Consider the following 115506-nt stretch of genomic DNA (forward strand, 5'->3'; position numbering starts at 1 on the left):
CCTAACCGAACCGAGTGGGTGGTGAGGGAGAAGAGCCAAGAGCGGCGTCCAAGGCTTCGGGCCCGAGAAGGTGGGATACGGGTGTTTCCCTCTGCCAGGCTGGGGAAGCCTACTACGGGAGGAGAGGGTTTGGTGAGGAAAAAGCGATCGGGAACATGTCGCCTTTAGGTATTTGACACCCACGTGGAAACATGGAGCGAGCAGTGGAGTCTGGAAGTGGAGAACAGTGGGGAGTCGGCAGCGTGGCAGGAAGGAAAAGCCATGCACGAGGGGGCTCGCTCTCCACACCCCCCCCCGGGGTGTGAGGGTAGATGCGCAAAAGGCGTAAGGGCTGAGCCCTGGTTGGGGGGGTGGGCACCACCAGTTACTAGTTGGGAAAGAAAGAGACAAGAATGAAGTGCAGGGAGTAGGAAGAGAGGGTGAGCGGTATCCCAGAGGCAGAGTGAGGAAGGCATTTCAAGATGGAGGGAGGGTCATCTGTGTGGTAGGCTGCTGACTGGTCAAGTCAGATGAGAAATCAAAATGCACTGCGTTTTAGGCCCTGGAGGTGTCACTGGTTACCTATTGCAGGGAGAGGTGGGCCCGAGTGCCTGAACAGAGAGGTTCAAAGAGAATAGGTTGTAGTAAGAGGCCAGCCAACCGCTAAGGTGACAGCATCCAGGATGAGGAGCAGGGGCTGACAATCTGGGCAGGGTGTCTAGACCACAGCCACATGGTCTGGGGAGCAGGGCAGAGCTTTGGACCCCAGCAGGAGAAACTGAAGTGCAAAGAATATAAATTGGGAGGAAAGGAAAAGTCCAGAACATGAACCTGGAGAGCTGGGTGGCGAGGAAGGCTCCAGCTTGAGGGCACTCTGGTGCCAGGCTCAGGGTTGTGAGACCCATTCCAGATGCTTCCATTGCTGGAGAGAAGACTGCCAGGTGATTATAATGTGCCACCATCTTCAGTTTATTCCTGAGCGTGGGACTGAGCCAGCTTGGGAGGCGCTTTGAGACCAAGAGGGCTGTGGGGTTATTCAGCCCTGGCATGGAGAGGGCAATAATTGCTGGGATCTCTGAAGGAATTTGTTGGCTTTCCTCAGAAGAATGATTCTCATAACATTTACCAAAATGAAAATCCTGATTAATTCTGCAGGTTTATAGCTCCCCAGAGGCTGGAAAAAAACATCATTTGGCACAAGAAACAAACTTTATTCTGGCTGCATAGATAATTTTGCAAACACTAGATACTGCATTGCACACATTATCCTGGAATTCCGATTTACTACATCCATAGAAGGCAAAGAAAACGGTCATGGCCAATTTCTCACACTGACATCTGGACCCTGTGCTTCCAGGGACGCCTTTTGTTCTGGATTTCCATGATGCCCTGGGCAGATGTGGTTTTGGTCAGCCCAGCAGTTCTTTCTTTGGGAAACTGCTTCTATCTCATGATGTGCAGTTTGGATGAGCTGTCACTGATAATAGTCAACCTGACCTCTTCCTGTAGGGACGTGCTCCGGGATTACACAGTTGTAGTAGCTCAAGCCCCGGAAATAGTGATTGGCTCAAGAGGAAGGCATGGAATTAAGAAACGGCCAATTAGGATTATTTTCAGGGTTAATATATAGATAATGGTGAAGTTCTGTCTTGAAGATGCAACTTCAGAAAACGTTGAGTCTGAGTTTATCAGTTGCCGTTGTCTTCATACTTTGTGGATAAAGAAGCTTGTTTGTAGCATGAAGTCTAACAGAGATGAGGTAGAGAAGGAGGGTAAGTGGGGGGAGGAGGGGAGAGACAGAGGGAGACAGGGTGGAAGTGTGGAGAGCCAGAGAGATACGGGGCGCTCTGTCAACAATATGCCTGGTTCCAGGCCTCCAGGCTCTGGAACTTTTGGTCCTGTGGGCACTCCCTGCATCCTTTTGGGGTTACACTCCTTTGAGTTGGGTTTCTATCTCTTACAACAGAAAGCGTCTTGACTAAGACCCATGGTTTCTCGACAACTTCATGGGAAGGTGGGGGTGTGGGGTATGCACTGGAGAGTGAGAAAGGCGTGGTCAAAGAGTTTGTGAGGCAGCTGTCCCTGGGATGTCCAGGTGTCTGTCTCGGGGTCGTAGCAGTCAAAGGAGGCCAAGTCCTCGATGCTGCAGTCCGTGGTCAGCCGCCGCCCGCCCGTCACATAGAGCTTGTTCCCCATCACCGTGGCCCCGTGGTGCATCCTCCGGTCTTTCATGTCCGCACACTTGACAAATTTGTTGGACTGAGGGTCATAAGCAAGAATCCTCCTTGTGTAACCTGAAAACCAATGGCATACCAGCAAGCTCAGCATTGCTCATTTGGGACTGGAAGTCTGCAGTCTGGAAACATGTCTGATTTTTGCCATTACCCAGTACAAAGGCTGGACTCTGAACTAAGGTGTAGAATGTTTTGGTAACCTGCCCAAGGTCCAGTGTGTGGCAGAGCTGGGGTTTAGACTCAGATCTGTCTGATTCTGGCCCCTGAATCCTTAACCTCAAGTTAAGGCAGCATTAGATTGGGAGCAGCCTCTGGATTCTAGCAGCTTTCTCTGTCTCATTGGCTTTTTCATCTCTCTCACATGCCCCTCTCCCCCCAAGAGCCTTAACAGTCCAGCAAAGGAGCCTTGGAAATTCAGGAACCGTTCCCACAACAGCCCTATCTGGTCCCCACCACTTCCCACTTTCAGGATCCCCGTTTTACAGATGTGCAAACAGAGGCACAGAAAAAGATTCATAACTCGCCAAAGAGTATACAGCCAGTGACAGAGTCAGGATTTGAACCCAGGTTTGACCCTAAAATCAGTCCTCTTAACCAAGACACTATACTGCAATCGGAAAGAAATGATCCATTAGTGGCTAATATTATTAACAGTAGCAAACATTTTTTGAGTCTTTGCCAGGTATCTGGGATAGTGCTAAGTGCTTTAGATAGGCGAGCACATTTTATTATCACAACAATTCCGTGAAATAGGTATTATTTCATTCCTTGTTTACAGATGAAGACAGGGAGAAACTTCTGGATGAGAAAAGAACTTTGTCAAGTCATCCACACTCCCCTAGTTGGATGGATGTGCTCTTAAAAACACTGTTTTGTAGAACAACATCTGTCTATTAGTGACCCTTTTTCCATGGGAGATGCCAAGTTTGTGTCCAGCCTAGCGATCCTCTGTTCAAACTCACCTCCTACGATAACAATCCGCTCCCCAAGCACCACTGCAGGGGCGCACACATTCTTGATCATTCTCGTCTCCATTTTGAACCATGTGTTTCTGGAAATGTGATAAACCTGAGGGAGAAATACGATCATGGTGCTGCATTTTAAAGTGATAAATAATTTTTAAAAGATAGAAGTAGTATTTAAGAGATTGAAATAGGATTCTTTTTCTTTTCACTTTTTATAATGTAGGCAGGTGTATTATTATCAATAAAATGTAATTAAATAACAGAAAGTATATATTACTAGAAATTGGTCTTTATGTGACCCCCATGAGATCCTTGGCTCTGTCTCTATAGAATGGACCAAGAGTTACGCATTGAGGTATGTGTTTGCTTACCTTGCTCGGAACATTTTTTTCTTTTAATGGGAAATGGAGCAACTTGGGTATTCATAAAACCAATGATTTTTCAATCATTTCTATTTCCGGCTCATGTTTAAATTTCTAAATGTTCCAGTGTATCAGAGAGGGCTTTAGAGCCAAGAATACATTTGGGGTTAAATGAGGAAGGCTTTTGAACAGTTCATGCCTGAAAATCATTAGAATCATAGAGGAAGTATGAGAAAAGAGAACGAGCAAAGAGTTGGGGCAGGGCTCCTTGGCCATGGTCTGAAATAGAGTCACAAAGCATGATTCCCAGAACATGTCCCCTTCAGTTTAAATAAAGTTCAAATATCAAATATAAATTAGTTCATTACTAGCAAAATTTAGCATGAGAGATTTAGGATGGACTTCATATAAGAAAAGAAGGGGCAAAACATTTATTTACCAAAGAAAATGGCAATTCTTTTTATATAAAATTTAATTGCTACTATATGAAAGACTCTATTTTTTATAATTTTACCAAATTTGATCTTCACAACCATCCTATGAAGTAGGTACCATTACTTGCCCCCATCTTTCACATTAGATCATTGAGGCTCAGAGAGGTTAAGTGACATGCCCAAAGTCACACAGCTAGATGGAATGGAAGAGCTGGTCTGGTTGAGCCCAGAGTCCAAGTTCTTAACCACTGCACTCATGACTCTGCCTGGGGCCGTATAGGGGTGGCCTTTTTTGATGGAGCGGTTTGAGACTAGAGACCTCTTGAGGTCTCTCCATTCTTGAAGTTGGTGAAGCCTAGACGAGGCCATGTGCTAGAGATGGGGGCAGCCTCACTGTTTCATCTGAAAATACGTAGATGACACTAGAAAGTGGGATCCTTGGAGTAAAAGTAAACACTGAGTGAGTAATTGCCTCCTGGCTTTCTGTTCTTTGTCAGCAAGCTTGGAGTATGGTTTTAAAGATAGATTAAACATCTGCACACAATCCTCATAATACCTCCAGAGAGGTTGGGGCAAGGATAACAAAGATGGTGCTTGACCAGTGGAGGAAGTGATGCTTTGTTATGGTGAAGGATTTGCTCAATGCCATCCAGAAACAGAGGGAGAAAAAAGGCCAGGGAGAAAGGTACACATACACACATAAATTGCACAGTGACACCACTGTTCAATAGTTCCTAAAAGAATGCATGCGTGCAGAAGAACCATCCTGTAAAGAAAACTGAATCTGTGCCAGAAAATCCAACCTACTCCATCAAGCAACCCCCAAGCTTTGATCTCATGCTATAGTTGAATGAGTAAAATTACTGTTTCAAAGCTAAGGCTAAGTAGACAAGAAAAGCTAAGGCTAAGTAGACAAGAAAAGCTTACATGAATGCTTTTCCCCTTTTCCCCTCACATGTTAGTGGGTTTTTTTCTGCCTTTGCAAGCATCTTGTTTGATGGTACTATGCATTTCTTGATATGCCAGCTTAAAAGCTTTTCTGAGCTTTGTATTTATTCTTAGGAAATCAATAACAATTTTGCAATGTGAAGTCGTTAGCATATTTGTTGACTTCATTTTGAAAAGTATTTTTTTTTTAAGAGGGAGGGGTTCTAGCTTTACATAGGAGCCCTTTGTTACAACTGCATTGTGTGGTTAGAGCTTGGTGGGGAGCAGAACACGTCTCTTTTGGCTCAAATAAATGAGCGGGATTTGGAATAGAATCCAAATCTGCCTAGATGGTCAGAGAGGAGCTGAAAATATGGGCTGGGGAAGTGAAGGCAAGAACAAACAAGGATTAAACTGAAGCTTGTTACTTTTCTCCATCTCCACTGGCACCAACTTAGCCCAAGCCACCTGGCTGGACCTCTAGAACAGTCCCCCAACTCTCCTCCCTTTGTTCACTTAGGCCCCACCAATCCCTTCTCCATAAGGCATCCAGAGGAACTCCTAAAAATGCAAATTTGATGACATCAGCTACCCTGTTACTCTCAGGCTATAACCCCAATTCCTTGACAAGGTCTAGAAAGCCTGCCAGGTCAGCCTCATCTCCACAAACACCCACCCCCTGAGAATGTTCCAGAATTTCTGTAGTAGGGGCTCAGGGGCAGCAGTCTGGGTGGAGGGGTCACTCAGGACAGCTTGAGAAGGGGGCTGATGGAGACCACGTGGAGACTAACCCCTCCCCCCAGCTCGGCTTAGGCATACCACCTTTATGCCTCCCCGCTTTGTGTCGCAGCTACATGGTCAGGCTGTCAGTCCCTCCAGGTGATGGGCTATGCCCCTGTCTGCTCCAGAGCCTTTGGTCCAGCTGTTCCCTTACCCAGGAACACCACCTCAACAGAGGACTCTGCCTCTGCTCAGAGAGGCTTCTTGCCCCTGTCTCCATCCAAGTCATGTCCTTCTATCTTCCCAGTGATGCTCCCTCTTCATTTACCCACCTTCTCTCTTCTCTTGCCTCCCTGTTCACGTCAGTGGAAACCAACCTCGAAAGTTCACACCATCCCTGATTCCCTCTAGACTGGTTTAGGGCACGCTCCGTGCTCTTAAAGCCCCCCTCCAGTCAGCACCTGAATTGCAATTGTCCTGAAGCTCCTGGAGGGTAAGTGCATGTTCCTGCTCATGCCTGTGTCCCCAGGGCTCTTATCGGGGCTGGGGCTCAAGATAGCTCTCATCAATGAACAAAGCAACTACCAGGGATCTCCTGCATCATCTTTAAAGACAGGCTCATTATTCAAGTTTTTCATATCATTATGTGAGCTGCAGAGATTGGAACTTGCATAAAATGCTTAATATTTTGAAATTTTGGTCTCTATTAATAACACTTCTCAGAGAGCTTGCTAGTGATATTAGCATCTACCTATCATTGAAGGTCAAGGTTCCCCAACCTGGCTACTCCGTAGAATCTCCTGGAGACGTCTGTAACAAATATATGTCAGGACCCCACACAAAGAGATTTTGATTCAGCTGATCTGAGGTTGGGTTCCCAGGAACTTGGTAACAGACTGTGGACCAAAGCTTGGGAATCTTCTTCTAAGGTCTTGCTGAATTGGGTTAGAGGCGTCTGCAGAATTCCTATAGAACTTCACTATCTGACATTCAATGTGTTCTAGCTTGAACTTTTATTTTTTATTTTTTTTGAAGTTTTAGACATACTAATTTTATTCCTCAAATAAAGATAAACTCTTTGTGGACAGGGGTTGTATCTGACATTCCTTTGTATGTGTTAATCTTACACAACAAAAATTCATAAATGGATAAAGTCTTGCTGAATTTAAACTTCCTTCTTTCCTTCCTCCCTTCCATCTTTCCTCCCTCCTTTATGTTTCCTCTGCAAATGATAATGTGTGTTATATGTATGTGTGCATGCACTCATGCATGCATGTATCCATGTATGTGCACACGCACGCATGTATATGTATGTATGTGTGTACACACATGTACGTGTATGTGTGTGCACGCATGCACATATGTGCATGCATGGGTGTACACTCATGCACTTCCATGATGGGAGGGACCAGCCATTTACCTGGATAAGGCGTACAGGATTCTGCATGATGTCCTCTCCCCCAAAGAGGTAGAGTCTTTGGTCTTTCACAGCAACCGCAGGGTGGAGAACCCCCACTGGCATGCTGGCCATACTCTCCCAGATGTTGAAGATGCTGTTGTATCTCTCCATGGAGCCCATGACCTCCTGCCCTTCTCCAATGCCCCCAATGGAGAAGATGAAGTTCTTATGGGCAGTGCTTCTGTGGGAGTAGCGGGCCACCAGCATGGGCTGCCCCAGTCTCCACTGGTTAAGCTTCAGGGAGTAGATGTAGACGTTGTGGCTGGGCACATTCTTCCCTGCCCCGACAGCCATGCCTCCCAGCACATAGATGCTACGGTGCAAGGTGATGGCTGAGGCCTTGTACAGCCGGGTCGGGAGTTTGGCAAGGTCCTGCCACTGGTTGGTCTGTCTGTTGTACAGCAGAACATCCCTGGTGGTCTGCTGGTTGTCCTTCCTCCCACCCAAGAGGATGAGGAAATCTTGGTAAGAGGTTCTTGGGGGGACGTGCCATGGAGGATGGAGGTCTGGGGCATTGGTGGTGCTGTACGTGGCAAACATCTGCCTCTTGGCCATCTCCAGGATGGTCTGGCACGAGGGTGAGGACTGCAGGAGGGCATCATTGGCGATGAAGTGGTGGAAGAAGGCCGGGTGGATGTACTGAAGCCTGACCTGCTTGAACAGCTCCTGCAAGTGTCGTTTCCGGGCCTGGAGGTCATGCTTGATCCAAACCATGAGGGCCTCGAACACCTTCTCCTCCTCCCCACAGAGCCCATCATCCCCCAGGTAGTCTCTCAATTCCAAGGCACAGAGCTCCTTCAGGTCGGCCGAGGCGGCCACCTCTGTGAAGCACGTCAGGGCCACCTCCCTGGCTTTCTTCTTGAGGGTCTCACAACTTAAGATTTCAGAGAGTCGCATCATGCCCAGGCAGTTGTTGGGGGTCAGCTGGCTCTGGAGGTAGGAGGAGCAGGCCTCCAGCAGCTTGGGGTACTGCAGCATGGAGGCTGCCTCCATCAAAGGCAGGGCATTCTCAGCCGTGATGTGCACCTCCCCAGTGTACACATATGAGATGATCGGCTCCAGAGTCGCAGAGTCGATGCCTTTCAGCTGGACTTTGGCCTCGCTTCTCTCCCGGAAGTTGCTGCAAAACATGGCCCGGAAGTAGGGGCTGCTGGAGGCCAGCACACTTCGGTGGCAGGGGACCTCGCAGGTCCCAGTACAAATGCTCACATCAGTCAGCATCCTGTTTTGCCTCAAGCCATCGAGCTGCCTCAATAAGTCAGAGGAGAAGTCGTGGTCTTTGAAGAGCAGCCCGTCTGGCAACTCCTTGTCCATCCTACAAGGAGGGGGAGAGGTCCCAAGGGGAAGCATGTGCTGAAGGGTTTAGCTGTCTTGTCTCCAAGACTCAGAGCACCTATGTCCATTCACTAAGATGCTTGTGGATATTGCCAAGAATGTTGCTTAGTGAAGATTGGAAAGAGAGGCCACCTATACCCCAGACCTCACAGCCAACACCTCTCTTTTTGGTTATGATTACTCCCAAAGGTAACAGGCAAAGAGCATCTTCAGATAATCTGAGAAGGAAAAAAAAAAAAAAGAACCACCAACATTGTTGGAAGTTACCTGATGGTCAGGGGCTGAAGCAAGGTGACAGTCCATGCATTTGACCAGCCCAAATCCGTGAGGCTTGCTCCAGCTTCTCAGCATATGTTATTTAGTAAGCTTGTGTAAGCATCTTTCTGGGTGTTAGTCATTCCCCCAGGATTCATTCTGGGGGCATGGCCCTCTGGTAACGAGACAGTACTGAAGGATGAAAATGGGCCTTTGCAATTTATTTTTTAAAACACGATTTTACAGAGTCTTTGGGGTTTTGTTTTGGAGATGTGACAAAGAGAAAGCAGAGACCAAACAATACTCTGGGCAGGGTTTCCTGGATGACACCTGGCAGTCTACCTGTAGAAGAATTAAGCATTAGAGATCTTTACCTTGGTTTGCTGCGGTGACATCCACCGATCCTGGTCCGGCTGGTTCCTCCGGAGAGCCTCCACCTCGGGCTCCAAGTAAAACAATAAACCTAGGCCTTTCCTTCAGTTGGCAAATGATTTGTCTTGGGAGAGTTCTGGATTTGTTTATGCGAACGGTGCTTTCGCAGTTTTCTAGAACTTCGGGAAAGAAGCACTGGGCAAGGAGACAGTGTATACATTCCAGGGCTAAGAATAGTTGCATATGTACTTTCCACTGTTATGACATGTGACTCTCCAGTTGCCTTTTGCAGCAACCCGAGGGCCTGCGGGGCCAGCGCATGCCCACATGCCTTGTTTCCTTGGCAAGTGTTTACATCGGCATAAATAGATCTGGAGGAACAGCTTCTCTTCGAGAAGACTTTGCTGCCCACTTGGACACATCTCAGGTCCCTTGTCCTAAAAGTGCCTGGGAATTCTAGATGTTTGTAAACAGGTTGCTGTGACCTGGGACAGTCACTGAAGACAGTTCTGGGCAAGTTGAAGGTGATGGATGGTCTTAGGGAGGCTGGGACATGGGCCCGAGGGTTCTGTTCGGTGGGTCTCTATTTCCCACTGTCTGGGGGCAGGATCGTTGGAGAGGGTTGTGATTTCTGCCGGCAGCCTCCGAGGGGATGAAGTCTATAACAAAAGTTGTTTTTAATATTTGTGGAGCACCCCAGAGTTTCCAGACGCAGGAAAGATCAAACCTTTGTTGGTCCCCCTGTTGCCAGCTTCTGTTGTAAAGTGGCAAGGGTCCTACTCTTCCAGGTCATCCCTGCCTCTCACAGACACATGCTGATTGCTCTTCAGTGTTTTTTTTTTTTTTTTTAAAGAATTCATTTATTTGAGAGAGAGAGAGAGAGAAAATGAGTGGGGCGGGGAGGGGCAGAGTGAGAGGGAGAAGCAGGCTCCCTACTGAGCAGGGGGCATGGGGCTCAATCCCAGGACCCTGGGATCATGACCTGAGCCAAAGGCAGCCACTTAGCAGACTGAGCCACCCAGGCGCCCCTCTTCAGTTGTTTTTTTATGGTTCAGGCTTGCTTTTCTCTTTTACTTCTCCATTTTCTCCCATTAGGGAGGCTTGAGCTAGAGGCAGGAGGCAGGGCATATCTCTCCAGGGTGTGTCAGAGAGAGGGAGAGGGGGAGGGGGAGGGAGGAAGAGGAAAGAGGCAGAGCAAGGGAGAGAGGGAGGGAGGGAGAAGAAGAAGGAAAGAGAGGAGGAGGCAGCCCCCCAATGTAAGAATCAGAGCCACGATGGACAGCTGTGGAACCACAAAGTTGATTAAAAGGGACCCCAGCTCTCTCCTGCCACTCCCCCCCTCCCCCCCCAGGAGATGCTGATTGAGTTACCCAGCAGTGAGTGTCAGGGAAGCCTGGTTTTCTCCCCTTCTCAAGTCTTGCTTGGACTATTGCAACAGCCTCCTGTGTCGATTTTTTCCCTTGCTCCTAGTCTCCCTCCGATACAACCGCCGTGAGTAACCAGCAGAGTAACCCCAGGGAAGGCAAAGCAGACTCTACCAGGCCCCTGCATCATGCCTTTGGTGGCTCCCCAAGTCTGCAGGATAAAGTCCAGACTTTAGCAGGAATCAGATTGGTCTGTTGCCCACCTTGAGGACTGGCTCCTGCCACGTCTCTCTCCCACTTTTATTTTTTATTCTAGCTCTAGTAGACGAGGTGCAGATCCCTGCATGTGTCTGGCCCCTGGCTGGGCTGGCCTGGCTTTTAGGGTACCACAGAGCATGGTGGAAGGATGAGTGTCTCTCCCTCATAGCTGCAGGTCACAGGGTGGCTCATGCCCCCAAGAGTCTAGAAGATCAAAGTCAGGCAGGTATCACCATAACATGTCATTGGGGCCAGGGACCCAGAGGCCAGGACTAGGAGCAGAAGACCTGAGGCAAGGGGGTCAGGGACCCATGGGGGTACAGGCAAGGAGCTGGAGAGAGGAACTGTTTAATAGCTGTCAGAGCTGGTGATTTCCCTGTGCTTCTGAGCCATGCTGCGGATATGACAGGTGAGGAGCCACATCACATAAAAGGCCCGAGGCCCCTCTGTTTCTTGCTTCTGTGCCTTTGCCCGCTCTTTCTTCCCTTTGCCATCTCTTCTACTTTCACCTCTGAACTCCTGCTCATCCTTTGAAACTTAATTTGTATATCAGCTTCTCTGAAAGTCTTCCTTGACCCTGTCAGATAATTAATTTCTCAGTTGTCTGTACTATTTCCATTCTTTCTTTTTTTTTTTTTTTTAAGATTTATTTACTTACTTTAGTGAGAGAGAAAGAGAGAGAGTGGGGGAGAGAGGCAGAGGGAGAGGAATAGAGAGAATCTCAAGCTGATTCCCCACTGAGCGTGGAGCCTGACACAGCTCGATCTCACAACTCTGAGATCATGACCTGAGCCGAAATCAAGAGTCGGACGCTTCACCGACGGAGCTACCCAGGCGCCCCCTTCTGCATACTTTTAATATTATATGCCTCATACCCTCTCCTCATTGCAATTATATTTACCTGTCTGTGTCCCTCTTATTAGAATGGGAGTGTCTGGACAGGAAGAACCTTGTCTCAGTTGTCTCTCTAGCCCTAGGGCCTGGCCCAGTGGCTGACACATGGTGGGTAAATGATGTATAGTTCTTTTTTTATTTTTATTATTTTTTAAAAGATTTTATTTATTTATTTGAGAGAGAGAATGAGAGAGAGTGAGCACATGAGAGGGGGGAGGGTCAGAGGGAGAAGCAGACTCCCTGCCGAGCAGGGAGCCCGATGCGGGACTCGATTCAGGGACTCCAGGATCATGACCTGAGCCGAAGGCAGTCGCTTAACCAACTGAGCCACCCAGGCGCCCAATGATGTATAGTTCTTGACCTGAGCATAACAGAACGGAGATTAGGAAAAGAGAGGGAGCACTGTTAGGTGGACTTCCTATCCCGCCCCCCTGGATAGGTTTAGCAGGGCAGTCATGTACCGCTTGGTACATGTCCATTAGACCACACTGTAAATGGTGCTCCGAAGTAGTCTGGAGGTCCCTCCTTTCAATCAAATCCAATAACATGATAAGAGAAAAGTAAAATAACTGCTTTACACCACAGAGCAAGAGTTATTGAGTTCAAGGTTGGGAACTGATCTGAAGTCTGCCCAGCCCCAATGCTAGTGGTTTAGTCCTTAGCCTCAGAGTCAACACAAGGGAAAAATAACTTCCGTATTGCTCAGAAATGCCTGTCTTATTTCTCCTCCAGCTAGTGGGCCAACCAAGGGTTTGTTGTGAGGACAATAGGTAGGGATTTCTGGGACTGAACTAACATGGCACTATCCACTGGCAGGCATCTTGGAGCTTCCCCTATGTTCTCTAACAAATTAGACCTTCTGAAATCCAGCCCTGTCAAGTATTCAGAGGAGCCCTGGTGCACAGTATCAATGTCTGACCAACTTTAATAAATCCTCTGGCTTCTAAGGTTTAGAAAAAACAGGCCCATTCCTTTGGCCTGGGCTGCTAGGAGAATTCTGGCTCTACATTAAATGTTAGGAAGAGACAGATCGAGTCTTGGTGTTTACCTCAAAGCAAACACACACAAATAACCCAAGCCCAATCCAAAAACCATTATCTACCACCCACATGTAACCCCAACCAACCTACTTTCAATTCATGAATCTATTTGTCTTTGAGAGTTCTATACTTTTTGTCTTAACATTGTGTCCTGACTTTCTCTGGGAGATGTCTTAGTTTAGGGTCTGAACATATGGGAACCCAAAATAAATGAGGACTTCAGCTCCTTGCCCCTCCTTTTGGTGAAAGTCAGTAGCATAACGAGTCAAGACTCAGGCTTTGATGGCAGAAAGACTCGGGAGAATCGACATTTCTTCCCGGCATCCAGGTGGTCTTGGGCAAGTAATTTATATTCTTCTAGCCTTACTTTGTCCATCTGTTAAATGGGGATAACCAACCTTGTCACAAAGAAATAATGTATGTGAAGCCTCCAGTAAAGTGGCCGGCACAGTGTAGGTTCACAGTAAATTGTGGTTAGTATTATACTGTGGTTTGTGTCCTGAGGTGGCCAGAGAAGGAACAGTTAGAGGCTGAGCCTCAGCAAAGGGACCTCCTCTGAGCTTCTATACGTCTCTGGCCTGAAGCCAGAAGCTCTGGCTTCAACGCCAGTCAAGCTGCCAATTCTTTATATTTTACTATTTCAAGTAAATTCATAAAGCCATAAGTTTCCTTGTAGAATTTTGCATTGACATTGCAGGCACTTAGTCTCAGGAGGCCTCTTTCCTGTCTGGGTGCCCTGGGCCTGGATACCCGAGGAAAGGCAGACTGGTTCGGGTCAGCAGCAGATCTGACAGCTACCGGCTAAGAAGCCACAAAATGTCCTCCATTATGCTGTGTCCTCCTAACACCCGTCGGGGGCAGGCCTTACTTTTAGCAGCAAACCAGGGCTGTGGTGGTGCCCAGGAGCTGGGTTTCAAGAATGCAGGAACGTGCAAGGCTTTGTGACAGCTTCTTGGTGACTGGTAGGCTGTCTCTGCTGGCATCAGAGTATTTCTTGTTCCCACAGGTGAAGAGAAAAATGAGGTTTCGGTGAACTGGATCATTAAAAGCTGTAGGAAGGAACTTGACTGCTGCTATATGATTAAAAACTTTTCTATGTATGTGAGTGCCAGTCTATCGGTGTCTGTATCTATTTGGCTGGATGTGTTTTTTTAAACCAGCTTGTCGAAAGCTGAACAGGGACTCTGTACTCCAGACAATGGCCTAAAGAGAGTCTGCTCCTTGATCCCAAGGTTGCCATGACGACTGTCCTCTGGGAGCTAAAAGTCTGGCGCTACTTTTACTAGGCCAGTAGCGCAAATGACTGCATCCCCAACGCTTCCTCCACCCTGCCTCCCCACCAGAAAATATCTTTTTTCCCCCTTGGGAGGGCAAGGGGGAAAAAAGGGCTGACAGAGACAAGGTTAGGACTGTTGGTGGATTATTGGTATATAATCCAGCTGTCTGCCCTGCCTTCTCCCCACAAGCTCAAGTCTGACCTCACACTTCATTTATGCCACAGATCAGCTTTCTGGGCTCTAAGTCAAATCGAGAAGAAAGAAATAATGTGATCAAGGATGCATTCTTACTCTCCCGTTTTAGCACTGTGAGTCACAAAGAATAATACACTGCCTTGGCCTCTCTGCTCCCCAGGGCAGGCACTCCCTGATGGTGAGACAGGCATTTAGGCAGGAACAACACTCCCTCCAGGCCCCCCAGCCATGGTTTCAATTTGCTGCTGTGGTATAGAAGGTGGATGACCTACAGAGAGAGGGTGAACTTTATTCCCTTAGAGGTAGGATTAATTAGGATCCCCAGGGGAAATGCAAATTGAGCAAGGTAAGGGTTTAATTAACCAAGGGTCCATTCATCTATCTGTTTGTCCATATATCCATCCATCCATCCATCCATCCATCCATCCATCCTTCCATCTATCCATCCTTCCATCCATCATCCATCCATCAATCCATCATCCACCTATCCATCCATCATCCACTCATCCATCATCCAGCCATCCATCCATCCATCCAACAGTCTATCCAGTAAGACACTAGGGAGACAGAAAAGGTCCCTGCCTTTGTGATGCTTAGAGTCTATAGGGAAGACAGACAAATAAATCATTTAAGTGTTCTAAGTGTTCTGACGGGAAGCCTTCCCCAACTTTCTTCCTTCCCACTTCACACCCCACCCACCACGAATCCCAGGACCCCATAAATGGAGAAATTAAACATACATATTTGAAAAGCTCTCACGTCAGACAGAATGTGTTTCCATCTCTTTCCTGTCCTATAGCTCCTTGGGGGCAGGGATAAGTCTTACTCCCCACCCACTTATTAGGAAAGGTAGAGAAGTAAAATGGAATTGGTTGACAGAGACTGACACTGGACTGTTTACTTTTGCCTTTTTCAGACTGTTTATATTTTTACTAGTGGCTTTCTTTTAAGTTTTTCCAAAAAAAATTTTTAAGCTATGTTTTTCTAATGATCATAAGTAAAAATAGAATAATACTTTTGGACTCCCTGCTAGGTAAGAAAAAGAATCTGAAACCTGTTTACTTATTTTTTCCTGGCTTTTGTAAAGATGACCTGGAATTTAAGGCCCTGATTATTATCATCAAATTATTTTTTATTCTATATCTTATCTTTTATGAATGGCTTTGTTATTTGCCTTTGAATCCTATTTATAGACTAAGGTCGGTGCTTGGCTGATTTACATTTTCACTGCTAGTTCTTTTATGCCATAGTTTCTTCATTTTTAAATACTTAATTCTGACTCATCTTTTGACCAACTGGATTTCATTGACTTGCAATATTTTTTAGGGACAATATGAGAGGGGTGTATTTTTCCAAATCCTTCCTAATCAAAGATTCTCTTTTTGTTTCCTATCATCCGCAAACAACAACTTGGCTAGGTATATCATAGTTTAGGATCCAACATTTTTTCTTCAAAATTTTCTGAAAACCACTCATTTTATTCTGGGAAGACTGTAGTGCTACAGAGAAGAAACTTCATAACTAACTAATTTATATCCTTTTTTATTTTTTAAACTTCTTTTTTCTTTATCCTTTTAATTAAAAAACTGCCATGATGTGTCCAGGGGTATGTTCTTTTTAAAACACATAAAACATAGGTGTTGACTTGCCTATGAAACACGGCCATTGGCTTGTATACTTTGGCCTTTATTCAGCACAGGAAAATTTTCTTCAATTATATCTTTGATTATCACTTCAGTTGCAATTTTGTTTCTTCATGTACAACACTTATATGTATATTTTTAACTTGGCATCCTCATCTAAATTTGTATCTCTTTTTAAATATTTACTTGCTTGTTCTTTTCCCCTACATTCTAGAATACCACTCCAAATTTACCCTTTGCACTATTGGCATACTTTTCATAGGGTTAGTTTTTCTCTTTATTCCTTCTAATGCAGAGTTGAAATATGCTATTGCGTTTTTATGGCTCTGAAATAATCCCATACCTCATCTAGTTTTCTATGAGGCTCAGTTTGATCTCTATGGATTTCTGTCTATTTTACAGACGGAATGTCATTTTTCTTTCTACTGATGCTGAAGTTTTTGAAATAATTTCTTCTGGACATACTCTTGAATCTTCAGAATGGTGTTTTTTCCTTGTTCTTCAACATTTTTGCATAGTTTGTCTCTTTTCTTTATTTATTCATCTTAGTTAAAAATACTTAATCCTTTTATTTTACATTGCAATAAAAGCCATACACAATAGCCAAAATATGAAAGAGCCAGATGTCCATTGACAGATGAATGGATAAAGAAGATGTGATATATATATTTATATACATAGTGAAATATTAACCATCAAAAAGAATGAAATCTTGCCATTTGCAACGCTGTGGATGGAACTAGAGGGTATTATGCTAAGTGAAATAAGTCAGAGAAAGACAAATACCACATGATTTCACTCATATGTGGCATTTAAGAAACAAAATAGATGAACATAAGGGAAGGGAAGGGAAAATAAAGTAAGATGAAAAAAGAGAGGGAAACAAGCCATAAGACACTCTTAAGTATAGGAAACAAAGTGAGGGTTGCTGGAGGGGAGGTGCATGGGAGGATGGGGTGACTGGGTGATGGGCATTAAGGAGGGCACTTGATGTAATGAGCACTGGGTGTTGTATGCAACTGATGAACCACTAAAATCCACCTCTGAAACTAATAATAATAATATAGTATATGTTAATTAAAAAAAAGAATAAGGATTCTGAGTAATAAAGATCAGGTCTTTTCTGCAATAAAATAAATTAACATCACAGACACAGAAGACTAGAAAGGGCAATTGAAGAATTCCCCTTGAAGAAAAATTGACAAAAATTCCCTGGGCTGAGAAAAGGCCAAAGTATACAAACCAATGGCTGTGTTTTGTAGGCAAATTAACATCTAATCAGCCATTTTATCAAGGCACATGATCAGTGTTGTAACATAATGGAAAGGATGGCTATTGTGCCTTGTTTTACTTAATCATACATGAAGCAGACCTGGAAATGAATGGAACTATTACTCTTAAGTCCTATTTACATTGTATATCCCCAAAGATTAAGTTTTACTTCAAAAAATAAGTGTTAAATATTACTTTCATGTACTACAGAAAAGTACAAATAGGTTGAAATTACTGGACGTTCAGAAGTAAGTAGTTTCACCTGCTTATTCATCTTTGAATGAGAAGATTTATCCAGATGCAGTGACGGCTAACCAACAGACTATGTAGCTTGCCCTGGGAACCACTATCCTTTTGGATGCTACTTGAATATCCTTCTTTTTTTTTTTTTTTTTTAAGATTTTATTTATTTATTTGAGAGAGAGAGAGCACAAAAGAGCACAAGCAGGGGGAGTGGCAGAGGGAGAGGGAGAGGCAGGTTCTCTGCTGAGCAGGGAGCCTGACATGGGGCTCTATCCCAGGGTCTTGGGATCATGACCTGAGCGGAAGGCAGACACTTAACCAACTGAGTCACCCAGGTGCCCCTCCTCCTCCTCCTCCTCCTCCTTTTTTTAAAGATCGATTTACTTATTTTGGAGAGAGAGAGAGAGTGCAGGGGGGAGGTGCAGAGGGAGAGAGAGAATCTTAAGCAGACTCCGCCACTGAGCACAGAGCCTGAGGTGGGGCTTGATCTCATGACCTGAGCTGAAATCAAGAGTCGGCCGATTGAGCCACCCAAACACCCCTTGAATATCCTTCTTATGCCAACAGTTGGGGGGACGGCTGATTGTTCTTCTCACTCCCTCTATTGGGTCTAGTGGCATCCATGTAGTTTGACATTGCTGGATTGATGTGTGATTTTCTATCTCTAATGCATGAGAAATTGTAACCCCTGACTGTCCAACAAATGTCTCCAGTAGGCTCTTCCTATTATCCCCATAGCTTTCAAAACTTTATTTATGCTGACTCCATTCCACCTTCAGGATCCACAGGGGCTCCTGGCAGGGACACTTCCCACCATTTTCCACCTCTTACCCTGTTGCTTGCTTGAGAGTTGCCATCTCTGTAAGGATATGGAAGGATTTTGTGGTGTGTGCGTGTGTGTGTGTGTGTACATGCACACACACATGTGTATAAAACTGTACTCTGGCTGCTGCAAAAAATTATCACCCAAACAGTAGAGTTTTTTTTTTTTAAAGATTTTATTTATTTATTTGACAGAGAGAGACACAGCGAGAGAGGGAACACAAGCAGGGGGAGTGGGAGAGGGAGAAGCAGGCCTCCTGCAGAGCAGGGAGCCTGATGTGGGGCTCGATCCCAGGACCCTGAGATCATGACCTGAGCTGAAGGCAGACGCTTAACCAACTGAGCCACCCAGGCGCCCCCAAACAGTAGAGTTTTAAGATTGATCCATTCTCTGTGTCTCTGAGTCAAGGAGCAAGTGTGTGGAAGAAATGAACTCTCTTCTCACTGACTTAGAATTGGATCTCTTGTCCACAAGGTAAAGCATGAATAGGTCAATCAGTATTTCTCTCAAGCCAACTGCATCTGCTTCTGATATCAGATTGATTCTGGTATTAGGTTGTAAGCAATCCTAGTTTTCTGAGATGTGGTAAATGTTCACCATTCCTTGTAAATAATTTTTGGTGAGGGAGAAAGGCTATAAGAGAGACACTGTTTTGTATTAGCTTCACACATTGTTCTTGAGGTTCAGTCCTCAGAACCTACCAGAGATTCAGGAACCCCTGAGATAGAGGCTTCCCTATCACCTCTTTACTTTCTTCTACACCTGAATAATCAAATTGTAGAAAAAAGAGTGGGCAAAGACGAACATGGTTGATTGGCAACCCCCATTCCCAGGAAAGCTTGCCTATGTCCCCAAGGCTTTGAGTAAGGAAGTAGAGAGTATCTTGTGTTTTCCATTCCAACGGGCAGGCCAGCACAGGCCATGGAGTCTCAGACATGAGTTGGAGGTTGGGAAGCCTGCTATTTAAACTCCTCATAACACCTAGTGCATTGTCAGTTGCCCAAAAGCATTGCACAATATTGGTAGTAATAATAACAATCAGAAACCTGCCATTCCACCTGGGAGATGTGCACATTATTCCTATTGTCATCTCCAGAATTCTCTTCCACACACGTGCCTGAAGGGGGACTTTCTCTCCTTGTGGCTCCCAGAGCAGATCGTTATACAATGGCCGTTGGGGTGGTAACCGATGACGGGACTGAGGCTCGCAATTGCTATGGATGTGCCCTCAGACATGCTTGCTAAGAAGAGTACTGAGGATGACCTTTTCTGAAATCAGGAGAGTCACCAGCGCATATTAATTGATTCTTTCATCCCAACACAAAATTATTGGACGCCTCCTACACACCTACTGTATTCCCTGCTCCTGGAATGCATTTGGAGAGATACCCAAAGATCTCATTTTTACCCTCTCTTCTACTTGAAAAGCACTCCCTCTCCCACTTAGAGCAGATAACTAATTAGACAACAATAAGAAGTAAAATGCAGGAGAGAAGGGTAAAAGGTCATTCCAGAAGGTGTTATCAAAATGTGTATTCTCCCTAGAGAGAATGTTCCAGTCCTGTGATTAGTTTGTCAGATAAGCAGGTTGGGGTCTGAGAGGGGGGCACCTTGGACAGGAAAACAGAGCTGTGCCGAACCTGGGATGGGGGTGGTGAATTATGGCGGTGCTTTTCTTGGGACAGTGCTTCTGAGAGGTTGGGGGTTTGCTTGACGGGGAGCTGGTCAGACTTGGTGTTAACCACTGAAATGGCAGAGGGAACTTGTTAGCTTCCCAGCTGTGCCTGAGGTTGTCCGAGAACCCTTGACGCAAGTTTCGCTCCTGTCGGTGCATCAGGCAAGGTGCTCAGATGTTCTCATTGAGGAGGAACAGACCTTTCTCACTTGACATGTTCCCGCAAGCTTTCTTTCTGTGGCCTCCCTAGGCTCTATCTCCCTTCCACTCCCCCCTCCTCCCCCACTACCTCCCCATCTCATGTTCCCCTCTTGCTCAGTGCAGTTAACTTTGTTTGCAAAACCACTATCCTGTTATTGCTTCTATTATCATGTCTCATGAGGAACTTTTCTGGACTTCACTGGTTTAGCCACCAGAGTCCAGCCTGTCCCCTTTCTTTCCTTGGGGCAAGGAGAGAGCAGAGAGCCTCACATGCTGAGAGTGGGGCATGGTTTCTCGAGGTAAGTTTTCTTAGGAAACTGTGAGTCAGTAATCCACAATGACCATTTTTCTAATATGTGTAAAGGTGCAGAGTTATTTATTCTCAACTGTAAGATAAAGGGAGAAAAGCAGTCTTTGATCAGACCTAGAGCTGCAACTTCAGCCAAGAGTTGCCAACTTGCTAGTTAGGTACCTATGAGCACTTTTCATTTGGTGTGTGGTTAATCCTCAGGATAGTCCTTTGAGGCAGGTTTCATTAAGCCAAGATTGTAGTGTAAGTATGTCCCAGATAGTCATAAGACATACTTATGCTAAAATATTTTCTTGTTATCTGAAATTCAAATTTAAGTATGTATCCTGTATTTTTTATTGCCTTTGTTTTTTTTTGGTTTTTAATGTATCCTGTATTTTTTATTTGTGAAAGCTGGCAACCCTCCATTATATACTACAGATAGGTTATGGGACTTGCTCAGGGTGCTTGATAAGTGTTAACTTCATTCTCCTATCCTTCCCCATCGCCACCATTTCAAGTAGTTGAAAGAGAGAGAGAGGAGGGAAGGAAGGAAGGAAGGAAGGAAGGAAGGAAGGAAGGAAGGAAGGAAGGAAGGAAGGAAGGAAGGAAGGAAGGAAGAAAGAAAGAAAGAAAAAGGAAGGAAAGAAAGAAAGAGAAAGAAAAAAAATATTTAAAGTGAATGAATATTCACTTTGATATTGAAATGAATATTCACTGACAAATGGCCTCCTGACCATTTGTCATTTCATTAGACATTTTCACCTATTGTCAGGAGCTCCCTGGCAGCACTAAATTCAGTAGAGGACACAGTGATGATCTGATACTTTGGCTGAATCCCGCCCAGAATTTTGACCTTTTTGAAAGGGACATAGCAAAGCAGAGAGCCCAGAGGCCTGGGCATCCAAGGCCGTGAATACCCACCCTGGCTCTGGCACCAACTCAGTCTCTGAACCAGGCCACCTCTGTTAATTCTTTTGTAAATTTTAGTTTCTCTATTGAAAAATTTGAGAATGGGACTACTGACCTTCACTCTTTGTGACACGTTATGCAGCGCATGGTACAGCACCGAATACCAGACGGCCTGGGTTCAAATCCCAGCTCTGTCACTTACCAGCTGTGTGACCTGGGACAAGCAGCCTGGTCTCACTGTGCCTCGGTTTCCTCATCTATAAATTGGAGATAATGCTAGTGCAAAATAGAGCGAAGGCTACATGGTTACTGATTAATTCTTCCATTCACACAAACTCTTAATTGACAACCTAGTCGGCTCCTCGTATAAACAGCTCTGATCAGGGGCTGTGAATGAATGCTTCTGTTCTAGAAGCAATTAGGGATAGTTGCCGAAAACCGGATCTATGCCCTGAAGAACCAGCGATCCCATAGGAGGAGACCAGATGTACCAGGTGAAACAACAAGACAATAAAACCCAGGGCGGGATGATTCAGTGCCGATTCAGGCCTGATGCTAAGGAGGTATGAGGAGCAACAATCATGTCTTGTGCTTTTCTACCCACTGCGGTTTACCAAGGGCATTCACAGGCATTTGAGGTGAGGGAAAGAGTGGCCAGATGCAGAGGGATGGGCGTGGGAACCTTCTTGGAGGAGGGGTTTCTTGAAGAAGCAATAGATTCACGTGGGAAGATGGCACCTCTGGTGCACAAATCCAAAGTGCAAAGGCAGGGGAGGTGGTGACACGCCGGAGGACAGCAGAGGAGCTGAGGTGGAGCCACCAGGAGACTGGTGCATCTCAAACTGGAGATAAAAGACATCCTTTGCACTTGCTATTCCCTCTGCTGGAATGCTTTTCTCTCAGGCACTCGTGAGCTGGCTCTGTGATGCTCAGGACTCGGCTCAGATATTATCTCATCAAGCATACCTTCTCTGACCATTGAAAGTAACTTTCACTTCCTTACCTGTCTCTCTAGGTCACATCACCTTGTTTTATTTATTTTATTGTACTTTTTGTTGTATCAAGTTACTCTATTTGTGATGTTTCATTATTTATTCTCTCCCTTAACAGAACAAAAGCCTCATGAGAACAAGAACCTTGGGCCCATAGCAGGTGCTCCATAAGGATTTGCTGGAGGACTATGTGAGCAGGTAGGTAGAGGCCCCAGAGTGCTAGCTAGCCTCAGGAATTAGGATTTTATAGAAAATGATGAGGTTCAATAAAACCTATAACAGTATTCTGTATGTCCCAGAAGGACCCTTTTGTGACAAGAGTGGTCCTTTTCTTTCCTCTTTGCTTAAAATGAGTCTAGGAGGTGATGGGAGTTTCCAGGAGTGTCCATGGGTTTCCGAGCTTCCTCATCCTGCGTTAAGCCGTGGGGCTCACCTGGCTTCACATTAAAGTCCCTGCCCAATTTCCAGGCTGCACCCTGGTCTAAGTCCAATAAAATCCAAATCTTCGGGAGTGGAGTCCAGGCATCGGTATTCTGTAAGCTTGCCAGACTCCACTGTGCCGCCAAGGGTGGGAACCACTGTGCTAGACGCTCTTCCTGTCTCCTCTGGACTTCAGACATGATTAACTGGCCTATCTGATTCCTAGGAAGAATAAAGTAGAAACCAGTGACTTTTCTCCCTCACAGACACCCTGGCCCAAGGTGGAGTGCATCTAGTTCTTGGGTGCATTTCTATATTTGATAACCTGTTTGGAATTAGCCAGACCTTTCCCTCCACTGAAGTGGACCTGTTCTGGCCAGGTCTCCATGCCATCATGACGAAACATTATTTTGGGGCTGGTTGCTGGCAGCCCTGAGCTGGCCTCTGTTCTGCTGGCTCAGGCCCAGCCTTCACTTTTGCTGCCCTTGTGGCTGTCACGTTGCCCATGTCCTCAGCCATCCTGTGGACCTACAGTGACTTAACGTGGTTGGTATTATTTACATGTCACACCGAAGATGCCAAGCTGACGTCACCAGCAAATCTTATGCTCCTGCTCCCCAGCTGGCCCAGGTCAGGGGCCTGTAGAAGGCAGATGACCTGAGGTCTTCTCCTTGGAAAGGGGCTGCTGAAACTCCTTTACTCTTGGAACTTGCATTTGCGACCTATTTTGCTGAGTGTCATCCCTTCCCCCCATCCTCTGTATGCCAATATCTATGATAATCTTCATGGGCTGCATATGCAATGCAACCTCTGATGAAATCAAACATCTGGGCAATTATCTCTGGACCGGTCTCTAATTGGACTAATTGGAAGAGAATTACTAGAGAGACTTGCTGCTCCCATCTGGGCTCTCAATGCCAAACAAAAGAAGCAACCAAGTAGTAATTCAGGCGGTGGATGCCCCGGGCAGTTCAAGACCCGTTTTGCTCATTAGCCAAATCTCTATTGCCCTCTTTCCCCTCTCCCCTTCAACATGTGCTTCCTAATGTGATTTAGTTTTCATGAATTACGTCCATGGGTCTTGTTTTGGAAACTATGAGTAACTGCTGTAAACACAGCATTGTATCTCCCTACCTTTGAGTACCCTGAGATTTATAGTGCTCGTGGTGGCTTACCAATTACCTAGGCCTTCATTTAACAAACATGTTGAATGAGTCCTTTGTAAACAAATCTTTAATCGAGCGCCTACAATGTGTCAACCATTGTTCTGGTCACTAGGGATATAGGTGGAAGACAGATAATAGATATGAAGAACAAATAAATCAGTAAGTAGAGATGAGATGATTTGAGATAATGATACGCGCTATAAAGGCGGCACCATGACTGAGAATGGGGTGGAGGGAAAGACTATTTCATATCTGGCCCTCAGGGCATGCAAAGTGGTTGGAGGTGTAGAGAATTGCTCTGTGTGTTGGGCTGGAGGATTGGGTAATATGTGGTCCCTGGTCTCAGAGCTCCTGGTCTAGTTGGGGATATGGTAAAGAGAATGAAGAAGAATAATGTAGTAAGTGCTCTGATGGAACTGTGTGAAAGGGAGAGCACAGAGAGAATGGCTAACTGCCCAGGGGAGGGGCAGGCAGGTCGAGGTGTGATGCCTGAGCTATAACTGAAAGAGAAAGTGGAAGTCAAGGCCTAAGGGTGGCTGGACGAGGGGAGGAAGGAAACTGTGTTGGGTGTTCATCTATTCAACCACTTTTACTGAGCATCTACTATGTCTCTAGGTGCTGGGGTTACATGGTGAGCAATAGAGAAACAGTCCCTGAACTCCTAGAATTTATCTTCTGATGGTGGAGGTGGTGGGGTAGACAATGAATAGATAAAGAAAGAAGATACTTTCAGATGGTGACAACTGCTATGCCAATGCTACAGGATAATGTTAAAGGGAGAGTTTGGGTGTGTTCTGAGGACCGTGTTGGGGATGGGGCTTGATAGGTTGGCCAGCATAAGCCTTTGGAGGGGGTGACATGTGTGATGACATTGGATCATGGGGCAGTCTGGAAGAAGGTTCTAGGCAGAGGGAACTACAGTGCAGAAGTCTTGAGGCTGGAATAAGCGTGACAAGTTTGAGGAACAGAAAAAAGCCCAGCATGGTCAGTGCCTGGTAAGTGTGTGCGAGAAGGACTCAGAGGTGAAGCAGCTGTGGAAGGAGGAACCCAGTTCTGAAGCTATATTGTAGGGGTCCAGGCCGGAGAGGATGGAGGTTTGACCTGGATCGACAGCTATGGAGGTGGTGAATCATGGAAAATCCAAGATGTTTGGAGGAAGAGAGCTAGCAGGACTTCTGATACATGGTCTTTGAGGATTGAGGGATAGAAGGAATCAAAGATGACTGTGGCCTGACCAGCTGTCTTACTGGGGGTGGTTACTGAGGGAAGACCAAGAAAGGAACTGGTTTTGTGTGGGAAATGAAGGTTTTTCTTTGGATGCATTTAATATGAGATGCTAATTGGATATCCCAGTGGAGGGGAAGCAGCCCTGATAAAGGCTTGCGGTCTAAGGGGAAAACCCTTCGCCTGGGGACCGTGTGGGAGAGAGCTGCAGTTAGGGAAGAGGTAGTGCTGGCTGTGGGGTGGGAAATAGTCTGGAGGAGGATGTGACCAGAGGTTGGGGGGGGGGGTCTGTCGTGTTAGTCCAGGTGGGAAGGTGTGGGAGGCATGAATCCATTTGGCATCCGCACCTTGGATTTGCCTCATCGTGCAAGAGACTGCTTCGTGATTCCATTTCAGGGTTGGCTACCCCAGCACAGATGGGGTGACTTGGTTAGACAACCAAACAGCCGGAGTGTAGGGAGCTCTTGGCATGGGTCCATCTTTGTGCTAAGTGCTTCTGATACTTTATTTCATTTAATCTGCACCAAGATCTTATGAGGTAGGCATGGCTCCTTCACCTATTTGTAAATATAGTTATTGTTTTTGTTGTTTTTGGTAAGCTCAAAATGACTGCGTAAGTGACCTCTAAAAACATCTCTTGTTAGCAGGCAGAGTTGCCCTGATTGTCTTGGAGATGGTGTTGTTCTCATGTATGAAGGCACTTTTGCTTTTGGTTCTTAAGTAGGGGAGCTTCTGAACTCTCACCACCCCCATTTTACAGGTGAAGAAGCTGGGTCTCAGGAGAGCAAAGCGGCTTCCCAAAGGGACACAGCCTATGAGTGGAGCTGCCTTAAGCCTCTCCCTGGTCTTTCCTTCTCCTATTAATTACTGTGCAGAGGGTTAGGAATTGGGATTTGTGGGAGGTGATGGCAGTGTCTTGGAGGTGTTTGACCAGGAAAAAAGCCTGTATGATCATCATAGACAAATCAGTGTTTCAGAAGGAAGAAAAGATGTGTATACAAGTGAAAACCCTCTCATTTGATACACTAGGGAAGGGCAATTGGTCATTTATGTTTAAGCTAAAAGCAGAGAATTGTTACAATAAAACATATCTAACTTAATTTTATTTTTCATATAAAGCATTCAAATGTACACTGATTTACTGAGAACTTTTCTTTGCAAATGAGCCACTCATTCTTTTCATTTTAAATGCCACACACCTTTATCTAGTCTTTCCAAAGCATTCCATTTAGTGTTTATAGAAACAAAAAGTCCTTCTTTTTGCAATTATAGTTTATCAGCTTCTTTACTGTCTAATTAAATTATGTAATTAGAATAGCAAGAGCAATAGATATAAACAGACTTGGGAACAAATACAAGGCACTCATGCAAAATGCATGATCCACCAGAAGACAGAGGACTTCCTACCTAGTCCCGCATGAGCCACCAGACTTCAGAGTCTCTAGGACATCCACCAATAGACTCCATAGAGAGCACAGGTCATGTTGGTTAATCTCACAAATGGGTTAAGTGAGATTCAGTTCAAAGAGCTGCTACTGAAAGAAATACATATACAGTGCATATCTGTGTGAATGAAATACTTTTATGGAAATTATTTTGCTTTTCGGATTCTTTTTTTCTTCTGGTTCAACCTATTCCAAAGACTGGTTCTAATTTGAACTGGTCCAGTAGGATTTTAAAAACAATAACTTTGCTTTTGTTTTCAGTGCAATAAAAAAAAAAATCAATATTTGGATTGAATTCAGAGTTCAGCCAATTAGTGTGTCCATTTTGGTTTCTGAGTCATATTATCCTGGCCCATATTACTCACAGTGAGGAATGATTCAAAACCAGTGCTTTTTGTCGTCTAGCTCAGAATCTAAAAATGCCTCAGGCCTCTTTTGCCCTAAGACACCCTTGTTCTAAGCAATCCTGAAGTGACACTTATTGGGGGCCCAAAATCATTTCCAGGAAGAGACTGGCATAAGAACCCACTGTCTCTTGATTCTGACACTGAAGACGGTCTTGCTTTCCCTTTCCCCTGTGTGGTATCAATATTGGTTGAACACCTTTTGAACTCATTGAAGGTTGGTTACCTTAGGAACAGAAGATGTCAGTGTTTCTGGCTTAGTCACAAAAGAGCCATGGAGCATCCTCTTCAAAACCTAAGGACAATTCCTTGGGTACCTGGTATTGGAGGAGGTCAGAGGACCACTCAGCCATGGCCTGTCCTTTCTCCCCAGACCTGGGCACAAACTTGGCCATTCAGAATGGAAATACAACCAGTAGAACATGCAGGGAACTGTGTGGTTTGCTTTGATTCTTCCCATGGATCCTTTCTCTAGGAGCTCCCCTCCCCCTATCTTGCCTCCTTATGCTGTTTTTAAGATGTCAAAATTCCCCTTCCAGCATGAACCACATGGTACTGGATGAAAGTTGACATAGTATGAACTCGTGTCTAACTTAATATAGATACAGATGGATCTATGTCTGTGTCTACATCTACACTGATGTCATCTATCTACATGTATGTATAAATATAGATATATGTGTATATACGGCTTAATATACACACATATATTTCCTAGCTCTGTCCACTGAGCGGGCCTAGAAGCAAAATGACACCCCAGTAGCAATGAACACACCTAGTACTCAGATCTTGGTTTCTAATACCATTCTCCCACAAAAGGAACCAGAGCTCCTTGGAGAAATGGCGGATTCTAGGGCTAGGGAAGGAACTATGCAAGATGAACCTGGAACATCTAGTAGTGACAGAAATTAAAGAAGTACTCAAAAAGCAAAGTGAGGGGGTCTGTCAATGGGACACAGGAACCAACTGAAAGAATTCCCCATAGAAAAAGCTGGAACAATTTGAGCAACAAAATAAATAATATAGTATTGGGTTTGTACCCAAAGTACAAAATAAATATTCCTAACTCTATACTGATATAAATAAATTATTAAATAAATAAATAGGGAGAACAGACAAACCTCCTGAACAGAAGGTCCCAAATAACTTATGTAGATACTCCCCTACTCAAGGAGATGGAGTGTAATTGCCTACCCATTAAGTGTGGGCCATGCACAGTGATTTTCTTTTAATAACCCCACTGAAGATACCTGGAAAACTACCCAAGCTAGATGGTCAGTGTCAACATCAACAGTGATAAGTCATGTTGATAGCACATACCTTTGATACGATGTGGTGGAAATGGCACTTTCCCTCTGTGATCTTCCTCCCCAAACTCCTAATCTAATCATGAGAAAAACATCAGACGAATCCAAACTGAGGGACAGTCTACCCACCTGGTACTCCTCAAAACTGTCAAGCTCAACAAAAACAAGGAAAGTCTGAGGAACTGTCACAGTCTAGAGGAGCCTAGAGAGACATGAAGGCTGAATGCAACGTGGTAGTCTCATGGGAACCCATAAATTGTTTGGGGTTCTTCTGTTCAGGAGGTTGTTCTCCCCATTTATTTATTTATTCAATAATTTATTATATCAGTATAGACTTAGGAATATTTATTTTGTACTTTGGATAACTGATACTATATATTAGGTAATAACTACAGAAATGTGAATAAAGTATGGGCTTTACTTAATCATAATGTATCAATGTCAGTTCATAAGTCATGACAAATCTTCCATATTAATGTTAGCAATGTGAGACACCAGGAGTGGGGTATATGGGAACTCTGTAATATAGTCACAACTTTTTCTGCAAGTCTAAAATTTACAGAACATAAAGTAAAATGAAATTGAAAGTTTATTTTGAAAAATAGTCACCCCCACCCCAACCCCCCGCCCCCGGCCACTTCTTTTCTATCTCCTGACCCAATGTCTCCCAACATACTGGTCTGCACCGCCCTGGTCGCGGGAGACATCGCGGTGGTACAAACAGGCAGCCTGGACAGCTCTCTCTGAATTCAGTGTGGTAGATCTTGCTTGTTGGCATGAAGAGTTGAATACCATTTCTGGTTTTCTGGCACCCTTATTTCTTGGCTTATCTAGTTTCTGGGGGCTTATCTAAGGCATTTTTATTGGCTGTAATGTGTCTGAGAAATAGTTCCTTTGCAGCCCGGAGGAGTCTTGTGCATTGGTGTCTTGCCGCTGGAGGAGTCAGACTCTGCACTGCTGGGGCAGGAACACATTGCCCTCTGCGTGAGGATGGCCGAGTCTTCCAGGGGCTGTCACATGCAATTCCGATGGGGCTTACGTCTTCCTGAAGGCATCCTGGGTAGCCCTCCTCTGCTTCCTTGTGCTTCTTCACCATTTATCTCCTTGAATGTGATAAAACCTCTGTCTCATCTTCTGGACCATGATTCCCATCTCCTTTTACTCTAATCTTTACTTTCAAATACTCTCCTAAGGATAGATTTGCAAGGATTGATTATATGGCTCTATGGGTGCCTAGAGAAGCAGCACTTAAAATGTTTAGAGTAAGAAGCTGGTAAAAAGGCGTTTTGTCCCAGGAAGAGTCTCTTGAATGGCCCTTCATAGGTAAAAGAGGTTACATAGAGTTCCAGGGTAAGGGTGGGGGTGGCTATTTTTCAAAATAAACTTTCAATTTCATTTTACTTTATGTTCTGTAAATTTTAGACTTGCAGAAAAAGTTGTGACTATATTACAGGGTTCCCATATACCCCACTCCCGGTGTCTCACATTGCTAACATTAATATGGAAGATTTGTCATGACTTATGAACTGATATTGATACATTATGATTAAGTAAAGCCCATACTTTATTCACATTTCTGTAGTTATTACCTAATGTATAGTATCAGATTAGTTATCCAAAGTACAAAATAAATATTCCTAAGTCTATACTATGGCTCTGTGCAGATTAGCAGAAAGCCCCCTTTCTAGGCAGCAGCTAGCGCCCTCTCTAGCTACAATCCTGCAGGCAAAATCTGATGGGGAAATTAGGGCTGGATTTGAGGTCCCAAACATACCTTCAGCCAGGGAGCCTTGTGCAGTAGACAATATACACAACTATTCATTGTGACCCTGAAACGTACTCTATATAGTAACCCATTGGGGCGAAGAGTGCTCAGGATAATCACTTCTTATGTGAGTACCTGGAGACAGGGTGCAAATTGTCCTGGGAGTCCTCTGGAAGAAATGAGTTAAGACCTGCCCCAAGTGGAGTGCTGGACTTGGATCCTATTGGTTCATGAGATTCAATTATTAATTTTTCAAGAATCTTATGAGTTTTATTAAACATAGTAGTTATTAAAAAAGTATACAAACTTACAATTAAATTATATTGGTACAAATGTAGTGAAAACTCCAAATTCATTACTTCCTAACTATTTGTTATGCTTTCCTATTGTCTATGCTCTTGAAATTATTTACATCCATTGTATCTGTATGGTGGAGATACCACATACTGGTGTACTACTGCTCACCTTTTCCCGACTCCGTGTTCAGTGACGTCATGTCAACAGCTTGAAATTAACCGTGGTGAGAGTATTTATACCATGGAAATCAGCAAATGCTACAGATCAGCTCCCACTCCCCCAGAAAAGGGAAAAGCAGGGGAGGTGGGCTGGGACCCATAAATGTTCGGGCTGAGCCTGCATGAAGAGAACCATCTGGGACTCCCAGAGCTCCTGAGAGGAACTAGGAGGAGGCTGGAGCTCCCAAGTTGGCCGGGTACTCCCTCTGCTCCTCAGGGGAACATCAGCTTCTGTCGTGGTTCACTTGGGCAAGCGCCCCAAGGTCTATGTTACCCACTTGTCCGGGTGACTCGGGCCGGGTGAGCAGTGTTATGGAACCCAATCAGGGACTGGCACTGAATTTCATGGGGGAACCACATGCACCCATGGGACCTGCTCCTTCTGACGCAGCCCTGCAGGTGGGGTTCAGACCCCTCCCCATCTATCCAAACATCTACGGAGGAGCTGTGGCTCAGGAGAAGGGGGAGGCGTGGGGGACAGGGCTGCTCAGTGGCAGGGTGACAAAGTAGTGTTGCTCTCCCCTCTCTCTTCCTTCTTTGTCTTCTCTTTCTCCCCTGGGCCCCCTCCACAGGCAGACCCTGCCCTCTGATGGCTTGGGGACCAGGGGGCTTGCGGAATGGTGAGGTGGGACCTGTGCAGGGCAGGGGTGTGTAGAGAGGAAAAGGAGGAAATTCCTTGCCTGCCATGGGGTGGAACACTCCTGGGACAGACCAGACTAGAGCTCTCCTGAGGCAGCCCTCACTCAAGCACACAAAAACAGGCCTCTGCTTCTGAGTGGTGAGAGAGAGGTACCTTTTGCCTTACTCAGTGAAGTTTTGGGGAAAACACTCATGGACCTGAGCTAGCGTGGCAAAGGGCTCAGGCATTAGAGTCAGAAGAACGTGGGTTTGAATTCCAGCATTTCCCGTGTGAGACCTTGACCAAATAAATGACTTGGCTTCTCGGTCTGGCTCAGCCTGTTTCCTAGCCTGTGGAATAACCTTTCTGCTCTTCTCTGTGTGAGGGATGGCCTTCAACAATCTCAAACAGTGGCTGTGTTAATAGATCTCCTTTCATTCTGTTGGTTTGTTTCTCTATGCTTACTGTGAGCTCAGATCCCAAGAACTGGTCGTCTTGTTTCTGTTGTTGAAAGCAAAGGCCAGCTTTGGCAGCACTTAAGTGAACGTGAGTATGATCTGTCACTGAACTTCGCTCTAGAAAACCTTTTTATGTGTTGAAGCTCATAATGACAACAATGACTGTTAGATAAACCTGTGTGGGGAGGACACAGATGTTAGCATCTCAATATGTCAGTCACCATTTTATAGCCCCTAGAAAGACACCCCATGACCTATGCCGTGATACTGCGAGTTTGGCCTATTTGCTGTATATCGATTACACCACCAAGTCAATTGCCAAGGCCCAAATCTGATCATGTTTCTCGCTCACTTAAACATCTCCAGTGACTCCCCCCCCACCACCCGCCATTGCCCAAAGGACTGAGCCCATGCTTAGCAGGCAAAAACCATTGCTAATGTGATCCAAACATACTTTTCAATGGCTTCGTGGCCTGCCTCCCTACCCTCTCCTTCCCTTCACTGCATCTATGCCCAGGAGAATGGATTTCACCACTTTCTGAGCATATCCTGCTCCCTCATGCTTCTGAGCCTCTGCTTTTGCCCTTCTTGCTTTGTTTCTCTGGAGAACTTTCATACATTCTTCAAAACCCGGCACACCGGCATCTCTGTGAAGCATTCCCCAATTCCTTCAGGCAGAGCTGTGTATTCCTTCTTTCTGCTCATGGGCAGAGAGCCGTGCCTATGTTAAAGTGCCTGTATTCATTTACTTACAGCGTTCTGTTGAATACGGACGCATGAGTCTACATGACTGGCCTGGGAATGAACTCTTTGGTTTCCTCAACTGATAAATGGAGTAATATTAACCTCATAGGGCTGTTGAGAGGATTAAACATGAAAGTGTGCAACTGAGCAGTGCCAGACACAAATAATCACCCAGTGAATGATAACTGGAATGATTGGATCAAATTGCCCATGTTCTCTTGACAGACCCCTCTATGTCTAGTAACACATGGCTAGGGGACAAACATTCTGAACAGAGATTCTATTGGTGTGGGACCAATCCATTTGAGAGTCAGCCCACTGACCTTGATCTTGTTGGCACTATGCCCAGCCTAATTGTATCTGAAGATCAGATGTAAGAATCAAGTGGGTTAAACGTGTAGGGCGGCAAGAAGAACCATTTATACCAGGTAGCAGGTTAGTGAGTTTTACCCCTAGTTGCATTTCACATGGGCACCTCAGTTGTTTCCTTGCTGCTATTCTTGATTGCTGTCTTTGGTGATTATTAATAAAGGTTATTATTTGCATTTCCCACATATGTTTGAATTTCACAAGTCTTATATTTCCAGGACAAGAGCCAAAACTAATCAACCCAGTCTTTGGAAAAGCAGCTGATGGGGGAATACCCCACTTTAATTACCACTGAGGATTTGAAATTGAACACACAGAAGGAAAAAAAAATTTTAAGATTTTATTTATTTATTTGAGAGAGAGAGACAGAGTGCGTGCGTGCGTGCACAAGCGGGGGGTGGGGAGGGGCAGAGGGAGAGGGAGAAACAGACTCCCCGCTGAGCAGGGAGCCCGATATGGGGTTCGATCCCAGGACCCCAAGATCATGACCTGAGCCCAAGACAGATGCTTCACTGACTGAGCCACCCAGGTGCCCCCACAGAAGGAAAATTGATCAACTGGTTAATTTTGTCTTCCCTGTACCTTAACCATTCAGTCTTTACCCACCTCTATGTGATACATATTCTTCTGAATGTTTTATTACAAGTGTAGTTTCTTTCATCAACGGCTAATTTCATTTGTGGTCAGAAAGCATTCAGTTCTCCACGCTAAAGGAAAGCCGAAAGGCAGCTCAGGTACGTGCTAAGCCAGCATTCAGGGCGACCCGCCCAAGTGCTTTGAGGCTGTTGCCCTTCACCTAAACAGCTTGGCCCAGCTACAGTATTCAAGCTGCCAAGAAAATAAGCCAGGACTCTTCAGTACTTTATGTGCTGGAGTCACATTTACAAATCTGGTTCGAAATGGGCTCTTGACAAAGGTAGCTCCTCCCTGGGCTCCCACTCTTCTGGCTCGGTTCAGTGCAAGAGGGCCACCAGCAGCTTCTGGAAGTCCCCAGAGGTGTCTGAGCGAATCATGTCAGACAGAGACTTCTGATACTTCTCTTGGAACTTTGCTTTTATCCCCTGAAGGTCCACCTGTAGGAGAAATGGCAACAGCAATGAGGACAAGAACATTTATAGCGTGTTCACTATGAATGCAGGCAGGTACTGTTCTGAATAAATTGTGCTCATTTGCTCACTTATGCCTCAAAACAACCCTTTGCAATAGGGGCTATTATTATTTTTATTTTATGAATGGGAAGTGGAGAGCAGAGTCCAGTCTGCTGGAATATATTCACCTCTGCAACCTTTAGGGATATATATACATATAATATATATATATATATATATATCCCAATACAAATTTATTTATGAATACCAAAACTTGAATTTCATTTGATTTTTATGTATTAGAAAATATTTTTCCTTTGAGTTTTTTACAGTCATTTAAAAACGAATCATTCTCAGGTAGCAAGCCCGTACAAAAACAGGTCGGTCTGCAGGCCACAATTTGCTGACCTGTGGTAAAGGGTTAAGAAAATTATCAACACAGAGATTTGAATTTGAAATGAAGCTTTTTTTTTCTCTTGTACCCTGATCAGCAAGGCTATTAGTGCCAATCAACAAAATTCAAATCAATATCAATTTGTAGGACTTATTTTGAATCTAATTCATTGATAGCTTGAAAAACCTGGGCGCTGGAGATGGGCAAGAGGACTCAGAAGAAAAACAAATAAAAAGATTGTTGTGCTCCAAACACTCTTAGAACCTAGTAAGGGAGACAATACTTGCACCAGAAAAGATGGAAGTACAGGGAGAACACAGTGTGTCTCATAAAAGCAGCACAGAGCTTTCTTTAACAGGGAGTTGTGTTCTTTTTTTAATTTTTAAAAATTTAGACTCTATCGTGCATTCTAGACAGATTCACAAACCATCACTTAGGTTTCTGGTTCTTTTTACTCCTGCCTCAATCGGAGGAATGAACTAAGAGAGAAAGAAGATGAGAGCAGAAGGCAGGAGAATGAGGGATTGTGTGAAGTGGATGCTGAGCAGGAGGGAGACTCCAGCATGATGCTGTGTGTCCCCTGCCCCCCACTCCGGCTCCTCTACTTGGCTGGGGGAGGGGCAGGATGGTGGGAGTCGGGGGGGGGGGAGTTGGGTGGGATGGGGGACACTGGGGCTCCATTCTAGTACCAAGCGGCTTTAGGGGATTAGGGGATCCAGCCAGTACGTCTCACTGGGCCTGAAGCATTCTGAAGGAATGATCCATATGTGGAAATGATCCAGGATATGTGGCCAATCCTAAGATGGGACAGAGCATCTTGGAATGATCATTCCATGGCTCACGTTGCAGTGAACGTGGAGCCCCCGTGAGCCCTCCAGAGTGATCCAGTCCCCTGGGGTCTTTCAGAATCCCCGCCCTGCTCCATTGCGCCTCTCCTTCTTTGAGCCTCAGGATCTCAGAGACTTTGTGGGGTGGGTTGGAGGGTGAGTTGCTTAGGGACACAGAGAGAGAGACCACGGAGATCTGGAGAGAGAGGGGAGGAGAAAGAGAGACTTAGGAGAGTGGCAGAGAGACTAGGGAAGGGAAGGAGGGGGGATCAAGACAAATGGACTGGAAGCTAGAAGAAAACTGAATAGTGGAGGAGGAGGAGAAATTCCAGGAATAGAAATAAAAACGAAAGAACGATCTTGTTGCTAAGTTATATTTTAAAACGGTGTCAGATGTTAAGTATTATTTGTCAAAAGCCATGGGCCAGGATTTGGGTTGGGATTTATCCCCCTTCAATTAACAATTTTTTGAGGGAAGATGTCTGTGGTTTTTCAAGGGCTCAGTTACACTTCATTCTGTTAAGGCTTCTCCTACTGCGGACGAAATGCCATGTCCCCTTCATTTTGTCCTGCCTTCACTCTGTGGCCCCTTGTTCCAAAGCCTCCACCGGGAATCCTGACAGTTGCTCTCCAGCTTTGGGCTACTCATCTCTCTTTCTTACACTCAGGCATTCTCAAGTTGGGATGATATCGCTCGCTACTCCCAACAGGGCAAAAGTGCGTTCTTAAGAGGGCGAAAAGAACCTTAATCCTTTTATGTAAAAGTACATATATACACGCACGCATACATAGAGAGAACATAACGGAATAAAGGAGGGCACGTGATGTAATGAGCACTGGGTGTTATATGCAACTGATGAATCACTAAGCTCTCCCTCTGAAACTAGTAATACACTCTATGTTAATTAATTGATTTTAAATTAAAAAAACATAACAGAATATACGTGTATTTACAGAACACAATATATACATACAGAACATTGCAGAATATGAAACAGATACACAGTCTATCTGTGGTGTTCATGTTTTGGGGGGGAGTGGTGATGAGGAAAAAACTGGGTCCCAAAGCCTTCTTAGTAGGATGAGTGATAATTATTATTATATTTTAAATTTTATTTTATTATGTTAGTCACCATACATCATTAGTTTTTGATGTAGTGATCCACGCTTCATTGTATCAAAAACTAGTGATGTATTGTATGAATGATAATTAAAAAAAAAAAAAGTTTGAGAAATACTGTCTTGTACTGATATAGCTCAGTGTGTCCTGAGCTGGTGTGATCAGTGACAGGCCCAGCTGGGGAGGTAGGCCGTCATTTGCTCATCGACTCCGCTGCTGGGTGACCTGGTTTTGTGTTCCTTAAAATGGAGCCAAGCCTGGCTGTGCCACCCAGAACGGCTCGGCCAGGTCCCCTCTGCACGGGCCACCAGCTCTCCGGAGCCACAGAGAGCAAAAATAGAAGCAACAATCGTTATTGTATTTTTATAAAAAGAAACAGATTGAAGCATGGCACAGTGTCTTCCACAAAGTCTGGGAAGGCAAGGGCTGTCTCTGTGTTACTTTTTCCATAAATAGACCCTGAAGAAAGACTATTTGTGGATGACATCAGCTGTGGCCAAAAGAGAAGTGGCCGCCCACGTGCTCAGAGTCGAGGGCGTCTTACCTCAGCCCTGGTCACGATGATGTGAATGAGTGTCTCCTCATCGGTTCCTGCACCCTTCATGGACTTGTATAGACGGTCAGCGAAATAGCTCTCCTGGTCCCGGGCGCACCTCACTGGCCAGGACAAGGGACAAGAGAAAGTGAGGCTTTTATATGTTGCATAACATGCAGACCCTCTGAAGGCACAGAGCTGGCCCAGAGTGTCACCTGGTTGCCCTTGGTGCTGACTCAATGGTGAGACACATGTTTGAAAGGGGCCGACCTCACACTCTAATGGGATCTGGAAGATTCCCCTGGTTCAGGGCATCTGGGCTCCTCAACCAAGAACTGAGTCAAAACCCCTTCAGCAGCCCCTCTGCTGGTCCCTGAAGACCCTTCAGAGGAGGAAGAAGGCTTTCCCTGCCGAGTTCATGATTCTTACCAGCAGAAGTAACTTTTCTTATCTAAATGAAATCTCTCATGCTGGCGCTGGGCTCAGAGGGGAAACACGGGTTGGCTGACGATGCTGCTATAATAAAACTTCCTAATCTTGAAGACTCACTCCCCTGGACCGTGGCCTACTTTCCTGTGCTAAACCACCTCCCCGTCCTTTGTTTTTCCTCGCTGGGTTTGCTTTGTGAGTCTCATCTCGGAATCTTTTCTAAGTGCCCCACATTCTTCTTGATTCTCCATCTGGGATGCGGCGGATGGAATGTTTAATGCTGTCTACGGACCACCTTCCTGTGTTCCTGCTCGTTGCTCTTTTCTGCCCCCCTCCGTGCCTGCCAGCTTTGATCTAATGCACAGATTCGTGAAGAATAGTTTTGATTCACCCATCAGGCTGGAGAGTGCCGGTCTACTCCTGGGGAGAAATCATTGCTCCTCTCCCCACTTCCCAGGTGGCCCATCGTGACAAACATTTTGGGGGAATGAACCAAATACTCTTTAGGCGTTGACATTTACCTAGAACACCTCACATTTTTGATGTTAGTGATTAATAACAAGTAATCCATTGAGCATAAGTGTGAAATGTGCGTCTTTAATATGTCCTGTAATGGGAACTCTTGTTGTCTAGGTAATTGCCTCTATAACTGATGCTTATGAGCACTGGAGAGGAACAGGGTTAGGGAAGCAGTGCCTAGGTTGGGGGAGGAGGGGGTCTGATTTCTTTCTTTTATAGGCCGTGTGGAATCCGCCAGAGTTTCAGTGGAAAAGAAAAGCCCAACTTCAGGTGTCTGACCTCCTCATCCTGGAAACAATCCAAAAGCTGTTGGATTGGGGGCAGTTGTGGGGAGAACCTGTCAATCTGGGGAGTAGCATACTTGAGCCTCACTTAAGACCTTCCCCGGTGCAGGACTCATTGATGCTCATCGATTGTCTGCCTAACGTCAGGGTGTTCCAACCCTTCATAGGTGTCTTCTACCCTGACATTTCTTCTTCCTGATGTTCTGGGAAGAGAATCCTCAACGTTTCTATTGTATACCGTGGACGCCTGGTGAACAACGTCTGTTGTTAGCAGCAGCAGGAATCGCTCAGGAGCGTGGATGGGGCTAGGCAGGGAGAACGTGGGGCTAGAGCCGTGCCATGTAGAAGGCAGGCTAGCCAGCCATTGCGAGGAGAAGACAGTCCCTTGGGGGAGCTTGTAGAAGTGTGGCTTCTGGGCCCCATTCTTGGAGATTCTAATAGGTAACCTGGAATGGGGCCCAGGAAACTGTATTTTCCCGCACCTCCCCATAGAAGATTCTGAAGCAGGTGGTCTGTGGGGCCCACTGGAGGAGTGTTGCCCCAGAGGCTGCAAGAGGTGGGAGTCATTGGGTCTCAAATTTAGCCATAAACTGGCATCTTTATGAGTCAGGTATGAAGAGGGTGGGGAGTGTCTAGAAAAGAGAACTGTGAAGTCATGTTCTACAATTTGTGTGCTTTATACTTGAGGTCGTCTTTAATCACTTCTAAGTTTTCTACCACTGGAGTGCACCGAAGTCCTGCATTTCATTGTCCCCATCTCCAGGGATGTGGCCTTTCCTTCCCCTGTGCCCTCTTCACACTGGTTGTTTTTGTTTTTATCATTACTGTAACCTAATCTGTTGGTTTGTGAGTATCCACCATGGACTTTAAGCTTCTTAAGAGCAGGAACTGGACCTATTTACCTCTGATCGCCACACATAACACGACCCCCAGCCTGGGTTAGGTGCTAACTAAATGTTAAAGAATGGAATGGCTTTATTATTATTAATAATTTTGATAGTGGTTTATTGCCATTAATAATTAATATTAATGAAGATTAATATAATCTTCTGACTGAACTCTGGTTCAAGCACAGAAAGGATTTGGAGCCTCTGAGTCAGGCCGTGAGTGGACCTCGCCATCCACTTAAGAGACTCATCTTTGAAGCCCTAAGGACAGTCATCCATGTGGGTCCAGTGTGGGTCAGAAGTGACACTAGGCATGTTTAGGCCTCTGTACATCAGAGGTCCTGCTAATTTGAATGCAAAATGAGGATGGATTAAAAAAAATCAATTGCTGACATTGTTCAAAAAAATTTTTTTAAAGCCCCACAAAAAAACAGAAGTTTGGCAGATAGAGTACATTTTTTAACTTCCAGGGCTGCTTTTTCAATTCTTCCTCTGCTGGGGATCTGTCTTTCCATTTCTTGTGCTATTTGGGACGGTGCCCTCGACTCCTCGCCATAGGAGCGTGGACAATGGACAATACCTTCATTCCAGGCCTTGCAGAAAGGAAAAAGGAGCCTGCCAGACACAGCGCCATGCCCATCTTTCTGCTATTTCCTGCCTATGGGCAACACCTGGAGAGAAGGTTGTGGTGTTTGCTTGGCACAGGAAAGATCTGATCTCCCTCTCCACTCTTGCTGAAGGGACCTCATTCATTCTAAATGTTGAAGGGAACCAAATGGAAAAGAACACCCTCGAGCCATCAGGCATGTGCAAAAACCTGTTCATGTATTGGAAACCTAGCTGAACCACATCGTGCTCCCTGAGACTAGACAATGGTCCCAGGCTATTGACAGATGCTCTTGTGGACCCACCTTAATGCAACTGTCATGGATGCCAAGGTGCATCCCCCAGATGCCCTCTTCAGGACCAAGGCACTCATTCCAACTGTCGCCTCCTGGCTGCTCACAGCTGAGTCCCTCCCCAGGAATGCCCCCCCCCCCAAGGAGCTGCCTTCCCCAGGGTTGCAAATACTCCCAGGGTACAGCCGGTGTCCACTTGTTGCTTGCTGTGGGGTGCAAAGACCTGGCCCCCTGGCCTCCCGGCTCCAGGGCTCCGTGGGGGACCAGCAAATCTCCCACTGCAGCTGCATCACGCTCACTCTCTCCCTTACCCAACGCTGCTTCGAGGTGTGGTTCCCAAATTACTCCCTAACATCTTCCCACACACCAACCTCTGACTCCAAGTGTGGTTGCAGGGAGCCCGACCTAAGGCAGGGACTCTCCGCGGTCTATTTTACCGAGAGTTAAGTAGGCCTTCTGCAGATCTCCTGACGTTTCTGCTTCAATGGCCTCTTCAATGTCTTTGTCGATGAGCTGGAGAGATAAACCGAAGGCCAGCCGTTATTCCAGGCTTTGTTTTGGCTTTGGTACTCTTGGGGTCATTTCTCTACAAAAAGCACGGAATTCTTCCAGATTTGGTCATGTGGCTTTAAGGAGCCTATCCTGCCCCATGCCTTACATGACTGGGGATGATGGCCCCCCTTTGAGTGGGGTCTCTCATGGCTGATGACTTTTGACCTCTAGGGGGTCAGATCTGACCCCAGTGAGGACCACTCCCTTGGCCTGGTATGCTCATCTGTAAAATTGGGAGTGGGAGAACAATGAATCTTTACTGTAACAATAATTCTTTACATCTATATAATAATTTAGTTTCCAAAGTATTCTTAAAATTCTTTTTGCTTCCAATTTTCTAGGAGGCTGTGGTGGTAATCATCTTACCCGTACAGTTCTCATCCCCCGTGTCCTGGGACTGGGGACTCAGCCACCCACAGTTTGGGTGAAATAAGAAGTAGAGGCTGTGAAGTTCATGCTAAGGATTTGGTCTAACGTTTCTGATAGAGTGGGGCTGCATGGGCTGGGAGCCAGGGGCTGACCACGTCAAAATGTCACTTTCCTTCACTCGAGGGTGATTCCAAATGATCCTATGTTCACCACCGGCTCACATATCACTCTGCACAGCATTCCACGTTAGGTTTCTTTCCAAATATTTGCAGAAGCTGAAGTTCAGAGTAGATGGTGACTATGTTTCATGCAAGGACCACCTGGGCCAAACTCAGGGCAGGCAAATAAAGAGCAAAGAGGGCTCTTTGTTGGGTTTGGGGAAATGCAGTTAAGCATTAAGAATACTGAAACTTCTTTCTTAGAAATTGTTTTTTGAGGGTATGACACAATTGTGGTTCCATAAATAATTGGGGCCTTTGGGGACACACCAGTGGAGTGCATGTAGTTTATTCCCGAAAACATAAGTGGACAAAATAGTCTTTGCAATGCAAGCACAATAGCGTGGGGGAGGGGAGGAGGGTTGAGATTTAATGAGGCCCTGGTGCTTGATCTCCTTGTCATGGTTTGACATCTAGAAGTCTGGTGTGGGTAATGGACCTAGACGATGGGAATTGGCTGGGGGGCTTTCAGTCCTGTCCCTTCCTTAGCTGTTCCCAGCCTCTCTTGGGTTTGCTGCGGGAGCTGGTATTTCGAAAGGGACTGGCCTCACTTTCCCACGAACGGGGTTCTTGTTCTGTAGACTGAGATTGCATTTCAAGAGGACATCTTGTTCACACAGGTCTGCGTTTACTAAAAAAATAATCCTCACGTTAAACTGCTTTCTGTTTCTATTGTTAATGCTGGGCCAGAATAGTGCATTAGATTTTCTGTTGAATCTCATTCGTACAACAGATCAAGGCAGGAAAACAGCTGTTCCGGGGAGGTGGGAGAGGGCTTCAGTACCCCAACCTTAGGCTGTATTGCCGGGTTTCTGCTTTCTCCCAGTCTTCTCGTCACACAACTCCAGGGGGCATTGTTCACATTGCCCCCTCTTCTCTACCTCTCTCCTGCCCACATCCCCCTCCTGGGAGCTACCAAGGCACCTTCAGGAACACAAACGGAAAACAATGGACTGGCCCAAGCTATTGTGAATCTCCTTTGCAAATGGTAGGCTTTTCACTGCAGTTACTGGAACACTTAATTCTTAGGGGGCTCTTTAGACAGATCAGGTTTTCTGATCTTAGTACAAAACCCATCGCCGGGGTGGATTCCAGCCTCTAGTTACCGGGTAGTGCTGCCTCTAGGGAGATTACTAGAAGAATAGGGGAGACATTTCTTTCTTTTAAAACCGATTCACCCAAAGAGACAGGATTCCCACAGCAGAACCCTGTGCCCTCTGGCTTTGGCCTCAGTGGTTACAGGGCTAAGGGCTCTGGAACAAGCTTAGGAAGACATAAAGGTAAGGGGACAGGTGTGGTGGGGACACAGTGTGCCTAGGCTTTAGGTATGTGTGCCTACAATTTGTATTGAGCCCTGTGTAGGGAACTCACTTCAGCTTTTTTTTTTTTTTTTAAGATTTTATTTATTTATTTGAGAGAGAGCATGAGAAAGAGAGAGAGCACAAGCAGCGGGGAGGAGCAGAGGGAGAGGGAGAAGCAGGCTCTCCGCTGAGCAGGGAGACCGATGATGTGGGATTTGATCCCAGGACCCCGTGATCATGACCTGGGCCAAAGGCAGATGCTCAATCGACTGAGCCACCCAGGTGCCCATTACTTCAGCTTTATAACTATACGAGCCTTTCATGTTTGGTCAACTTTGGGACTGTGATGTTCTTGTATGGTGTAGCAGAGAGGGGAAAGTTCTATTGCTTGGCAGGGATTTCTGAGAGCGTCAGTAGATAAGGCTCAGGCTTAGAGGGCAAATAAAGGGCAAAACCCTAAGTTTTCATGCCCAAATAAAAATTCAACTCTATGCCAGGACAACCTATGCCACATAATATACTCCTGTGATCTCATGCTAGCAGTTTATTGCTTTTAGCCAGAGACCCATGTGAAAACTTATGAACCAGGGTCTTAAGATCAGGGTAAACTCACAAAAATCAGTGATAAAGATCAAGACGAATGATGTTCGGGGAAAGCTTTTGGAATGATGAATAGGTAGTATTTTAGAGCTAGTTTCATGTAAAGAATCATTAAATCAATAAATTATCTTATTGTCCATTTGAGCTTTATTGGACACTGCTGGTTCACATAGGGAGACAACTGACAGTCGTTAGTGTTTACTGAGCACCTGCTGCATGCCAGGTACTAAGCCCTTTACTTCTATTAACTCATTAATTAATTACTAACCCTATGAAGCAGGTACCATTGTTATCCCTGTTTTACAGTTGGGGAAACTGAGGCGCAGAATCCTTAATAACTTGCCCAAGGTCATATGGCTAGTAGTCTAGTGCAGACCTTTTAAATTTTAACATGCACCAGAATCACCTGGAAGACTTGTTGAAACATACATTGTAGGACCCAAACTCCAGAGAATCTGATTCAGTAGGTCGAGGGTGGGGGCTGAGAATTCTCTCTCTCTCTCTCTCTTTAAATAAGAGAATTTTCATTTTTAACATGTTCTCAAGTGATACTGATGCTGCTGTTTGGGGATTAATTTTGGGGAACAATTGGCCTGGAGAGTATCCTTGCAGGTGGCCGGTACACACACACACACACACACACACACACACGCTCCCGTGTATGTGTGTTTCCATAGTGATCACCAACGGCAGCCATCCCCTGAAACTCCAGCCATGGCCCCAGCCATGTGGGAAGAGGGTGTAGGTCATGGAGCAGTCTTCCAGCTCAGAGTCTACACAGCTCTAGGAGCAGAGGCCAAGGGAGTGCAGGGTCCGCTGGCTTTGATCATGACTCTGGGCACGATTTGAAAGCAGAGGGCCCTCAAAGCTTATATACAGTAATGATAAAATTCCTAAGCTTTATTGTCTTTTCATCTGCCGGCAATACAGAGGAAACACTATTTCGAGCGAGGAGAGGCCAGCTCCAGCCGAGGGAGAGGCTCGGGCTGGGGAATCTTGCAGTTCTCATCCACTCTCCCTACCGGCTTGCTGTGTGGTCCTGATAAGTTACAGACGGCGTCTTACTCGGAGCAGACTGCCTTGTCCAGCAGTCCTAGGTAACAGCAGCTCCTCGGCCTACATTATCGTTACTGTAGTGTTGGGGCACTGAAATGAGATACAGGGCACAGACGTGCTTTGACTAGTTAAAAGCACTTTACAAATAAACAATGGGAGACAAAATATCGGATACTCTCCAAAAGGTTTCTTGCGATTAAAGACCGATTTTCAGGGCGGGGCTCACCACTAAATGCCTTGAAATAACGGCCTCATCTTCTTGGCTTAAAATTATCATTAGATAAAAAATAATTGTAGAAACGTAATTTATACGCGTCTTTGCAGGAGTCTATCTCTGAGGTAGATGACATCTGTTGTGGGAGTGGTAGGCACGTTGTTAGCCCAGCTGTAAATTGGAATAATAAAGAGAGAGAACCTTTGTGTGCTTACCACATGCCAGGTACTATTCCGAGCCTCGTACATGTATCTTATTTAACTCTTGAAAGAACCCTGGGAGGGTGTGATGATAAGGATTATGGTTCCTGTTTTACAAATGAGGACAGAGAGGTTGGGTCACCTGCCAGTGATAGGACCAGGATTTGAATGTGGACGCTGACTCTAGGGCTTTGCTCCTCAACTTGGCTCTCCTCTGCTTTCCTAGGCTCGGTTGGAAAGCAGGGTTTCCCAACCTTGGCACTGCATTTGGGGTTGGATAATTCTTTGTTGTGGTGCATTGTAGGATGTTTAGCATCATCCCTGGCCTCAATCTACTAGGTGCTATTAGCACGGCCTCCCCAACACCCAAGTGACAACCCCAAATGTTTCCAGACGTTATCGAACATCCCTTGAGGTGGGGGAGAAGCCAAGTCACTTCTGATTAAGCACAACTGTTGTCAAAGACCCCTGTAGTTCCTGATCCTGATCTTGACTACTTTTGGAAATACACAGTTTTAGCGTGAACTCTGTTACCCTAGTACTGATTTACTTACAATTTGGTAGGCTTCAAAGGTGGCACGTAATTGCTTGTGGCTTCTCTTGGCCAGGACTTCATTGAAGGCGAGCTCGTCCGTGCCCCAGCGGCCTTCCCCTGCCTTGCGGGCCAAATGCAAACATTTCAAAAAAAAAGCCTTTTGCAGAAAGACTGAATATTCTGTTCTGTGACCAGGCCTCACTGGCAGGAAATTATAAAATATGCACTGAATAGAAGTCAAATTGATCCACTGAGCACTTTAAGCTTCCACCCGCGAGTAAACTTCCCATATTTATTTGTATTATTTATGCCCTCCCTTGTTCCAAAATGGATCTGAAGTGGTCAACTCTAGAGTGTAACAGTAGGAACAATTCTCAGAGGTTCACGAGGACCACATATATGAAGAAATATTCTAAAGATCATACTTATTTCTCAAGTAACTCCCATTGTCATGAAATAAAGAAACGTTTGTTGGAAGTAACGCTAATAAATTTTTTTTTAAATTTTTTATTGTTATGTTAATCCCCATACATTACATCATTAGTTTTAGATATAGTGTTCCATGATTCATTGTTTGTGCATAACACCCAGTGCTCCATGCAGAACGTGCCCTCCTCAATACCCATCACCAGGCTAACCCATCCTCCCACCCCCCTCCCCTCTAGAACCCTCAGTTTGTTTTTCAGAGTCCATCGTCTCTCATGGTTCTTCTCCCCCTCCGATTTCCCCCCCTTCATTCTTCCCCAGTAACGCTAATAAATTTAAAGAGAGAAAAAGAATTTGCTGAGACTGGCACGTCCGCACACTTACATCATACAGATCTTTGGCATCCTGACCAGCTAGATCTTTGTCCACGTCCTCTCCTTCATCACGATTAGCCTTGAAAAATTGACACATTGTTATTAACTGGAGCTCCTGCTTGACCACAGAAAACAAAAAGAGAAAGTCCTGGAAAGCTGGGGCTGATCTCAGAGGGGCTGCTCTTTGCTGCCATCTTTAGGGCACAACTAAGAAACAGAGTAGCTTCTGAGACAGCACTTGGGCCTTCTTTCTTGTGCAAACCAGGGTCACTCACAAACCCCAGGGACCTCGAAGCAGGCTGAGAGCAACCCCGTGATGTCCCCTAGAGTGACTCCGTTGGAAAGCTAATAGTCTTCCTTTCAAAATACCACATTTCACCTCTCGGAGCTTCCCGGTATTGAAGAAGCCTGAGACTTGGTCCTGGAAGGTTCTGGAAGTCTAGCCTAAGCCCTTTGTGGCAGGCAGAGTTCTAGGATGACCCCGAGCAGCCCTAGCCCTTGTACGATCCCCTTCCCTTGAGTGGGGTTAAGACCTGTGAACATAAGCTGTCACTCCCATGACTGTGTTACGTTAAGATACAAAGGAGGTTTTACAGATGTAATTAAGGTCTATAATTAGTTGAGTTGATCAAAAGAGATGTTCCCCTTGGTGGGGCTGATCTTACCTGTAGCAGGGACACCAGGATTTTTTTTAGGTTTCCACTGGTATCAGCTTTGACATCTGATTCAAGGCTCCTGTCAAATACTTTTGAAGGAGAAAAAGGGGTGGGGGGAGAAAGCAGATGATTTCATCTCCCAGAGGTATTTTGAAAGGAACATTCTTTAAAATTTTTAATAAATTTTTTAGAGTATTTATTTATTATTTGAGAGAGAGAGAGAGAGAGAGAGAGAGGGAGGGACAGCGAGCACAAGCAGGGGGAGCAGCAGAGGGAGAGGGAGAAGCAGGCTCCCCACTGAGCAGGGAGCCTGATGTGGGGCTCGATCCCAGGACCCTGGCATCATGACCTGAGCTGAAGGCAGACGCCCAACGACTGAGCCACCCAGATGCCCTGAAAAGGAACATTCTTTACCCCAAGTCAGAACAAAAAGTCACTTACACCTTTGGTAGGCTTCCTTAATGGCAATGATCTCCTAGGAAGGGTGATAAAAAGAAAAACCATTATTCCCAGGTGGGGTTTATCAGTAGGAGCCACACAGAGGGAAGCGGCAGGAGCCTGTCTCTGGACACAGGATGGCTCCGTACCTTCCCCCAGACAGGGCCACCCTCAGGCTTGGGGCCTGGGCCTGGAGCAGGTCCCTGGAGGTGTGAGAAAGCCCCTCCGTGCAAATATTCCGAGCCACCCAAGTAACATGCGCAGACATTGTCCTTAGTTAAAAGCAAAACTACTAGTGCCAAGCTAACATCTGACTACCGCCTCACGCCACTCCACGTCCCCATCCCCACTCAGGTGGCCCGTGCCGCAAGTTCAGTAAGTATCTGCCCAAATATTCGTCTTCGCCTTTGTATACAAACAGACGTGCTACTGAAAATATATAGAATTGTTTCTTATGACAATTAGAAAACAACTGTTAGAAAAGTGGAATACTGTATACGTTGTTCTTTGACTTATTTTTTACTCACTAGGACACCTTGGAGATCCAGCTCTGTGTATACCTTGTCACTTAGTGTTTTTTAAGGGGATTCAAAATGTTCCATCCCACAGTAAGCCACCGTGTATTCAGCCAGCCTCCCGATGGATGGGCATTTAGGTTGTTCCCAATTTTTCTCTACTCGAAACAGGCTTCATTCAGTAAAGAGTATGCTGTGTGCAGGAGTGCGGGCTTCTCTCTAGGGTGTGTAGTGGGAAGAGGGGCTTTGTATTTCGATGACTCGCGCTGAGTGGCCCCCTCAGGACCTGCCTCAGTTTACATTTAAGCCAGCAGCGTCTGAGAGCAGGCGTTTCCCCAGAGCGTCAAGCTGTTTAAGAGAGTCAGTGGGCAGGGGCAGGAGAAGGTGAAGAGCCTGGGGGAGGGGTGTGGGGGGACGTGGGAGCGGTGGGGGCTGACCACGTGAGGCCATGCAGCTCCTTCCGCTCTCCTCCTTTCAGCCCACCGCCAGGATCTGCCTGAACCTGAGGGCTGCTCTCTTCCTAATTTTCTTCTCTCTACTGTCAGATCTACTTGATTGGGGGGAAAAAAAGAGCTTGTTTGTTGTCTGAGAGCAGGACTTGAAGGAAACTCGACTGAGGAGGAACCGTAAGAGAAAAATAATGACCAGAACCTTCTTGCCAAGGCTGGCCGCCGTCTGCCCCCATATCGGACGCCTCCTGGGTGGGACTGCCGTGTTTCTGGAAGGTGGGGGGTTGTGTCGGGAACGCTGTATCCCTGCTGGACCAAACTGATACCGACCTCCTTTGCTGACCCTTCCCTACGGCCCAGTCCTGAATGGAAACTCCTTGAAATGGAGGGTTTTTATTCTCTCGGGGAAAGCAGAGAAGCCCGGGGATGCTTAGGAAAGGGGCTGTGGGGTTTAGGCTTAGCCTGGAGCATGGCAGCACTTGGGGAAATACGCCGGATGGCACAGGCCGAGCAGGAACAGCCCAGGGTCGTCCGCACTCGAGGCTTTGAAAACAGCAGTTTGGCATCAGAGCCCTGTCGAGGTTTTCCTTGCTGTCTGCTCCAAACATTGCTTCTGTTTCCTACCTGGAGGCTTCAAGAATGTTGGGACTTTCTGGCACTTTCCTTGCTGGACTTGCCCATTCTACATGACGAGTGGTTGTGGGAGAGGGAAGGGGTCTCTGAATAATGCTTTGTGGACCCCCTCTACTCTTGATGAATTCCTTGGGCCTCGAGACTCTGGAACCAAAGACGAATGGGCTCCTACTAAAGTCTTAACAAAGGCTCTTTTCAGCTCCTGAAATCAGGCAGCGTGTGCCCAAGGGACAAGGGGAGAGGTCTGCTGAGAAGCAGAGGGGAACCTCCAGGAAGGCGCCAGCAGCCGGGAGGGGTGTCCTTGGGATCCCCATCTGCACCACCCGCCTTCATGCCTCTTTGCAGCCCTTCCTGTACTCTATGCCAGAGGACAGCCGCAGACCAGGCAGCTGCACAAACATGCGTAGACCACGCATTGCCTTATTCGTGCAGAAGACCTGCAAAGTCAGGCTGGGAAGAGGAAAGTAGAGTCTTGCCTCCTGCATATAAAAGTGTGCATTCCTTTTAGAAAAACAAAAGCTGCGTTGACACAGCTGTTCGGGAAGGATCTGTTCTGTCAAGCCAAGGGCAGCAACACCAGAATTGACAGCCAGAAGACTGGGAGAGGGATCTCTCCTGCACGGGGCAAGCAGACATGTTTCTCTCCAGACGCTTGCTCACCCCCCGAGTGGAATGTGGGGAACAGTTTTCCTTCTGGTTGCTGCAGCCGTCTCTGACGGGCATATGGATGGATGCTCCCTCAGGGGCTGGGGCGGGGGTTTGGCTGGAACTAACCTTATTGGTTCTTGTGCACAGGACCTGGATGAGCACGGCCTCATCTGTGCCCAGACCTTTCATGGCCTTCTGCAGCTGCCGGGCATCGTACTCGCTGGGGCGGTCCAGGAGGGCCAAGGCTGTCTTCTCAAAGTTCCCACTCAGTTCACTCTTGAACACCTCCTCCAGGTCCTGTAGGAAGATAGCGAGAGCCCTGACTCTTGCTTGGGGAATGGCCCAAAGCAGAGGGACAAGTGTTGCTCTCCCCACTGCATGGCCTTGCGGTCAACAGGAAAACTGCCATGGACAACTGGGGGCAGGGGTGAGGGGACAGAGCTCTACTGGCCTGAGTGACCTGCTCTGGAGGACACTGGTGGTAGTCACCTTCCTAGCCAGAGACTTCCTATCCATCTTCTCCCTAGACTGGCAGAGGGGCAGAGAAGATCCCTTGCTCACGGCTAAAGACCTCCAAAGATGAATTATAGTAGCAACCAGCATTTGCCGGACATTTTAGGGTTCAGAGAGCCTTCTCACTGATCTTCAGAACAGCTGTGGCAGGAGAAAGATTGGCATTATTCCCATTTACTGACCTCAGAAAAATGAAGGACTCACTCCCAAACACCTGCTTGACTAGAAAGGACTGAACTATAGGTTTGTTGTCTCTAGGGGGATCAGATCATTTGTCATCCAAATGCGAATGGGAATGGGTTTGAGAGTGAAAGGGGCAATAATAAAGTAGCAATCATTGCAGGGCAAAACAGGAATAAATGGGGACCATCCTGGGTACACCAGATGTGCAATCGCTTTGGTTAACTTGTTCAGTCTGGAAAGGGAGACACATGGGAAAGCACTCAGGTAGGGAGAAGAAATGAATATGGGAAATGCCCACTGGCACTTGTTTTTAGCAAGTGTCCATCATCATGGATGTTTTCTGGCAAGTGCCTCTTATTATAGGTAAACTGCGTGCTCCTACCTGTGTCTCTCTGACACGACGGGTTAATGATGAAAGGGACAAGAATTGGTGTTCAGTCTAACTAGAGTCGCCAATGTCCCCAACTTCAGTGAAGGACCTCCAAGCAGGGCCTTCATGTCCAGATGGCCCCCTGTGGGTCAGACTGGGCGGGGGGAGCCCTGCAGCAGCAAGCATCTTAGGAACCCAAATCACAGCACAGAGTGGCTCTGGCCCCTCGGCGACGTGGCAATAGGGCTAACCACACGGTCACAGCAGCTGTGTGACCTTGGAAATGTACTTTGACCAACTGTCAGTTCCCTGCTCTGAAAACTGGGGAGATAATAAGACTCCCCTCTTAGGGTTTTTGGGAGAAATAGCAGAGACAATCCGTGTAAAGCCCAAGCACAGTGCCTGGCACACTTTAAATGTTCATTAAGTGAGTATTATTATCATTCCATACTGAAAGGAACTTTTGAAGAATGGGCTAATCAACTCTTTCTCACATGAACCTCTGAGCTCTGAGCCTGGGAGAAAAACCTGGAAGATTTTGCCTTACGAGGGGGGATCTGCAGTCTCATGACGGGGCCGTGCTATTATTGCCTCCGTCTTAAGGTAGCTTCTCCATCGAATGCTGCATCCAGTGAAGGCAGGCCGGCGGTCAGTGCCCCACAGTGTGGATCCACCCAAAGATTGGACATGTCTTTTCAGGTCGGATGGGCACTGTATAGAACTGTAGGGAAGAGAACTCCCAGCTGCCTACTCTTCCAGGCCACAAGCAAGAAAACACATCCCTGTGTGCTTACATTCTGTTTGGACACAGAAGCCGGCTCAGGAGATCTCAGCTCTAATCCTGGTTTTCCTGCTCACTAGCTGTGTCACCTTGGGGTGCATGTTTTCTCTGGAGCTTGGTTGACATGGGGACCTAGATTTGTCCCTTGCCAAGGTCTCCTTGGCAGTCCTGGCTGTCTGAAACAGCTGTGAACTGGTGTGTAAGCAAAGGATGGGCACATGCTGGTGTTGCAAAGGTTGGTGCTAGAAATGCCCACTTGACCTTTAGCAGAGCCCCCAAGTCTCTTTACTCTGCTTTACCCTCAGGCTTAAGAAGCCTGATCTGACTTTCCACATGGGTAGGGTGGGGGCAGACGTAGCTCTTGAGGGGCTGCTACAGTTAGGCACACTGACAAGGATGAAAGGTCAATGTCATTCAACTCAGTTCCATGCAGGTGAACTGAAGACTCCACTTACTTTCATCAATGTCATCAAGGAATGACACTGACAAGCCTGACTGTGAGGAGAGATGCAGGGAAACTAAAAGCACAGCCATCTGGGCCTTGTAGTGTGAAAAGAAATAGCTCCTCTCATGGCAATGGGTTCTTCAGGAGTGGATGCTGGCCCTGGAGTCAAAAGATTGGGATTGGAGTGTCGGTTCTTTTTCTTACTAAGTGTGTGATTTTGCATGAGTCATGTACAGAGAGGAGCTCCAGGTTTCCTCTCTGTAAAATGGAAACTGTCAAACCTAGGATAGCTTCCCTTTACTGATAGGTGCTGTCATTAGCCTGCTTGATTCTCTCAGCAACCTGGGAAGGGAGGTAAATTACCATTTTCATTCTGTGTGTGAGGACACCAGGGCCTAAAGAGATTTTTGCCTGCCCAGTGTCAAATAAGTAAGATCTGCCCATCTCTATATCTATTTTTACATAGAGGGATTGAAACTGTAAAAGTTTTATAAATATGGATTCGAATACAGCATAACGATTAATATTCATTTTGCATGCTAATAATTCTCATGACATTAAGAAAAGGTTAAATTGTGTTCATCATATATTAATAAAGAAAATAGAAAGCCTAATGCATACTTAAAGATTTCTATACATAACACCATCAGCAACAACAAAAAGAAGGAAAGAAAAGACACATCTAAAGAAAGAAAACCAAGTGTTCATGCTTAATGAAATGGAGGTTTGTGTTTTGTTTGCTTGTTTTTGTTTTTGTAGTTTTCTATCACAATCACTTATGAAGAGTGTATCATTCTTGAGGGCCAGTGAATAGATGAAGAATTCTTGTATGAAGAAAGACCCACCTGTGAAAACTGGTTCTCAAGTCACTGGCCTATCTGTATGTTAATATGTAAACTTGGTCCAAATGAGTGGAAAAATGACAGAGGGATTAATAGAAAAAGGAAGTCAATTTTCAAAAGGAGTTAAGGAATATTGATTTTGTAGGCTATTGAGTTAACAAGGCAATTTCAGTTTCTCTGTAATCAATTAAAATTGTAAAGAGTAGTTTCATCTTGTTTTCTCTTGAGCTAACTCAGTAAAGCTTTAAAGATCTTCTCCGCTGCCTTGGGAGTATAGAGAAAGCAGAGAACGCCTAGGCCAAGGGCTGTATGCCTGCTTTGAGGACCCTTCGGATCACCTTGCCATACAATGCCTTGTACTTTTGCTTGATTTGTTGCCTCTCATCCGATGTCCTGCTTGATAACATCTCAATGATGGCTGCTTCATCAGTTCCTAAAGAGCAGGAGAAAGAAACGAGGCCAAGAGTGAACAAGAAAGAAGATGGAGGTTGATTTTAGTCAATTCTCAGGAAGCTAGGGCCATGGTCAGAGGTTTTGGTGGAACCTAGATGGACCCTTTCACTTTAAAGTCTTGTGGAGAATTGTGTTCTTCTCACTCACTTGACAAATATCCACGGAGGCCTCACATTGCATGAAGCATGGTGCTAGGCATTGTAGCAGAAAGAGGAACGAGTATGGCCTTAATTTCACTCCTAGGTATATATTCCAGAGAAATGAAAACAAATGTCCACACAAAACTTGCACACGAATGTTCATTGCCACATCATTCATAATGGCTAAAAGGTGGAAATTTCCTGAATGCCCATCAATGGACAAATGGATGAACAAATGTGGTATATCCATACAACAGAGTATTATTTGGCCAGAAAAGAATGAAGTACTGATACATGCCACAATTTGAATGAACCTTGAAGCATCATGCTAAGTGAAAGAAGCCAGTCACAGAAGACCACGTATTATGTTATTCCATTCCTATGAAAGTGCAGAATAGGGAAATCTATAGAGACAGAAAGTAGTGTGTGGGGATGCGGTGGGTAGGGGGGTAATAGCTAATAGAGTAGGAGGTTTCCTTTGGAGGTGATGAAAATGTTTGAAATTGACTGCGATGATGCTTTCACATACCTGTGAATATATTAAAAAACATTGAATTGTACACTTTAAATGGGTGAATTGTATGGTATGTGAATTTATACCTCAATAAAACTGAACAATCTCAAAAAAAACAAAGTATGGTCTGTTCCTTGGCCTCCAAGTACTTAAAACTGAGTGGGAGAGATTAAAATATAGGCCCAAATTGCTACAAAATCAAGCTCACCCATAACCTTGTCAATCTCAAGAAAAAAGTCCTAACGGGGACCATGATGGGTAGTTGCCTCTTTAAACTTCTGACTATTAACATCTTTAAATCACATTCTTTCTAAAAAGTTGTTTTCCCCTATGCTCAAAGTAATACATGCTCATTGTGGGATATTTAATCAGTACCAAAAACTATAATGAATAAGAAAGAAGAGGAGAATATCCTTTTTAGAATATCCTTTAGAATGTCCATGGAGACCGGATTGGAAAGATGATCCGGGTATTGAAGGTGTGGGAATGAGAAAGACTACTTAAACAGCAAACCCTGAATTAGATTCTTCAGCCTGGATTCAAATAATGCCTCTTCCTTTACTGACTGTATGATATATATATATTATATATATGCATACACACACACACACACACACACACACACACGCACACACACCATTGACCCTTGAATAGTACAGGGGTTAGGGGTACCAATTCCCCTTGCAGTAGAAAATTCATGTATAACTTGTGAGTCTCCAAAAACCTAAGGACTTAAGTAATAGTCTACTATTGACCAGAAGCCTTACTGATCACATAAACAGTCAATTAACACATTTTTGTATGTTTTGTGTATCATATATTGTAGTCTTACAATAAACTAGAGAAAAGTAAACATTACTGAGAAAATCATAAGGAAGAGAACATACATTTACAGTACTGTAAAAAGTCTACATATAAGTGGACCCATTCAGTTCCAACCTGTGTTGCTCAAGGGTCAACCATATATAAAATCTCACTAAGGTATTAAACGTGTGATTTTGCTGACATTTTGTAAAGGACAGGGGCCGAAGGAGTTGATTAAAAGAAGAATGTTATGTCACTAGTACTCAGATTGACCAAAATCATGGGAGGTGGTAGCCAAATGATTGAGGTTTGAAAGCCTGTTACAGAATGTGGACTCTGGCCACAGAGACCCAGTGAGAGCCCCACGTGAGGATGGAGGATTGGAGAGATGCGTCTATAAATGCAGGAGCATCTGAGGCCACCAGAAGCAGGGCAGAGGCCTGGGACAGGACCTTCCTAGTGCCTTCAGTGGGGAGTTTGGCCTGCCGACTCCTTAACTTCAAGCTCTGGCTTCCAGGACTGGGAGACAATGGGTCTCTGCTGTTTTAAGCCACGTGGTTTGTGGTACTTTGTTATGGCAGCTCTAGGAAACTCATACACCTACTACCCTCAGCAGTATGTCAAGATTTCCAGAAAGGAGCCCCAAACCCACTTTTCACAGCCAGAGTCTGGAGAGTCCTGCCTTGGCCCATTCCCGCCCCTACTCCCAGTGGCCACTCCCTGTGACTAGCACGGGCTTGGTCACTTTGGAAGGGAACTGAATTAGTTGAACTTGCACCATCGCTCCCACCCAGCTGAGCGATCAGGATCCGCAAGGAACAAGAGGTGGTAGATGCATTTGATGCCTTTTGGTGGAAGGATTGGGGGAAGACAAATCTGGGTGGTGGGTACGGGGGAGGTGTAGACGGAAGGGGGACATGACTGTAGAGAGGGGGAAGGGAATAAAAAGACTCTCCTGTTTTTTGCTGGTGGAGGCTGACGTGTTTTATCTGTGTCTCGACTCTGGTGCCGCCGGTCCTCACGGCAGAACCTGGGAAGACGGGGATAGGAGAGCTGTGTGCGGGTCCTGGCAAGCTATGTGTCCTCAGACTGTTCACATAGTCTCCGGGATTAGCTCCACCTGTACGATTCTGGGAAGACCTAGCTGTTTGATTCCAGCTGGAGAAACAGAAAATTCTAGGATGAGCTCACCTACAAGAAGAGTGGTGGTTAATCGCCGCCTAGTTCTGGTTCATTTTGAGCGCTGTTATTTATGTTGTTCCTCCAAATTTTTTCCTGCACTACCTTTGTCATGGGTATCCAGTTACTTCCTCTGTGACTTTTTTTTTTTTTTTAAACTTCTGAGTGCCAGAAATCTCATTTCAGAAGGGATTTCTTTTTCTCGTAAAACTCTCCTGATTCGGCCCCTTTCTTTCTGTGAGGGCTGCTCCTGCCCAGGTCGAGGGCCTCCGTATCTCAGGCCTGGATCCCTGCTGGTGTCATCCCTGGATGGAGCCTCCCAGGTGGCCCATTCACTAGATTGTGCCAGCCAGGAATCTGGGGCTCATCCCTGGCTCTCTCCCCTCGCTCCACACCCAGTTAGTTACCACTAAGACCTCACTATTCCACTTCGTTGGTATCTCTCAGACCCACTCATTTCTCTTTACCCTCACCTTGGTCACATTGCTCAGCAGAACCACAGATACCCAATGGGGTTCCCACATCAAACACACTTTGTCCAACGAGCATTCACCATCCCCAGAACATGCTTTGAGCAGCTCACCTGCTCATTCCTCTGTATAAAAGCTTATAATATTGGGCCCTTCAAATCCAGAATAGTCTCGACTCTTCAGTGGGGCATATGAGGGCTTTTGGAGTCCCTTCTACTTGCCTTTCAAAGTCATGTCCCTCCTACCCATCCTCTCCCAGCTTCTCCCTAACCCATGGGCAGCTCCGAGAACAAGCAACACTTTCTTTCTCACCTCTGGGTCTTTGCATGGGCTCTTCCCTCTACCTGGAACATCTTTGTCTTTGATCCTCACCTTCGCTCCCACTCCTCCTTGAGGACTCAACTCAATGTACTTTTTCGGAACAGATGAGGCATTCTGCCTTCTGTGTGCGTCACGTGGCCTGTTCTCTGTCCATCTCTGCCATGCCACATTGCACGTCCCGTGGGCCAGGGGGGTTCACTCACTGCTATAGCCACACAGAAGAAGCCTCTTAATATTCATCAACTTGCTGAATGCGTGGATATTTAAATGCATGCATATATGGGTGAATGAATGAATGAGTGAGTGAATAAAGACTTCTGCATAGCATTATGAGAGATCTTGTCTCTGCATTAGTGTAAGCTTCATGTGCCACTTGGGTGGGCTCTGTGTAGCTGGGACCAATTGGAAATCTACTCTGATGCCAGAGTCAACCCGTATCTGGATAATTCAGGAAAGCCAACATTTTAAAATTAATGTTTTTTAGATTTTCCTTCCTGGAATGCTTTAGAAAGTGAGACCAGGGACCAAAGCAGTTCTGGGATGGCTCAGCAATAGCCTGGAGATTGGGGGAGAGCATGGAAGTGACCAGATTTCCCTCAAGCCCTTTGAATCTGGGTTTCAGGTTTATCCTGGGAGGCTTTCCCACTACCCGACCAAGAAGTGATTTACTGAACAATGACCTCATTTTACATTTCACAATATGTGTGTCATATAAGCAGTCTGTGCTGCTGAATGATTTCCTGTAAACATTTACAATGGTTTGAGGCACTGGGGCCAGTCCCCAGTGGTTCTGGGAAAGACTTCTTAAAAAACAAGAAGGAACCTCAGCCCTGCCTGTGCATCGGACACTGCAGGGTAATTATACAGTAGAGGTCAGGCCCAGGGTGATCAGCCTCCTCGCTTTTGCTCTCCCAGCAATTTTCTGGGAGGAGACTGAGCTGAGTTCCAGCAGGAGGGAGGCTGCTGGGTTTGAAGTGCCCTCCTCTTCACACCCGGGGCCCGTGTGCCACATAAGGGATCTGGGCAGCGCGCTGGGGGCTGGGGCTCGTCTTCCCCTGCAGGCTCCACACGTCAGCCCCAGCAGCCTGGCTGAGCAGGGGGCTGTGGGCTTCCCAATCCCTTGGTGTCTCCTTTGCAAATGGGGGTGCAGGGAAGGTAGAGGAAGCCACGAGTGAGGAGAACCTTGCCTGCCAGGGAGGGTCATTGCTTTTCCCTTGCCCACTGTATTCGTTTCCTGAGGCTCCTGTAACAATGACCACAAGCTCAGTGGCTTAAAACAGCAATATATTCCCTCACGAGTCAGAGGCCAGAAGGCTGAAATCATGACATTAGCAAGGCCACACTCCCACCAGAGGCTCTGGGGTCAAATCTGTTCCTCGCCTCTTCCAACTTCCGGAGGCTGCCGGCAATCCTTAGCTCAGCTTCTGGAACATTACTCCACGCTCTGCTTTGGCTCCACACGGCCTCTCCCTGCGTGTCTGCTTCTCTTCTGCCTCTCTCTCTCTCTCTCTTCTTTTTAAAAAATGTTTATTTATTTATGTAATCTCTGCACCCAACGTGGGACTCGAACTCACGACCCTAAGATCAAGCGTTGCATGCTCCACTGAGCCAGCCAGGCGCCCCTCTTCTCTTTTAAAGATACTTGTCAATGGATTTAGGGCCCACCCAGGTAATCCAGGTTGATCCCTTCTCGAGGTCCTTAACTTATTACATCTGCAAAGACCCTTTTCCCAATTAAGGTCATATTCACAGGTTCTGGGTGGATGTATCTTTGGGGGGAGCACCATTCCACCTGGTACACCCGCAGTGATGAAGAACAAAGGCCACTCAAGGGCGGGCCTCCTCACTGCTCATACTGATCTAATGGGCTTTGTGGGGATTTTGGATCCGAGCTTATTGTTCAAAAGGAGCCGACTAGCATGTAATGAGGGCCAATGAAGTGCTGAGCACTGTGATGCCTCCTTATCCTCAGCCCCTCTCTGTAACGAGGCATTATTAGCTCCATTTTGCAGTTGAGAAAACTAAGGTCACGGCACCAGAAGGTACCAGAGCAGGGGCTCAAAGCCAGGTCCAAAATTCATTCCCATGCCTAGTGAGGGGAAAGAGAATTGGGCTCGGGGTCATAAGATCTGAGTTCTAGACCTGGTTCCCCTCCAGTGTGGCTTGAACAGCATTAACCTCAGTGGATCTCAGATGGGTTAGACCTTGCTCCCCAAAGCGCAGTTCTAGGACTCGTACCATCAGCATCACCTGGGAACTTACTAGAAATGCAGGATCTCAGAAACTACTTAGAACTACCAGTCTGAATCTGCGTATTAACACCCTGGTGAGAAGTCATGAACTAGAACTAGGGTAATCTCCATGGCAGCTTTTCTTTCTGGAGCCTCTTTCTGTGTTTCTTTGAGGGAGAATGACAAGCATCCTTTTACATTTCAGAAAGGATAATAGGTATTGGGTCCATGCACTCTCAGGTTTAAGGCCTTCTCCTCAGAAGGGCCAGCAGAGGGGCACGGAGTTCCAAGAGGAAGGCCTGACAAAGAGTGTCGGTGTAGTGAGGAGGATAAAAGGCTGTTCTGGATTAACCAAGACCCACACCGCACACATCATTAGGACCTAGGAAAGCAGGGGCACCAAAGAAACAAGGAGATCTGTAAGTTTTATGTGATTTGGAAAAATCAAATATTATTTTAGGATAGAGCATTCTTATTTTGAATCCTGTAGGAGGATGAGGGGGTGGGGAGTGCACATAATCTTTCTGATGAGTAGGGCCCCTCCAGCCACTGTGCCCCGTAGAGTGGATACATGTGGCTATGCAGGACATGAAGTGTGGCTGGGTCAAGTTGAAATGTTCTGTAAGTGTAGAATATACTATAAGTCTTTTGAAGACTTAATGTGAAAAAAAAAAGGTGGTCAAATATCTCATTAATAATTTTTATATTGTCTGTTGAGATATTTTTGATACAGTATTGACTTAGCTAATGTGTATTATTTAAATTAATTTCACCTGCTTTTTTTAAATTTGGCTTTTCAAAAACTTAAAATGACCTATATCACTCACCTTTGTGGCTATGGGACAACATGGTCCTAGTTATGTAAAGCCAGCCCTGGTAGGGCTGGGATATCAATGAGACGGGTACATGGTCTGGAGGACAAATTTTGCCAGATACAATTTTGCTTTGGCTTGCACTTAAAAAAAAAAGAAAAGATTTATTTATTTATTTGCGAGAGAGAGTGGAGGGGCAGAGGAAGAGAGAGAATCTCAAGCAGATTCCCTGCTGAGCGCAGAGCCCAACGTAGGGCTTGATCTCACGATCTCGCAATCTCATGACCCTGAGATCATGACCTGAGCCAAAACCAAGAGTTGGATGCTCAACTGACTGAGCCACCCAGGTGCCCCTGGCTTGCACTTTTTAATAGAGGTTGGAATTCTAGAATTCTAGACCTTCAACCAAATCATAGTTTTCCAAGATGGCCCTAGTTTCCAATCCCCCCACTCTCACTTCCTAACTCTTCGACCGTGGCAAGATATTTAACCTCTGAGCCTCAGTATTCTCATCTGTTAAATCATTAGAATACAGCTTTATAGGGTTGTTGAGAGGGTTATACAAGACGACCCGTGTGCAGTGCCCAGCTTAGCACTTGGCACATAGAAGGTGCTCTACAACAGTAATCAGCACAACAGTGGTACCGCCTTGAAGCCACATCCAAAAGGGAGAAGAAAACACTGATTTTGGCATTCAGTAGGTGCTCCATCTGTTCTTTCTGAACTTAACTCACTAAGTGGCTAAGAATGTGGAGATTTATCATTGACTGCAGCTGAGTCATTCCCATACCCACTTTGTTCCTGTCTCCAACCCACATCCAGGTGTCAGGACCTCACTTGAGAAGCAGCAGGGAAGCACCTGTGAGGCTGGCTCAGCCACTCAGCAAGACTCAGAACTATAAACATCCTACCACTTCCAGGCAAACATGGCTCCCGACAGCTGTTGTCCAAATACAACATGAGCCAGGTCAGGATATGAGCAAGAAGCAACTCCTCTCTGCTGAGCTTTCCTCTGATGCCCCCCACCCCCCACACCCAAACCAAGCAAGCTAGTTGTCATTCTTCATTTCCAGCTCCCTCTCCCTCTGATTTATTCAAGAACACTTACTATGTAAGCGTTCACTTACTTTTACCACTTTCCTACCAGGTGTTCTCCAACCCCAACTCCTTGGAACTTCTCCAACATTTCTTGGGCAAGACAGACTATTTTATATTCAGATAGTTCCTTATATTGAAGCAAAATATCTCTTCTTAGAACTTCCACTATGGATTCCAGTTCTTTCTGTGGAGTCACCCAAAGAATTTATGGCCGTATTTGTTGTACCACAATACCCATTCCTAGGAAAGTAAATCTTCACTGATTTACTTCTAAGTAAAAATCTAGCACCTGTTTTTGCAAAACGATATGCAAAGTGAAAGAAGCCAGATGCAAAAGGTCACATATTGCATGATTCCATTTATATGAAATGTCCAGAATAGGCAAACCCATAGAGACAGAAAGTGGATTATGATTGCCTGGACCTGAAGGGAAGGGGGCATGGGGAGTGGCTGCTAATAGAAATGGGGGTTCTTTCAGGGCAGTGAAAATGTTCTGGAATTAATAATGACGGTTACCAATCCTGTGAATATACTAAAACCTGGGTTTCTGGGACTAGAAAGTTGTTTCATCAGAGACCTCCTTGGGTCTCAGAGACTCTCCTCATGGCCTTATTTCTAGATGCTCTCCCCTTCATCTCACCTTGTTATTGGGGTTACCTTATTCCTGATCTCTTTCTTAGTCTCTTATCCTTAGTCATGCACTTACCTTAGGCATCGATGTAAATGGCTTCTCTGGTCTTGACCCTTGATTCTTGACCTTGGCCACAGTTTTATGTTTACTTGATCTGCTTCTTAGATGCAGTTCCCAGATCCCTAATCCAGCTTTCATCAGACCCTATTTCCCACCACCTCTCATGAAAAGGATCAGAGGGGCTTGGATGATATTAGGATTGCATGACTACACTTCTCATGAAGTTTCTTCGACCTCGAGGTCAAATTCAGTGTCATGGTATCCAGTTTTCAACTATCCTTTTGAATCTTGAAATGCATTAGGATCTGATTATAGTTTGGGGATCTTTTACAAAGAGAACCCTAGAAGTAATTAACTTGGGTTAGCGTGGAATGCACAAGGTCATCTTCCTAAGATCATGGGAAAGTTGGACATGAGATCAAATTTAATCAACTTCAAAAGTAAGTTAAAATACAAAACATACCCATTCCTTTGCAGGCTTTGTTCAGCTTTTTGGCATCCCGATCCACATCAAAACCCTGATGACTTCTCTCTTTGGCCTGGAGAAAATAATTGAAAAGGTGAGTGGACAACATAGGCATTCTTGAATTATCTCTGGCTGACATTGGTAGTTATCTGGAAGATGAAGAAGTCATCCAAATGAGGGACCAGCTGCCACTTTACACGTGGGTACATGTGGAAATCAGCTGGGGAAACTCTGGCCCCAAAGAGATGACTGGTACTCCTTGGAGCCAGCTGGCTTTGGATGACCACTGAGAATGGGCCCCTCTGTTCGTAAGGACAATCAGCCTGGCCATCTCTGAGATGAGATGTTTTGACATCAATCCTACCTTTGTGTGACTGCCTCTGAGACAGAGAATGATACAGTGGGCCAATGTCCTGGAATGCTCATTCTCCCCTTTTGCCATGAGACACAAGTATGTCTAAGGAAAAGGTGTTGCCAGGCAGAAAATGAAGGTTCTAGGGTCTTATCACAGAAGAATTTGGTGACCTGAACTAAAGCTTTGCCATCCACACAATGAGAGATACAATATTTAGTTTCCCAGAGATACCTACGGAAGAGCAATAGCAGAGTTACTGGTTTTTACTGTTCCTTGGGGAGAGAATATTCTGTTTATACACTAAGCTAGTGTTTCTCAGACTTTGGTCATTGGTATAGTACATGCACCAATTTGCTATTGAAGTCTACATTATTATTATTTGCTTATTATTTTTCTTTCAGCTGACCTCCTTGGTTTTTACTCAGTTATTTTAAAAAGGAAATCTTCTATTAGCACTAAAATGGAAAAACAGTATTAGTTGCCTAAACAAAAGGTCAACATAAAAATAAATGTGTTGCTATTAAAAATGTAAAGATGTGAGGTTAATTGCAGTGACACTACTAATAGCTTTGAAAAGACCCTGTGTTTTCTTAGTTCTTGGCCTTCCCTCACAGAGATTCTCTTTGATGACATGTGTCCCTTATTTCCCATCCTTCGATGAAGGCTGGTGTAAGTGCTATTGTCGATACCATGTACCCGAGTCCCCTGTCTTGTCGTTCATTTCCTTTGGCCCCCATAGGGAAGAAATAGGAAACCAGTAGGCCCAGTAGACATGTTGTGTTTGTCTGGCATCACTATTCCTTTGGGGGGCTTCCCTATCCCCCATTTTATGTGTTTTCATTGGGGCTGTCAGTCATGAGGGTTAAGCCCCATTGTCCTGCCCCTGGGTGGACACAGACCCTGTCAGTCTGGCAATCGTGACTGGCTCAGAAGTGGGGGTATAATCCAAGTAGGATCAGAGTCTTTTCTTTGGTTGATATTGAGATATTGAAAAAGAGAGAGAGAGATATATATCTTCTGACTGGGCTTGTTCAACTGAGAGAGTGAGTCTAGAGAGAAGCAAGGCAGAGACAAAAAGAGTGGAAATATTGAGAGAGAAAGAGAGATTGAATACCACTGTATAAACCCTCAGACACAGAAATGCTTGTTTCCTAGCACCTCCCAGTTTTGTTAATGAACCACCACTTTCTTGAAGTTAATGAGTTGGATTTCTGCCCTTGCAACCAAGTGTTCTGACTCATATCCGTGGACTAGAGGAGGGCTGGCTTCGAGGCCTTGGTTAATGGACAATCATGTAATCCTAGAGCGAAAAGGATCTTTTAGGGCCACCGATCACCTCTCTGCTTTATGGAATAACTCCATGGCGGGGCCCATCTTGAAGTATCTATTTCTGAAGCACGCGGGCAAGGGGACTCACATTTGTTGAACACCTGCCACATGCCTGACAATTTCTTTGTTTACAGACCTTTCTTCATTATCTGGGTTCAGGACATCTGGGTTCAGGCAGGTTAGGGAATGTGTCTGAAGCCTCATGGGACATAGGGCCGCACCCGGCTTGGATTGCCTCCTCATACCCACGCTTGGTCCCGTGTACCATCCTGCCTCTCGCTCCAAGTATGACTTGGGCCTTTTTGTTCAGCAGGGGGATGACATATCCCATTTTTCTTTCCAAATGTCTTGTGTGGCGTGAGAAAGCTATCTGGTGCTGCTGAAGGCTTGTTGGCAGGATCAGCGCCATAATTTGCAGGGCTCAGTGCAAAATGAAAATGTTGGATCCGTGTTCGAAATGGATTTAGAACTTTAAGATGGTGACATCAGAGCATTAAAGCCAGTGCGAGGCTTTCTGGGCATGGGGCCTGTGTGACTGCACGGGCTGCACACTCTACAGCCCGTCCTGCCTACTGATTGAATTCTCTGAGTGTGGGAGCGTGGGAATAGCAATCTCAGAAGAGCGCATGGTGTCTTGGCTTTTCATTAGAAGTATTTTGTGGAGGGTTCCGGTAGTTAGAATTGAACCAGAGCAGCCGACATCTCCTCTTAACAGGTTGATTCATAAACTGCTCTTTTAGCCTCCTCAGTGCTGAGAATGTGGTGGGACACTTATTCTCTGCCCCGCTTCACATAAATGGAGACAGAGACGCTGGGCTCTGTGAACAGCTCTGTAGGTGGTGGCAGAGGGCAGAGGGGCTGGAGTTCAGCTGGGGTTACGTTTGCTCAGGCCCGGCCCGGCAGGGCGGGGCCAGAGGGACACATTTTTTCCTCATTTGCGCAAAGATGCGGCCAGGACTTGCAGAAGCCATGTGGGGACTTGCTTAAGATGACTGGGCCAGCCTGGCTCTGTCAGGTATGAAAGGGCATTCCCGTCCTTCGTCCCCTTAGTGTTTTAGTAAGGTGGTTCCATGATGCACCTGTCACAGAGTTATGGGAGCACAAAGAAGGGGAAACTGTATCTCAGAGGCTGACTCATTCTTAGTCAACACCAAGTGTTTGAAATTAAAAAAATTAATGTAAGTGTCTATTAAAAAAAAAAGAAAAAAGGGAAAAAACCCTCTGAATGTCTAGTTTATCCAAGGCTAAAAAACAAAGATGTGTCATTTGGTCCAAAATAACAGTGACATGGGGAAGGGGGGCAGTGGGAGAATGTTGAACCACATGTTAGGAATAAAGATGACATTGAGATAACTTTTCCCTTTTTGCTTAATTGAAAATGCAGCGTTTAGTTAGTGAGACCCCTGTTGGACTTCTGACCGATAGAACCGTAGGATGATAAATGTATGTTGTCTTTAAAAAATGCAGCGTAAAATTCTCTATCAGACGCACAACCACGGGTGGAAATCAACCATTCCCAGGTTCCTTCTAAGAACCACTCTTAGCCATGTTGGTTATCTTTCCTAATCCAAAGAGAATTCGGTCTTGTTCCTCATAACAGCAGGCTACTTGGTGTCGGAGTGAAGGAATCATGTGATGGGACTTATTTACAAGTGGGGAGGGAGGCGAGAAACCAGTCTGTTAGGAATTTCCCCTCTGCGTGGCTGGGACTGCCTCCACAATGGACGCATTCATCAGTGCCGCCCAGTGTTGGTGCAAGGGGTGGCCTTGGCTTGTTCTGAGGAGCTGGGTAACCACCTTCCCTGGAATGTATATGGAGCGGACATTCCACCTCCATTGTTCATTGTTAGCAAGCCAGGCAGCTGACTTTGGGTCCTCAGGCTCGGTTGCCCATCAGATTTCATTTTTGAAACCTGAGGCCACTGAGCAGAACTTCCACGCAAGGATCTGCAGGAATGCGCACGTCAGACACAAAATGGCCGTTCAGGGGACTCCAGTGTGAGGACAGACACCACCGTGAGGATTTAGGCAAATACACGATATTCCACCTGTTTTCTAGGCAACATAGAGGCAGAGCAACATTCCTTTTTTGTTTTCTTTCAGTTTGTCTCTTCACAACAGTTGCATGACACTCATGAGACACATTAAAAGGGTAAGATGTTAGATGTTAATTAAAATGATTACAGAAGTCTGGGCTTTGAGCCCACGTGAATCCAAGCTTGAATGTGGTTCTGTCCCTTAGCAGCCATGTGAACTTGGGCCATTAACCTCTAAGCCCTCATTTTGTCAACTGTAAAATGGGGGCAATGTCTCCCTTATAAGATCTGAGGCTTATGTGAGATAACATTTTAAAGGCTAGCTAGGGAGCCACAGAACTGCTAGGGTTTCCTCTGCTTCTTTGGGTCAGCTCTTGGTTTTTGGTCTCATAGTGATACTAGTTTTCAATTCTGCGTATTTTGATTGGACACATTTGGAAGATAGTATATCTATCTATCTATCTATCTATCATCTATCTATCTATCTATCTATCTATCTATCATCTATCTATCTATCTATCTATCATCTACCTATCTAGCATCTATCTACCATCTATCTATCTATCTACCTATCATCTATCTGTCTATCTATCGAGAGATATCTTCCAAACTTGATATTGTGAGATATAGATATATCTCTAATGCCCCAGACTGGATTTGAATTCCAGCATAGCTGCTCATTACTCATGTGACCTTGGGCAAGTTTGGGAACCCCTCTGTGTTGTGGTTTCCTCACGGCAAATGTGGATAATAATAGTGTCTACTCATAGGTCTCTTATGAGAATCGAGATGGAATCCTTCATACAAAGCATCTAAAATGAAGCCTAGCAGAGAGCGTGTGCTTAAAAAATGTAAACGATTAATATTTACAAAAGGCAGATCAGCAACGAAACTTCTAGAATATTTTAAATCCTCTCCTGCTTGTGGGGTTTTCACTTTGTAAACGGCACGCCAAGGATCAGTTTTTCATTGATCACCTGCAGTTTGGATCTAGAGTCCCAGAGACATTTTTTCCACACCAGGCAGTAAAGTGGCTCGTAATTCAGGCTGTGTGGAGTTCAGGCGACCCGGGATGACACCCCAATACCGCATTTTGTTAACTGCCTCATTTGACTAGCGTGATAATTAGCACCTCATGGAGTGTGAGGAGCTCACTGAGATACAGCCCTGGTGGGGTGCTTACCGACGTGCGAGAGCAGTAAGGCTCACAGTGGAAGCAAATACCATTAACTCGACAAAAGGCACTGCCTGGTGCATGGATAAGCTGGTGTCTTTCAGTCTTGTTTTTGCTTCCTTCCAGTATGTCTACTTGGCGCTTCTCTGTGTCTCCATGTTCCTGCATCTTATTTTTTTTTTTTTTAAAGATTTTATGTATTTATTTGAGAGGGAGAGAGAGAGAGCACGAGCGGGGTGAGGGGCAGAGGGAGAAGCAGACTCCCTGCTGAGCAGGGAACCCGATGCCAGACTCGATTCTGGGACTCCAGGATCATGACCTGAGCCGAAGGCAGACTTAACAGACTGAGCCACCCAGGCATCCCCATGTTCCTGCATCTTAAATAAGGAAATGAATCATCCATTTTTCTGGAAGAAGGAGGCATACAAAATAAACTGAGATACTATGAGCCTATAGGCAGTGTCACCTGGGCAGAAAGAATGCTGAAAACACCCACTCTTTGAAATGACTCAGACACCAGCCAGCTACAGCACATCGATTGCCCGGCACATCGATTGCCCAGGAGAGAGGTTGGCTCTTGTCTCAAGTTCCAATACCACCCCCTGCCCATAGCCCCACCAGCCAGAAGGGTCCGAGTGGAGAAACAGACACCTGACCAAAGGTTTCTGCCCCAGTGCAGTTCAAGGAAAGCTTAACTCCTAGGATCGAAGAGAACATTTTGAGAAAATCTTCCTCCAGCTTGCAGCAAACTCTGGGGATAGAGTTTGTGAAAAAGTTGGCTGAAGGATATGATTGGCAGACAGTTGCTTTGTACTATATGGTAACCAGGATGTTCCAGGACCCAGCCTTAAGTGTACTCCTATTTAACGAGACTCCCATTCATCAGTCCTGGTGACCTGATCTATTTGGAGAGCATCAAAACTGGAAAATAAGTATATACTTCTCATGAGAGACATGTGAATTTAATTAAAGAGCAATATGCAGCAGGCAAATTAGACTCTCCTCAGGAGGGTTCCTCCTCTCTCCCTGCTTCCTTCTCTTTTTTTCTCTTCCTTCTTTTTTTCCATCCTCCTCCCCTTTTCCTCTCTCCCCTTCCTTCAGCAGACAGGTAGTGAAGATCTGCCACATGGCAAACGCTGCCCCAGGTGAGGGGGACTTGATCGAAGAAGTTAACAGGGAAGCTGATCAACGACAAGTGCATTTATGGTAGGATGCACACTGTGGGAGCAAATAGCTGGGAGGAGGAAAAAGAATTTTTAGGGAGAGGCTGACATTTGTGCTGGTTCTTGAAAGATGCCTAGGAGTTAGGCAGGCAAAATACAGACATACATATATACATTAATACATACATACATACATACATACATACGGAGAGATGAAGGTGGGGGAGGGACACTGCGGGGAGAGACTGCAGCAGGATGCTTTCTGGGTCTGTGTACATGTGTGCCTACCTATGACCTGCCATTGAACTACTGCAGAACAGACCTGATTGATTTAAACAAGACATAATGACATCACATGGACTTGGGAGTAGGACCTACTGTATTCAGTTATGCTTTGACCCTTGCCAGTTGTACGACCCCCCTGGGCAAGCTGACCCATCTCTCTGAGCCTTTGTTGTCTTGGGTTTAAAGTGGAGGTGCACCTGCTCACGGGTAGCTTGAGGTTTGGATGCATTCGTGTGTGGGAAGCAGTGCCAGATTATACAGCGAGCACTTGGTTGGTGGCATGTAGGAGGTGCTCAGTGACATAAGGATGTAGGGGTCACTTGTAAACCCTGAAGCTTTATCAAAATGTAATAGGAGTGGCATTTTGATTCTTTGCTCTTTCCAGTGCAGTTCCCCAGAGGGCCCGGCTTGCTGCAATTTCCTCGGTAAATATTTGAAAGCGTTTGCCTGGTATCCAGGCACTGAGACAGGAGGGCTCTGAGGAAGTGCTGGAGAGCAGAGGGCAGGGGGCTCATTGTACACGGATCGAAATGGGGCTGCTGTTTGAGCCAACATGAAATCGGGAGCAGGCTGAGGAGAGATTAAAAATGAGGACAAGGATTAGAATCAGGTGGTGGCCTTGGCTTTTTAAGCAGGGAGGAAGGTAGAGGCAGGCAAGGGTTGGGCTGGAGAGAGCCTCGGACATGGCTGAATTCTCCCCATTGTAAGCAATGGCCATTGCCACTGCTAGTTAATGGTACCTTGAGCCAATGTTGGCGATTTGGGCCAACCTTGCTTTGTATAGATTTTAAAGTCATTATAGACTTGGGGAAACTGAGATCCAGTTTGGGAAAGAGACTTCTTTGTGGTCACATAGGTATCCATTCTCCCAAAGATACCTACCCTTGAACCTGCCATGTTGCTATTTTTCTCTCCTTGTGCTTTCTAAGTCTCTCTTTTCCATCTGAAAGATAACAACGTCTTGTGGGTTGTTACAAGGATATGCATCAAACACGCTTGGCAGGAAGCTTGGCCCGTGGTGAGTGCTCAGTGTTATTTTTATTACTTCCTTCCATCTTGACCTGCTTCCTATGGAGTGTCAAATGAGCCCCTGACATGTTGCTTTGTGTGGCACCTTTAAAATAACCGATTACATAATTCTGTCCTAAATCAGAAACCATTTTTTACTTACAGATAAGTAGTAAGCCGGGCTAAGAGTTGAAGAGAAATTTAAGGGATTACCACTTAAAATTGAGGATGATGGCAAAACACAAAGCACTTACTATGTGCCAGGCACCGGCCCAAATAATTTACATGTAATACTCATTTAATCCTCACAAAAACCTTATGAGATAAGTTGAGAAAACCAAGAAACAGAAAGGTTAATAAGTTGTCTGAAGTCACATAGCTACTAAGTGATGGAATTCAAACCTACACAGTCTGGATCCAGAATCTCTACCATTGACTTCCCATTAACCACATTTTTGTCCCTTTCAAAATTATTATTTTTTAATTTGATGGTAGATATTCTCAGTCCAGCTCTTAGAATGCTAGTATTTTACAGAAACACCAGATGAGACCTGTGATTTGTCTGCTGACCAGGGAAGCCAAGGCTCCCTTGCATAGTGTGACATCAAGAGATGTTCTTGATGCTGAGCCAGTAGGAAGTGAAATGCAAGTGAAGGCCAGCTACCACTATTTGCAAGGCAAAATGGACAGCCTCTTCCTGTGGGCAAAGTATATGTTCAGGAAAGGCTTTGTTGTCAATTCTGTTGTCAGTATCCTTTTGAGTCAAATGGAATCATGTTTTCTGCTTCTCATCTGTGAACTAGGACTAATACCCACCCTACATAGCAGAATCTTGGGAAGATGAAATAAGACAATGTGATTCATTACAGCATGATTCACAATAACCGATATAGGGAAACAACCTAAGTGTCCATCAACAGATGAATGGATAAAAAAGATGTGGTACACACACACACACACACACACACACACACACACACGAAATATTACTTAGCCACGAGAAAGAAGATGAAATGCTGTCGGGGTGCCTGGGTGGTTCAGTCAATTCAATGTCCGACTCTTGATTTCGGTTCAGGTCATGATCTCAGGGTCGTAAGATAGAGCCCCACATTGGGCTCTACGCTGAGCATGGAGCCTGCTTAAGATTCTTTCTCTCCCTCTGCCCCTCTACCCGCTCTCTCCCTCTCAAAAAAAAAAAAAAGAAGGAAATCCTATCATTTGCAAGAACATGGATGGACATTGAGGGCTTAATGCTAAGTGAAATAAGTCAGATACAGAAACACAAATACTGTATGATATCACCTATAGGTGGAATCTAAAAAAAGCCAAACCTAATAGTAACAGAGACTGGAATGAGGGTGGGGAGAAAGGGGAGATATTGATAAAGGATATAAACTTCTAGTTATAAGTTGAGTAAGTTCTGGGGATCTAATATGATTATAGTTAATAATACTGTATTATATACTTGAAAGTTGCTGAGAGTAGCTCTTAAATGTTCTTACCACAGAGAGAAATGGTAATTATACATAATGCAGGTGTTGGCTAAGGTTATAGTGGCAATCACTTTGCAATATGCAAGTGTATCACATCAACACACTGTCCACCTTATACTTACATAATGTAATATGTCAATTATAACTCAACAAAGCCATGTAAAAAGATAATGTGAGAGTTCTGGGCAAGGAGATTTCATTATGATGATCCAGAGCTGGCAGGGGAGAAATTGGCTTCTTTATTGCCTTTCTCCAACAGGCTGTCAGGGCACTTCCTCCATCTCCTCTTTCCCCATCTCACCCCAAACCTTCCTGTTCCCTCTTTACTAAAACATCTTGCCCTCTGAGTAGTGGAGAGATCCTAGCTAAGCGACTGCAGAGGCAGTTTGAAAGCTGAAAAGCAGAAGGCCAGCAGGATGACCAAGGTTTCTAATATGTTTATTCTTCTGGGTGACAGCTTTCCAGACTGATAAACTGTCAAACATTTTCATAGGTAAAATCTCATTCCTCCCTACCTGACAGGATCTAGGCTGATTTGTCTTATTAGGAAGGGTCCATCAGTGTTCATTGGGGAAAGAGGGGAGATACTGCAAGCCAATCCCTCACTGTAACTTCCCGAGTACTCATAGGGCCAAGGGGTTTGGGGTTCACAGCACTGGCCTCTTGCTCCTCCATTTCTTAAACACCTGGTTGCCCATCATTGAGTCCACTGGAAATGGTGGAGAATCTATCTACTTAAGGGAATTTGCTGAAGCCTCATCTCCTCTCTGGAACCATTCCTGACCCTCTTGGGAAAGACTGAGGACTTTCTGCCAATTGGGTGTGGGACCTAAGGTGGCCAACTGTTTGATTGCCCAAGACTGAGGGTTTCCTAGGATGTGAGATTTTCAGTGCTAAAACATCTATTTTAAATTTAATTTTATTATGTTATGTTAGTCTAAGCCATGCATTAGAAGAGAAATAATTAAGATTAAAGCAGAGACCAATGAATTAGAAACCAGAAACACAGTAGATCAGATCAACGAAACTAGAAGCTGGTTCTTTGAGAGAATTAATAAGATCGATAAACCACTGGCCAGACTTATCCAAAAGAAAAGAGAAAGGACCCAAATTAATAAAATTATGAATGAAAGGGGAGAGATCACACCACCAAGGAAATAGAAACAATTATTAGAAATTATTATCAACAACTATATGCCAATAAGCTGAGCAACCTGGATGAAATGGATGCCTTCCTGGAAACCTATAAACTCCCAAGACTGAAACAGGAAGAAATTGACACCCTGAATAGGCCAATAACCAGTAATGAGATTGAAGCAGTGATCAAAAACCTCCCCCAAAAAAGAGTCCAGGGCCTGAGGGATTCCCTGGGGAATTCTACCAAACATTCAAAGAAGAAATAATATCTATTCTCCTGAAGCTGTTTCAAAAAATAGAAACAGAAGGAAAGCTTCCAGACTCATTCTCTGAGGCCGGCATTACCTTAATCCCCAAGGCAGGCAAAGACCCCATCAAAAAGGAGAATTTCAGACTGATATCCCTGATGCATATGCATTCCAAAATCCTCAACAAAATCATAGCTAATTGGATCCAACAATACATTAAAAGGATCATCCGCCACGACCAAGTGGGATTTATCCCCGGGATACAAGGGTTGTTCAACATTCACAAATCAATCAATGTGATAGAACACATTAATAAGAGGAGAGAGAAGAACCACATGGTCCTCTCAATTGATACAGAAAAAGCATTGACAAAACACAGCATCCTTTCCTGATCAAAACTCTTCAGAGTATAGGGATAGAGGGAACATTCCTCAAATTCATAAAATCCATCCATGAAAAACCCACAGTGAATATCATCCTCAATGGGGAAAAGCTGAGAGCCTTTCCCTTAAGATCAGGAACACGTCAAGGATGCCCACTCTCGCCACTATTGTTCAACATAGTACTAGAAGTCCTAGCAACAGCAATCAGACAACAAAAAGAAATAAAAGGTATTCAGATTGGCAAAGAAGAAGTCAAACTCTCTCTTTTCACAGATGACATACTTTATGTGGAAAACCCAAAAGACTCCACCCCCAAATTACTAGAACTCATACAGCAATTCAGTAATGTGGCAGGATACAAAATCAATGCACAGAAATCAGTTGCTTTCTTATACACTAACAATGCAACTGTAGAAAGAGAAATTAGAGAAATGATTCCATTTACAGTAACACCAAAAACCATAAGATACCTCGGAATAAACCTAACCAAAGAGGTAAAGGATCTATACTCTAGGAACTACAGAACACTCATGAAAGAAATTGAAGAAGACACAAAAAGATGGAAAAACATTCCATGCTCATGGATCGGAAGAATAAACATTGTTAAAATGTCTATGCTGCCCAGAGCAATCTATACCTTCAATGACATCCCGATCAAAATTCCAATGACATTTTTCAAAGTGCTGGAACAAACAATCCTAAAATTTGTATGGAATCAGAAAAGACCCTGAATCATCAAGGAAATGTTGAAAAAGAAAAACAAAGCTGGGGGCATCACATTGCCCGATTTCAAGCTATATTACAAAGCAGTGATCACCAAGACAGCATGGTCCTGGCACAAAAACAGACATATAGACCAATGGAACAGAATAGAGAGCCCAGATATGGACCCTCAACTCAATGCTAAAACATCTTGAGTAAACCAGGATGGTTGCCACCCAAGCTGGAGCTGACTTTGCAAGCTTTCAAGAGCCAATTGTGTGCATCTCTCCCCAACTCTGTGTTCAGGGAGGTCATGTTAGTAACTTGAAATCAGCTGTGATTTCATATTTATGCTATGGAAATTGGCCTCTGGCACAAATTGGGTTTTTGTCTCCTACCCCCACCAAGAGCTGGTTGTGAGACATGTTCTAGTACACTAGTTTCTCCTTTGTACTTACACTCCACTCTCCACTTAAGGAGATTTCTATCAGATCTCCTTAAGATATATTATTATACTTATTCACTAGTTTATCTCCCTCCCTAGACTATAAACCTCTTGGGACCAAGAATCATGTCCTATTCCTTGTTGTATCTCCAGCACCTAGCACAATGCCTGGCACATTATAGGCACTTGGCAAATGTTTACATATTAATGGAAGCTCATTCGAATTCTCTGTAGCCATGAGGCATTTCTTTTCCCTTCTAGAGGAGGAAGAATCTTCTTCCTTTGTATGTGACAGAATATACCACATCTCTTTTCCTTTGCATCCTGGCCTTACTCCACTTTGTATCAATGTCAAGGGTCAGTGGCGATAGTGGGGACAGAGGAAGGGAAGAGCAAAGTTATCTAGTTAGACATCTTGAGCTGATAATGATGTCAAGCTTCTAGGGTAATGAAGCAGAGAGAATGAAAAAAGGAATAATAAACGTAACCAGGACACCTTAGAGAGCTCATTCAGACCCCACCTGAAGGCTCAACAGGAAATGCAAATGAAAGTGAATACCTAAGACTTTCAGTCTGGAATAGTTTGAGCAAACCATAGTTTGGGGGCTCTTAGAATTAAAACCTATGGAGGAAATTGTGGACTCTGAGGAAGATGCTCTGAGCAAAACATAGATGAATAGCTTTTTGACCCTGGATGCACATTAGAATCATTTGAGATGTTTTAAAATAAACAAATGACTGAGTCCCATCCTGGTCCTATTAAATCAGAATCTCTGATATAGATTTTCAAAACTTACCAGATAATTCCAATGTGCAGCCAGGTGCTGGTCTGACAAAGATTAGAAACTTTCCCATTCACATCCTAATGAATCAGAAAGACAACTTAAAAGTGTGCTGAGGGTTGAAACAAGTAAGAAATCACAGACTTTATTCAAGGAGCAAAAGATAGAGGGAAGAGGTTTATCAAAGATTCCTAGGGTAGAAATTCAACCTAGGGTTTTCAAAATGGGTGACATGGAACACTGAATATATTAAATCCTTTTGGACTTTCAACTAAAACAAGGAATTCATTTTTAAATTGTCTCTCAAGTCTTCTGATTGAGTCATTCTTTGCCTGATGATAGTATGTCTTTCACACTCTTTCAATTCAGTGATTGGCAAACTACATACTATGGTCAAATTCTGGCCTGTCCACTGTTTTTATAAATAAAGTTTTATTGGAACATATAAATAAAGTTTTACTGGACATTTATTCAATGGGTGCTTTTGCACTTCAATGGCAGAGTTGAAGAGTTGTAACAGAGGTTGTGTGGCCCACAAAGCCTGAAATAATTATTTTGCCAACCTTTTCTCTACTTTATGCAAATAGATCTTTTTATCAGAAAACACATGACAGAATCTGAGCCTTCAGCTGGCAATGGTATTTAGTTAGAATTTAATATAGTCTTTTTTGCTTTCATTTAATTATCTATATTTCAACTGATAATGATTTTCCATTTATGGTACTGATATAAATTTTCTTTTTAAGATAAATATTAGTGTGTCAAAAAGATGAGTGAGTTTAAAGAAAATAATTAATAGAACTATTAGTAGAAAAGGTGGCACATGTATTTGGCAACATTCATGAAGGTCATACTTAAGTCTGAAGTTTGGGAAACATTGAATGTATTCAGTCCCCTCATTTTACAGGTAAACTGAGGCCTAGTTATTAAGTCATTTGCCCAGGGTCACTTACTTGCTTTGGAAAAATCTGAACCCCTCTCTGAGGACTATGCCTTTTACCTCGAAGTGGTTACTCATTTGTACTTTGAAACCAGTTAGTGTGAATGCAAAGTATTGTACTATTAAAGTTCATGAATTCAGAGCCAGAAATATCCTGGCAACATTTCCACAGACATGTTTAGTAGACATTGATGGGCAATATGAAACACAACAGAGTGGCCACTCATATCTTTAAACATGAATCTTGGGTGATTAGTGGCATATTATTTCATTAAGTTGATTGTTTCTTGGGCATGGTTTCCTTGGAACAACACATTTTTTTTTAAGTCTTGCTTTTTTTGTTTTAAATCAAAATCTGCTTAGATGCTTGTCAGAGCAAGAAGTAAAACTACTAATTAGAAAAAAATATATATCGCATTGTACTTGTTGGGTCTATTTAAACACAGTTTCAATCTTATAAGAGTATTTGGTATTTCACCATGTAGTTATTGTTCCATTAGGATTCTCCATGGTCACACTGACTAACAGCAAAGCTGATTCCTCCATTCTTAGATCTTCTTCCCACTTGGACGTTTCCAGAGTCTGTTAATCAAGGACATCGACCAGATAGCTAGGCAGTGTGTCAGGATGCCTGAGTTCTAGCTAACCTTAGAAGGGTGCTGAGAACATATAGAACTGTTTGGCTATTGATCTATCCATCCTTTCAGAGATGCAATTTTAAGGTGACATATATGAAATATGTGTTTGGCCATCACTCTAAATGGGTAGGAATATTTGCATCATTTGGCAAAAAAAGGCTGAAAAGAGGAAAAACATCCATTTGAATCAGATCTTGATATGTGTTCTTAAAAAATGAGTGTGTTCTTAAAAAGTGAGTGAAACTTCTTAGATTAAAAAAAATGACCTTTCTTCTAAATTTGGGATTATTTGTATGTTGGCATTTTGAGAATACCTTTTAATGAAGACTGATATAATTAGGTCATTTTCCAGAAAGACAAACTCTCTCAGGCTATGCCCTCTGGGTTACACATTAAGTTGGTGTGGTATTTACCTATCAAAGGTGACTACAGGGTTGGAACCTGACCTTAAGGATATCTGACTTTAAGACCCTCCAATATCTAGTGCCCTAAGGTGGTGGACACCATCATTTCTGAAGATATTGACAATATAATCAGAAATACAAACAACGTGACTGACCCGCTATGCACTGAGCTTTGGTATAGGGAGACTAAAGGAGGCAGTCTTTTTGGGGGCTACACCCAAACAGAAGGGAGGTGAGCAAATGGACTGATGATTGTTTCAATTAGTGACTTTCCAGCTGAGCTCTGCTCATCTAAGCAGGAGAACCAGCAGATCTGAGCAGCCTCAGTACCGAGTATTTCTGTAGGGAAGCCCTTCTCACTCTGGCCATCAGAAGTTACTAATGGGCTAACAGCCTTTCAGGGGAAACTGCTGCCTCTCAGCTGCTGTTGTCACCATCAGGAGGACTAGGGTCAATCTGGAAGAAGGGTTGGCTCCACCCTGTGATAAGAAAGGCAATCAGTGTGAGGGAATATCTAGGCCAGAGGGACAGGAATGCATGTTTACTGATAGAAATTCAGTCAGATAAAGACATTATGGGGGCATCTCCTGCCCTATAACCTTGCTTTTGCTAAGGTTGGTGTCTCATGAAGTGGTTCTCAACCAAACAGGAGCAATCTTGCCTCTCTGGGGACATTTGGGACATTGACATTGTCATAAATAGGGGGGTGCTACTAGAATCTGGTCATAGAAATCAGGGATTCTGCTAAACGTCCTACAAGGCACAGAAGAGCCCCTCACAACAAAGAATTACCTGGTTCCGATGTCATTCATGCGAAGAGCTAACATGATGAAGGTCTACCACCCTGGCCTATCAGTTGTAACAATTCTATAAACATGTTTCTTTACAAGGTATTGAGAAGGCTGGGCTGCTGGTGCAAATGGCATATAGGTAATGACTCAGGCAAAGTCTCTAGTGACAAAGAGGATTAGAAGTGGAGCATGATGTCTTTTTTCCCTTAGTTTTATTTCAAAGAAACCCAGATGACAAATCTCAAAGATGAGTACTGGGACAAGGTAACTAGGAGGAAGAATCTGAGTTAAAGTCCGTCCATAGTGAGAAGCCTGTCACCCCCCCTCTGCTTCTTTGTCTGCATCACAACTGTAGGCATCATGGCCTCAGCTGGCAGGAGCCTCAACTGGCAGCCTCAGCTGACTCATTCTTGGGGGCCCTTTAGTACTGTGCTGGGCCGGACAACTTGGAGTTTCTCCTAGGGGTGGAATTATATGCATTGTCTGGAAACAAGATTGTGTCCTGGGGAAAGTGACTGCCTTGAGGTTGTCCACAGATTGTTTTGGGAGTCAGAAACCTCTGAAGAGTGTTAAACCTCCAGATATCCAATTACTGCTGTATTGCATCAACGAAAGTGAACTTGGAGGGTAAGTTGGTTGTGGGGAGATGATGGCCATTCCTCAACCGTGAAAAGAACCATGCCTTTGAGAGTTATGAAAAAATGAAGCAATTTTCTCATTAGAAAATAATTATCCATTTCCTTCTTCTATTGCCAAAGGCTATTTTTTGCCAATTCAATGAGAGTATAAACTTGGGATTCATTGCTTGCAGGGAAAAAAGAAGCAAGTGTACTCTGGGATCATCAAGAGTCAATGGTAAGTGGGTAGATGATGGAATTGAAAAGAGCAAATGCTGGGGGCTGAGCTGGGCCATTAGAGCACTGAATGGTGCTGTGTAGAGGGCATAACCAACAGTATGCGAACAAGTTTTGATTTGCTAAAAAGGAAACAAGGTGAAATAGCTAAATTTGCTTTGAGCAAATTTCTTTCTCCATCAGAATCAAAACAATGGATGCTATTCTTTCCCCTGGTAAGAGTTGAAATATGCATTGGATCCAAGCCTGTTAATTATTTCTTTAAAATTCTTTTAAACATTTTTATCTTCTTTTTCATTCGCACCACAACCATCCAAAACCCCATTATAGGAAGGGTGAATTATTTGGCTGCCTTTCTACCTGACCTTTGAGTCTTCATTCTCTATTTCAGTCCATCCAATAGCAGCGGCAGCCATAGTAATATTAATAAAAATAATAGTTGTAAGAAAGAAATAATGATAAAGCAATATCCCCAAGCCCCCAAGGATTGGTAAGGCCAACCTCTGCCGCAGTGACAGTCCAAGGAGTAGGTACATGACCCAAGCCAACCAGAATTTTTTCCCTGACACGTTATAGATGCTTAGCGAAAGAAACTCTTTTCCTTGATGTTGTTACTCTGGAGCTACATGAGGCCATAGAGCTCTCTGTGGTGCTTGAGCCACCTGTGGCCATGCCTCCCTCTCACCAAAAACTTTTGCTTCCCACACCACTGGGAAATAGAAAATGTTCATTTTCGGTAGGAGAGAATGAGGCCAACTTATGGAAAGAAGGAGAGAGAGCGAAAGAGCGAGACTGAGAGAGAGCGTGCTAGTTGACAAGATGATTTCCCCAGCCCTGGGATGAATCATGATTCATGGCTGTCCTCTTCCCCTTGGCCAGTGATTGGTCTAGGGATGGGCTTTTGACCAACTCTGGCCAATGAGATCAAAAAGGATGCCTGCTTGGGGCTTTCCAACAAGATTTTTCTCAGTGATAGGGGAGTGGTACATAAGAAGAAAGGCACTTTTTTCTCTATCCCCTTCCTTCTTACTTGTGATCCTGTCATGTGAGATCATGAACTTAAACCCAGACCATTATCTTGTACCCATGAGGGGAGTTTCTGCCAGCACATTGAGGGTGGCAGAATAGAAGGGCAGACATGGCATGGGTCCTTAATGATGTGACTGAACTGCTGAACCAACACTGGAGTCCCCTCCTTTCAGCTTCATGTGAGGGCTAATAATTAAATGTCTCCGTTATTTAAGCCACTGTTAATCCTGTAGTGTGCTACTTGTAATCAAACACATACTGACTTGAAAGCAAGAAAAAACAAACAAAACAACTCTGAGTTCATACTCCCCAAATTACCCCAAGCCCAGACTTCTCTCTTGAGTTTCAGATCCAGCTACCCTGCTAGGCATTACACCCAGGTATCCCATGGATATCTCAAACTCAACAGATCCCAAAACCAAACTCATCCTCGCATTGTGCAAACCTCCACTTTTCCCTATCCCCAGGATGCTCCCCATTCACCTGGGTACACAAGCCAGGTACCTGAGAGTCACCCTATAGTCTTCCTTGTCCTTCACCTACCTGTCCAGTTAGTCAGCCAGTTATAGCTATTTGACCTTCCAATCTGTTCTCTTCTTTCCAATCCCATTGCTGCTGTTTTAGCTGGGAGCAGGGGTTCATCATCTTTCTTCAGGGCCACTGCCTCCCAAGTGTTTTACTTGCCTTTGGTTATGTTTCTCTCCAAAACTTTTTCTACCAGCTTCTAGCACGGTCCATCCAAAGGGCAGCTCTGACCTTGTCATTGCCTTATCTGAGATCAGTTAGGGCCTCTCTGTTGCCTAAGATACTGGTTCTTAAAGTGTGGTCCCTGGACCAGCAGCATCGGCATCATCAGGTAACTTGTGAGAAATACAAATTCTTGGGCCCCAGTCTAGAGTATCTACTGAATCAGACACTCTGGGGATAGGGCCCAGCTCTCTGTTTAAATAAGCCTTCCAAAGGAATCTGATGTACAAAGTTTAGAAACCACTACTGGCCTATAACAAAAAAACCCAATTTCCTTGGTGTAGTAGGTTGAATAGTATCCCCCAGATTCTTGTCTACTTGGAACCTCAGAATGTGACCTTAGTTGGAAATAGAGTCTTTGCTTAAGTAATTGGTAAAGGATCATGGATGAGATCATCCCGGATTTAGAATGGGTCCTAAATCCAGTGGCGGGGGTCCTTTTAAGAAGAAGAGAAACAGAGACACACACAGAGGAGAAAGCCATGTGAAGAGGGAGGCAGAGACTGGGTTTCTTTTGCCCTGAGCCAAGGAATGCAATGCCTGGGGCCACCAGAGGCTGAAAGAGGCAAGAAAGAATTCTTCCCTACAGCCTTCAGAGGGAACAGTGGCCCTGCTAACACCTTGATTTCAAATCCCTAGACTCTAGAACTTTGAGAGAATATATTTCCATTGTTTTAAGCCACCCAATTTGTGGGGTGCCAGGGTGGCTCAGTCAGTTAAGAGTCTGCTTTCAGCTCGGGTCATGATCCCAGGGTCCTGGGATTGAGCCCCACGTTGGGCTCTCCACTCAGCAGGGAGTCTGCTTGTCCCTCTCCCTCTGCCCCTCCTCCTGCTCATGCTCTCACTTGCTCTCGCTCTCTCTCTCAGATAAATAAATAAAATCTTAAAAAAAAAAAAGCCACCCAGTTTGTGATACTTTGCATATTAGCCCTAGGGTACTAATACACTTTGCATAGCAAACAAGGGCCTTTGGGTCTCACCCCTGTGCATCTGTGTCACCACCCCTTGTCCAGTGATCTTTCTATTAAAAATATGTATGGCACACCTGTCAGGTGTCAAGCCCCAAAGAGAGCCGTGAGTAAGATGCAGTATTTGCCCTGCAGAAGCTCCCAGCCGAGGGGGAGGGGCTAGCAGCTGCACAGGCAGGTGATGCTTGATGGTTTAAGTGCTTTGGCAAGTGAAGAGCTGTACTTCCCGGAGTACTACCCTTCTTGTACCTTTCTGTGTGTACTCCAGCACTGTAAAGAATGCCCTTCTCCATGTCAGGAAGCCTCTTCTACTCTTTCCTCCCACACAGCATCAGCTCCTCCTCCATCCAAGTTTTGGACATGTTTCTATTTGTGCATCCATCATACATCGTTATAATTATTTATTTATTTGCCTCCCTTGGTAGACCGTAAGCTATTTTTAAGGGCACAGACTGTGGTCTTTTATTCCTCTTTTTATCTATAGAACCTCAAACAGTACCTGGCTCATAGGAGCTTTTCTTTCTTTCTTTCTTTTTTTCTTTCTTTCTTTCTTTCTTTCTTTCTTTCTTTCTTTCTTTCTTTCTTTCTTTCTTTCTTTCTTTCTTTCTTTCTTTCTTTCAGATTTTATTTATTTGGGGTGGGGGGGAGAAAGAGAGAGAGAGAGAGAATGAGCAGTGGGAGAGGGAGAAGCAGACTTCCCGCTGAACAGGGAGCCTGACACGGGTGCTTGATCCCAGGACCCTGGGATCATGACCTGAGCTGAAGGCAGACGTTTAACCAACTGAGTCACCCAGGCGCCCCCAGAGGAGTTTCTTTAAAAGAGTATGTTGAACTAATGGGAAGGATGAAGAGTGGCTTCCTTCCTCTGCTGGTGGAGGGACTCTTGAGCTGCCTTTTCTCTGTGCAGTGCTAAGGTGAGTGGTGGGAGAGTGCAGCCTAGGGTCAGGTGGACCAGCAGAATGGGGCAGTTCCCTGGGTTGCATTTGGTGTGTGAGGCCTTGGAGGAGGGTGTGGGGCTAAGTCGGCTTTAAAGGCCATCATCCGGGCATCTCTGCAAGCTGAGTGATAGGAGTGGTTCATAGCCAAAGTTGGACCATAGCTCCAGACAAGGCCCATGAGATACTTTTGCTTCAACATTGATTCTCACACTTCCATGAACATCAGAATCACCTGGAGGGGCTTGTTCAGCTGCAGCTGCTGGGCCCTAGCCCCAGAATTTCTGATTCTGTAGATCTGGAGTGGGGCCTGATGATTCCTAACAAGCATTCCTAACAAGATCCTAGGTTATTCTGATGGTTAGTCTGATGATGGTCTGGGGGGCCGCATTTAGGCACATTTCTGCACTAGAGGACCACCTGATATTAGACCCATGGCTCTCAACTTTGGGTACATTAGAATCACTTGGGGAGTTTCTAAAAATACAGATACAAGGACCTTACTCACACATTGGTCTGGGGGTGTACCTGGTCATAGGGATTTGGACTTCAACTGAGCAAAACATTGGTTTGAGTAAGGCTTATCTATAAAATGTAATGAATTTATCAAACTTTTATTGAGCATTTGCTATGTGCCAGGTTTTGTGTCATTGTAATGGGATACAAAGATGAACAAGTGAGTTATCAGTCCAGTGTGGGGGAAATGTGTGAACAGATAGTTCTAAAATCACATGGGAAGGGAGTGACGGCATTATACGCAGAGTAGCATGAAAGCACTGAGGAAGAGCATTGAATCTAGCTGTGGGGTTAGGGGAGAGGAAGGAAGCTCAGGGATGGGGGTAAAGGGAAGATAATGATCCAGTTCAATAGTTTTAGAAATACTAGTAGGTTAGCTTCTGGTTGGTATAATGTGAGTCCAAGGTACTATGTGAAGAACTACCTAAATCCCAATCTGTGCTTCACCCCTCACTAGACATTATTTAATCTTTCCTTGCTTCACTTTCCCCAGATTTCAAAGGGGAATAATAATACTACCTCCGTCACAGAGTTGTGTGAGGACTGAAGGACACATGTACATGGAGTGCTTGGTAGGGTGAAGGGCTCAAACTTCATGCACACGGCCGATGCCCCTGGAGCATCTCAAGGTCTAGCAAGCACTTGAGAAATGTCAGTGGTCATCCGTATCCTTTCAGAAGGCCACTTTAAAACCTCTAATTATGTCCACCATCACTGGGAGTCTTGGTTCTTGCTGCTGTGCAGCAGAGTGGATATACATCGGGTTCCATCCCCTACACCAAGAGGCCCCAGGCTCCTACAGCTTTAAAGCTCTTGTGTCTGTTTTTTGGTTTGTATGTTCTTCCTTCTGTCAGTGTATTTGCCCTTGACAGTCTTTTTTTCCACCTCTTTAAAATGACTGCTTTTTATCTACCACAGATGAGAAACCCTCCAAAGCCAAGACTGTGTGATTGTGTTTAAAATACAGCCAACTTGTTTTTTGGGAGATTTTTGATTACTGCTTCAGTGTCCTTGCTGATTATGGGTCTGCTCAGGTTTTCTATTTCTTCCTGTTTCAGGTTTGGTAGTTTATATGTTTCTAGGAATGCATCCATTTCTTCCAGATTGCCTAATTTGTCAATGCCTATGAGCCAGTATAGTTGCTCATAATATGTTCTTATAATTGTTTGTATTTCCTTGTTGTTGGTTGTGATCTCTCCTCTTTCATTCACGATTTTATTAATTTGGGTCCTTTCTCTTTTCTTTTTGATAAGTCTGGCTAGGGGTTTGTTGATCTTAATTCTTTCAGGGTCCAGGGCTGGATGGCTTCCCAGGGGAATTCTACCAAACATTTAAAGAAGAATTAATACCTATTCTTCTGAAGCTGTTTCAAAAAATAGAAATGGAAGGAAAACTTCCAAACTCATTCTATGAGGTCAGCATCACCTTGATCCCAAAACCAGACAAAGACCCCACCAAAAAGGAGAAGTACAGATAGTATCCCTGATGAATATGGATGCCAAAATTCTCACCAAGATACTAGCCAATAGGATTCAACAGTACCTTAAAAGGATTATTCACCATGACCAAGTGGGATTTATTCCTGGGCTGCAAGGGTGGTTCAACATCTACAAATCAATCAACATGATAAAACACATTAATAAAAGAAAGGACAAGGACCATATGATCCTCTCAATTGATGCAGAAAAAGCATTTGACAAAATACAGCATCCTTTCTTGATTAAAACTCTCAACAGTGTAGGCATAGAGAGAACATACCTCAATATCATAAAAGCCATCTACGAAAAGCCCACAGTGAATATCATTCTCAATGGGGAAAAACTGAGAGCTTTTCCCCTAAGGTCAGGAACATGGCAGGGATGTCCACTATCACCACTGCTATTCAACATAGTACTAGAAGTCCTAGCCTCAGCAATCGGACAACAAACAGAAATAAAAGGCATTCACATTGGCAAAGAAGAAGTCAAACTCTCACTCTTCGCAGATGACGTGATACTTTATGTGGAAATAAACCTAACCAAAGAGGTAAAGGATCTGTACTCTAAAAACTACAGAACACTTATGGAAGAAATTGAGGAAGACACAAAGAAATGGAAAAATATTCTATGCTCATGGATTGGAAGAACAAATATTGTTAAAATGTCTATGCTACCCAGAGCAATCTATACATTCAATGCAATCATTTGTATGGAACCAGAAAAGACCCCAAATAGCCAGAGGAATACTGAAAAAGAAAACCAAAGCTAGTGGCATCACAATTCTGGACTTCAAGCTCTATTACAAAGCTGTAATCATCAAGACAGTATGGTACTGGCACAAAAACAGACACATAGATCAATGGAACAGAATAGAGAACCCAGAAATGGACCCACAACTCTATGGTCAACTAATCTTCAACAAAACAGGAAACAATATTCAATGGAGGGGTGCCTGGGTGCCTGAGTCGGTAAAGCATCTGCCTTTGGCTCAGGTCATGATCGCAGGGTCCTGGGATCGAGCCCCACATTAGGCTTATTGCTCAGCAGGGAGCCTGCTTCTCCCTTTCCCCCTACTTCTCACCCCTGCTTGTGCTCTCTCTCTTGCTATCTTTCTGTCAAATAAATAAATAAAATCTAAAAAAAAGAATATCTGATGGAAAAAAGAAAAGTCTCTTCAACAAATGGTGTTGGGAAAATTGGACAGTCACATGTAGAAGAATGAAATAGGACCATTTACTTACACCATACACAAAGATAAACTCAAAATGGATGAAAGACCTAAATGTGAGATAGGAATCCATCAAAATTCTAGAGGAGAACACACAAACTCTTTGACCTCGGCCACAGCAACTTCTTCCTAGACATACCTCCAAAGGCAAGGGAAACAAAAGCAAAAGTGAACTATTGGGACTTCATCAAGATTAAAAAGCTTTTGCACAGCAAAGGAAACAGTCAACAAAACTAAAAGGAAACCTATGGAATGGGAGAGGATATTTGCAAATGACATATCAGATAAAGGGCTAATATCCAAGATCTATAAAGAATTTATCAAACTCAACACCCAAAAAATAAATAATCCAGTCAAGAAATGGGCAGAAGACATGAACAGACATTTCTCCAAAGACATACAAATGGCCAACAGACATGAAAAAATGCTCAACATCACCTGGCAACAGGGAAATACAAATCAAAACCACAATGATATACCACCTCACACCAGTCAGAATGGCAAAAACTGAGTAAGTCAGGAAATAGCAAGTGTTGGTGAGGATGCAGAGAAAGGGGAACCCTCTTACATTGTTGGTGAGAATGCAAGCTGGTGCAGCCACTCTGGAAAACAGTATGGAGGTTCCTCAAGAAGCTAAAAATAGAGCTACCCTGTGACCCAGCAATTGTACTACTGGGTATTTACCCCAAAGATACAAATGTAGTGATCCGAAGGGGCACATGCACCCAGCAATGTCCACAACAGCCGAACTGTGGAAAGAGCTGAAATGTCCATCGACAGATGAATGGATAAAGAAGATGTGGTTTATATATATAATGAATATTACTCAGCCATCAAAAAGGATGAAATCTTACCATTTATATTGACATGGATGGAACTGGAGGGTATTATGCTGAGCGAAATAAGTCAATCAGAGAAAGACAATTATCATATGGTTTCACTCATAGGTGGAATATAAGAAACAGCACAGAGGATCATAGGGGAAGGGAGGGAAAACAGAATGGGAAGTCATCGGAGAGGGAGACAAACCATGAGAGACTCTTAACTCTAGGAAATAAACTGAGGGTTCCTGGGGGGGAGGTGGGTGGAGGGATGGGGTAACTGGGTGATGGACATTAAGGAGGGCACGTGATGTCATGAGCACTGGGTATGATATATAACTGATGAATCACTGAACTCTACATCAGAAATTAATGATGTATTATATGTTAGCTAATTGAATTTGAATAAAAAATAAAATAAAATACAGCCAACTTTGAGGGGGAGGCTTGTTTTTAAATGAAGAAGGAATGCTTTAATACATGTCATGTTCTGACATCAGAGGCACTTTTTATTTCTTCCTATAGCCATGGTGGTGTTCTGAAGGACTAATTTTCTGGGATAAATGATTTCCTGATAGAAGTAGGACTGCATGGTCTAGGCTGGTTTCTGCTTGGTTTCTTTCACTAATTCCTTGGGGTTTGGGATCACACTTTAAGGCACACTCTCGGTTAAAGCCATACTTACTTTATCCCAAATTCCCAGTTCACATTTTTACTTGCCTCCAGAGCCTCCCTTCTTTTCTCAGGCATCTGGACCGATTCCCACCTGTTGTTTGGCTCCTGGGTGTTCCTAATCCACCTGCATCTGAGCTTGCCTATTCCCCTCCTGTAAGTCCGAAACTGTTTTCCATTTTAGACAAGATTTATGTTGGCTAAATATTGGCACAAGCAAGTCATAAATGTGGCATGTTCTCAAACACCGTGGCAGATCGCTGAGCAGATGTTCTAACATTGACAAGTTGGTTTTCACTTACGGGCACTTACAATGACACCTGCTTCTTCGGTGGTATGCTGATCTGTTCTTGGAAGAATAGTGTTATGCTCCAGTTCAGCATTTCCCAAACTCAGCTGCACATTTAGCAGCACCTGGGGAGCATTTGCAAGTCCCAGTGCCCAGGCCAACCACCAGACCAGTTAATTCAGACTCTTTGGCCGTGGGGCTCATGCTTCAGTGGTTTTTAAAACTCTGCTGGTGATTCCAATGTGCAGCCAAGTGTGAGAACTTGCTCCCTAGTCTAGTGCTTCCCAGACCGTCAAGCGCATAAGAATCACCGCAGGATCTTGCTAAAATGCAGATCTGATTCAAGAGGGCGCCATGGGCCTGGGATTCTGCATTTCTAACAAACACCCAGGTAATGTAGATGCTGCTACTAACCCAGAGACCACACTTTGAGGGGCAAGGCAAGTCATTCCTAGTGCCTGTTCATCAGCCTTACAAAGAATTTTCCAGAAATCATAAGTCCTCTTGAGTTTGTGATTATTTCAACATTTGGCCACGGCTCCCCTAAATCTTGCTCCCTCCCTATTGCTCTGCCCATACCCTGCAGCCCTACTCTAATGGCAAAGGGATTTCACTATTGATCTCAATTCTGTATTTTTCTCCAGATAGCGATTCTCCTGAAAACAACCCACGCAAGAGAACAGAAGAGTCATCTTGCTAAACTGAAGCAGATTTTCCTGCGGATCTTATTTTTCTGTTGATGCACAAAGCTCACTGAGCATAAGGACATGTCCTCTAGGCTAAGCAAACTTTGAACATTGTGTGATTTAGCAAATGATAGTAACTCCTTATCTCGGTTATTACTGCTCCAAATAGGTTAGTCACCAGCACTATGTCTTCAATTAAAGAAATCATTAATGATAGCGAAAGAACTGGGGTAAAGCACAAAATAAAAAAGTAATTTTCAGTTTTCAGAATTGGCTAGGAAGGCCTCTATATCACAGGTCCTTGGAAAACGTAATTTCCTGGCCAATATCCTACTGGCTTTGGAGTATTGTTTGTCAAGCAGTTGTCTGTGGATCCGGGTCCGTGGATCCGGGTCCGTGGATCCAGGTCCGTGGACATATCCTTGGGAATTTGTAACTTTCCTAATCTGTGTTTGCCGCTTGCTGGTAATAACTTAAAAACTAATGTAAAACGTATTAAATCATCAGGATGACCAAGGGCTCGCACACAGTTTCAACACCTACATTTATGTTTCTATTTATGATTGTATATAAGCCAGATAGCCGTGTTTTAATTGTTGCAAGCCAATGATAAAAGAATAGAGAACAGAGGGAGGTAAGTTTAATGCAAAAGTCATGCATGTTAGCCAAGAGAAGTCCTGATTGTTTTATAGGGAGTCTTACAAACAAAAGTTTCTCAGTTTTGGACTAGAGAAACATTATAGTAGAACTAAAAAGTTACACACCACATCATATTTTAGACATGCTGTAACACCAAAGAAACCACATTATAGTAATCAGGACCATTTTTTACATTGACTGTGGCCATTTAATTCCAGCAAAATAACATTATCTATTACACTAAATCAATAACATGCATTTGCTTGCACATTCTCAACTTGGATTTTACTAGTATTTAGTTTTATATATTGGTTTTGGTTGTGCAGTTGCTTCAGAACCAGAAGCATTATAGTTTGAAGTTTGTACATATTCACGTTGCTTTCTAATATCAATAATTGAAGTCATTACCAGGATGATTTTCTGTCCTTTAAGAAGGTTTTCCATTTGCTTACTTAGAAACACAGTCTTAGAACACATTCGTTCCTTGTGCCATGTTAAATTCCATTCGCATTTTCTAAAATATCATAGTGGCTGTATGGTAGCATCATGCTGTCCATTATAAGGCATGATTAAGGGGATACTGTAGGGAAGGGAAGCAGAGCTCCTAGATCACCTTTTTACATTAGCTGCAAACCTTGTAACAGACATTTTCCAGGGAAAGATTTCCCTGCTTGGAAGTCATGCCTGCTGATGACATTTGCAGGCTGGAGGATTGTGGAGGGTGCAATTGGACAAGTCATTGGTGAGTAATACTGGGCCCATGAGAGAGCCCAGTCATACTTATGATTTGGAGGGAAAACCAAATGCTTACAGGCTGTTGGGCCTCTGGCTCTCCACTCCCTGATGGGTGGCTGAGAGGCTGCACGGCTGCTGAGGGTTGGACGTCCCCTTTGGGCAACTGTTGACTGCCTTCTGAGAGGGAGTAAGACTGGCTCTGAGGATTCAGAAAAGAAATACATAAAAATGCTAGATCACTCACATAAGCCAGCTGCCTCATGGGGATGACACTTAAAACATGAAAATGTCTTCCTAAACGGCTATGGCAGGGCTCTCTGCAGCTATCAAAAGTAGTATCTCTGAAAGATATACTGAATGGCAGGCTCTTGGCTAGCAAAAAAAAAAAAAATGTTATCTATGGAAGATTTTAAATATGACACCTCCCCGAAGAAGTTATTTGTAGGCTTGCAACCACTGAGTGCAAGTTTAATTTGTAGCAAAGGAAAAAAACTTCTAAACAAAGTTATAGTTTACAGAACATTTTGGAGTTTTATTCTCTTTGGTCCTGGTTTACATAGAATAAGTCACTGCTGTGGGGAGCTAGGTTCAGTAAGACCTTATTAAAATGCTTATTGCCACAGCTTTAGATATATAAAAAAATCAAGATTTAACTGTGCCCTGCCTTGGGCATAGTTGGTTCCAAATGGTAGTATTGTAGGCAGTTTTCAGTCATTCATAGTGTATAGACACAGTGTTCACATGGGCCTAGACATTTCAGAAAAAAACCCACAAAAACCCCAAACATTAAGTCCATTCCCTGGATATCTGCAAATATCTGAATGTTTGATGCTGCTTAGAAATAATACTGGAATATTTTCACCTTCAGCCCAAGGTATATACAGCCTTGTAGGAACAATTTTACGTTGGCCTATGGATATTTGCAACACGAACCTATCTTCCCCACAAAACCTCAGATGAGCATAATCTGTGAGGTTTTGTGCGACTTCGCCACAACGAACAGCTTTGGTCATATGTTCCGCAAATCCATATGAACCGTTGGCTCTGTGCCAGGCACTGTTTACTGTCTCATTTTAAATGCTTCTCTTTAGCCCCTCCTAAGAGATTTTTGACTAATGGAGAAAAAGTATATTGCAAGTGCATTTTAAAAGCCTGGCATGCCGTTGTGAAAACCAACAATAAGGAGTAATCACAATGATCAAGCATAAAGGTATCAATCATGATTTCATAGTTTAATTTAAACTTCTCCACATGCTAACTAAAACGAAAACTTTGTTTGACTCCCAAAGGCAATAAATACTTACATGACGATTGCCCATTTTCGGTTTTCTAAGACAGTTGTTCTGTATTTCATTAAGAGATCAGCTCTCCCACAGGCCAAGTTTATAATAGTTTTCCCAGGGCGTAATATCGCTTGAGTTTAATAAGTAACTTTTGGCATTGAATTTGAATACATTGTTGGGGATGGGTAGGGAGTGGTGATAGCTACAAATGAGCTTAACCTTCCCAAGCTGTCTTTCTAGGCCAGCTTTACAAAATAAAATATTTATTAGTACATCAAGTATAGGCTTTTTAGGTTGAATAGCTTATTCTCAACTAAACCTGTCTCCCTTCTGGATTATTGAGTCGCTATTTTTTTATTTGGGGCATTTATTGAAAATTTTATACCTTGTAATAATAAAAGCATTAACCAAACAAGACTGAAAAAATCTTACTGTTTTACTAACATCACTATTACTATTACACAGAATCCTTTTGAGGGTGATGCCAACATCATCTTTATAATCTAGCTAGCTTTTAAATTGAAAAAGTAGTATGTGCAGATGGTAATTTTTTCCCTAATAGTGTGAAAGGGTACTGTGAAAAGTGAGCCTACTGACCTCCCAGGCCCTTTCCCAGTGGTTTCTTGATGGTTTGCATACTTAGCCAGGTCTGCCTGTCTCTCTATTTATCTCTTTTTCTTCCTCCCTCCCCCCTCGCTCCTCCCTCCCTCCCCCCCTCCCCCCCCCCCCCCCCCCTTTCTTCCTTCCTCTCTCCCTCCCTTCCTTCTTTCCCTGGCCTGCATTTTTTTGTTTGTGTTTTGTTTTGTTTTATTGTCAACAAACAGGTTTGTGCAATACATTCTTTTCTATGCTTTTATGCTTCACATACTAAAGAGATATATGACACTGGCACATTTTTTTTCCAGTGGCCACATACTAGTCTTATATGAATGTGAACCAAACCTTATGTCATCAGTCCACTGTTCAAGGTCATTTCGGGTGTTTTTTTTTTTTTTTTTTTTTTGGTCTTTTGTGTGACTATCTTCATTTATACATCTTTGCCTGTGTGTGCATGTTTATCTGTAGAATAAAATCTCAGGATATAATTGCTGATCAAAGAGTATATGGTATGTGTTGTAATGAGCACTGGGTATTCTATAAGACTGATGAATCACAGACCTGTACCCCTGAAACAAATAATACATTATATGTTAATTAACTGAATTTAAATTAAAAACATTTTTAAAAAGTATATGCATTTAAAATTCTGATGGGGCACCTGGGTGGCTCAGTAGGTTAAGCTTTGGCTCAGGTCATGATCCCAGGACCCTGGGATTGAGCCCCCAGGTCAGGCTCCAGGGAGCCTGCTTCTCCCTCTCCCTCTGTCACTCCCCCTCCTTGTGCTGGCTCTCTCTCTCTCTTTCTCTCTCTCTCTCTCTCTCTCTCGCTCAAATAAATAAATAAATAAAATCTTAAAAAAAATTCTGATAGATCTTGCCCAGTTGTCCTCTGCACAGACATCAAAATGCTGAACTAGTCGAAGTCCAGCTGACCCATGAGCCTGAATTTCTTTTCCTATTTATTTATTTATTTATTTTTGAGCCTGACTTTCAAAAGGTGGAATGTGTATCTCCCTACAATAATATGCCAGGGCTCATTTTTTTCTACATTCTGGCCATGCTAAACACTATGAGGGTTTTTCATCTCTGCCAATTTCAAAGATGAAAAGTGATTACCTCTGTGTTTAATTTACATTCTTTTGATATTCTTCAAATTATATATCACATCTCTTAAAGGTCATTTGCATGAATTTTTCTGTGGTCTGCTTATGTCCTTTATTTTTATTTTGAGTTATTAATCTCTTCGTTGTTTCTTTGTAACAACACTTTATAATAAGATCTAGGCCTTTGTCAAATGTAATAATTATTTCTCCCCAATTTGTTGTTTGTCTTTTGTTTCTGTTTGAGTGTGTTCTGAGCACATATGTGTGAGTACAGAAAGTGTTAGTTTTTATGGATATATTGGCTTGTTTAGAAAAACATCTCTATATTAAGATGATTAAGACTTCTTGTACATTTTTTTCAAGTTTTTTTAATGGCTTCTTTTTTATTTACATATTTTTTATTTTCATTATTTTTTAAGTGCTCCATGCCCAGTGTGGAGCCCTATGCAAGGCTTAAACTCACGAGCCTGAGCTCAAGACCTGAGCTGAGCACAAGAATTGGATGCTTAACTGACTGAGCCACCCAGGTGCCCCATAATGGCTTCATTTTTAAAGGCATACCTCTTTGATCCATTTGGAATTGATATGATGTAGAGTAAGGAAGCAATGGTTTCAGCTTTAATTTTGCTTATTCCATAGATCCTAGATAGTTAGTAAATAATTCAGCTTTCCTCATCTGATCCAAGAGTCCATCTTTATTTACCCTAATTCCCATGCAACATAGTATTAAAATTCTCGTGAGTTTATTAAATTCTGATTGTATATATTCGTTCTTTTGTTCTTTTTTTAAATTTTATTTTATTATGTTATGTTAATCACAATGCATTACATCATTAGTTTTTGATGTAGTGTTCCATGATTCATTGTTTGCGTATAACACCCAGCGCTCCATTCAATACGTGCCCTCTTTAATACCCATCACCAGGCTAACCCATCCCCCCACACCCCTCCCCTCTAGAACCCTCAATTTGTTTCTCAGAGTCCATAGTCTCTCATGGTTCGTCTCCCCCTCTGATTTCCCCCCTTCATTTTTCCCTTCCTACTATCTTCTTTTTTTTTAAACATATAACGTATTATTTGTTTTTTTTAATTTTTTTAAAAAAGATTTTATTTATTTATTTGACAGAGAGAGACACAGCGAGAGAGGGAACACAAGCAGGGGGAGTGGGAGAGGGAGAAGCAGGCTTCCCCTCCCCGATGTGGGGCTCGATCCCAGGACCCTGGGATCATGACCCTAGCTGAAGGCAAATGCTTAACGACTGAGCCACCCAGGTGCCCCTATAACGTATTATTTGTTTCAGAGGTACAGGTCTGTGATTCAATAGTCGTACACAATTCACAGCGCTAACCATAGCACATACCCACCCCAATGTCTATCACCCAGCCACCCCATTCCTCCCACCCTCCACCACTCCAGCAACCCTCAGTTTGTTTCCTGAGATTAAGAATTCCTCATATCAGTGAGATCATATGATACATGTCTTTCTCTAATTGACTTATTTCGCTTAGCATAATACCCTCTAGTTCCCGCCATGTCATTGCAAATGGCAAGATTTCTTTTTTTTTTTTTTTGATGACTGCATAATATTCCATTGTATATACACCACATCTTCTTTATCCATTCATCTGTTGATGGACATCTTGACTCTTTCCATAGTTTGGCTATTGTGGACATTGCTGCTGAAAAAGAAAAACAAAGCTGGTGGCATCACAATTCCAGACTTCCAGCTCTATTACAAAGCTGTAATCATCAAGACAGCATGGTACTGGCACAAAAACAGACACATAGATCAATGGAACAGAATAGAGAGCCCAGAAATGGACCCTCAACTCTATGGTCAACTCATCTTCGACAAAGCAGGAAAGAATGTCCAATGGAAAAAAGACAGTCTCTTCCACAAATGGTGTTGGGAAAATTGGACAGCCACATGCAGAAGAATGAAACTGGACCATTTCCTTACACCACACACAAAAATAGACTCAAAATGGATGAAATGTGAGACAGGAGTCCATCAAAATCCTAGAGGAGACCACAGGCAGCAACCTCTTCGACCTCAGCTGCAGCAACTTCTTCCTAGACACATCGCCAAAGGCAAGGGAAGCAAGGGCAAAAATGAACTATTGGGACTTCATCAAGATAAAAAGCTTTTGCACAGCAAAAGAAACAGTCAACAAAACCAAAAGACAACCGACAGAATGGGAGAAGATATTTGCAAATGACACATCAGATAAAGGGCTAGTATCCAAAATCTATAAAGAACTTATCAAACTCAACACCCAAAGAACAAATAATCCAATCAAGAAACGGGCAGAAGACATGAACAGACATTTTTCCAAAGAAGACATCCAAATGGCCAACAGACACATGAAAAAGTGCTCAATATCGCTCGGTATCAGGGAAATCCAAATCAAAACCTCAGTGAGATACCACCTCACACCAGTCAGAATGGCTAAAATTAACAAGTCAGGAAACGACGGATGTTGGCGGGGATGCGGAGAAAGGGGAACCCTCCTACACTGTTGGTGGGAATGCAAGCTGGTGCAGCCACTCTGGAAAACAGTATGGAGGTTCCTCAAAAAGTTGAAAATAGAGCTATCGTTCTTTTGTTCTTTAACCTTTATCTGTTGAGTGCCTTGGATGTGCTAATTGCTAGGACTACAACAATGAATAAGATAGGGTCAAATTTTCTCTTCCTAGAATGTAGTCAAGTGTACAAGAAACAAACCATTACAAATTGTACAGCTTGTGAGGAAAACCAGCAGGATGCTATGATAGAGGCCAGTGTGTGTGTGCGTGTGTGTGTGTGTGTGTGTGTGTGTAATTTACTTTAAGCTGTGGTAAAGCTCTTCAAGGAGATAACATTTAAGCTGTGGACTGAAGGATGAGAAGGAGCCCATCATTTGAAAAAACAAAGTGTTCCAAATCCAATGCTCTTCATTTGTGCTGAGGCTCAGAAATTGGAAACAACTTTCCTAACTGAAGGAAAAGAAAGATGATCAAAGAGACCAGAATGTATCGTGTGCCAGGTGGGAGGACGGGTGCAGGAGGTGAACAAGACAAAACTCTCCTCCAGGAATTTGCAGTGGAATGGGGTTTGGGAGATGACAAGGAGACATAAATTAACAACTAATGCTTTGACCATTCTCTATGATTTTGGCCTTTAGTATCTAATTTGGGCTCTATAGGTCTCTGCCACCTTTTCCCAGCCCCAGACTTCTCAGGGCCAAGTTCTCCTGCCCCACATCTGTGCTGGTTTGGAACCACCCTTTGTGTCACTAACCCTTCCTAGAAGGCTTGATCAGGGATGTCTTCCTCCCTCTCTTTTCTCCCACCCCAGGTTGTTGAAGCTCAAAGTTCAGGAGGAGCAGGGCAATTTGATGTGCAATTATAAAAGTAGAGATAAGTTCTGTTCAAAGGCTCAAAGGAAATGCCTACAGAAGAGATATAATTTATGGCTCCAGGGAGGTGAGATAGAAAGCTTAGAAGCCATGTGAGAAGTTGACACACCTTTTTATTTTTCTAGATCACCACCATTGTAACCACCTCTTGGTAATTTCATGTTGCACATGGTCAAGTTTGGATCTGACTGGAACAGAGCTGTTTCTAGTGTCACCTCCTCTTTTCTGCTTCCCCAGCTGGATGGATCCACAGGAAGATGGCTACAATAATTCCAAGCAATAGCAGTAGGAGGAAGGAAGGGGAATTCCTGTGACCCCAGGTCATTTCTGGGAGGCTGTCATGGTTGGGGGAGGAGGACAGGAGAGAAGAGTAAGCAGACATTTTAGGGGAGGGAGGGCACAGAACAGTGAGGGGGGAGGGGTTTTGTTATCATCTTAAATATTTAGTGATTCTAACTTATTATAGGTGCCGCCTCATAGTTTTCTCTACTAGACTGGGCCTGTTTATTTACATCTCTTGGACTTGGTGGTTCTCAAAGTGGTGATGCCAGCCAGAGTTCTAATCTCCTTCTAACCTTGGGAGTCTCAATAGCAAGTCATAAATTGATCTTTCCAAAGAGAGTCTTTTTCTTCTATGCCACCCACCAAGGTTAAGTTTCTAACACTTCTTAAAAATGTCATTTATACATCCTTATGGGTTAAATTGTATCCTCCAAAGGACATGGTGAGGTCCTAATCCTTAGTACCTGTAACTTTATTTGGAAATAGAGTCTTGGCTGATATAACCAAGTTAAGTTGAGGTCATTAGGATGAGCCCAAACCCATTATAACTGGTGTCCTTCTAAGAAGAGGAAAACAGCATGTGAAGACATAGGCTCATAGGGAGAAGGCCATGTGATGATGGAGGTTAATAACTTTTCAAGGGCAGAGACAGGCCTATTGCTTGACAAATCCCCACAGTGTCTCCATATAATGGCTACTTAATAAAAGTTGTTACTTGACTAAGACAAAAAGACTGACATCTATAGGAAATGATTACAGTTGCTAACAACAACTATATTTCTATACTCCTATACTTTTCCAACAGTAAAAACCCTGATAGTAACACATCATCATGCAAACATAAAAACAAAAGTCTCATGGTACAAAAAGCTTTCTTAACTCAGTAATTGGTTAACTAGTACTTGTATGTTTGCCACATGCAAGATACCATGCTAGGCTCAGGGGCATATGAAAAATTTAGGACATAGCTCCTACCCCTGCCCTGTTAGGTTTTTATGCTCCAGTTGGGGAAATAAAACATCCATATAAGAAAAAACACTTTGATTTAATATAACATTTTGTGGCAGAAAAACCATAGCACTGGGAGAGCAAAGACCTGGGTTTTAGGCTGGTCTCTGCTACAACTTAGGAGTATGCTCATATTAGAGTCACATTCTCTCCAGTTCTTGGGTTTCTATTATAAAAATGTAAGAGTTAACTTCATCTCTGTATTTACTTCCAGACCTAAAATACCATGAATAATTTGGATTTAGGAAGACATATTGGGACTCTAACAACCTGACTCATAATCACTTAAGCAAACAAGGAATTTATTGGCTCACATAATTGGAAAAAATAGTTAGCTTTGGGCATAGCAGGATCTAGCTACTCTAAATATATCACCAGAATCCATGTTCCATCTCTACTTCTTAGTTCTGCTTTCTCCCTTTTCAAAGGGATCCCCCTTCTCAAGGGCAAGATGGCTGCTGGTGATTCCACATTTTCATCCTCACAATTCCAAAACTAGTGAAAAGAAAATGAGAGCTTTCCTTTCCTCCAAATCCAAATATACATCCTGATCTGAATCTCTGGTGGCAATTGGGACTCATACTTTCTCTGAACTGGCCACCATAGCTCGGGGGACATAGTGAGGACTGGATTTCCATGCAGCAGCCCCTTTCCAAAGGCTCCTTCCTGTGGGCTTTGTCCTGGGAGCTTTGCTTCAGTGCCGGTTGGTGGACAGGGCTCCACTGTCCGTCCCTTGTGAAGATGAACCACCACTTTTGGCCTACACTACAGGGTTTCAGATCCCTGCCTTCATTCATTAACACATGTATCATTTGCTACATTCAGAGTGTTATAACTCAGTGCTGAGCACCACGGGGCAAAAGAAAGGAAGGTCAAAAATAGGGTGCTTGCCCTCCAAGAGCATAATGTTTCTTTGTAGGGAATAAGATATTAAAAAGAACAGTTGTCAGCCAGGATATAATTGATGTATGAAATGGCTACTGTAAACTATATTATGGACTATTATAGACGAATACAGACTATGATAGGCTATTCTGTAACTAGAATGTTATGGAAGTTGGGGAAGAAGAAATGGTGGCCCAAAAGAATGAGGGAGGCTTCATGAGGGCCTGGGCCTTACTCTGGCAAGAATTGGAAGGGTGGTTAGGGGAAGGGCGTGGAGGGGTTGGCATTGGAAGTGGTGAATGCCTTTAGGGAAAGAGCGGGGAGAATATACTGTGTTGAGGAGTGAGAGCGAGCTGAGGGGACTTGGAAAGTTAACTTAGATGGTATGGGAACGCCTGCTCTTGAATAGCGGCAAAGCCATGAAGAGAACCCAGGGTTTCAAGCGGGAGTAGCTGGCATTCGGCGCTGGCATCTTCAGCTATGGGGCAGTCTAGGAAGGAGCTACTCTAGGAGGAAATGTGGATGCTGAGGTGCCAGACCGCCTGCAAAGGGAAGAGTTTAAGGGGCAGGAGGAGGAAGAGGTGCCGGGCTTTGCTGAGAAGTCAGGGATGGAGCTGTCTGGGGATCCATCCACACAGAGGGAAGGTAGAGTCTTGAGATGTGTGCAGAAAAAGACCATGAAAGAAGTCAAAAGGTTCATCAGAGAAAGTGATAAAACACACACGAGATACAACAAACGAGTATGTAGTATCCCTGGACGCAGACTGCCTCCCCCAGGTCAGCCCTCACCCTGTTTCCCTGCTTACACCTTCTTACCCCAGGACAGGACCTCCTATGGACAGTGACTTCCTCCTCCTCCTCTTCACCTCCGTCCCTCTGAGTCTGGTATGGCACTGGTCCCATGGGAATCATGGCAGCTGACTTACAACATGTCTTTGTTGAGTGAGTGGCCAAGAGCAATGAATTCTTTAGAAAGCTGCCTGTCGTAGGGGACATTTTGTGGTGACCATCTCCAAGGGATATAATAATTGCTTGAGCAGGAATTTAGTTCATGTGACTTTTCCATAAATAAATAATCTGGCTGGAAAGTGTGTGTGTGTGTGTGTGTGTGTGTGTGTGTGTGTCTATGTGTATGTACACAGGTTTTTCTCACTTTCAGTCAATTTGGGGTAGGAAAGCTGAGATTCACATCCAAAGATGAACAAGGATGTGCATGTGACTGATCCTGCAATTCTTAAATTGTTTCCCATTACCATTCTTTTAAGGGAGATTCATTAGCACATTTCGATCCACGATTTACTTATATATTGCGTATTTAATGTGCCAGGTGCTCTGCTGGACACTGGGGATTGGTGGTGACAGGATGAGCTTGGGCCCTGGTGGAACTTACCTTCTATTGGAGAAACATAAACAAGTCCACAAAGACACAAACAACAGAGTGACAGGTTGCCAGGAGTGTGGTGCTGTGATGGGAATAAGCGGGGTGATAGGAAGGTGAGCAAGTGGGGAGGCCAGTGGTGATGGGGCAGGAAGGGGCAGTCTGCATGAGGAGGGGACCTAGACGAAGCATTTGAAGAACTAGGGGAGGCAGTTTAGGGAGAGAAAGGAGGCCCCCAGGTAGAAAGGCTTTAGTACATTTGAATGGTAGAAAAGATGGCGGCTGGAGAGTGGGGGAGAGTGGGATGCTGGTGGGGGCGGGAGGGTGGAAGCAGATCCAGCTAAGCCTTGTAGGCTATTGGGGGGGGGGTGGGATTCGGAGGACATTTGTAGAGAACTGTAAAATCACTAAGGAGTTTTAGATGACAGCATGGCAGGATCTGAGTTAATGTTTCAAAGATCACTCTACCCGTGTGGCCTCTGATGGACTTGAGGGGACAGAGCGGAAGAAAAGAAACAGGTTAAGGGTCTTTCACAGTGGAGTAGGTGAGAGGGGCAGGTGGCTTGGATGTAGGTGTGGGGTTGAGAGATTTGGAAGTAGGGCCAAGAGGACTTGTTGGTGGGTCGACTTGTGGATGGAGTGTAAAGGAGAATCAGGGGTGCCTCTTTCAGATTTGAGGCTCAAACTCTTGGGTGGAGGCGGTGCCAATCACTGAAGTAGCGGGAAGAGATCTGGGAGCAGGGGGAGCAGGACTTTTGGCTTGGATCTTTTTAGTGTGAGATGTTTATTAGCCACCCACATGGAGATATCAGACCAGCAGTTAGGAATGTAGGCATGATGCCTGGGTTAGAGACATATTTGGAGTCATGAGCACACATGTAAGTCGTGAGCCAGGTGGAGATTCCTGAGAGAGAGCATGAGGATAGAGAAGGGAAGTGCAGAGAAGGAAGGAGAAGAAGAGAGAAGGCCCAAGACTGAGTCTGAGGTGTGCCAACGCTTACCTTCTGGGCAGAGAAAGGGAGGGGAGACAGCAAAGGAGACAGAAGGAACAGGGAGTAAGAGCAGAGCAAAGTCAGAAGAATGTGATGTCTAGAAAGGCAAGAGGGTATTTCAAGAAGGAAAGTAGTTAACTATGCTGACTGCACCTGAGAGAAATATGAAGCAAACAAAGTGTCTAAAATATACTTTATTTGTACAAATTAACCTTACAGGTTTTCAGGAATATACATATCACATAAACAGAAGCAATCTTTTCTCAGTTTTATTTTTTAATGACTAATTAATAATAAATAAATTCTTTAAAAAATAAATAATAAATTCTTACTTAATTAAATTTTTAAGGATTAGTAAATTTAATTTGATTTGTGTAAAGAGATTTGATTCCAGAGTTGGCCTGGTTGGGTTGAGGTAAAGCAGGTAGTTGCTCACAAGGTCACTCCAGGGACACCGAGGTCTCCTTGGCTACCTTACCCACAAGGCACTGGGCGCTGTCTTGCTTCTCTGTAATTGATGACTGATGACTGGAAAGTCCTTTTGTCTTCCTGGGCTTCCAAATTTTTGATAGCTGTAGAGCGAGGGGGTTAGACCAGTACCTTGTAAAGTCCCCTCCATCTTAAGACTACTTTGATTCCGAGATTCCAGGTAGGACCATTTATTTAGTCCTTTCTTACATCAAATGAACGAACCTCAATAAAAACTGTTTTGTGGCTGTTCCAAAAATTTGTGTGCAAAAGAGTATTCTTATTTCTGACTTTTCATTTCATGATTCTGAGCAAGGGCCGTGTCAGTAACAAGATGCAAGACCCGCATTTTCAGACCCCTGTTACTTTTATGACGTCCTGAAGCCTGTTCCATGTTAGAAATCAAATTTCACTTTATAAGGGCACACAATACTAAGTTACCTAAGATAAGCGTTCTTTGCCTTCCACACCTCTCCCCTCGCCCCCATTTTGGCTCTATTTTGCTGGCTGACTTCAAGACCTGAACTTTTTATAAAGAAGGTACATATTGAAAGTGATTTGTTCTGAGGCCGTTTACTCTCTCAAGGACCACAACATATGTGGGCTCCTCTCAGGAGCTTTATAAGCTTTACTTGATGATATACACGTGGCAAAAGGTAGACTACTTCAGTTCCATAAAAAATCGTTTTTTTAGCCTGCATTTCAGATCTCCTGAATATTCCTGAACTATCTTTAAATAAAGGCTGTAGAAAATTGCGATGTGAGCCATGCATAACAATAATGGATAAATAATTAATAGAATAGGAAGCTAATAACTCACCTGCTGATCAATAGACCATAGAAAACGTCATTGCCAAATGGTGAAGTGATAAAGGTTATACATCACTTTTTAATGGATAACTAAGGCTTCCGAACCCTTCCTGAGAGTCAAGACTACTTTTAGAGATAGAATTCTCAAAGTAACAAGGGAGTCAAGCATTAGGAGGAATTTAATTAGTAATTAGGCACAGAGACTTATTTTATTTACCATAATTTAGTTTTTAAAATTCCTTTTCATTCTACTCATATTTATCAGCCCCCTGAGAAGAGCAAGTTGAAATTTTGCATTTCACTTCTGGGGTACACGTTAAGTGTTTAGAAAACATGAAATCTTTTAAGTTACCAGTGAGTGAAGATATCTAGCTGGGTGTCATATACCCAAAAGATGTTTAATAGCTAGCTGAGGAAACAAACACACAGACAAAATAATTATCTGCTAAGTAGATGCACAAAATGAACAGTGGTAAGAATTGAAAAAAACACTTTTTCCCCCCTCTAGCAAATATAAAAATCCCATATGGGTTTTTTTCTAATCTTTTTCTATATAATAATATTCTTTTGTCCTTAAGTCAGTGTCATCTGGGAAATTCTGGGGGTTGGAGGGAGCCCTACTGAGGCAAGTATTTAAAACTAATTACTACAATAAAGACTATTAAAAAGATTTTTATTTTTCTGAAAACATACACAAAAACCTTGTAGAAAAATCAACTGCATTGTATAGGCATGTGGACATCACTCAACGTTGACAATAGTGAAACCCCAGTTGCCTAATTATAGATATTGTGCACGCTGCAGATTTTTTTAATTTGGTAGAATTTTGTCTACAGCAAGCAACCAAGGTGAGATTGTACCGTACTACCTGAAGAGAATCTAGGCGCTTGAGAGGCCCGCAGGGACTGCAATGGAGAGGAAGACCAGAAGTCAGCACACCTTGGGTTGGAAAGTTCTGATTATTTTGATATGTCAGCGGGACTGGGCTAAGGGATGCCCAGATGGCTAGCAAAACATTATTTCTGGGTGTGTCTTGGGAGGGTGTTTCCAGAAGAGGTGAGCATTTGATTCATTAGACTTGAGGAAAGATCTGCCCTCATTGATGTGAGCGTAGAATAGGAAGGGAAAAGGAAGGGCCAATTTCTGCTCTCTCTTCCTGGGCTGGGATGTCCGTCTTCTCCTGCCCTTGAACAGGGGTGCTCCCACTTCTCAGGCCTTTGGATTTGGACTGAATTATACCACTGGCTTTCTTGGGTCTCCAGCTTGTAGAGGGAAGATTGTGGGACATCTTGGCCACCTGTGTGAGCCAATTAATACACTAGATCAATCAGTCAATCAATAACTCTATTAGTCAGTGATATGTATATCGTCTATGAGTTCCATTTTCTGGGAGAACTCTGACTAAGATGTAAAGTTTTTGATAAAGCTACAATAACTGAGTTGAATCATCGTTTTGATATTTAAAGTTATCATCAGCCACTCCTATGTTTCATTCCACCGCACAGCACTAGATGTTTTATAAATGTCTGCTGAACCAAAGCAAACTCGCCTCCCTCCCTACTAGGTGCTGAGCACTGTGCAAATGCTAAAGATAAAGGTGATGAAGATGTTACTGGTGTCACTGAGTGCACAATTGTGGAAGAGACATGTAAGCATCATTTTATACGTGAGGGAAGTACTCTGTGGAGGCTGTCCTGCTGTGAGGTTTATGTGTACCTGGACACTCAATCTTTTTCTTTTTGGGGGTGATACAGAGTTTATGGATTTCGATTTTTCTCTTTACAACAGAGATCACATCTACATAGTATTCTGCTAGTCTACATGGCTACCTTAAACCTAGAAGTCTAAACCTAGAAGGGTTTAGACTTATTATGAACGGGCTCAATCATACAGAAACATATACACACTCACACTAATTTTCTTAAAACAGTAGTGCATGCATTCTATTCTTACTATAAAGCCAACTTTGATTAAAAACCACTACTTTCAAAGATTGGCCTGATTTTTGAAGGTGAACCAAGATACACACTGTATGATTCTAAAATCTATTTTAGCTTTTGTACGGTTGTTATCTTACTGGACTATAGTGTATGTTTTTTAAAAGGACACTGATGAGGGGCACCGTCTGGTGTTAACTTTAACCATACCTAGTTTCCTCCTTCTCCCCCCGGAAAACTTTGGCCAAGAGTTCTCCATCATAAAGACTGAAAGGACCCAGTGATACTCCAGCACCATGGAGGTAAGAGAAGCAGGCCCCAGCCCTCCTTTGATTCTCCCACCTATGCTACCTGTAAGTGGTTCCAAAACTAGAACATAGACCGCCACCCTTAAAATCTTAGGGGACGTGGAGAGTCAGCTAGAATAGGGGAAAAGAAAGTCAGAGGTGGGTGGGGAAGTAGGTGGGCACATGAAGAGCCACCTGCTCTGTCCAACACCTGTGTATGTGTGCTTTAACTGAATGAACTCAGGAGGCCACCAACAGCAGTGGACCTGCTCAATTCACCTTTCAAATCAGAACAACAAGACTAAAAAGCTCAGGCGTGCGTTTTCTTTTTTTTTTTTTTGAATGCTGGGTTTTTTTATTTTTTTATTGTTATGTTAATCCCCATACATTACATCATTAGTTTTAGATGTAGTGTTCCATGATTCATTGTTTGTGCATAACACCCAGTGCTCCATGCAGAACGTGCCCTCTTTAATACCCATCACCAGGCTAACCCATCCTCCCTCTAGGACCCCTCTAGGACCCTCAGTTTGTTTTTCAGAGTCCATCGTCTCTCATGGTTCGTCTCCCCCTCCGATTTCCCCCCTTCATTCTTCCCCTCCTGCTATCTTCTTCTTTTTTTCTTTCTTAACATATATTGCATTATTTGTTTCAGAGGTACAGATCTGAGATTCTACAGTCTTGCACAATTCACAGCGCTTACCAGAGCACATACCCTCCCCAGTGTCCATCACCCAGCCACCCCATCCCTCCCACCCCACCCCCCACTCCAGCAACCCTCAGTTTGTTTCCTGAGATTAAGAATTCCTCATATCAGTGAGGTCATATGATACCTGTCTTTCTCTGATTGACTTATTTCGCTCAGCATAATACCCTCCAGTTCTATCCACGTCGTTGCAAATGGCAAGATCTCATTCCTTTTGATGGCTGCATAATATTCCATTGTATCTATACACCACCTCTTCTTTATCCATTCACCTGTCGATGGACATCGTGGCTCTTTCCACAGTTTGGCTGTTGTGGACACTGCTGCTGTAAACATCGGGGTGCACGTACCGGCGTGCGTTTTGGACTATGCAGAGGTTCCACCGGTGATGAGGAGCTCCTAAGCAGGATCGCGACTCCTCGGGCACAATCGGATGCGTGCACACAGCACGCCCAGCGGCTGGATAGCTGCCGATGCCAGTGCCGCTCAGATAAGATGCACCAGGAATTCCTGTAGCTTCTTTACAACTAGGGCCTCGTATCCCTCGGCAGAGAGGTCAGAGGGCTGGGCCAGACTGCCAGGACAGCTGCTGACGGTCCCTCTGCACAGCTAAGAGGGACACTCTGGTGTTTGGTTTCTTTGAACCAGTCTGAGTTGCTGTGAGCTCCACAACAGTGCCGCTGTCTCTGTACGTAATCCCCCGCCCGGCTAGCAGCGTCCGTGGCCTTCCCATTGCAGGTCTCCCACGCTGTCTGAATGCCGCCATCATCCTCATGTTCAACCTTTGCTCTGTAAATGTATCCCCAACCCATGACAACAACTTCTGTGACAAAAACCAAGAGCAGGATGATGACAAATGTGGCAAGTCCTCAGCGGCTTTCTGGGATTGTGGCACAGCTACCAATTAGCCCAATAAGGAAAAGCGGGGCTCCTACAGGGTGATCAGGACAGTGGGGATGAGAGTGTACGCATCTTCATCATAAATGATAAAGATGTGGGCTCCCACGTGGCATAAGATGCCGGCTGACCCCCAGAAGTCGAGGGGGGGGCAACACCAGCACGGACCTGGGGGAGGTGATGGCACACAGACCCATGGTGCCCGCAGCCTGCTGGGAAATGCACAGCCTGCGGGGTGCTCACTGCAGCACCCCTCCCCCAGGCCCTCGGGCAGCCCCAGCCCTGGCGAGCTCCAACACTCCTCCTTTGGGGGAGTCACTGTCTCATAGCTCTGATTTTGGCCAATGGGAGGCTGAAGACAGGCAGGAGCCAACAGATGCTTCACCCCTTTGCCCCCCAGTAACTGTTTTGAGGTGCAGTAGGTTCATACTGCCTCTTGAGAGGCATCACACAGGACTAAGCAACTGACTGTTTTCTTGAGAAGCTGTAGGCCGTTCAGGACCACAGTACTTTGTATTTGCTTTCGGGCCTTTCCTGCCTTACGTTGTTTCCCCTTCACTCTTAGTGTCCTGGGATTGTACCCCCAGTAGAGTGCTAGCATGTGCTTTATCCATCTGTTTGCTAGAGAATCGGGGCAAAGACACTGTCTTTGAAAGTTCTGGAATATTACCTCTTGGTGCTCTAGGGGACCTAATCTAAGGTGAATGAGTAAGGGAAGAAGGAAAGGGAGCGGAAATCAGGAAAGGCTTCCAGAAGGAGGTGACCCTTGAACAGATCTTAGAAGGAAAAGTAGGGGATCATCAGGCAAAGTGGGGTTCATAAAGGAAGATAAAACAACACAAGCAAAAGTACAGAGAAATGGAATTGTGTTTTATTCAGGGACTGGATTTTCTCCTTGGAAGGCTGGTAGAAAATCTAGAAGTTTTGAAGCCTTCCTATTATTGGTTACTTATTATTATTACTACTACTTAATAATGTTTAAAAGTAATCATTTTAAGTAATGTTATTAAGTAATATGTAATACCTAATAATACAATTATTAATCATCATTAAGTAATAATAATACTAATAAGAATGATATTATTATTTAATCTTATTAGCTACTTGAAGTCTTACTAATATTGCAGGGGTAGAGAGAAGCTACTTTCACTTCTCCCCCATTAAACCTTCCACTGAGGAGCCAGTAAGAGGTGAGAGTGTTTAGGAAGACCCTGGACTTGGCAGATGGCGGCCTGACAACTGAAGCTGACTCACAGGCATGTGCCCCTCAGTGTTGCCCCCCACCATGGGTTTTCATGTATTTTGAATGGGTTGCCCATCAGATTCACACAAAATTCTGAATTCCCATTTCTCTTGAAAAATCAGACCAGGTAGCACCGGGCTTGCATCCCACTGCGGACCTGTAGGTGCCCACTGATCCCACGCAGAGCAGTAGGTGCCCGTGTTAGGTGAGGCATGGGTGTTCAGGCTGGCACAGTCCCCACCACCCCCTGACTGGTTCCTGTGTCTTGTCAACATTACTTGTGTAGTTTCTCTAGCATCTGAGTTTGCAATTCTGGGCATTCCCGGGATACTGGGTCATCTTGAACCAACGAGACCATTTTTGCCCCCTTAGCCTCCTAGGGCTGGATGCGCCCATAGCCATGCGAGGGTATCTTGTTGAGACTGAGAACATGGACACACCGTGCCTGCTTCTTTTGGTCACCAGCTGTTGATCCAGACCCAGGCACGAGCAAGTCTGACTGTTAAAGCTGAAGGCACATGCTCAGGCCTTAACTGCAAAGGCCCCTGAGAAGGAGAATATTTGCCATGTATGGTTTCGCTGAAGGGAGGAGAGCCCTGCCTCTTAGTAAGATCCACAGATGTTTAGACATTCAGCAACCAAATGAATGAGACAATCTACTAGAAACGGGGCGGCCCTCTAATTGTGGTATGTCTACCAGCGGAGCTCCCCAGATGATCTTATGTGGAACACACACACAAAACTTTGCTTTGATAGCCTTGCATTATTTTATGTGTATTAGGACAATACAACGAAGACACAAAACCTGTGAATGACAGAAAAAGTTTATTATGTGAAGCATGACAATTTAGCAAAAAATCTCAAGAAAGTAGTAGTTTTGATGATACTTGGAAATAATAAGTTTATTATTTAAATGACCGAACTTTTGGAAATTGGTCTAGATAAATGCAAATTTTAAATTTCTCTTTGTGCCAAGTATTAATAGTAATAAGACAAAAATACATTTATTTAGGGGTGCCTGGGTGGCTCAGGCGGTGAAGCATCTGCCTTCAGCTCTCAGGTCATGATCTCGGGGGTCCTGGGATTGAGCCCCGCATCGGGCTCCCTGCTCAAGCCTGCTTCTCCCTCTCCCTCTGCCTGCCCCCACCCCCGGCTTGTGCTGTCTTTCTCTCTGTCAAATAAATAAGATCTTAAAAAAAATACATTTATTTAGTGCTGTGGGCCAGACCCTATTCTAAGCACTTTAAGTTTGTTTGTTTACTTAAATATCACATCAACTTTAGGAGATAGTTACTATTATTTTCCCCAATTTTATAGATGGAGACCCTAAGGCACAAATAGTTAAATAACCAGAGGTCACTCAGTAAATAGTCAAATGAGAATTTGAATACTCTCTCCCTGACAACTATAGCATTAGGGTGGATGTGGATTCCTGTACAGTGATTACACTGAAAATCTTCAGAACTGACTTGGGATTTACAATCTGAAATTTGGGGGTGAATGCTTTTAGAGTACTTGCTTTTGTGCCAAGTGGTTTGTCATCTAGGGGACAGTTCTCAACTTTGGCATCATTGATATTTTGGGCCACGTAATTCTTTCTGTGTGTGTGTGTGTGTGTGTGTGTGTGTGTGTGTGTGTGTGTGGTGGGGGATGTTCTATGCATTTTAGGACAGCATTCCTGGCCTCTACCCACTAGATCCCAGTAGCATTTTCTCCAGTTGTGACAACCAAAAATGTCTCCAGAAATTGCCAGATGTCCCCTGCGGACAAAGTTGCCCCTGGCTGAGAACTTCTGGTCTAGAGAATTCTGAAGTCTCTCAGTGAGGAGCCCAGAAATAATTATCCGCAGGAGGCAATGCGATGACTAAGCAGCCCTGGTATGTTCTCCTGCGTGTTCCTGCACAGTATCGTCATTTTTGTTAATAGCAGGTGTGTCTCGTTTCTCATATCAGAAATAAATACATGGTACCAGCTTATACCAGCTATCGTTTTTAACACCACGTGTGATAGACCTTTGTGTTTTACTTACAAAATGAGCAACTGGCTTCTTCTTTTTCTAGAATCCAGTGGCTGTATGCTTGGCAGGAAACTACAAGTGATCTCAATTTCTTTAAACATTTCTTTCCTTGACTTGGTGTTTGGAATTCTTTGAGGGGGCTTCTCTGTGAAAATAGGACAGATTATAAACTAGGTCCATTTGTTTATTCATATTTTATTGATTTACTTTTTGGGATTTTTTTGTGTACTTTTTTTGTTTATTAGTATTTTAAATACAAAGATCAATATTATGATCATGCTATATGAATATATCATAAAACATTGAAGAGCTAAAGAAGGACAGCTCTTTTCTCAAATGGGGCTTTCTGGTCATTAAACCACTGACAAAAGGGATTAGCAAGAGCATCACTCAATCCTTTTTATTTTAATGTGCTCTGGTCTCCATGATATCTTCCATATCATCCCTTGCCAGCCAAAACACCTTCCCCTCCAATCCCTTAGGATCTACTTAGGCAAAAACATTACCTCCTCTGTGATTGCCTCCAGAATCCTTAATCAGAAGAGCCACTTCCTTCCACTAGACCCTTTATCATCTTATCCTCATCATTGTATTCTCCTTTATGTTCCATCAAATTAAGTACCTGGATTCTCAACCCTATAAGATGGTAAATCATTTAAGGGAAAAGATCATGCTTTATTCATCTCTATCCCCAAATACTTAGTATAGTTCTTTGCACATAGAAAGCACTTAGCATATTTTTCTTAAAAGAATGTATCCTTTTGTTAAATTAGTATTTCTCTTGAATTGGAAATCAATATTTGGCAGTGAGACAAAATCAATTGCTAACTCTATTTCTGTTATTGGGCTGCAAGAATCAGGAGGGTGGTTAAGATCTGGGTGTGGCGTCTTCCCATCTCTTCCCCTTATTTACAGAGTGAGAGATTTTCTTTTGAGATTTTATTTAGTCCCAATTGTTACGTGCTCTGTGTTTCTTTCACATTTGGGAATTAATTGCAATCTTTCATGTTAATTTCATCGATCGGATCCATGAAGCAATCTTGCCCCCTTTCCTCTGTTAGCCTGGATCAGGGTTGTCTGCCTAAAAGAATCCCACAGGAACTTAATCCTTCAAAGGATTCTCATAGTTCCCTTTAGATCCAGGCCCTTAGTAGGTCATGGTTTGGGTCTTCTTAGTTATTCCACTTTCTCAGTGGCCCATGGAAACCTGCCATGCTTCTCCTCATGACAGGCCCTGCTGTCTGCTACCCAAGGATCTCAACATGTGGATATTAACACTGTCTTGGAAGGCAGATAGTGAGGGGCAATCCCTCCAGCTCAGTCTTGTTCCTTCTTATGTTCCATGTGCAGAAAATAAATCGTGGCTCACATTAAAGCTGGCAGCTGCTTCGGAGTTGAAAATGTTCATACATGACTATATGGACAAAGAAAATGTGGGGCTATTTGGTTTTCAAAGTTAGACTTAATCATCTTCATACCCTCACCCCACTGGGGTGGGAAGTGGGGCTTTAAGTCTACTAATAAAGATGCTCTTAATTCAACCTCTTCCTGATTAAATACAGTCATTTCACTGGGGGAATGGTTTCTATTCAGCAAATACTCTACCTTGAAGATTTCATCTTCTCCCTCTGTTTCTCCTCAAGATATGCCAGTGGGAACTAAAATAATCAGAAAACCTTTCTCAACCAAGCCTGGCTTTCAAGACTAGTATCTTGCTCAGACTCAAAAATCCTATTTTTTATTTCCAATGGTGATTGACTTTCTCTTTGCCTTTCTTTGTAATAATCCTTATCTGCTCAAAGGCAAATGGATGATGTTGGCTTTTTAATTAATTTTTCCTGGCTTTTGCTTTCCTGGGCCTACCTTTTACCAGGTTACATGGTTCAGTTGCCTTCCTATTTAAAAGAAAAAAAGAAAGAAAAAGAAAAAAAAATCACTACACATTAAGGCTATACAAAGTCTAAGAAGACATGTCACTAACCACATTTAACAAATTCTAAAAGAAAGAGAATTGCACATTTCTGCAAAGTGAGGGTACAAAGACCTGAGCTAAGAAATAGCTGATTTACATTGTTCTGGGATCAGTTGTAGTTGTAGCCAAGAAAGTATCCTGTCTCTCACTCAAATGTCATTAATAGAGATCATGAAGCAATCCCACTATACATGAATTTAATCCCTGATCATAGTTTACACTAGTATATAAACTCTTATTTCTTGTTAGACAATCAAGAGATTATGTGTTGCTAAAGGTGTAAAGTTTGGATGACATAATGTAGAAGGAAACAAAAAATATTTCGTTTCAGCCAAGTTCTAAACCACTGTGACAATACACCCAAAGAAGCTAAAAAGATCTGCAATGGACCAATGCCCCATGTGTAACATGAACTCAGATAATTTCCACTAGTCCAATAGTGTGTAATTCTTTATTTCTCTCAGGGCTCTCCCAACAGTTATCAAGGGGGTAGAGAAATGATTTCTTTGGTCTACATGAACGTGGAATAAATGTTTGTGTATTTCTTTACAAAAAAAGCCAGGGGTGCCTGGGTGGCTCGGTCGGTTAAGTGGCTAACTCTTGTTCCAGCTCAGGTCATGATCTCCGGGTCCTGGGATGGAGCCCCATGTCAGGCTCCACGCTCAGCGAGGAGTCTGCTTAAGATTCTCTCTCTCTCTCCCCCCCCCCCCCCCCCCCCCCCCCACACCCCCCCAAATAAATAAATAAATCTTAAAAAAAAAAAAGCCTGGGGCAGAGTGGAGGAATTATTTTGCATATGAAAAAAATTATTTTAGTTGGCCATGGAATTATTGTGTTGTAGAGTTAGAATGTACATTAGAAGTCATCTTTGTTCAATCTCCTCATTTTACAAATCCAGCAAATGCTTATTGAGTACCTGAGGCCTGACAAGGCCTGATAAGTGGTTACCAAACCTTGCTGTGTTTTGAATCACCTGGGTTCCAACTGAGGAATTCTGATGTAATTGATCGGGTGTGAGGTCTAGGCATTGGTAATCTTAAAAACTTCTCAGGTCATTCTCATGCTCCTAAGACTACTCTCTTCCCTCTGTTTTTTTTTTTTTTTTTTTTTAAGATTTTATTTATTTATTTGACAGAGAGAGGGGGTGAGAGCACAAGCAGGGGAAGCGGCAGAGGGAGAGGGAGAGGGATGCGGGACTCGGTCCCAGAACCCTGGGATCATGACCTGAGCTGAAGGCAGATGCTTAACCAACTGAGCCACCCAGGTGCCCCTCTTTTTGCTCTGTTAAAAAAAAAATCTGGCATTGAAATATTTTCTTCTGTATCTAATCCATATACTTAAATGAACTTCTTTGATGAAGTAATGGGGAAGAGAAATGAGAAGAGCTCTCCAGATGCCTCCTCACTTCCATAGGCTTTCATAAGCTCCTCCCTTTGTCCTCTTTATTTTTCCAGCTAGTCCAATCTCTTACAAAACAGAATTGAAGAGCAACTATGGAATTCACAAATCCCATTCACTCAAAATGTGATTTTGCTCCTCATCATGGATGCTATGAAAATACTTTCAATTAAGGATAAACTATGCTTTGTAGCCAATGGACTTATCCTGTTTATCTGGCCTACCACAGAAAACTTTAGGCTCCGTGGCGACCTTGAGATTGTGCAAACCTCAGGTGGACTACTGTGCTGTAGTCCTAACTACATCAATTTCCAGGAAGAACTGACAGTATTTGGTGCTATCAGATATGCGAGACAAAACTCCAACAAATAAAGAATTTCAAGGACTTTAAGGCCTGAGAGATTGGTTTGGATAATGAAGGAGCACCCCAATGTTTGTAACAGCAATGTCCATACTAGCCAAAATATGGAAAGAGCCCAGATGTCTATCGATAAATGAATGGATAAGGAAGATGTGGTATATATATATGTATATATGTATATGTATATGTATATGTGTACACACACACACACACACACACACACACACACACACACACGATGGGATATTACTCAGCCTTCAAAAAGGATGAAATCTTGCCATTTGCAATGACATGGATGGAACTAGAGGGTATTATGCTAAATGAAATAAGTCAGTCAGAGAAAGACAAATACCATATGATTTCACTCATATGTGGAATTTAAGAAACAAAACAAATGAACATAGGGGAAGGGAAGGAAAAATAAAATAAGATAAAAAGAGAGAGGGAGGCAAACCATAAGAGATGCTGAACTCTAGGAAACAAACTGAGGGTTGCTGGAGGGGTGGTGGGGGGAGGATGGGATAACTGCGTGAGGGGCATTAAAGAGGGCACTTGATGTAATGAGCATTGGGTGTGATAGGCAACTGATAAATCACTGAACTCTACCTCTGAAACTAATGGTACATTATATGTTAATTAATTGAATTTAAACTAAAAAATTTAAAAAGTCAACAGAAATGAGGAAGAGAAGAATTTGCAGGTTTTAGGTATAGAAATGTTGTGTGAGATCAGCCCCTAGTGGGCACTTTAACTATCACAATGGCTCAGCATTTCAGTTGTGTGGCTTGATAGTGGAATGTTCATTTCAATGTGGCTTGCTATTGGAATGTTCAACACCAGAAATGTTCTAAACACAGACTGACTTCTGATGGCAGAAATACATTATTTTCGATGTTAGAGATAAATGTTATAATATCAATCTTTCGCAGGCTCTATGAAGAGGATCCCTTTGCCTCTCTCTACGACAGACTTGTAACTCTCAGTTCCTTTCCATCATTTGCAGAAGAAAATCCTAGAAACTCCCTAACATAGAGAAAAATGGTCCCACATTTTTCTTGCCCCTTCCCGCTTCTCCATCCTTACCTCCTGATTCTTTAGTGTTCCAGTCACAGTGTCTGGATGAGAAGTTTTCCAGGTAGATAAGTAGGGGAAAGCATTCAAAAAAGGGCGTACTCTATTTGGCATATTTAGGGAATTGCAAATGTCTTAAAATTTCTCAAGTGTGTAATGCAAGAGAGGATGGACAGCTGGGTCTTTCAGTCTTTTTCTTTTCTTTTCTTTTTAACTTTCACCATAGAAGAATACAGAAATATTTCACCACTCCAAAATAAATGAAGCACAGGTGGAATGGTTCTCACAACGGACAGTCTCTGTAACAGAGGTGGAAGGGAGGAGTGAAGAATGTGGCCCATGGGAGAGCCCACATTCTCTCTAAGCCAGATTACCTGTCCTCTGCTTCACTGACTGGTGGGGGAAAGGGGGTCTAATGCTGTGAGATTTTTCATTTTTATTTTTAAATAGGTAACAGATCTGGGTTTATTTCTAAGTAAGTGTTTTATTTCTGAACTCTTTCTTTTTTAAAAGATTTTATTATCTGACAGAGAGAGAGGGAGAGAGATAGAGAGCACAAGCAGTGGGAGTGGGAGAGGGAGAAGTAGACTCCCCGCCGAGCAAGGAGCCTGATGCGGGGTTCGGTCCCAGGGCCCTGGGATCATGACCTGAGCCGAAGGCAGACGCTTAGCCGACTGAACCACCCAGGCGCCCCTGAACTCTTGCTTTCTTAAAGTATTTTTCCACGAATTCCAAGAGATCAAATTCTCAGTAGACTTAAATAAGGTTTATATCATTTAAAAAATATTGATTACATGTGCTATGGTATAATTTAATTTTTTATAATTAAAGAAAATATGGGGGTTTATATTTAGCATTACTTGTCATACCCATGAGGAGTTCCCAATAATATGCAGATGAAGAAATCTGGACATTTTAAAAGACTTTAAGAACAGATAATATTTCTCTCTCTCTCTTTTTTTTTTTTTGCTTGTTTCTAACAATGGAAGTGGGTTATAAGAATAGAAAGTTAAGAAATTTTAATGTAATTATAATTAGATTAAGTTTTTTATTTTTTTAAATAAAGATTTTATTTGAGAGAGAGACAGAGGGAAAGCACAGAAGGAGAGTGAGAGAACCAGACCCGTGTTGAGCAGAGAGCCTGATGTGGGGCTCGATCCCAGGACCCTGAGATCGTGACCTGAGCCGAAGGCAGACGCTTAACGAACTGAGCCACCCAGGCACCTCTAGATTAAGTTTTTTCTATTGAAGTATAATTGACGTACAATAGCTTATTAGCTTCAGGTGTACATCACAGTGACTCAGTATTTTTATACATTACAAAACAATCCCCAGTAAGTCTAGTTACCATTTGTTACAATACAAAGTTCTTACAATATTGTTGACTATATTCCCTGTGCCGTACATTACATCCCACTGACTTACTTATGATTGGAACTTTGTACCTCTTGATCCCCTTCATCTGTTTTGTCCACCCACACCCCCAACTTCCTCCCTCTGGTAATCAACAGTTTGTTTACCTGTATCTATGAGTTTGTTTCTGTTTTGTCTTGTTTGTTCATTTGTTTTGTTTTTTAGATTCCATATAAGTGAAGTTTTTTAGATTCCAATATAAGTGAAATTATATGGCATTTGTCTTTCTCTGTCTAACTTATTTCATTTAGCATAATACCCTCTAGCTCCCTGTTGTCACAAAATAGCAAAATTTCCTACCTTTCTATGGATGAATAATGTTCCATATCTTGGCTGTTGTAAATAATATGATGATAAACACTGGGGTGTGTATATCTCTTTGAATTAGTGTTGTTATTTTCTTCAGGTAAATACCCAGAAGTGGAATTGTGGGATTGCATGGTAGTTCTATTTTTAATTTTTTGAGGAACCTCCATACTGTTTTCCATAGTGGCTGCACCAATTTACACTCCCACCAACAGTGCCCAAAGGTTCCCTTTTCTCCACATCCTCGCCAACACTTGTTATTTTTTGTCTTTTTGATAAAAGCCCATCTGACAGGTGGGAGGTGATATCTCACTGTGGTTTTGATTTGCATTTCCCTGATGATGAGTGGTGTAGAGCATTTTTTTCATGTGTCTGTTGGCCATCTGTATGTCTTCTCTGGAAAAATGTCCATTCAAATCCTCTGTCCATTTTTTAATCAAAATTCAAAAATTTAATAAAATTTTTTATTAATTTTTAATAGGTAAAATAAAACAATTGTAAAAGGTTACATATTCCAAGGTACTTAAGATATAGTCCCAACAGAAAAACACAAACTCTGCGATGAAAGTTCGTGCTGCCTCAAGATAATCAGATTTCACCATTCAGGCAATTCAAAATTAACACACCATAGTCCCCAAACTGATTAAGAAATGTTCACTAACAATTTAGAGAATCTGGAGAAGCCAAATGGGAAGAGAAAATTTTGCAGGTTTGCATGTCCTCTATCAGTCAGATAACGAACATGATTCTTAAGAAGATAACCAAAAAAGGCCATGGTGGCTATAACACACAGAACCATTCAGTAATGCCAGGTTTTTATGGTTTTTTCTTTCTTTCTTTCTTATGCTTCTACTTAAAATGTGAGTCCTCACTTATTCCAAATAATTTTTACTAAAACCTAAAATAAGGATAAATTACATTTGGACTAAAATTCTATTGAGATGGCCATGATTTTAAAACCCATCAGTAAAAAAAAAAAAAAAAAAAAAAAAATTACTGGCAGTTCATTGAGACTCAGGCACTAAAGATAGATTAACTTTAACTGTGACTGCTCCTCTTTACCCACTGCCTTTGAGAGCCTTTAAATACAACCATGTCATGTTAACAAGGAACTGACTGCAAATCACAATCTATATAGACCAATTCCTATGTAACACTATTTTGGAGTGCTAAAAAATTTTCAACTTCAACTGCTCAACTTCACAGATATCAGTTCATTAGAAATGTCTAAAGCATCCTTTGAACTTCTTTGCCCTGATCTTCCTTTTAGATCACAACACAGGGAAACCATTGGTAAAGGTTCCCTGAAGTGAGCAAACATTTCCCCTCACCCTGGTATCACATGTCCCTGGATCTCCCCAACACTTAGGATCTATCTGATCTAGCAGGCAGGGAGCAAATTCATTTACTTTCTCCCCGAATCCACTGACTAGATGTGTTTAAAAAATTACTTCCTGACTGATGCCTTATAATGCAATGTGCCTGAAATGTTAACTCTGGTCTTTCTGTTTAGGCTTTTATACTTTGGGAGCAGCAGGTTCCCTTGTGATGTCTTTGACATCATTGGTTCTGCCCATCAAATAGAATTCTTTGTTGGGAACAAGACTGACAAAATGAGCCAGGCGGTTGGACATGGGGAAAAAAAGCTGAAATAGCAGCGATATCCCAGGCGTCTTCTCGACTGAAGCCCTGCACCTCGAGAGCTTTTTGAAATGGTCATCTGTTATGTCATCAGCTCTGGAAAGA

At 43.9% G+C, this 115506-nt stretch overlaps 2 protein-coding genes and 1 pseudogene across 2 annotated transcripts; all 3 read right to left on the reverse strand.

Annotated features, from left to right (window-relative positions):
* Positions 1 to 1983: 1983 nt before the first annotated feature.
* Positions 1984 to 8850, reverse strand: KLHL38 (kelch like family member 38). The gene is made up of 3 exons (XM_032416102.1): positions 7042 to 8850; positions 3176 to 3281; positions 1984 to 2273 (listed from the first exon to the last, which is right to left on the reverse strand). Exons 1-3 carry the CDS (start codon positions 8428 to 8430, stop codon positions 1984 to 1986), a joined length of 1785 nt encoding a protein of 594 aa, XP_032271993.1. The 5' UTR covers positions 8431 to 8850.
* A 24179-nt stretch (positions 8851 to 33029) lies between these two features.
* On the reverse strand, positions 33030 to 61327 carry ANXA13 (annexin A13). The gene is made up of 10 exons (XM_032415841.1): positions 61033 to 61327; positions 52195 to 52289; positions 48849 to 49019; positions 46481 to 46514; positions 46049 to 46128; positions 45394 to 45462; positions 44603 to 44704; positions 39976 to 40051; positions 36530 to 36642; positions 33030 to 33629 (listed from the first exon to the last, which is right to left on the reverse strand). The coding sequence occupies exons 1-10, from the start codon at positions 61172 to 61174 to the stop codon at positions 33510 to 33512; spliced, it is 1002 nt and encodes a 333-aa protein (XP_032271732.1). The 5' UTR covers positions 61175 to 61327; the 3' UTR covers positions 33030 to 33509.
* A 42121-nt stretch (positions 61328 to 103448) lies between these two features.
* LOC116639302 lies at positions 103449 to 104176 on the reverse strand (annotated as a pseudogene).
* Between the last annotated feature and the right edge of the window lie 11330 nt (positions 104177 to 115506).

This window comes from Phoca vitulina, unplaced genomic scaffold (genome assembly GCF_004348235.1).
Source record: "Phoca vitulina isolate PV1807 unplaced genomic scaffold, GSC_HSeal_1.0 scaffold18, whole genome shotgun sequence".
Lineage (NCBI taxonomy): Eukaryota > Metazoa > Chordata > Mammalia > Carnivora > Phocidae > Phoca > Phoca vitulina.

Coding starts and splice junctions, on each gene's coding strand:
- KLHL38 (XM_032416102.1), bottom strand. CDS start 8,430: ATGCTTCCCCTTGGGACCTCTCCCCCTCCTTGTAGGATGGACAAGGAG. Junction 3,282..7,041: donor ATCCTGTACGCCTTATCCAG/GTAAATGGCTGG, acceptor TTTCTCCCTCAG/GTTTATCACATTTCCAGAAA. Junction 2,274..3,175: donor GCGGATTGTTATCGTAGGAG/GTGAGTTTGAAC, acceptor ATTGGTTTTCAG/GTTACACAAGGAGGATTCTT.
- ANXA13 (XM_032415841.1), bottom strand. CDS start 61,174: ATGTCAGCCAGAGATAATTCAAGAATGCCTATGTTGTCCACTCACCTT. Junction 46,515..48,848: donor TGTGCACAAGAACCAATAAG/GTTAGTTCCAGC, acceptor CACCCTTCCTAG/GAGATCATTGCCATTAAGGA. Junction 44,705..45,393: donor ATGCCAAAGATCTGTATGAT/GTAAGTGTGCGG, acceptor TTGGCCCGCAAG/GCAGGGGAAGGCCGCTGGGG.